Source organism: Cimex lectularius, unplaced genomic scaffold (genome assembly GCF_000648675.2).
Source record: "Cimex lectularius strain Harlan isolate CLEC.00 unplaced genomic scaffold, Clec_2.1 scaffold10, whole genome shotgun sequence".
NCBI classification, from domain to species: domain Eukaryota; kingdom Metazoa; phylum Arthropoda; class Insecta; order Hemiptera; family Cimicidae; genus Cimex; species Cimex lectularius.
In genome coordinates this window covers 2,132,514-2,267,582 of record NW_019392665.1, presented here as the reverse complement: position 1 = coordinate 2,267,582, position 135,069 = coordinate 2,132,514, and the positions used below count along the sequence as shown (strand labels likewise).

Here is a 135,069-nt window from a genome sequence, read left to right as displayed (position 1 = left end):
GTCATCATATGATAAAACATGTCTAAGAAACTGGTAATTTTTATGGCGTATCTAGTACACTAGCTCATAACTATAGTCCAAAACACATTTTGCGAAAATGGTTACGAATGTTTATCAGTTGCTAAAATCTACTAGTTTTCGATCGTTTAAAATGTTCCTTAATAGCAATTTCAACCGAACTGTTCACCTTGTGTCAATGAAAATTTGATTAAAGAGTTTTAAATATGCATTAAATTAAGTATATTGTAGATAAAAGGTTTTTATCTACACACATAAAAATTATAAAATAAAAATATCATAGATAAAACTAAAAGAAAAAATGCATTTATACTTTACCAGTTATATTACAAATAAATTTTTCCTTAAGCTGAGCGCCGCATGTCGAGTTGCCTGGGTGTGCCTGGAGGAAGCGTAATAAGCCCACTGTTGTTTCTGCTTTATGTTAACCGCCTTCCCGCCTACTCTGTGTACCCCTGATTGACCTGCTAATTACGCTTTCTCTCATCGACCTTCTCTCTATGCAGCTTTATAACTGCTAAAATATTTTTTTGTGGTTTGCTAATTCCAACAAGCTCGACTTGATTCATACCTAATCATCTTGTGTCTTCATCAGGACAAGAATAGCATGGAAATTCCCTCTTTCCTTTATGTTTCGGGTGGGCAATATGATTCTGAGAATAGCCCGAGGTTTTTCCGTGAACTACAGTGCGTAAACTGACTTCTGCGAGTTTTGGATTTAAGTGATAGTACACCAATCTGACCAGCTAGAGCCTATTATGCCTTTTTTTAAATGTAACATGTAAGATATGGTTTTGTATTCTTGGCCAGTGCTTCCTAGGGTATTACTACTTCAAAAGAGAGCTTTGAGAGTGATTCTTAGGCTGGGATATAAACACAATTGCTCCTCAATGTTTAAACTGCTCGATATAATTACAGATCCTCGATGTTACAGCCATGCCATGATTACATCACCAGACGCAAGGACAAATTCGCTCTCAGCACGATACTTTCTGAGCGTTCTAGTTTATACTAATGGCAAAAATTTACGACAAAATAAACTAATAATGGAAATTAAAAAGAGGGTTTAAAAGAACATGTCAAAACTTACTTCTTGAACTAGAGCTCTATGATCTGATATCATTTATGTATTAGGTAAATTAATACTTCATAATTTTTAATATAGATGTAATATGACTATCTCTAAGTTTAATTATTATTATCTGCTCCCAAGACACTTCCTGTATTTTGCAAAATTTTTTTCAGGTACCAAGCTGGTGCTAAGTTGTTCGCACTTGTGCTTCACTTCTACGTTCTGAAAGTTTACCGAGATACTCCATCACGTTGCTGTCTGTTATGTTTCCTTTGAACTTACTCCAAGTTGTGTTAAAAAATCAATCAAATTTTTTTAATGATTACGAATTTCATAATAGATTCGGCATGGATTTGTTTGAGAACAGTGATGATGATGTGATCAGTCGGATGGGGTAGAATTGACAATTGTCTGCCTGAAATAAATCAGCAATATTAGCAGTTCGTTTTGGACGGGGTTGAAGCCATATTTGTTGCGCAGTCCTCTTCTATGTAATTCGTGAGGATATAATAGTTGAAGTCCAGCACTTCTACAGGTACATCGGCCATGGCCATACCAGTGCAAACTGGTTTTCTTTTGGTTGTATGCTTTACAAGCTTTTATAAGGGCATTCACCATTTAGGCAGTAAATACAAAGGACAAACATGAAATCGACAGGTTGACATTCACAATGAATGTTGAGCTTCCTGATTCTTTCTCTTTGGAGTTAAAGGACCTCCTTGAACGGCTCCTTATAAGAGATATTGACAAAAGACTCGGTTGTAAAGGAAAAGGTGCTGATGAAGTAAAAGAGCATCCATTTTTTTAATGGCGTGGACTGCCAACAAGTCTACGTTCAGAAATACCAACCTCCTCGGGGAGAAGTCAAGCTGATGCTTTTGACATTGGTTCTGTTGATGAGGAGGACACGAAGGGGATCAAGTTGACAGAGGCAGATCAAGAATTGTATAAAACTTTCCCACTTGACATCTCCGAAAGATGGCAGAATGAAGTTTTTGAAACAACCAATCAAGACGCAGACCGTTTGGAACAGAAAAGGAAAGCCAAACAGAAACAGAGATTTGACACAGACGAAAAGGAATCTAATTGTTCATGGTTACATAAAGAAATTAGGAGGTCCTTTTGCGACTGCCTGGCAAACGCGTATATCAAACTTTATCGAAATAGGTTAGAGCTTCACCCTGAGTCGAGAAGCACAAAACCAGATTTGGTATTTATGGATCAGGTGCAAGGTCCATCGCAATGCATAGCACGTTGTTAGACTCGTCATCCTCAAGATTATGGAGGTTTCGTGTTTTAGTCCAATGGGGTCAAACGTCAAAGAGAAGTGTCCATTTCGACTCATCCAACTGGGAATGCCCCGTTCCAATGCAAATTTTGGAGTTTCTCTAGCTCTAAACATCCTCGTATATAGTGAGCTGTGTTTTCGGATTATCTGGTATTGCTGTAGAGCAGGAAGCCCGTATTATTATCTAACCTGCTTTAAAACGTGCACGGGCTAGGGTTTGCGTTCAAAATTTGCAAAATGAAAGAAGGTTTATAACTTTTTTACAGCGTGTGCCAAGGGATCGATTTTCTGCAGACCAGTGGGAAGGGGGTAGGACCTCGTCGAGGCATCGAATTCAGCAGCACGAGCAAGGTTTTAACCCGGGAGGCAGCCACGCCCTGCGATCGGCAGCCCCGTTCAAAGGGAACATGGGCCTGCGCCATGGTGCAGGTCGATACCGACAGCGCCAATGGGCTCAGGGCCCCTGCATTGCGTTAGCCGAGTGTCGAATGAGGAGCGAATCATCATCGGCCACAATTCGGCCGAATCGATACCCGAAACCACAATTCATGCGACGGGAGGTCATTGGAGAATCCGTGGTACTGCCTCCATTGATCCCTCGTTCAAAAGAGAGCTTTGCATAAGCATAACCGTTATGGGCATCGTTGCTATAAAGTCTGGCCTTTTCTTCTTTTCTTTCTTCCGTCTTTTCTTAGATTAATTCATTTTTGAAAAAGGGTTCGGAACAAGAGAGGTCATATCAACCCCCAGGCGTGTAAAAAGTATTCAGTTGTTAAACCTAGCGATTCTTCTGTGCTAATAATAATCCCACTTAAGGCAACACAGCATAACTAACGAATTCTAGTTTTTCAGTAAATTCGTACCTCCAGTACAAAAGAAATCCAGGGCCACCTGACAACAACCATCCCCACAAGTATAAAATGGGAATGAAAGGACAATTTATAATTATACCGTCATAATCATGATCAAGCCTTTACGAACTTATTAAGAAAATAATACGCGAAACATTTTAAATTATTCAAAATCTAAAATTGAATTTTAAGGTTTGTCAGGTCAAGGTAAAAAATGATGAATTTTTCCCTTCTACCAACACAACAACGTCAACTCCCCAATCGGCTAACCTTTTTTTTTTTTTTTTTTTTTTTTTTGGCTGTCTTAAGGAAGTCAGGTAGTGGTACATCCTTTTGTGGTCTGCTCCCCTCGACCATTTGGCTCCTCGGAAGAGCCGTTGAAAACCGCATGCCGTGCTCGATCCTCAAGTCACATTTTTCTCAATTTATCAAGTCCACGACTAGACTCGTTCGTTAATACAAAAATTTACATTTTAGTCTTTTTAAAAATGACGACTACTTATATAAAATGATTTTGTTTCTCATCCTTCCGTTTTCTCACAGTAATGGTCATATCAACCAAACCAGTCATATAAACCAAATGGAAATTGCAGTTCATACTATTTTTTCTTTGAAATAACTTATAAAAATAATTTCTAAATTCATATTATAAAGTAAGTCATTTGTAATTGAATATCAGACATAAGTTGTTTTTATGAGAAGGATTAAGGCTTATATAAGCAAACTGTGTTTATAAAACGAGACAGAGCGTAAATTTGTAAACAACTTAAAACATGGTTCATAACAAAACGTCAAAGAATGAATTCGTTGCTTATTTTAAAGTTAATAAATTCGTAATAAAAAAAAAAAAAAAAAAAAATGAGAAAATATCTAAAACCTGTTCAAATTTTATTGATCCCATACTTTTATTTCGGCTTGTTTAATTTGTTTCTCCGGTGTGATTTTTTTGCTAGAAATTTATATATTTGTACAGAAGAATTTGTAGGTTTTGTTGGACTTTGGTACGAAAAAATAACGGTGGTTCAGTTAAAACTTTCATGTTCCCCTCCCCGGAAACACACACGTTGGGCACATCTGTCGGCTTTATCTGAAAAATCAAATTGTTACAGAAAGAGAAAAAAATGGGTTTTGTCATAACATAAAGTTACACAAAAAGAAAAGAAAATCATGTTTAAAAAAAAAATCAAGATTGAAGATTCACAAAAAGAGAAAAAATCGTTGGTTTTGCCACAGCTGGGACGTTGCAGGGACAGAAATATTTGTGGGTGTCGTCAAATATTTATAATAAGCAATATAGTTCTGAAACGTTACAGAAACAAAAATAAACAGAAATATTTGTTGGCTTTATCAGATTTACAACGTTGCAGAATCAGACATTTTGTGGGTTTGTCAGAACTGGAACGATACAGGAACATAAATATTGTGGGTTTTGTCAGATTTGGAATGTTACAGAAACAGAAATACCCGCGGGTTTCGTCAAATATTTATAATAAATAATATAGCTCTGAACCGTTTCAGAAACAAAAATAAACAGAAATATTTGTGGGTTTTGACAGATTTGGAACGTTACAGACAGAAATATTTGTGGGTTTTGTCATATTTGGAATGTTACAGAAACAGAAATATTTGTGGGTTTCGTCAAATATTTATAATAAGCAATATAGTTCTGAAACGTTACAGAAACAAAAATACTCGCGGGTTTCGTCAAATCTGAAACGTTACAAAAACGAAAATAAACAGAAATATTTGTGGGTTTTATCAGATTTGCAAGTTGCAGAATTAGACATTTTGTAGGTTTGGTAGAACTGGAACGTTTGTTATTTGTAATAAATAATATAGTTCTGAAACGTTACACATACAAAAATAAACAGAAATATTCGCAGGTTTCGTCAAATATTTATAATAAATAATATAGTTCTGAGACGTTACAGAAACAAAAATGAACGGAAATATTCGTGGGTTTCGCCAAATATTTATAATAAATAATATAGTTCTGAGACATTACAGAAACAAAAATAAATAGAAATATTTTTGGGTTTCGTCAAATCTGACACGTTATAAAAACGAAAATAAACAGAAATATTTGTGGGTTTTATCAGATTTGGAACGTTGCAGAATCAGACATTTTGTGGTTTTGTCAGAACTGGAACCTTACAGGAACAGAAATATTTGTGGGTTTCGTCAAATCTGAAACGTCATAGAGACAGAAATGAGCATAAATATTTGTGGGTTTTGACAGATGTGGAACGGTACAGAAATAGAAATATTCGTGTGTTTTGTCAAATCTGAAACGTTCCAGGAACAGAAATATCCGCGGGATTCTTCAAATATTTATAATAAACAGTATAGTTCTGAAACGTTACAGAAAAAAAATAAACATAAATATTCGTCGGTTTTTCCAGATTTGGAACGTCACAGACAGAAATATTTGTGGGTTTTGTCAGATCTGGAATATTACAGAAACAGAAATATTTGTGGGTTTCGTCAAATATTTATAATAACCATTGTAGTTCTGAAACGTTACAGCAACAAAAATAAACATAAATATTCGTCAGTTTTTTCAGATTTGCAACGTCACAGTCAGAAATATTTGTGGGTTTTGTCAGATCTGGAATATTACAGAAACAGAAATATTTGTGGGTTTCGTCAAATATTTATAATAACCATTGTAGTTCTGAAACGCTACAGAAACGAAAATAAACATAAATATTCGTCGGTTTTTCTCAGATTCGGAACGTCACAGAGAGAAATATTTGTGGGTTTTGTTAGATTTGGAATGTTACAGAAACAGAAATATTTGTGAGTTTCGTCAAATATTTATAATAACCAATATAGTTCTGAAACGTTACAGAAACAAAAATAAACATAAATATTCGTCGGTTTTTTCAGATTTGGAACGTCACAGAAATAATAATATTCGTGGGTTTTGTCAGATCTGTAATATTACAGAAACAGAAATATTTGTGGGTTTCATCAAATATATCTAGTAAATGGTGTAGTTCTCATACGATACAGAAACAAAAATAAAACTAAATATTTGTGGGTTTCGTCAAATTAGAACGTTCCAGGAACAGAAATATTTTGGGTTTACTAAAGCTGGAATGTTCAGAAACAGAAATATTTGTGGTTTTGACACAGCTGAAACGTTACAGAAAGAAATATTTGTGGGTTTTTGTCAGATTTGGAACGTTACAAGAACAGAAATATTCGCGTGTTTTGTCAAATCTGAAACATTAGAGAACAGAAATATTTTGGGTTTGTCACAGCCGCTACGTTACCGACAGAAATATTTGTGGGTTTTGTTGGAGATTGATAAAAACATGGTTTAAGAATTACTCCATAGAACGATTGTTAAGATCACGAGAAAAATTTTTTTAAAAGACAAATTATATTATGATTTAATGAATATATATTTTGTAAATACTTCTCATTCCTCCATAAATAATTTAAACAAACAATACTAAGAGTATGTGACATGGTTTTCACCGTCTGCTCTTTTTTTTTTTTTTTTTAAAGCAAACTGTTTAGTCAGTTTAAAAAAGTGTTCATTGATACAATCGCTGATGCCAAAGATCCATAGAATAGTAAAAAGTTATAGTTAATAATTAAATTCATAGACTAAAAAACTGCTCATTTATAAATTTAAATAATCACTTAAAGTAGCGAAAAAACATATTAAACACAAAATAAACACAAATATATAATATATAAGCAAATGAATGAAAAAACATTGCTTAAATGAGCTCTGGTGCAATTTTCTTAATTTGCTAATTAAAACAAATTTCGAGGACAACACTGAAAAAATTTATGTTTACACAAATTTTTCCATTCCTTTTCATTGAAAAGCTGACATGAAAATCTGCGGAGCGTAATTTTACAAAAATATCGCATTATTTTCTTACGACTTTTTTTTTGAAAAATCTCTAAGGTATTTCTTAAATGCGAAACTTTATATCTTGTTGGATTGGTCTTGTTGCATTTTCTATTAAGACCTTTTAATTTATCCTGCGTTTTGTTTTAGCGTGTGGTGTTTAGCGTAAGAATATTTATAAATTCCAGGCGCTGAAGATGATCTCAATTAAGTTCGAAACATCCTTGATAAAAAAAACGTTTTTCTAAAAATTACGTCACACCAGACCGCACCTCACGATCTCCAAATAATTTTTGTTTTAGGTTTATTGACATATTACGTTAGTTTAGCTCCATGACGAGGGAAAGATGCCTAGATGATCATTACTAAATTTTTTTTTACATCAAGTCCTGGATGTATTCAGGACAGTAATAAAAAAAATACACAACAGTAAATCATTGGTTATCACAGTTTTTTGGATCGTATTCGAAACATTTTGGATTGAAAAATTCATATGAAAATGCAGTATAACTATATGCTATTTGGTTTTTTTGGGGGGGAGGAGGTTGGGTGAATAAGGCGTACTGAGTATTGTGGGTATGCTAAGAATATGCGCTGCTTGGCGATGTCCTTGCTTCGGTCTCTAGAGTTCTCTCTTAGTCACTCAATTTCCCTCTCTCTCACTTTGTCTATCTTTCTTTCTCTGTCTGCTGAATTGTTGGGTTTTGGTGCCGTCGACCGGTTGGTCGGTTGGAGGGGGGGGGCTTTACAGAGGCGAGTTCTCTGTTGTTTGTTGCCAGGCGGTTAGGCCAGGGGGCGTCGCCCTTTCAAGTTGCTGCGCATCTGCTTCGGCTCAAGGCCGGTTTACAGTCAACGTCAACGTCTACATCTACAAAACTCGGCTCGAACGAAACCCCCCCTCCCTTCGGCCCTCGTCGTACTTTCTACAATCCTGACCTCGCCCGTCTTTTCTATTACTGGCGTGTAAAACCCAAGTGAAAGGGTGGTTGTAAAATAAAGGCTTTATAAACGAGAAAAAAAAATTATTATATGAATAAACATTTAGAGAAATGCTAGAAAGTCAAAAGGAAACAAAGCCACCTCAGTAAAAATAAAAACAAGAAAATTTTATTTAACCATTTTACAATACTTTGAAAGGATGAACATCAACTTAGATAAAAAAATTCAGCAACTGATCAAAGCTGAAAAATTTTAATGCTACCATTTTAAGACAAAAAGGCTATGTAAAAAATTGTAAATATTAATCTTTAAACAGCAACAACTTTTATAATCATAATGTTTATGTTCGCGATTGCTTGCCTTACTTTTATACAGGGTGTTCGGCTATACGTGAAACTTTGCCAGTAGATTCTACCTTCAAAAAGGAGCCAAAAAGTCCTAATTAACTATGATCCGAATCTCAACAGTTTCGGAGTTATTTAAATTTTTTTGATTTTTTAAGATTTCACGACCTTCCTTGAAATAAACAATGATAACTCCAAATCTAAAAGGTTTTGGACAAATCCGTCGAGACCATTGAAAACTACGTTAAATTTCCAATAAGATGTGATCAATACGAAACTTGTAAAAGTTGGTGAAATAAGCGTTTTAGTAACGAGAACTTTGGAAAATATTTTTTTTTCAAAGTTGAAAAACATACATGATGTTAATCTACTATTTCCAATGCCTATAGACCATCAAATTTCAGAAAACATACTCCATTTAATATCCTTTTTAGTGGTGCAATTGCTTTTTTAAATTACTTTTTTTTTAAAGATGAAGAAATTGATGAAGTAAAAGAAAAAACCGTCGTTGAAGGATTGGCAAGGTGGAACGATTAATAAAACTTAAGAAATTTTTTTATTTTATTTTTTATTATTATGTATTAATCTTTCCACCTTACCAATCCGTCAGCCACGATTTTTTTGCTTTCCTCCGTCAATTTCTTCATCTTTGAAAAAAGTAATTAAAACAGCAATTACACCACTAAAAAGGGTATTAAATGGAGTACATTTTCTGAAATTTGCTGGTTTCTAGGTTTGAAAATAGTAGTTTAGAAACACCATGGTATGCTTTTTCAACTTTGAAAAAAAAATTTTTTGTTTTTCAAAGTTCTCTCTACTAAAACACTTATTTCACGAAGATTTACAAGTTTAGTATCGATCACATCTTATTGGAAATTTAACGTAGTTTTTCGTGTTATCAACGGATTTGTCCAAAACCTTTTAGTTTTGAAGTTATCATTTTTTATTTGAAGCAAGATCGTGAAATCTTAAAAAATCAGAAAAAGTGGAATAACTCCGAAACTGTTGAGATTCGGACCATAGTTAATTAATACTTTTTGGTACCATTTTGAATGTAGAATCTACAGGCAAAGTTTGTAACACGAGCACCGAATACCCTGTAGGCATCAGTAACTAGAATTAAATTTATTTCAAATTCGGTAAATTTACGAGAGATTATTATTTGTGTTAAATTGTAAGCAACCAACACGCTTTATTTTAAAAGTCAAATAATTTTGTTTATAATAAAATACATAATATTGAAGATGAACCTTTTGTTGAAAGAATAATTAGAGGAAAGAACATATAAATGTAATCAATAAATCGTTAAACTCAGCATAATAAGTTTTTTTTCTGGAAAAAAATCAATGAAACAATTTCATACGATTATCTTAATACATTCGACCATGATGTCGTTCAGTGTCGTAATTTGTATTTTTAAGACCGTACAAATGGCAGAAGACTTTAGGTCTGTTTTTTTTGCAATCATAGAACCTTAGAAAAACCCAAACAAAATCCTACAGCACTCGCTACCCACCATTTTGAACACCAACACAATTTCGACTTCAACAATCCAAAAATATTACACACAGGACAAAACAAACACAACGGTAACTTTTTAGAAATGGTTCACATCAACAGGGATAAACACGCATCAATTACAGAACAGACACATGTAAACTCAGTCGCAGCTACGCTATCATTAATCAAATTCAATGTCGATAACATAGATATATCATAATCACATCACACATCAAATATTTCTACATAGTCTAATTCTTCAACAATTTGGCTTTCCTTTTTCTAAATATCCCAGTCCATATAATCCTGAAAGGATAATCATGCCGAACCATTACCCATTTTTCCCATTGTTGGCTCTTTTCACTTCAAAGAAGCCGACTCCTCATAAAAAATATCTTTCTATCCCGACTTCCATCTTCAAAATCCAACATAAACATAAAACATCAATATCTCACTGGCACTCTCAACACGACGCACAAGAATGACACATCTACACAGAAAAAAAACCATTCGAGCCCTGAAGATGATCTGTATAAAGTTCGAAACGTGGCACGATAAAAAAAATGTTTTTCTAAAACCTACGTCACACCAGACCGCATCTCACAATCTCCATATAATCTAATAAATTTTATTGGCTCAAAAACTTCAATAAAATATCATCCCTACCAATAACATAAGGGACTCTTTAAATAACCATCATATAAATAATTTTTAAAAAAATCAAAAATACCTAGACCTAATATATATAAATTTATAATTGCTATACATAATTTTAAATTCATATTTTAATAATATTGAAATCTTCTTTTCTTAATTATTCTCAGAGAAATTCTTATCTTCACCTCGGAAATATACTTCATATATAGCGATTTGGAAGGCCCAATGATACTCAATTTCCTTTCCGTCAATCTGTTGTATAATTTTTTGTTTGTTTTTCTGTATGTCTGAGTGAAAGATTAAATGGTGTAGATCTTCATATGTCCATATATCAGAGTTGGGCAAAATCTAACTAATTCAATCATGATTAAGAATTTTGATTGAAGTTTAATCATGATTGAATTAGTCATGAGTAAATTAATCATTATGTGATTTAATCATAATTAATTCAATCATTAAGTATGACTAAATCATATAATGATTAATTTACTCATGACTAATTCAATCATGATTAAACTTCAATCAAAATTCTTAATCATGATTGAATTAGTTTGATTTTGCCCAACTCTGGCTACAATGACCAACTTACCAAAATCAAACCGACTCCGGATAAAATGGTTAATAAAAATTTTGAGATGAGAGTCGTGCTCAAGGCCAACCTTCAAAAATTGTTATCATAAACGAAAACCAAAGTTACATAATTATTCTACATGTCTATTTTATTACAATCAAGACCCCTAGGTGGTGTATTTTCCAAATAATATAGAAATCTCTCCTTTTAAGTGGAATAAATTTTAATTCAAAGAAATATTTTTTACATTGATCGGTTATGTAAACATATTTACTTTTCAAAGCGTAGCTTGTTATAGGATTTTTTTATTTTATTTTATTATTATTATTATCATTATCGTTGTTTTTGGCTTTTCATAATGATGGAGTTTTACTTATAATTGGAAGATTGATTTTTGTTAAATAAGGTGTTGAAGGATTTTCGTTTTGATGAAATAAATTTCTGTTAGAAAATTTTTTAAAAGTGATGAAGTGTATTTTTCATTTTTTGAGCACCCATTTGAACATGATTTATCGAAATTTAGTCATGACTAACTATATTGTGACTAAATTAGTCATGCCTCGTATTTAATTACTAGTCATGACTAATTTTGTCATCAATCACAAATGGCGACTAATGACTAAATTAGTCACTTACTACCAATCATGATTAACGGTATGAGTGATCAATCATTAATCATTAGACATGACTAATTTTTGCCCAACACTGCCATATATGTTACATTTAGGTGAAGTACCTCCCTCAATTTTATGTCATTGCATATGACTGGAGGGGAGCCGAGTGTTTTCGTTGTCATTTTGTTTTATTTTAAAAAATTGTGTTTATCTAAATTGTTTATAACCGCGTCGTTTATTTTCTTTGTAAAAGGATTGATTCGCATGTACATATGAATAAATAATTCATGTTTCGGCCTCAAGTCTGCAGCAGTTTCGGTCCTCCAATACTGATTCTGAGGGATTTTATGAAACCATTATTTATTGCGCATTATGTCACTGTACAATTTTTGGTTGCTATAATAAAATACGTTTCAAGGAAGGCAAATTATGCAATATGATTTGCTCTGTTACTTGTATCATAAGGTTTAATGTGAAACATTGTCAATTTTTTATTTTTATGTATCCATGTTCGCCATAAAGAGGCAGAACGACCTCCTCACTCTCCTGTAAATTTTTTAAATATTTTGAAGTGTATGGTCGGAATTTAAACAGGCCATTATGCCAAAATGCATATACTTTTATTGTTTGTCTCTTAGCTTTTTGGAACTTTTTTTTTATTTTTATCCTATATTTTTATTTGTTTCAAACGGCTGTTTAATAGTTGTAAATTGTAAATGTAGTCACCGGGGGATTTTCGAAAACAAACCTTTGTCCGAAAATAGTCCAAAATGTACTTCCGGTAGTCAAAATAGACCTTGGGTTGTAAAATTTTCGACGGGAAATCGCCCTTTTAATTTTTACCGGCTGATCGTCTTATATGATATGCTGATATATTTAGATTTGTTATTCTTTTTAGTCTCCCCCCTCTTATCAGCTTTGCTTTCTCTGCGAAGCAGTTTTATGACTGATACAAATCATCTTTTGAATAACTCAAAAAATTTTTGTTTGGTTTCACTCCTGAACGAAAATAGTCATGGATATGACTTAACGACAATACTAACCGTGCTGATAAAATGAACTGGATAATTGATTCAAAAGCCAATTAAATGAATAATATTTTAAATCAACTATCAAATAAATGACTGTTTAAAGCCTGGTATCTGATTAAATAAATCATTTTATGTGAATAACCGACTAAATGATTAAATGGTCTACATGCTGATTAAATTGATATCATCATTGGCAAAATAACCAACTGATAAATAAACAAAAGTTTCAAAAAACATAATACATTCATTGAACAAATTGGAAACTTCCAAATGACCAGCTGTCTAACGATTTTTTTAACGAATGTTCGCAACAGCAGAGGTCATATAAACCCATAAATCGGGGGCGTCGGTGGCCGCAAGGTTTAGTCTTTGACACGGCGCTCATCACTGTAAGTTAAAGGTCCCGGGTTCGAATCCAGCGGCCCTGCATTCGAATCCGACATACTTACAAATGGGCTTTTTTTTCAAAAACACCGGCACCCTGAGGGCTTATATGACCTCAGCTGTTGCGAACCCTCGGGAAAAAAAAAAAAAAAAAAAAAAAAAATCCTCAGGGTGATTCGAACCCGGGACCTTTACCTTACAGTGATGAGCGCCGTGTCAACGACTAATCACTTGAATAGAACATGTACTGCGAATTACATAATAATATAATTTTTTTTATTTTTAGGGGCATCTAAGACAGCTGGGTCATTTCAGTCCTGAGCGCAAGGGAAATATAAGAACACACATTCAATACGCATTCATACAAATAAATACATTCACATCTATATAAATTGCCTTCATTCTCTTTAGAATATGGAGTACTCAATATGCCTCCATCCCCCTGCATAGAAAAAAAAAAATTACAATAAAAATAATTACTTTCTATTATGAAAAATTAAGTTAGATGTACAAAACATCTATAATATAAAAATTTTTTTTTTTTTAATTTTTTTTTGAGCAACAGGTTGAAATCGTGAGGAGCGGTCAGGAATGAAGTATTTTAGAAAAAAAAACTTTTTCATGTTTTTTACCGTCGTTTCGACATTTATTCGGGTCATCTTCAGAGCATAAACTGTGGTGCTATTATTGTGCTGTCATATTGGTTTCGTGTGAAACTGTTGTGAAAAACCAATACGACACCACAAGAACAGCGCCACACTTTATACCCTGAAGATGACCCGAATAAAGGCCGAAACGACAGCAAAAAAAATGAAAAAGGTGTTTTTCTAAACTACCTCATTCTTGACCGCTCCTCACGGCTTCAACAAAAAATGAAACAACAGATCACTACGAAACATATTTTTGAATTTAAATTCACTAATTTCGTGGTCCGCTTGATCAATTAATATATTACAATTAATTAAGGTTTTTAGTTGAGATAAAAAAGTCAATGGCACGAGCGGGATTCGAACCCACGATGTTCGGTAGAGCAGCGGCGTATCTAGCCGAAGATCGTGGGTTCGAATCCCGCTCGTGCCATTGACTTTTTTTATCTCAACTAAAAACCTTAATTAATTGTAATATTTTTGAATATTTGATGAATATCGGATAAAATTGCATATTTGAAGGATTTTTAGGTAAAATCGCATTTATCGCGCAAATTAAAATATTATATTGGTTTTCGGGTCATCTTCAGGGCCTGGGTGAATTAGAAAACATATGTTGATTAGAAAAAATACAAAAACGGACGTAAATTTTATAAATTTTGAACCAAGTATTTCATGTACAATTTATATTTTATTTGATACTTTATTTATAAAAATACAAGAAATACGAGTTATTTCACAGACAAAATTTCTACAAACAATTATTCAGCATAACCACGGGCATTAATGTCATCCTAACAGCAGTACGCTCAGATCAAATACAAACAACATTAAATACATTTAACAAGTTTTATGTTAGCTTACAATTCACACATAAAGTCGGGAAAAAAACTACTAGATCGGTACCAAAAACCAATGAACACTCTACCTCAATTTACCCACCATCCCAGTTTTACATAGAATCATCTCCATAAATCAAGAATCTTTTCACCTCAAAAACAATCAAACCTACAAACAAATCTTACTTAACAACAACTACCCTAAAAACAGAATTAGCATAATGATAAACAATTATAACCTAACACTACACAAAACATCCTCCACAGTACACAACACATCATTAACCCAATCACAAAGACAAACCAATTTACATATCTATTCCATTCCTCAACCTCGTCACAAAAATGATGTACATTTCTCTTAAAATTAAAATATTAAATTAGCTCTCAAAAACAACAAAACAGAACATACATTTTTTCCAAAGTCACACACGAAACACTAATCTCACAGCATTGGCCACACACCATTTTGAAAAACACAACTTTGATTTCGACCAGTTACAAATACTAAATACTGAAAAAAAAAATACAAACGCAACTTTCTAGAAATGGTTTACGTGAACAGGGACAAACACAGCATTAATTACATAACAAATGCATGCAAATTCAGCAAACATCATAAAGCAAATAAACCATTAAACTTTAATTTTATATTTCCTTTTCCTTCGTCCATTCAATTCAAAAAATCTCCATTCCCGACTTCCTTTGAGTCAAATAAAACCGCCTATGATCAAAGAAAATTTTAAGTTTTACCGCGTTCCCCACCATGTCGCAATCATATAAAATCAGCAGAATACAAATTCACGTTTCACAATTTCACAAGAACCAAATCAAAATTTATATTTACATCTTAAATTGTATTTTTTTCCAATCAACATGTTTTGTAATTTACCCAGGCCCTGAAGATGACCTGAATAAAGGTCGAAACATCGGCAAAAAAATGAAAAGGTGTTTCTCCAAACTACCTCATTCTTGGCCTCTCCTCACGACTTCAAATTATGTAAAAATATTTTCATTTTATTTTACTATGTATTAGTATGTGTTAGTCATAATTTCTGTATGTAGTACGTTTTAGTATTAAACAAGCGATGCATATTGAAATCATGTACGTGCTGCTACCTTCTAACTCTCTCAACAACTTGTACGGGGAGAGATTAATAAGTTTTATTACATATTATATATGTGAGGAGTATACATTATATATTTTATTGCTTATTGAGTACATACATTTTTGACATTTGTAAATGTGTAAAATAGTAATTTCATTTGGTGATACACATTGCAACAAACTTTTTTTTTTAAAACTTTTCAAAATTAATTATACTTTTTAGGTAAGGCCTTGATTTAGATGAAAAAAACTACTGACACGAGCTGGATTCGAACCCAGCCAAAGGTCTTGGGTACTAGCTTTTTCTTCTCGACCAAGACTGTATAGTAAATTAAAATAATTTATACAGTCAATTATGACTATATGGAATGTTTTAAAAACATTTTGGTTTTTTGGAAATGAAAATAAATCTAATAAGCTTACAAAACGGATACTTTTTCTCCATACTGGATACTGTCCAGTCGACGTAAATGGAATTCCATTACCTCTGACCTTGTGCGTTATCTTGGGCTTTTTATGGACAAACACCTTGGAATGTACATGCAAGACTTAAAAGAAAAAACTGGCTTTATAAATTTCTTAAAAGATTAATTAATTCACAATCAAAACTAGACATTAAAAACAGTTTTAATTACAAGACAACGATAAAACCTCTTGTGTGGTTGTGAAATGTGGAGCTCAACCAAAAATTCCAATTTCCATCTGAGATCTATTCAGTCTTAAATTTTCTGTAAAATTTTATACGATCCTTTTTATGTTTTTTAATATTATAAATCACAAAAGCTTTCACAACACTTTAGTACAAGACCCTAATCAAATTCATTAGTTGGAAAGTACAGTTCTACTCACAAACTGACTTGAAACTATCCTTTCAAACAAGTGAATTGATATACTCAACCCACCTCAATTATTTCTTTCAAGACCTAATCAAAACTTGTTATATGTATTAAAAAAAAATCATCATTCACTTAGCATGCATAATAATTTCCTAGGGCAACAAATATAAATTCTAACTATCAGAAAATCATCCAAAGTTCAAGCAAAATTGTTCCAAAGACCTGAGACTTTCTCCGGAAAATTAATTTTTTAATATATATGTTTTTAAATTTATTTATTTTTTTATATTTTGCTTTACCCGTTGGCATTGGCTTGGGCTGGTTTTCACTTAACAACTTATACAAGTGATTAAAATACTTAATCAGCTTAAGGAAATATTTACTTAATTTAGTCTTTTTAGTTGTAATTAAAAACAAATAAAAGTAATAAAAAAAGTTGTTTTGAGTTTATTCAATATGGAAGTTACGTGATTTTGAGGTGACAAAATTAATTATTTAATAAAGTAAAGGTTTGAATTAATTTATTTAAAAAGGTACTACTCACTAAAAATATTAAAATAAGCAGGATGAATGTCAGACTTCACTCAACTAATGATTTAGCAATTTAAAAAAAATCTAGATCAGTTTTTCTGATCTAGTACATATTCATTTGGATAGGAAATAGAACAGAAAAATTTCAATCACACAAAAAATTATGTTATTTGAAATATCGTACAAAATAAATAATTAAGCTTAATTAAGTTCATATGATGAATTTAAATTGACGATGAGGTACATTTCAACGACAGTTTCTGTAAAACTACAGCGTTTATCACTCAATAAATATTTGCACGTACCTCAAAAAGACTAACTCATCAACAGAGTTTATGGGGGCATTTTAGGAACTTTTTATTATTATTTTTTTATATTTTATTTATTTATTTTTTTATCGGCAAACGTCATATAAACCCTCAGGGTGCTGGTGTTTTTTTTTTTTCAAAAACACCAGCACCCTGAGGGTTTATATGGGCCTTTACCTTACAGTGATGGACACCGTGTCAACGCCTAAACCGTAGCGGCCACTGATGCCCTTTTAGGAACTTGAAACAATGTAAATTTTCTGTATAACAGTTTTTTTCCATTTAAGATATAACTAATTTTCCCAACGGTCAGTTGTAATATAAATCCTGCATCACTGGGAAATTAACTAATTTCTGTTTTGAGTTAAAAGGAAAAATTTCAGCTCCATTTCATGTGAAGTTACTCCATTATTTAGCTGAGAAAATTTTCAAAATGGGCACTCACATAAATAATGATATTCTAATGAATGATAACAGAATTCAGAATTTTTTTCAAAAATATATATAAATTTATTATTTGTACAAATTTCATAATAATAATAATGGGAAATAAAATGGTGTGGTACTTAGTTGTTGAAATATGAAGTAGCGCAGCAAAAGACTGTAAAGAACTAAGTCTGAAAAAAAAAATGCACAGCCTTGGGGCATGTCAGCAGGCACAGATCGCCAATATCGCAGAGCCATAAATATTTTTAATTGTGTGAAGATCTTTATCCATTCATATATGATGTGTTATTTATTGAAAAGAATATATTTATTTGCGTGAATGGAAAGACTTGTCCCCAATTAGCCCGAGGAATATCGAGTATTCTGCGGTAGTGTGAATGAAGTGTGCTGTGTACATTTATTTATTAGCGTGAATGGCATGGCTTAACCCAATCATCCTGAAACATCAAGTAATCTGCGGTAGAACAAATGTAATTTATTAGCATAAATAGAAGAGCTTGTTTCTCAATTTCCTGAGGAATATCGAGGGGTAGTGTGAGCTAAGACTAAGTGAATGTAATTAATTAGGTTCTCCCAGCTTTCCGTTTTCCACACATGTACCTGCTTATAAAGTAAAATGGTTTTTTCGAAGTCCTGATGAAGGCGATACATTCTGCCAAAACCTCGACAAGAAAATAAATGTTTCTGTCTTCATCCCCAATCTACCTAATGAAAAGAAAAATATTTAAACTGAGAAGGCTGAATAATCACCAAAGTGAATATGTAATTAATTACCGCAAATTTGGCGCTTATCCCGAATCACCCCTGAGGGATACTAAAAACCCGGAGGTGGATTGAACGCTTATTATTATGTTTTCTGTATTGTTTGTTATTTGTGTCATTTTATTCACAACTGATGAAGACATGAAGTACAGTATGTATAACATTACAAACCAGCCAGAAAAACATTAAATAAATTAGAAGGATTGAAATGCAAAAAAGGAAATAAAAGAATTGGGGGCTACCAATGTATTTTGCCCGCCTAGTTAAAATTAAAAATAACAAACTAATAACTTTTTCTTTCTTATTATATTAATAAAAAAAATTATGCTATGATTTATGGTTTTCAATCAATCTTAAGTAAAATATTGATAAACCTATATTTTGTTGTAAAATAATACAGTTTTATTTTTTTAAATTTTAATAAGTCAAATAATAAAAATCAAATTTAGCATATAAATATAAAAGAAATTTGTTATGCTTCCATTATAATCTGTTTTCTTTAAACATAAATATAGGTATGAACTAAGGGATGTGGGTGGCCACGATATATTGATACGGCGCTCATCACTGTAAGGTAAAGGTACCAAGGTTTGAGTTCAGTGGCTCATCATTTGAACCCAACATACTTAGAAATGGGCTTTTTATCAGCCCCCATTCAACCTCATAAATGAAATAAAAAGAAACAACATATGAACTGTTTTGATGCAGTAGGAAATTTACAAAATACACTTGAGTAAGTGGAATTTATATTTTATCCACTTTAAATACAAAAATAAATAATCATTCTACAATTTATGTCAACTGAAAAAAGAAGAAAATTAGATATTCTTATGGAGGATAAACCGTATTCAAACTTAAATTCTTTGGTTTACTAATGATACCTTAGTTCATCCTTCAGCAAAGAGATAGCATTTCATGTATGAAAAAAGCAGCTGAGGTGTACAATCCAATTTAACATTTAACAAAACTTGAAAAATAAAAGGTATCAGAATAATAAAAATATTATTTTTATTTAAATAAAGAAATGTAAATTGTCATCTGTGTATAATTGTGGAATCACTAAAGATTGCATAATGCTAAAACATGTCTGTCAAACTAAATCGGATAGGATAGTAAGATCAGGCAAGTTATGAAAACAGAATGAAAAAATTTCTGGATTAAATTACAATAATAATTTACACCTTTGTCATACCAAATGACATGTTCGGCCATATTCAAGACGATTTCGTGTGATCATCTTTGTCGCAGAAATTGCACATTTTGGAATCCTTCTCTCTATCACCACAGATCCTGGATGTCAATTCGAGACCGAACTTTTCAAAAGTTTTAAAAAATTATTGGGATTTCTACAGAAAACACTACAGCCCTTGAGCTGAAGGCTCAAATGCTAAGCTTTTGGACATTTATGGGCTTTTTTTCTAGAGACAAATAAATTTTCATGGGATTTAAATCTTGCTGTTTATCCATTTTCTATTCAAAGCTTATTTCCCTTTCTAGGTTGATTGTTCCACATCAAATCTTTTTTTGCATTTTACTTATTATTATTATTATTAATTTTTATAAAACATTTATTACTATCCATAACAGAGGCAATGTAGAAAATTGTTTTAACGGATGAAATTGCAAGATATAGTTCCACCGGAAAATTGATTATGCGGATTTTACTCCAACATCCAGACAGCGTATTTCAGCACAGTAGAAAAATTGAAAGCACACATTTTTTTTGTGCAGGGATAAATGATTAGTTATGGAAGGGAGAAACAAATAAACAACATAAAATCATAAAATTTGTGATATCCGTCATCAATTGAGATTTTGTTTCATGACCCTTCTGCATACATTGATAGTAGAAATTGGAGAAAAAATGTTTTCATTCAATTTTCCAAAATTTTTTTTCGATATTTTTCACATCTTATCATATTATTAAGTCGTAAATGAGAAATGAAAAAATTATCATATCAAAAAAATATATTTCAGTTTATTTTTTTAAAATTATGGAACAAAAAATTAATTTAAGGCGACATATTTGGGACAAGGACGCGTGTGTATAGAAATTTAATTTTGAGAATTAATTAAATTCATTAATTCACGAGTGTTCTGTTTGTCGTTTGCATTCTCTCCCTCCTTGTCTTTTTTCGTACAACCAGATCTTTGTTGTGATGTAAATTTGACGTCAAGAATTTGCAAAAAAGCAGCTTGGATCGTCAATGATAGTCACGTTTGCTCCAAAAAGCCAAGAAAATTTGGAACAGTGAAAACATTTCAGGGCTATAAATTATGCCTCTCCGGCCTAAATTCTAACTTTAATTGCAATCAATTAAACAGCCTGAGGTCTGATTGTTAATCGTAACAAGGACAAGAGGGAGTGAACGATTGTTTTTTAAATGAGGAGAATTAAAGTTTTTAGCAGGGAGGAAAACAACAATTCGAGTGTTCACTGTCCAATTTAATGTTTATAATAAAAATAAGCAGTATTTTTCCTTTCGTCTTGCTGTCCTTCTGTATTCCATTATGGATTATTGCTTTTTTACTAAGCTAATTTTAGAAGGCAGGTGATAGATTAAAGATGAGAGTTAAGATAATTACAATTCACTATTTTTCGTGGTCCGCTCGACCGATTAGATAGATAGATAGATAGATGTAATAATTCAGGGTATGGTATACTGCGCCCTTTAAGAGCTATTGTATCCCCTGTGCTCTGCTTAAAGCACATCGGTGAGTCCTATTTCATCAAGAAACTTGATTAATAGGCCCGGTTTCAGTGGTTGTAGTTCTTTTATGGTCACATTGTACATCCCAAAACACTTCCTCCTGCGGGCTAGTGTAGCTCCGCAGTTTGTTAGTAAGTGTGTTGGTGTCTCTTCTGCTTCTTTGCAGAATCTACATGTGCCATCTTGGATTATTCCAATTTTCTTTAAATGTCCATTTAATCTACAGTGTCCTGTCAGGAATCCTGTTAGGATTCGCAGTCTGTTCCTGCTTCCTTTGACACATTCTGTGATTTCTTTCTTGCCAAAGTTGGTTAGAAAATTCTTGGATTGTCTGTGTCCAATAAGTGAGTTCCAAAGTTCGCTCATTCTCTTTTTATCCTTCTGTCTGAGGTATTCGTTGATAGTGTGTGTTCCTATTCCACAGAAGGGTTCAGGTCCTATTAGCGGTGTGGCAGCCCCTTTTCTTGCCAGGGTGTCCGCTTCCTCATTACCTTCTACTCCCATGGCTCGACCGATTAATATCATCCAATTAATTAAGGTTTTAAGTTGAGATAAAAAAGTCAGTGTCAAGAGCGGGATGATCTTCAGCTCTACCACTTCGATCCCCTCGGGCACTAACTTCCCACCTCAACCCCACCTTTTGAATTCCGCAGGTGGGTAAATATTATATCGCTATGATCCTTCAAAAAGTTGATGTCTCCCAGTTGTTTTCCTGCTCCGATGTAATTGCGACCACAATCTGAAAAGATCCTTTCGGGAAGTCCTCGACGTGAAACGAAGCGATCAAAAACAGATAAAAACCCTCTAGTACTGAGATTGGAAACTAGCCATTACGAATCTCTTATATATGTTGATCAAATTGGGGGTTATCGGGAAAAAAGGGCCAGAGGCGACGGTGGGAATCGAACCCACGACCGCGGCGTGAGAGTCTCTCATGCTAACCACTCGGCTACCGCGGTCCCCCTATCGTATAAATTTATAAATGTTTTAGAGAATCTGTACGAGGAAACTGAATCTGCTGTGTGGATGAAGGAGGGAATTTCAAATACCTTTAAGACAAACATAGGGCTAAAGCAAGGTTGTTTACTATCTCCACTTTTATTTTCGTTATATATCAATGATCTATGTGATTTTGTAGGCGGTGGATTGCTCGTTGTTTGCTCTATGCAGATGACATTGTATTATTAGCGACGGAGCCCAGTACACTACAGAAAATGATAAATAAGCTTTACGAGTATTGCCAGTTATGGAATTTGTTTGTTAACTTAAACAAGTCAAAAATAATGGTCTTCCGCAGAGGGGGTAGACTTGGGAGAAAAGAGGTTTGGAACTATGCTGGACAAAATATTGAGATTGTGAACTATTATAAATATCTGGGTATATATCTCACACCGCAGCTTGCTATGGAAAGACATCTTAAAGAAAAATTAAATGTAGCCAAATTTGGTATTGGAGCTCTAGATTATTTAAAATGTATTCTTTATAGAGAACAAGTTTCGTAATACAGGAGCGTTCATGAACCCAGCTGTTTCAGAATAACATGCTTAAACGAGGAGCACAAAGCATCAGCAATAATGGAATCCATGATTTTCGGAATAATCGAACATTGATAGGGCGATAATTTTCAATATTTTTACGATCTCCTTTTTTATAAACCGGGGTAACAAAATTAATTTTCCGTCTAGTCGGAAACGCGGATTCACTCAGACTTCTTCAAAATAATAGAGAGGGGTAGGGTTAGCGCATCACAACACTTCTTTAAAATAATTTTAGGAATGATGCATCCAAATCAAGAAGTTTTTTCTTATAATCTCCGGATTAAAATCGTTATCTAAAAATAACAGTGAAGCACATTTTCAATCGCAGAAGCCTTGACGCTTATAAGCACTATTTTGGCATATCATCGGACCAGTGAGCAATCTTGGGGCAGCAAGTTCCTGTACCTCAGTACTATAGGGCTTTCAAATGTATATATTGTTTATGTGTTTTGTTTATGTTAATTTACTGTAATGAATGTACATTAGTGACATGAAAGGAGGGTTTTTTACCCCCCCCCACATCGAGTACTCAGGGGGAAGTGAATGTGACCAGGCTTCTATGTTTTTAGTGACGTATATACATACAGTAAAAATCGTTTAAATGAACACCGGTTGTAAAAACATATCGATTATCGGAATTTCTAGTTCCCGGCCAGCTTTAATGCGACTTAATGTATAAAATATCTGGTTATAAGAACACCGTTAGTAAGAACATATCGCTTTTAGTGACCTAAAGTATTTTTTTGAGAAAACAAACCTTTTGTTAGAACTTCATGAGAAAATAACAGCACACAGCAGAAAATAAACACTTCAAAACTGGGCTCAAGATTTGCCCATTGAAAACACTTTGATTCAGGGGTATGAAGACGTAGATTTGAGTCTTACTACACATGGAATCATCACAAATGAAGAAATTCTTGCAGGGGTAAAAGCAGAAGAAAATGACAATGCCATAACAGATGATTCAAACGAATTTTCGTGCTCCACTTTCAAGGAAATGTTCTCAGCTATAAATGTGGTAAATAAATTTTTAACATGTAATGACAATTTTGCAGAGGAATCTATGAATCTATAAAAACGACAGTGAAAGAACTTGTCACCATTACAGGAAAAGCTTTTTACATTCATTAAAAAAAAAAAAAACAACAATATTACAGACTATTTTTCAGTTTTACAATAAATAAAATTTTTGTGATTAATCTTTGTTTTTTATCTTAAAACCTAAACAATGATAATTAAACAGGGCTTGAAATTCGCAAACGCTTAGTTCCAAACTTGTTACTAAACGGGATTGCTAATTTCAACCCTTAAAAGTAGTTCCAGAGGAATGGCTGAAAGAGCCCTCAACTTTCAAAAAATTGATCAGTAATTAAACATAAAAAAATTGATTACCGGATATAGCGACTATCGGGCTTAAGAACCAAGTTCAGACCCTTGGATGTTCTTGTAAACGATTTTTACTGTATATGTATTTTATGTTTTACATCTATTCTGTAGTTGACAACCTGAAGTACGAGTAAAAGCATTTTAGGATATCGAGTTAGTTTTCGTATATTTCATCGAGGCGCTCAAATAGAAGCAGGTAAAAAAAGAAAAAACCCTAGTGAAAAACAAGAAAAAGAATTACAAACAAGAAAGTAAAGGGCGGCTCATAAACGTCCCACATTATATATACATATAAATTATAACTTCTATGATTTATTGTTATTAATATTAGTTAAATTTTTTTGCCGTTTTTTCGTCAATATTAATTATTATTATGTGTATTCATCAAGTAACATTTTGTGTAATGCATAAAGACCGGATTTCCGTGCTATTGCATTTTTTAATTGCCCACTCCGATTACAATTATAAAATCAAGAGATAATTTCGAATCATTGAAAGGACATCCATTTGACATTATTGACTGAATTGACTTTGTTTGAATATAAAAAATATATTTTGCATTGTATAAATTAAATTTTTTCTACATCCTACATATATTTGTTAAATGTACACAATGTTTGTAAATCCCAGGCCCTGAAGATGATCTCAATAAAGATCGAAACGTTGGCACGTTAAAGAAAATGTTTTTCTGAAACCTACATCACACCAGACCGCATCGATTTCTGAATATTGACAAATTGCACGTTAACGGTTTTATGGTTTACTGCGGAAACTAGTTTTTTTCACTTTATTTTAAACAAAGTTTAATCGGGCTATCATTATATTTAAGATTAAAAAAAACGAATTTAAAAAAACTTAAACGTCACTGCGGGTTTATCTTTTTTGCTTCCCGCACGTCACACCTGTTTGGCGGAACTGTATAACCAAAGCGCCGTCATTTTTTCCATTTAGATTTTTATTTATTTATTCATGATTTAAATATAACTTATGATTTTTCCTTCTCGAATGTGGGATAATAGGTCATCTCAAAAAAAAACAACAACCAGTTTTTCTTTCAATTCACAACGTTTCGGATTTATTTTAATCCTTCCTCAGGTGAGTTAACGCAGTGGTTAAAACAGTGGTCGTCAGTCATTAATATTTTGTAACAGTTTATTTTAAAAAAGAGCCAGTGTGGTACATATTTAAGTCTTTCAGACTCCGAACAAACGTTTTAATATTTTGAACCTGACTTGACCTGAGTCACTCACCTGAGGAAGGATTAAAATAAATCCGAAACGTTGTGGATTGAAAGAAAAACTGGTTGTTGTTTTTTTGAGATGACCTATTATCTCACCTTCGAGAAGGAAAAATCATAAGTTAAACTGTTGAGGTGTAAATATAAAAAAACTTCGANGATATATTAATATACATATATATAAATTAATTCAGGCAAATCAACGTAAATGTTTTTAAAAAAGAACCTTTATAAACTTTTAATTTAATTCAATGAATTAATTATTCTTTCTAAGGTCTTGGTTGAGATAAAAAAAGTCAGTGTCATGAGCGGGATTCGAACCCACGACCTTCGGCTCAATACGCCGCTGCTCTACCACTTGAGCTATCGTGACCTCGATTCTCTCGGACAGCAACTCTCCATCTCAACCTACAACCGTTCGAATTTTCCCTCTTTTTGCCATTTTCAAATGTCGTGTAATCAGGAAGTAGCAATGGGGAGCTGTTTCGTGAAGTGATACTTCTTTTACTTTTTAAATATTAACCTATTTCCGTTTTCGTAGTCAATTGACCAAGTTACTTCTTTCGATCAATTAATTATTCTTTCTAAGGTCTTGGTTGATCCGAAAAAATGTCGGATTGGTAACTGTTAATAACCACAAACTCCTCGAACTTGGCAAATTCCCTCAAAAGTTCTCCATTCAATTAGCTTCCAGCTTTTTTGATTGCGCTTCTGGCAGGCCCGAAAATTTTGCATTTTGTTGAAAAAACTAGTGTCGATGAAGGGGGAGGTTCAATTTTTCCAGGACATCCGTCTGGCTCTTGAGTTTCGTGTCAGTTCTGTCCAATTCAGTCAGTTTGCTTTATGTCATCAGCTGACAACTTCCTCAGGTTGGTGATTTTTTTCCTAATGCACATCTGCATGTCACTGCAACGGTAATGCTACTGCTGCAAGGGGAGAATACCAAACTCGTTTTCCACATGAAGAGTTTCAGAGATTACACCTTCCAACGACATCATCATAGGCTGAGGAAAACTGGTTCTTTCACTCGAAGAAAGAGGGCAGACAAGTGAATTGATGTAGATGAGGAAATTTTGCATTCTGTTAATCGTGATCCCGAAACAAGTTTTTTTCAACAAAATGCAAAATTTTTGGGCCTTCCAGAAGAGCAATCCAAAAAGGTCGGTATGCCGATGGAAGCTAATTGAATGGAGAACTTTTGAGGGAATTTGCAAAGTTCCAGAAGTTTACAGTTAGTAACAGTTACCAATCCAATATTTTCAAAAAATTCCAAATTTCAACTTTTTTTCTGAATTTTTCGTGCAGAATTTTTTCATCAAATCTGCAATGTAAATAGGTTTCCTTAGAGCAAATTTAACGTTATTTCGGCGGGACAAACTAGATTTTTCTACCGCCAGTAATTCTGAAGGTTAAAGCAATTTAGAGGACCTAAGTTGAAAAATTAAAAAAAAAAACCCTGAAATTTCTTCTTTACCGTTGAGATTTGGACAGGGGTTTATAGGAAGTTTTTTGTTTCATATGGTGAATAGAACCACCTCCTAAAATTTTCGACACTTATCGACAGACATCCTGTATATAATCGTTAAATAAATATGGTCCCACAAGGGAGTATCCTTGGTCCTATCCTTTATACCATCTATACTGCTGACCTACCTACTCACCCCAATACCATCAATACCACCTACCGCAATTTTGTCCACTAACTTGAATCCTACCCAAGCTACCTCTAATATCCAAGAACACCTTGAGCTCATCGAAGGCTGGTGCAAAAAGTGGAAGACAAGATTAAACGGAGAAAAGTGTATCCAATGTACGTTCACTTTGAAAAAGCAGTCTTGCCCTCCACTATACATCAACAATGAAGAGATACCGACTTCCACTCAAGTCAAATACCTAGGACTTATACCTTGACAGCAGACTCACGTGGAATCCCCACATAAGACTTAAAAGACAACTCAATAGAAGACTTGGACAATTACACAGACTGCTTGGACCAAAATCCGGGTTGACCATCAGCTCTAAACTGACCTTATACAAGACTTTACTGCGACCACTTTGGACATAAGGTGTGGAACTGTGGGCCAAACCATCCAATATCCAGCGTATCCAGTCCTTCCAATCAAAAGTCCTCAGACAAATCGTCAAAGCTCCTTTTTACGTCTCTAACCTCACTATCCACAAAGACCTTAACGTTCCTTTTGTCCATGAAGTGATCCATTCACGATTCCAAAAATTTCATACCAACCTATCGATCCAACCTAACCCTACCGCTAGAGCCCTCTCTACGTATTCCCATTCCGAGAATCCACCACGTTCTAAAACGATGGCCCCGAGATCTCATTGCCCATTAATCCATTAAAATGAGTGCCAGCACTGGCTGGCTTCTCATGGCATGCGTCCTCCGGGTGCAGCGCTGGCATCAGTGTTAGTGCTGTGACCGAGCGGCGAACAATACAATTGTGATCACATTTGTACGTACAAGTATGTATAAGCTACAAATAAATAAATGAAAAAATATTATAAAATATAAATTGAAAAAATAACGGCGCTTTGGGTATACAGTTCCCCCAAACGGGAGTGACATGCGGAAAACAAAAAAAGCTAATTCAAATTCAGTTTATTTATCTTTAATGTAATAATAGCCCAATTATAAAAATGTTAACCGCAAGTATCTCGTGAAGATAATAATCCTCAAAGAAACCCGAAGGGGCTTCGTCAGTCCCCCAGAAATTACCGAAAATACAAAACCGTAAAAATCTTTTCGTTTTATTTGTTTACACGTGTTTTCCTGTTGAAATTTCAGTTCGACCCCGTCGCTCGGTGACAGATGGTCGGCCCATCGCCTGTCCGGAAGGAGGCAGATCTTCCTGTCACTCTTTCAATCTGATCACATTCACTCCCTCTGAGTAATCGACATTCTTCTTGACTGCAAAATGCCGCTGCTTTCAAGTTCAAGAGATAACTCATCAAGTTCTGTAGTTTCTAAACCCGAGTTGTGCTCTCGAACTGTGGTTGTTTGAATTGTATTGCAGTGACATTAAGTTGACACTAAATTCTGGTGGTGGGACTTTTTTCCTTGAAAGATTGACACAGTTTCGCTTTTGAAAATTTTAATCTAAACTTACCGCACTTTCAGACTGACGAAGCGCCATCCACATTCTAACCGTTAGAAGGGAACGGGTTGGTGCTATTGCCATCGGAGTTCCCTTCGAAATTCTGCAAGACGCTGTTAGACGAGAAACTGGGTCCTAAGATAGAAGGCCGGGTTCTGGACGCCCTAGGGTAACCACGTTTTTTGACTTTGAGAATCTTGCGAAACCTTACTGTTGTTCAAGCGAGTCATCAGCTCCAGGAAGTTCGACGTGCCAAAATTTCTGAAGGCACTGCTCGAAGAAGATTAAATCAGGACTGATGGATGTTAAAGGACCAGAATTGACCAGAACACATGGTTGCACGGCTCGCGTTTGCTCGAGAACACAGCCATTGGTCTTTGGACGTGAATCTGCTGTACTGAGTGCAGATTTGCCCTACAATATCAAGATGGGCGTGAAAGAGTGTGGAGAGGTGAAATGGCCATCTGTACCACGGGGTAACTAAACCTTCCAAATACAGCCCTAGTTACACTGGGAACGGATTCTTGGTGGTACGTGGTGACGCCCCTGGCGGGAACTTAGACAGAGGCTGTCTTCTATTTGTGACCTTCGTGAAGCTTGCGTATGGCCAGCGTTATTATCTCCAGCCTGCTGAATAGTCCCTCGAATGCGTGAGTAAGCGAACGGAAACGGGTAGTGAATCGGCTGCTCTGACTCGAGTACGCTTTGCATTGTTGTGCGTATGACCGGCGTGGTACCCTTGGGGAAGCGAAGGATCGGATCACCTAGGCTAAGCCTATGGCGTCCCTCGAATGCGCATAGCAGGTGTAGGCTGAGCTCGATAAGAGATTTTACCGTAGGCGGTGCTCATCTAGGGTGTGGTTAGCAATTCCACATTAAACAAAACCGCGGTCGGGGCGTTCCCGGAAGTTTCCACGCTGGGGAAGCCGAAATACTCTGGGAGATAGAGACGCCTTTTCTATCTAGGGAGTACGCGGGAGAACAGGTTGATGTATTTCGGCTTGTTAGCCCTTTGCGTGCGGCATACGATCCGATGCCCGACCATTCGGAGTGGACAAGCGGAGAGCGAGGTTGTCTTGGCCCTTAAGGACTGGGGCGCCTCTTCACCAATGCTGCGGCGGTAACACCATTCCGTCGTATGCGGAGGTGCATCAGCTCTCATCTTGAGAATCAAAACGTCCGATAAGGCCGAATAGGCCAGGTGCGGACGTTAAAGATCCTCTTGTCTTGTGACGAAGAGTTCTCGGGAACCTCATGTTCAAGCGGTTCATCAGCTCCAGGAAGTTCGAGGTGTCTACTTTTCTGAACGCACTGTTCGAAGAAGATTGATGGCTTTTCGCCCCGAAAAAGGACCAGAATTGACCAGAACATATGCTCGAGAACACAGCCATTGGTCTTTGGACGGTTGATCAGCTGTACTTTCTACAGATGAGTGTAGATTTCCTCTTGGATTGAATGGGCGTGAAATAGTGAGGAGAAGGCGAAATGAAAGGAACGAAGCCTGTAATATTTTCCAGAGCCAACCTTTCCAACGGAGCTCAGTGATGGTGTAGGCGGAAATTTCGATGGAGAGTCGTTAGTTGTTGTTCGTGAAGGGTCATTTACAACCAGTCGCTATGTGGATGAAATTTTGGAACATCATACTTATCTTTGATGAAATCAGCGACAATCCTATTCTAATGGGCGATAATGTCCGCCAACATATCGCTCGCATAGTACTTCAACAGAATAACATCAGGGTCTTAGCCTGGTCAGCTACTTGACCCCCATCGAACATTCATGGGGTATACATATTACGCAGGGCGGGCGATATAAATTTTATTTCCTTTTTATCGCTTACGCCCAGTAGTTGGTTGTTGACTTTACTCAATAAATGTAGAATTTTCGAGTGTCCTATATTATTTCCCTTATGGTTCCAGTTGCCTTCACTAAATAATCTATAGCAGCTGGTTAGTGCTTTAACCTTGACCTCAATGTGTAGAGGTGTAGTGTTAGTTATCACTTCCAAAGCTAGGGTTGGTGTAGTGGGAAATGCTCCCGTCATCATCATACAACCTAGTCTTTGGAATGACCTTAGCTTGTTAATAGCCCCTTTGTTTTCTAGCCCTTTCCACCATACTAGGGCTGCTAATAGAAATCTTGGTAGTATAATCGCGGTGTATATCCATTTGGCCACCCATAGTTTAATACCCCATGTTCTACCAACGATTCATGTTTTGGATTCATGGGGTAACCTCAAAATATGAATAAGAGCACGTCCATCCCCTCCATGACAATCCACGATCTTGAAAGCACTCTTCGTGAAGAATGGGCTAACCTCCAGGAAAAAGACCTTTCCAGACTGGTAGAAAATATGCCGAGGTGTCTTCGAGATGTAATTGAGGCAAGAGGGGTAATTACGCGATATTGAAATGTTAAATAAAAATCTAAAACTAATTTTATCCGTCCGCATTTTTATTTTCCTTAGCAATTTACAATTTCTGTATACTTTTTTAGACAAAGGCTCAATTATTAAACGTTAAAAACGTGAAACTTTGATCAATATATCAAAATCAAGTTATATTATGAGTGGGTGGAATTTTTTTGCCTGTTGGTGTATATTTCTGTTTAAAGTTATTATGACAGTAAAAAAACTGGTTTGTTTCAGGGCTTTCGGCTGCATATTTTATGCCATATTTTAGCAATTTTTATTGCATAAAAATCCGGTGTCTGATAATGAGTGTGATAAGCGTCGGTTGAGAAGATTTTGTCATTGACTATTTTAAATATGAGGTCGGTGAATAAGGGGCGATAGTAAGTTTTCTATCGTAGCGTAGATAAATAGATCGTTGGAGGCGGGTGGGAGTGAGAATATCAGGGCGCGCAAGAGCCGGACCTCCTGGTGGGGGACGAGACCGACCGCCTCCAGCAGTCGGAAACCGGGCATGGACAGGCGAGTATGACCTCCCGGCAGCTCGTCCTCGTTGCGCTTCTCCTAGCAGTCGCCGCCTCCCGGGGCCAATGGCTCCGGGGATCGGAGGTCTTCGTCAACCCCGGCCTCTCGGCGGTCGCCGGCAGGAGCCTCCTGGAGACGAAGACGCCCCCGGCCACCCTCCCGGAGCAGGACCCCACGCATACGACCGCCCACAAGGAAATCAAAAGATACGACGTCATGAAAGTCGAATTTCAAAGAGTGGAAACGCCTTTTATGATCGGCCTCTGGATTTTCTGTTCATCCCTAGCCAAAATCGGTATGTATCGATCATCCAAAATCAAAATAACAATTCTGCCAAAAAAGTTTATCTTGCACTTTAAATCAAAGCATATTTATGTTGGATAGCTGTGTTGATAGTATTAAAGTTTCTTCAGGATTCAAGCATTTTCATCGGCTTTCCGAATTCTTTCACCAGTATTCGCAAAGGGGTGCCTTTCTCTTCGCCTTACCCTTTACCGTTTTCCAATAGCCCATTCACCCCATGTTTCGAACCCTGAACATGCGTCTCTACCTTAGTCGACAGACTGACCTACACGAGGATCCAGCTTTCCCCTAATGTACAAAAACAAAAGAATTTGAAAACAAAATCACCGAGTCAGAGTCCGAGAAGTTCTTCACCTTTTCCAACTCCATCTCAAAAATATTACTAGTCTCGTACAGTGACAGTCTCGGTGTACAAATGTGACCCAGTTCATCCCCCAATGGAATAAAGGGGGGTGGAGAAGGGCTTTTTTTCCGAGGGAGGTTACGGAATCGACCACGCCGCCTCCTGCTTTTACAACCCAGTTTTGTTTGTATTGGTAATAGGGGCGGAATGAGGCTCCGGCTCTTTCTCGGATCGATTTTTCCCTTTATTCCATTATTTTCCGCTTATTCTAGCTGACCGGTGAGCCGCGGCTATTTGCCTAAGAGAGGGGACAAATTACAGCTCGGCCATACGAGCTGTAACGAGTTTTTAGATGTAATAAACCACTGACGAGGTCAGGCAAAATCACTCCGATAAACTTGAAAGGAAAATTAATAATCAATTCCATTGTCCTTATAATCAAGGCAAGCATTAAAGTGCGAAGAATAACTACATAAACAACCACATAAAGAAACTGCCAAAGCATAAGTACCAAAAAAGAAAAACACAGAAATCCAAAATTAATTTTAAATTAAACAGTTTGTTACTGTGGTTATTTATTATTATCAAACTTTAAAACTTAATAAAACTTACAATTTAACTTTAATTGTAACGTGAAGTACGTTTTTATTATGAGCATAACTACTGAGACAACGTGATTCGACGATCTAGCATAAAATCATGTTAAAATGCTGACTTAAGTTCTAATCGTTTAGTTTACAGATTCGAAACATTTCAAATTAACCTTATCGTGTTTAAATCCATTAGATTTCGTGGTCCGATTGACCAAATAACCTCTTTAATTATTCAAAAATCGTAAGATGCGGTCTGGTGTGATGTAGGTTTCATAAAAACATTTTCTTTATCGTGCCAACGTTTCGATCTTTATTGAGATCATCTTCAGGGCTCAAAGTGTTTGTCTTGTGTGTAATTGTGCCATTCTTGCGTGTCGTGTTGAGAATGCGCTGAAGATGATCTCAATAAAGGTCGAAACGTTGGCACGACAAAGAAAATGTTTTTCTGAAACCTACATCACACCAGACCGTATCTCACGATTCCTGAATAATTATCGATTCACGGTCACTAATCACACATAACCTTTTTAAATTAATTAATCTTTATGTAAGTTATTGGTTTAAAAAAATTCGGTGGTCACGAGCGGGATTTGAACCCGAAGGTCGTGGGTTCAAATCCCGACCGTGACGTTGAATTTTTTTTATCTTATCGTGTTTGTTCCTCCCTGTATTCGCTATTGTCGATGAGATGAGAAAAATCCGAACGGGTTTGTCAATAAAAATCGACAAATATGCGAAATCCTCCCGTGGCGATAATTTAAGTAAACGATAGTCTCGTCACGTTCAACCCAACCATAAAATTACTCATGGAAAATAACCAGATCTGACGAATTGACAGATAAAATTGTTGTTTTATAAGAACGAATAGCGAAGCTTTTGATCAATCTGGAAGACTTTGACCTTAAGTCCTTTTTTTTCTACTTCTCCTATCGTCAATATTTCTCGAGTAAAACGGCCGTTTTATGTCGTTAAAACAGCGTTAACGCATATTAAATCGAGCCGTTTACCCTCTGAACACGTGTATCGGAAACTAGACTTAAGTAGATTTTCCTAAAGTTTTATCCTGTGCAATCACGACCCTTTAAATTAGATTTTCACCCATCGATAATAGTAAATCGTTAAACTCGTGTCAAAACAGAAGATTCCCCTGTCTGTAGGTTCGTCTTCTTCAACGTTGCCGATACTCAACGGGTCGATTGGTTCGCAGTCTTCAGGATCGTATCAACAAACTTGACTCTTTCTTTGGCTCTTTTCCAACCTGTTGAAACTCATAGGACATTTTGCACTGCAGATCGAACAGTTAGCAGATCCATATTCCTCGATTAAAGTTGAAATATGTCCCTCAGCCAAAGCTCCTATCGAATCCAATCGTTTCAGTCCAAAACCTGTTGTGTCCAATCGTACCTTTCACCATGATCTTAACATCCTTTATGCTTTCCACGCCATCAAACCAATATACTACAAATTCCACTCCTAGTCCGAATCCATTAGTTACCCGACTTTCCTCAATCGCACAATAACAACGCTGACTGAAATGATGTCCTCGTGATCTCACCTCGAACGATAGCCAGGACAGCCTTAGGCTACGGTTCCTATGGATGCGAAGTCTGACGAAATTTTGTTCTGAGGAGTTCTGACGATTTCGTCCGTACAAAAAAATACTTGTTTTCCGATGAGAGTGTTTACTTTGGCAGCATGTCAGAACAGGCACGGTGTCGTCAGAACCATTCGAGCTTTCAAACCAGTTGGATTTTTTCCTGCGTTCTACGTTCAATTTAGACAGTTTTGGTATTTCACCATGGATATAGATAAAATGATTAGTCTTATTTTTGAGAAATGTTTGTCGGACGTGAACGACAAAAAAAATCACAACGGAGATATTTCTCGGCCAAAGTGGGAGAAAGTTGCCCAAGAAAAAACACTAGCAATAAACCATATTTGGTTAGTGGTCATAATTAACCATATTAATTATTCTAATGAATAATTCTTTTTATCTAAGGTTTTTGGTTGAGACGAAAAATTAGTGTCACGAGCGAGATTCGAACCCACGACCTTCGGCTCGATACGCCGTTGCTCTAACCACGTAGGGCTATTGTGATTTGTATCCCCTCAGACACCGACTCATCTCAACCTACAACTGTTCCAATTTTCCCTCTTTTTGCCAATTTTTCAAATTCCATTTTAATTAATATGTTAAATTATGACAGCTAAACATACACGGATTAATATGCATTTTTTTAAGGACTAGCAATAAGTTACATTTAATTAAGGTTTTTAGTTGAGATAAAAAAGTCAATGGCACGAGCGGGATTCGAACCCACGATCTTCGGCTTGATACGCGCTGCTCTACCACTTGAGCTATCGTGACCTCGATCCACTCGGACATCAAGTTCCCATCTCAACCGCACCTTTTGAATTTTCCCTCCTTTTTGGCATATTTCAAATGTCGTGTAATCGGGTTGGATTCTCGACAACAAATGAAATGGCCACGGAGAGCTTTAGTGAAGTATACTTCCTTTTAAATTATTAAATTCACTAATTTCGTGGTCCGCTTGACCAAGTAATATATTACAATTAATTAAGGTTTTTATTTGAGATAAAAAAGTCAATGGCACGAGCGGGATTCGAACTTTTTTATCTCAACTAAAAACCTTAATTAATTGTAATATATTAATTGGTCAAGCGGACCACGAAATTAGTGAATTTAATGACTAGCAATAAGTTTGAAACTGTACCTTCTCGTCTCTTGTGGAAAATAAGTGGTTAATATGCTGTTTTCCCACCACCTATGAACAATAGGTTAATCAAAGGACTTTCAAGGAAATAAAACTCATTAAGTTCGTCCATTTTGCTTGGATGCAGAAACGTACCGACTATCAGAAAACGAGCGCGATGTAACCGCCTTGTTCTGACGAGGATTTCGGACGTACTCGTTAGAACAAAATTCGCCAGAATTCGCATCCAAAGTCACCGAAGCCGAGTACTTGTATAAAATTTCCGCCTTCAACCCAAGTCATACACACAACCTGAGGAGCGGTGGACGGTTGAGAACCTACTTCACATCAGCCCCTCCCTATTCACTCTAATAAATACACTCACTCCTAAAAACGCATATTTTGAAGGCTATATACAATAAAAAAATTCCCAATTCCCCTAAAAAGCGGAAGAGGAGACCCTGAAACTCGCTTCTGTGCCCGAGAACCCATTTTAAATTTGGCGGTATGCCTACTCGCGCCCTGTAGGGAGCCAAGGCACGACACGCTTCGATTATGGAGGACACATACAGCAACCTTTGTCTTCATAAGGGACACCTGCGGGGGAATTGGCCCATTAGCAAGTTCCCATGCGAATTATTATCTATTAAGATGGAGATTGTAGATGGATTTCCTCCGTTATTGGGCAATGATCATTTATCAAGTCGTTCAATCAAATTCCTTTGATCAGTTATATACGTAAATGAGGTTATCGTGTTTGGGCTCAAGGCGAGATTGATAAGCAGAGACCGGATTTTATGCTGTAAAAATTGGCACATGCCATAAAATATACAGTTGAAAGCCCTACAATATGCAAAATTAGTTCGTTAAAATATGCTATGGCATGCAATAAATCATTTTTTTACTATCATAGTAACTTTAAACAGAAATGTAGATAATTAAACGAAATATATATTAAAACTCTTTAAAACTAAAAATAATAAAAATTCACAAGTTTTTCCCCCTGACTACAAGGTTATTTAAACCCTCGGGGTGCCGGTGTTTTTGAAAAAAAATTGTAAGTATGTCGGTTCGAATGCAGGGCCGCTGGTTTCGAACCCGGGACCTTCACCTTACAGTGATGAGCGCCGTGTCAACGACTAAACCGTTGCGGCCACTGACACCCCCTAGAGTTTATTTACTTTTAACAAAAATATTTTCTCATTTACATAATTATATATTTTATACCAATTGAGTACAATTAAAATCCTAACCTAGTTTAGAGGGTCGGTGGGGTACTAGATATTCCGCCACGACCCACCCACGCATACTCAACACTCGCGCTAATAAATATATTCATTCAAGACACCAAACCCATATAGAAAAATCCTAACCTAGTTTAGTGGGTCTGTGGGGTACTAGATATTCGCCATGACCCACCCACGCATAATCAACACTCGCGCTAATAAATACATTTATTCAAGACACCAAACACATATAGAAAAATCCTAACCTAGTTTAGTGGGTCTGTGGTGTACTAGATATTCCGCTACCACCTACCGACGCATACTCAACACTCGCGCTAATAAATATATTCACTTCAATTAATGTTAATAACCAAGTACTTCTCTAAACTGGGATTCGAACCCACGATCTTCGGCTCAGTACGACTTTGCTCTAACCACTTGAACTATCGTGACGTCGATCCACTCGGGCAGCAACTCCCCATCTCAACCTGCAACCTTTCGAATTTTCCCTCTTTTTTGCCATGTTTCAAATGTCGTGTAATCAGGATTCGATTCTCAGCGGCTTAAAAATTGTGAGAATAAAAACTTAAAATGTGTGAGAATATTGAATATTGAAGGGGTTTTATATTCCAAGAATCTTCTTTTCCCGTTGTTGTGGCCTGTTTCAGTTTTCTTCGAATTAAACCGACTTTTTGTCAACTTGTTAATTTTTTTACAGATTTTTTTTATGCTTCCTCCGAAAACCATATATAATTTTAATTTGTGCGAAAATGCGATTTTACATAAAAATCATTCAAATGTGCAATTTTATGCGATATTCATCAAATATGGGAAAATATGCTCTATAAAATTTAACCTATGGCTTCCTAGAACAATAAAAATCCCAACGTAGTTAAGTGGGTCGGTGGAGTAGTAGATATTCAACACTCGCGCTAATAAAGACAATCATTCAAGACACGAAACACTCATAGAAAAATCCTTACCTAGTTTAGTGGGTCTATGGTGTACTAGATATTCCGCCACAACCCACTCACGCATATTCAACACTCGCGCTAATAAATACATTCATTTCAATTAATGTTAATAAACAAGTACTTCTCTAAACTGTCTTCCGTGAAATTGTGCCTACGGTCACTTAAAATTTCTGAGAATATTTAATATTGAAATAAGACCTAAGAAGGGTTTTTATATTTTTTTATATTCCTAGAATCTTCTCTTCCCGTCGTTGCGGCCCGTTTCAGTTTTCTTCGAATTAAACCAACTTTTCGTCAACTTGTAATTTTTTTTACAATTTTTTTTTAATGCTTCCCTCAAAAACCAATATAATATATTAACTATTTTGCGTGATAAATGCGATTTTACGTAAAAATTCTTCAAATAGACAATTTTAAGCCATATTCATCAAAAATGCAAAAATATGCTCTATAAAAACCTACTGCTTCCTAGATACATGATTCGGATAGATAATTGATTTCCTTGGTCGTATGTGGTGGCAAACAACATATGCAACTGTATAGAAATCCAGTCTCTAAACTAATAAGTAATGTGTGTCTCTTAGTGACCTGTTGTTTCATAATTTGTTGAAGTCGTGAGGAGCGGTCAAGAAAGAAGTAATTTAGAAAAACACCTTTTTCATTTTTTTGCCGACGTTTCGGCCTTTATTCGGGTCATCTTCAAGGCATAAAGTGTGGTGCTATTCTTATGGTGTCGTATTGGTTTTTACAACAATTTCACACAAAACCAATATGACAGCACAAGAATAGCACCACAGTTTATGCCATGAAGATGACCCGAATAAAGGTCGAAACGTCAGCAAAAAATCCTACTTCATTCTTGACTGTTCCTAACGACTTCAGCAAATTATAATAAGTAATTTTTTAAATTAAGTTATTTATCCAAGTTCTTTTAAAAAAGAAAGTAATTTCTTTTTTCCCTTTTATATTTTCTTCTTCCGTTTTTGACTTTTTGTTTTGAAATAAAAGACTGCTTAAATTGTTTTCCTCTTAAACGTTCTCACGTTGTTGTGTTTGGATAGTTTTAAAAAGGACCCGAGATACGCAGAGAGAACGCAAGCATGAGGCAATGAACTGTCAAAAACAAATGGACAACTGAAATTGTGCCTATGGTCACTTAAAATTTCTGAGAATATTTAATATTGAAATAAGACCTAAGAAGGGGTTTTATATTTTTTTATATTACTAGAATCTTCACTGCCCGTCGTTGCGGCCCGTTTCAGTTTTCTTCGAATTAAACCAACTTTTCGTCAACTTGTAATTTTTTTTACAATTTTTTTTAATGCTTCCCCAGAAAAGCAATATAATATTTTAAAAATTTTGCGATATAAATGCGATTTTACGTAAAAATCCTTCAAATATGCAATTTTATGCGATATTCATCAAATATTCAAAAATATGCTCTATAAAATTTAACCTATAGCTTCCTAGATACATGATTCGGATAGATAATTGATTTCCTCGGTCGTATGTGTTGGCAAAAGTTTTAAAAAGGACCCGAGAGATGCACAGAGGAGTGCAAGTATGAGGTAATGAACTGTCAAAAACAAATGGACAACTGAAATTGTGCCTACGATCACTTAAAATTTGTGAGAATATTGAATATTGAAATAAGACTTAAGAAGGGGTTTTATATTTTTTTATATTCCTAGAATCTTCTCTTTCCGTCGTTGCGGCTGTTTTAGTTTTCTTCGAATTAAACTGACTTTTCGTCAACTTGTTAATTTTTTTTATAGATTTTTTATGCTTCCCCAGAAAAGCAATATAATATTTTAAATATTTTGCGAGATAAATGCGATTTTACCTAAACATTCTTCAAATATGCAATTTTATGCGATATTAATCAAATATTCAAAAATATGCTCTATAAAATTTAACCTATGGTTCCTAGATACATGATTCGGATAGATAATTGATTTCCTCGGTCGTATGTGGTGGCATACAACATATTCAACTGCATAGAAATCGTAAGACATTACATTTTCCATCAGAAAAGTTTCCAACGATCAGTTTTTCAAACAATTTTTAAAGGTAAATTTTTTACAACTTTATCATGAAATTGACATTACATTGGCTATAACATAATCACATTGCATTCCAATAAATTTTGTATTTGACTTGCATTTTATAGGGATAACAATTTGACAATTTTTCTCGGATTAACATTTCTATTATTATTTATAAAATTGGTCATTTTGTGTGTGAAATGTCACGTTGGATACGCAACTGAATAGAAATCCGGTCTCTAAATTAATGTGTGTTTCTTAGTGACTTGTTGTTTCATTTTTTGTTGAAGTGGTGAGGAGCGGTCAAGAATGAGGTAGTTTAGAAAACACCTTTTTCATTTTTTTGTCGTCGTTTCGACCTTTATTCGGGCCATCTTCAGGGCATAAAGTGTGGTGCTATTCTTGTCGTGTCGTATTGTCAATTGCCGCGATAACCGGTTAGAAAAAAGAAGCACCGATAACTTTATCTTGACTCAATTTCCGCCAAAAGGCGTTCGAACCCTGTAAAAAGGTGACGCGTGAAAAATAAACTGTTTCTATAACTCTCTGACCAAACTGGTGAATTATTATATTTTATTCTTTATAGGCAAGATGATCAAGAAAAATGTTTCATAACTTTAACCAACTACATAATTAACGTAAAATTGTCTTTCACGGGTACATAAAGTGCTCATTCCTTATAAAAATGTCCTCTATCACCTTTTTACAATTTTTGTCGTTTTACTTCTATCTGTTCATACATTCTACCAATTTTTTTTACTATTTCCTTTCTAGCATATCTATTCCTTTTCTATCCATTGCAGACTCCGCTGTCTAGGTTCTCTCTCTTCTCAAATTATCTTTTTTTTTCAACAAGTATTTTGGTTCTTCCTCACTCGTTCTCCCCTATTCTTCATCACAAGTGGCAAAGTAGGAAATTCCACTTTCACCCCAAGTACCTCGTTACCTTTGCTCTCAGTGTTCTTCGTTTTCAAAAACCTCGGTATATCTAATTAATATCCCTGTGATCTCTACTCTATTCATATTTCTTTAGTTTTCGTACACTTCATACATCATCATTATCCATCCTCTGATATTTTTTCATTTGGTCCTTTGTCGTATATTTTCTTAAAAGATTCAGAACAAAACTACTTGATGCTGGGTGCTGCGAATTACGTTTCGGGTTCGTCTTCAACTGCGGCTTCGTTGAACGAAAGCGTTTCGGCATTGCGCCATCTTCAGTGAGGAACCTTGCTCCTTCCGGCGCTGAAGAAGAAAATGATGACACGGACTTTCAAAACTTAATTATTTTCAAATATGGAATCTTCATAGTAACAAGAGCATGATATTACGTTCATAAAAACTAGAAAAAATCATAATCATCAAAACGATTTAATTAAATGGGTAGAGAAAAAGGCGAGTGAATACGGACCCAAATTAATGACCCGGTTCAGCATGAAAACTAGCTATGTTGTGTTTACGCTTTAATGGTCTATAAAATTTCTATTTTCCATTAGTGATTTTTTTTTTTTTTGATGGGATAAACATTTAAATTTAGTCCATTAGATTTCTGGTCCGATTGACCAAATAACCTCTTTCAATTAATTAATCTTTATGTGAGGTATTGGTTGAGATAAAAAAGCTAGTGTCATTAGCGGGATTCGAACCTACGGCCTTCGGCTCAATACGCCGCTGCTCTTACCACTTGACCTCGATCCACTCAGACACTAGATTGAAAAATGGCAAAAAGGAGGGAAAATTCAAAAGGTGGGGTTGAGATGGGAAGTTGGTGTCCGAGTGGTAGAGCAGCGGCGTATTGAGCCGAAGGTCGTGGGTTCGAATCCCGCTCATGACACTGGCTTTTTTATCTCAACCAATACCTTACATAAAGATTAATTAATTTAAATTTTGGATCGATTGCCAGTTGATATTTTGTTTAATTGTCTGTTTTAGCGTGGACATTTATCTATTTTGTTTTCCCGCTTTCTTACAACTTTCCCGGCAGAATAAGCGCATTTTTTTACATAAACCGAAATGGTACGTTTATTTTGAATAAAACCAACATGGGTGGGGCTGCTAAAAGGTTTAAAAACCGTGGAATTGGGTCTATAAAGACGGTTATTGTACGGCGTCCGTAATAAAAGTGAATCTTTTTATCTTTACGGGGCCCGATTAGATTATCCAATCCCACGAGCAGAGGACTCTGGCAAACAGCCGATGGATGGGACGTAACCATCGATCCCATTTGTTTTGAATAAACACGGATTCAATCCGGAAAATACGCATATTTGTAAAAGGAAGAGGGAAATTAAGTCGAGCAGTTGTGAGAAAATAATTGACATTTTCATTTGTCTTTTACCACGAAAGTTTCTCCATTTATAATAGATCGGATTTACGTTCATTTCCCAGCTATTGTTATAATTGAGCAATTGGCCAATTCAAACTTGAATCCAAATCAAAACCGAAAACGGAATATCTACTGATATCACTTTATCACAAGCATTAGAGTCCATGCAGGAAATCGGTGCAATGACGTTTGAGTAGTTCAATAAACCCTCGAGAGAAAACGGACCCAATGCCAGATAAACGTTTAATTTTCCTGGCCAAAAAAATGATCCTGAGATTTGATAAACCATAATAATCGTTTAAGAGTAACAATACAAAAAGTATTTTTCAATATAAAAATAATCCGATTATATTTAGTGGTCTGATTGACGAAACTACTTCTTTCAAGTAATTATTCTTTGTATTGGTCTTGGTTGAAATGAAAAAAGTTAGTGTCACGAGCGGGATTCGAACCCACGACCTTCGGCTCAATACGCCGCTGCTCTAACCACTCGAGCTATCGAGACTTCGATCCACTCGAACGCCAACTCCCATCTCAACCTACAACCTTTCGAATTTTCCCTCCTTTTTGCCATTTTTTGCCATCTAACCTATCAACCGTGGCTTCGCTCAAGTTAATTAATCTTTTTATGTAAGGTATTGGTTGAGGTCAAAAAAGTCAATGGCACGAGCGGGATTCGAACCCACGATCTTCGGCTCAATACGCCGCTGCTCTTACCACTTGAGCCATCGTGATTAAAAAAGTTAGTGTCACGAGCGAGATTCGACCCCACGACCTTAGGCTCAATACAACGCTGCTCTTGCCACTTGAACCATCGTGACTAAAACAGTTAGTGTCACGAGCGAGATTCGAACCCACGACCTTCGGCTCAATACGCCGCTGCTCTTGCCACTTGAACCATCGTGACTAAAACAGTTAGTGTCACGAGCGAGATTCGAACCCACGACCTTAGGCTCAATACAACGCTGCTCTTGCCACTTGAACCATCGTGACTAAAAAAGTTAGTGTCACGAGCGAGATTCGAACCCATGACCTTCGATTCAATACGCCGCTGCTCTAACCACTCGAGCTATCGAGACTTCCATCCCCTCGGATACCAACTCATCTCAACCTACAACCTTTTCGAATTTTCCCTCCTTTTTGCCATTTTTCAAATGTCGCTCTTCCCACTTGAGCTATCGTGACTAAAAAAGTTAGTGTCACGACCGGATTCGAACCCACGACCTTCGGCTCAATACGCTGCTGCTCTGACCACTTGACCTAATGACTTCGATCCACTCCCGCTCGTGGCACTAACTTTTTAATTTCCACCAAGACTTACCTACAAATAATAAAGAATTGGAATAAAAATAATGCATTTACATTGTGTCAGGTAAATATTAAGGAAAATAAATGAAAGTAAATTAACAAAAAATCGAATTAAGTAGACCTGAAGAATAAAAGTTTTTTCAAGATAAAAAAGTTAATTATTTATTTTGAAGGATTATTAATAAACAGCGTAATAAAGTGATCACCTTAAATCATTCTTTTGGCAATTGGACGAACAAACTCAGCCAAATCGCATAGTTTATTAACTGTCACAATATGTAATGATCTATGAAGAAATGTTAGACGTATTGTTAGAATGAAAAGCAAACCGATGTGAAAAACGTTTTCGACATTTTGGCTAGGTGAAAAAGAACCAGAAAAAGTCAAATAAAATCGTCTAGCTTTGGAAATAACATTGGCTGATTGATATTTTATTTTCTTTGAAAAATGCATATCTATATAGCTACGGGGTTGACTTTGATATATATTTGTAAACATGATGAAAATTGTACAAAGTGCCGAGGTAAGTCGAGGAACTTAGATCGAGGTACTCAGATTTTGGTCTTACAGGGACGACCAATTTGGTTCACACTCCAAAATATCGGACACGTATCCGTCACGTCTTGTGAATAGGCCCTGGTTTTGCAACCTACAACCTTTTCGAATTTTCCCTCCTTTTTGCCATTTTACAAATGTCGCTTTTACCACTTGAGCTATTGTGACTAAAAACGTTAGTGTCACGAGCGGGATTCGAACCCACGACCGTCGGCTCAATACGCTGCTGCTCTGACCATTTGAGCTAGTGACTTCGATCCACTCCCGCTCGTGGCAATAACTTTTTCATTTCAACCAAGACTTACATACAAATAATAAAGAATTGGAATAAAAATAATGCATTTACATTGTGTCAGGTAAATAAATAAAAAAAGTAGTAAAAGCTATCAATTAAATGTAATTTTTTGTTTGAATTTAAATTTATCAATTTTTCGACCCCTAAAAATTTTCCGATTTTTGAGAATTTGCTTTTGGAATATCTGATTGAAACGGCTATGATTCAAAAACGGCTGAAAGGATTTTTTCTTCAAAGGGACCGTTTGAAAGAAGAGAACGAAGTTTTTTCCTTTTTAGGACTTATGTGTTGACTCCCCGTCCATAAAAGTGGAAATTATAATTTCACCACTTTTTAACCAAAACCCGTATAGATAGATAGATAGATAGAGAGAGATAGATAAATATATAGATATAGAAAGAGAGAAAAAAGAGAGAGAGAGAAAGAGAAAGAGAGATAAAGAGATAGAGAAAGAGAGATAGATATATAAATAGCAGGGAAGAAAGAAAGAAAGAAAGAAAGAAAGAAAGAAAGAAAGAAAGAAAGAAAGAAAGAAAGAAAGAAAGAAAGAAAGAAAGAAAGAAAGAAAGAGAGAGAGAAAGAGAGAGAGAAGAGAAGGGAGAGAGAGAGAGAGAAAGAGAGATAGATATATAAATAGGAGGAAGAAAGAAAGAAAGAAAGAGAAAGTGAGAGAGAAAGAGAGTGGGACAGAGAGAGAGAAAGAGCGAGAGAGAGAGGGAGAGAGAGAGAGAGATAGATAGATAGATAGAGAGAGAGAGAGAGAGAAAGAAATACAGAAATAGATAGAAATAGATTGCAATAAAAATATAGTAAAAGCTATCAATTAAATGTAATTTTTTGTTTGAAGAGATTGATTGGCCCCTAAACTTTTGCCGATTTTTATTAAGAATTTCATATTGGAATATCTGATTGAAATTAGACATTAAAATTTCATCACTTTTCAAACAAAACCCGTCTTGCAAGAGTGTAAAATTTAAATTAAATTATTTAAATGTACTGCGTTAAATTGTGAGATTTCCTCAGGCCTGTCACTGCGGGGCGATGAACTTGCGGTTAGGTTTCCGATCATTTTTTGGTCATTTTGTACAGCCCGGCACTGAAGACGAAACCCGACTCACAGGCCAAAACAGCGATGATACGCCTCGACCAAACTACAAAAAATTAAGTACTGTTGGGTTTGTTTTTAATACGTTATGCCGCCACTCAAGAGATGATCGGAAATGAAAAGGGCCACTGTACATTTACAAATTGGATGCCCCTTTTTGGCAAAGAAAAGAGAAAATACTCCTAATCTCCAGTCGGGGTGGGCTTCTAAACGAATTAGGCAAAGCTAATCCGCAAGTCGACGATTGGATGAGCCAGGATAAAAGAGTGCCGAAACGATCCTGGGTAAAATATTTCAAAGAAGTCAATGCTCTTTTGGACAAAAGTACCTTTCGGAGTGCTTGAAATAATAGGATATTTTGTCTGATCGATTGTTGATGTTCAACAACTCGCAGGTCGACAAACAACAACAATCGATTAGCTTATCTTATAAACAGGCTCACTGGTAAACAACTGACATTAATGATGACTCCCCGTTCGATTTACCTACGTGCGGGTCGTATAACATATACTATGTCTATAACCGATAGAAAGTGTAAAAAATTGCCATCGTAGTAAATTTCGTCCTAATGGAAAAAATGAACAACACTAATTATAAATACCGCGACTAAAAAGATTAAAAATAGTTGGGATTCGTTGAGAGCCAAGGCCGAGGGTCATTGCATAACTGAGATCCCTTGCCAATCAGTGCGAACACTTTGACCAAACAAAGGAAATATCCGAATTTATGGACATTGTTTAAACTGCCGTTAACTCCAGGAGTCAACGTGCTAGTTTCGATTGAAAGTTGACAGAGAGAGGGACAGAGAGAGAGAGAGNAGAGAGAAAGTGAGAGAGAGAGGAAGAGAGAGGTAAATAGATTTAAAGATGAAGAGAGAAAGAGAGAGAGTGAGAGAAAAATAGAGAGATAAATAGATGGAAAGATGGAGATGGAGAGGGAGAGGGAGAGGGAGAGGGAGAGAGAGAGAGAGCGAGAGAGAGAGAGAGAGAGATAGAGAGAGAAATAGCAGGGAAGAAAGAAAGAAAGAAAGAGAGAGATAGAGAGAGAGAGTGAGAAAGAGAGAGAGAGAAAGAGAGAGAGAAATAGCAGGGAAGAAAGAAAGAAAGAGAGAGAGATAGAGATAGAGATAGAGAGAGTGAGAAAGAGAGAGAGAGCGAGAGAGAGAGTGAGAGGAAGAGAGAGGTAAATAGATTTAAAGATGGAGAGAGAAAGAGAGAGAGTGAGAGAGATAAATAGATGGAAAGATGGAGAGAGAGAGTAGGACTGCAAGATAAAGAAATAATGGCAAAACGATAACCGGACGTTTGTTTAAATAGCGAGAGAACCCAGATCAATTGACAGAAGTTTGTCCATTACCAAATTGATTAGCTCGAACCGTCGATAAGAACAGTTTTTAACTATTCACGATAAAAGGCGCTGAAAGTTTTTTTTCCTTTATAATATTCTACTAACACTCTTTTAGTTACCACCTGAGAAAACATTTAGTTTTTTCTTCTCAACTTGGCTACTAATGTTTAAGAAATTTTAAAAATAAAGTTCAGTAGAACTGGTTATGATGGAGTGAGTCAATTTTTCTAAATAAGGATAGTTTTGTTTATAAACTGACTGGGTTGTTATAAAACTTTATTGAAAAACACAACTGGTTTTTGAATAGAAATATCGTTTACTATTAAATTATAATTCATGATGACAAAATGATAAAACGTGAAATATTGGGACCATTGCGTTTGGAGAAATGAATAAGTGAGACTTGACCTCTGCTAGGATACAGGAATAATTTACGAATTATCGCATATTTTAACTTTTTTAAAATAATTGATAGGAAGAAAGTAGTCTTGGGCGATTTATTTTCTTTCTCCTTTTGGCCATTTTGTACTTGAGGGGCAATGCTTCCGTTAAAGACCCCTGGCAGAGCGGTTCCAACTTGCGTCAATTACCCTCGCAATTACATCAATTCTCTGTTAATCAGTGAGGCGGTAAACAAGAAATAAAAAGAGAAATCGACAGTCTGACAGCTTACAACGGACCGACACTAGTCCGGGATCCGTGTTTGCTAAACAATTCAAGAAAAAATAAACAGCTTGAAAAGGCGGACCAATGAAGTGATAAAGACAATAATTTCTGTTTTTAGAAAATGAAAATAACGGGCAGAATTCGATAACTATCGATATCTTGTTAATTAAACTCGTGAATCAATCGAGCTTCATTAATGGATTTAAAAACAACAACAAATGACATTGCACATATCCAACTTATCAGGTCGTAAAGTGTAATTGAATTGCTAAAAAGAGCCAGAAATTGTAGGACGACACGGCAAATTTCGTGACGAAATTTCATCGACTTTTACCAGTAAAGGATTAACAAAAAGAGGCCTAATGGCCGTCACACTAGATAAAAGACCAATATTTAAGGAACATATCGACTCGACCATCATGAAGGCGACACATTGATGGTGTGCGGGAAAAACTGGGATGCAGACCGGAAATACTGGTTTTTAGATGTGCACCATTATGGTAAGATCTATTCTTACACAAGGATCTATAAAGGAGAACAAATAACAAAACAAAACAAACACCCAAAAATACACACAAAATTGCATGCATCTGTATAACGAGAGTGATGGGAACACCTACCACAGTTGGTATGGAAAAGATATTGGGATTAATCCCCCTACCTTACATGATAAAAAGGACAGCACAGAACACTTTTATTACTATTGTTAAAGAGAAACCTCCAACAAGAATAAAACTAAAATGCATTGCAGCAGCGTAATGAATGTCCATCCAATGACTCCAAGAGCCTACATGAACAGGATGTTTGGATTTAATCAAAAATTCCAAATAAACTTAGGTACTAAAAAAGAACGGGAAAGAGAGAAAAACACCTCCTGGGAACACCGGTATCTTCCAAGCTGAGGTTTCCGCAATCGAGAGATGTACTCAATACACCTTGGATAAAAGGTACAAAAGTAAGAACGTAGACATTTCAGATAGCCAAGCAGCCATCAAAGCACTAAGCTCGAACATATTAGTTCAAAGGTTGTGTTAACTGTAAACTAAACATATAACTAAAAAAAACAGGCTCTGCTGGGTCCCAGGACATATGGGACTAGAAGATACGAGAAAGCGGACACCCTTGCGAGAAAAGGGGCTACTATACAGCTGATCGGACCCGAAACCTTATGTGGCATATGAACCCACACTGTCAATAATCATCGATCCTCCAAAAAGAAAATGAGAGATCAATGGAACTCACTCATTGGACATAAACGATCCAAGAACCTCCTAACAAACAGAATGTACCAAAGGAAGCAGGAAAAACTGCGACTCCTAACAGCAAACTAAATGGGCATTTAAAAAAGATTGGTATAACCCAACACAGCACGTACAGATTCTGCAAAGAAGCAGAAGAGACACCTATTTTACCAATCGTTGACGCTATAATTGCCCGCAGGAGGAAGTGCTTTGGGAAGTACAATGTTACCATAGAAAAAATTCAACCAATTAAACTGGACCTACTAATCAAATTCCTTGATGAATTAGTTCTCACCGGTGTGCTATAGACATAGAACGGGGAAATACAACAGCTCTTAAATCTCATGCATCATCTCTCATCTACATCTACCAGAAACGGATATGAAATCGCGGATCTGGCGTCTTTGGCGAAATCGGCCGTAATTTTCACGTGACCTAGCAGAATTTCTGATTATAAATGGGCTCACCAGCGACAGAAGATCGATCCATTCGGGGACCACAAATAAACTTTTGTCATCGTTTTGACAATGATGGATTTCCGCTTTCGCAAAATCCTTCCCGTCAAGAGAAGTGTGGAAAAAAAGGAGATTCGTTAATCACAGTAGCGTAACAGAAATTCACGATGAAATGGATTAGAAGCGTTTTATTATTATTTTTATTAACTAATTACATATACAGTAGAATATAACTTAAACAAATGTAATTTAAGACAGTATTTTTGGCTTTACAAACATTAATTACATCAATCAATTATTCTTTTTCAGTAAGGTCTTCGTTGAAATGAAAAGTTATTATCACGAGCGGGATTCGAACCCACGACATTCGGCTCAGTACGACTCTGCTCTAACCACTTGAGCTATTGTGACTTGGATCCACTCGGGTAACAACACCCCATCTCAACCTGCAACCTTTCGGATTTTCCCTCTTTTTTGCTATTTTTCAAATGTCGTTTAATCAGGTTAATTCTCAGAGGCTTAAAAATTGTGAAAATAAAAACTTAAAATTTGTGAGAATATTGAATATTGAAATAAGACCTAAGAAGGAGTTTTATATTCCCTGAATCTTCTCTTCACGTCGTTGTGGCCTGTTCCAGTTTTCTTCGAATAAAACCGACTTGTTAATTTTTTTACAGATTTTTTTATGCTTCCCCCGAAAATTAATATATAATTTTAATTTGTGCGAAAATGCGATTTTACCTAAAAATCCTTCAAATATGAAATTTTATGCGATATTCATCAAATATGCAAAAATATGCTCTATAAAATTTAACCTACGGCTTCCTAGAAAAATAAAAATCCTAAAGTAGTTTAGTGGGTCGGGGAGAAGTAGATGTTCAACACTCGCGCTAATAAATACATTCATTCAAGACACGAAACACTCATAGAAAAATCCTAACCTAGTTAAGTGGGTCTGTGGAGTACTCGATATTTCGCCAAGAAACATTCACGTATACTCAACATTCGCGCTAATAAATTCATTCATTTCAATTACCGTTAATAAACAAGTATTTCTCTAAATTGCCTTTAAAAAATTGTGCCTACGGTCACTTAAAATTTTATGAGAATATTGAATATGGAAATAAAACCTAAGAAGGTTTTTTTTTATTATTTTATATTCCTAGAATCTTCTCTTCCCGTCTTTCCGGCCCGTTTCAGTTTTCTTCTAATTAAACCGATTTTTCGTCAACTTCGTCAAATGCGATTTTACCTAAAAATCCTTCAGATATGCGATATTGTTCAAATATGCAGTTTTATGTGATATACATGAAATATTCAAAAATATGCCCTATAAAATTTAACCTACAGCTTCCTAAATACATGATTCGGATAGATAATTGGGAATCCAGTCTCTAAATTAATAAGTAATGTGTGTCTCTTAGTGACCTGTTGTTTCATAATTTGTTGAAGTCGTGAGGAGCGATCAAGAAAGAAGTAATTTAGAAAAACACCTTTTTCATTTTTTGCCGACGTTTCGGCCTTCATTCGGGTCATCTTCAAGACATAAATTGTGGTGCTATTCTTATGGTGTCGTATTGGTTTTCACAACAATTTCACACAAAACCAATATGACAGCACAAGAATAGCACCACAGTTTATGCCCTGAAGATGACCCGAATAAAGGTCGAAACGTCGGCAAAAAATCCTACCTCATTATTGACTGTTCCTAACGACTTCAGCAAATTATAATAAGTAATTTTTTAAATTTATTCATTTATCCAAGTGCTTTTAAAAAAGGAAGTAATTTCTTTTTTCCCTTTAATATTTTCTTCTTCCGTTTTTGACTTTTTTTTTTTTAAATAAAAGACTGCTTAAATTGTTTTCTTCTTAAACGTTCTCACGTTGTTGTGTTTGGATAGTTTTAAAGAGGACCCAAGAGATGCACAGAGGAGTGAAAGTATGAGGTAATGAACTGTCAAAAACAAATGGACAACTGAAATTGTGCCTACGATCACTTAAAATTTGTGAGAATATTGAATATTGAAATAAGACTTAAGAAGGGGTTTTATATTTTTTTATATTCCTAGGATCTTCTCTTTCCGTCGTTGCGGCTGTTTTAGCTTTCTTCGAAACTGACTTTTCGTCAACTTGTTAATTTTTTTTTCAGATTTTTTATGCTTCCCCAGAAAAGCAATATAATATTTTAAAAATTTTGCGATATAAATGCAATTTTATGCGATATTCATCAAATATTCAAAAATATGCTCTATAAAATTTAACCTATAGCTTCCTAGATACATGATTCGGATAGATAATTGATTTCCTCGGTCGTATGTGGTGGCAAACAACATATTCAACTGCATAGAAATCATAAGACATTACATTTTCCATCAGAAAAGTTTCCAACGATCAGTTTTTCAAACAATTTTTAATGGTAAATTTTTCACAACTTTATCATCAAATTGATATTACATTGGCTATAACATAATCACACTGCATTCCAATAAATTTTGTATTTGACTTGCATTTTATAGGGATAACAATTTGACAATTTTTCTCGGATTAACATTTCTATTATTATTTATAAAATTGGTCATTTTGTGTTTGAAATGTCACGTTGGAAACGTCAAGTTCATGCTTTGGAGTTGAAGCTTTCCGGCGGCCCTTTGACGCGCTATCGAACGGAAGCTTTCTGAGGAAGAGAAGATAGGCGGAACAAGGTGCGACTGCTTTGTCCTGAGACAATATCTCGCCATTTCGCCCCGGCCGGTTTTAGCTTAAAGCTCCGGCGGGACCAGTGTGAAAATCGGCACGAAGACCACCTCGCCGGGAAACTCGTGAACGTAAAAACTGGAAAATGGAGATAAACGTCCCAATGGGGCCGGGATAGGATACCCCGGTTTTATTTTCTACGTCGGAAAACTGGGCGAGGTGTGTCTGGACAGCTTCCAAAGACCATTCTGAAGCGTGTCGTTCAACCGGAGTAAAACCGGCTAAAATAGTGCTCGACCATTATTCAGATTTAAACCGAACGATATTTTTTGTTATTCTGTACAGTTTGCGAGCATTTCAAAGGGAAAAAAACTCAAAAGGCGCAAAACAATCAACGATATTTTTGATTATATCATTAACATAAACCTTGCCTATTCTCTTTTCATGCCCTTGATCAGACGTGTGTCCACATCCGAATATTACAATTCGCAAAATTACATACAATTATCGGCACACGTTGTATTGCATTAATGATCTGTTGACAATGTCGTTTTCTGCGTCGCTTTTTGTAATGTCACGTATGGCATAATTACGATGAAGATGTAAAATAAAAGAAACAAGGCTAACCGGCAAAAGAATGAGTTATGAGAGCCTACATTTTTTATTTTAGATTTGCGGTCCGCTGGTAAGGGTAGGTTGAGATGGGGAGTTGGTGTCCGAGTGGATCGAAGTCACGATAGCTCATGTGGTAACAGTGGCGTCGTATTGAGCCTAAGGTCGTAGGTTCGAATCTCGCCCGTGACACTAACTTTTTTAGTCACGATGGTTCAAGTGGCAAGAGCAGCGTTGTATTGAGCCGAAGGTCGTAGGTACGAATCTCGCCCGTGACACTAACGTTTTTAGTCACGATGGTTCAAATGGCAATAGCAGCGTTGTATTGAGCCGAAGGTCGTAGGTTCGAATCCCGCTCGTGACACTAACAATTTTAGTCACGATGGTTCAAGTGGCAAGAGCAGCGTTGTATTGAGCCGAAGGTCCTAGGTACGAATCTCGCCCGTGACACTAACGTTTTTAGTCACGATGGTTCAAATGGCAATAGCAGCGTTGTATTGAGCCGAAGGTCGTAGGTTCGAATCCCGCTCGTGACACTAACAATTTTAGTCACGATAGCTCAACTGGTTAGAGCGGCGTACCGAGCCCAAGGTCGTAGGTTCGAATCCCGCTCGTGACACTAACTTTTTTAGTCACGATGGTTCAAATGGCAATAGCAGCGTTGTATTGAGCCGAAGGTCGTAGGTTCGAATCCCGCTCGTGACACTAACAATTTTAGTCACGACAGCTCAACTGGTTAGAGCGGCGTACCGAGCCCAAGGTCGTAGGTTCGAATCTCGCTCGTGACACTAACTTTTTTAGTCACGATGGTTCAAGTGGCAAGAGCAGCGTTGTATTGAGCCGAAGGTCGTAGGTTCGAATCCCGCTCGTGACACTAACTTTTTTACTGACGATAGCTCAAGTGGTACAGCAGCGGCGTTATTAAGCCGAAGGTTGTGGGTTCGAATCCCGCTCGTGACACTAACTTTTTTAGTCACGATGGTTCAAGTGGCAAGAGCAGCGTTGTATTGAGCCGAAGGTCGTAGGTTCGAATCTCGCTTGTGACACTAACTTTTTGAAGTTGCGATAGCCCAAGTGGTTAGAACAGCGGCGTATTGAGCCGAAGGTCGTGGGTTCGAATCCCGCTCGTGACAGTGACTTTGTCATTTCAACCAAGACCTTACATAAAAAGATTAATTAATTGAAAGAAGTTATTTGGCCAATCGGACCCAAATATAATGGGCAAATACAACATTTTCAAATAATCCAGGGAGACGTTGAAATCCTCTCTAACAATTTCATTGGTTATATATATGTTAATATGAAAAATCGAAAAGCGTTTACGTTCTTGCATGAATCCTTGCGTGACTCGGAAGAACCCGTATCAATTTCTGAGTGGGAACCTTGACATTTATACGATGGCGAGAAGCCGGTGAAAACGTCGGAATAATTACATCCCCGTCTCTCCCTCGGCAGAAACCGGCCGGGAAATTAAACTGAAAGAATTACAAACAATGGATCCTAGTCAGGACATCAAAGCCGAGGGGGGTTGTTATACCGGCGTGGGGAGGACGAGTAGATTTTCCTCCGTAAAAGCCGGACGTCGGGGCGCCTCCGGTCCACCCTCTACCCTTTACATTTATTCATGTTGTGTCCGGACCTGTTTCCACTCGAGGAAAAGCACTTCTGACCGTTCGGAGTAAGTCGTTCAAACAGGACGACTTTATACTCCAACCGATTTATACAGAAAATCAACGAATAACGACCGAATCTGACAAATTGTTTCAACAGATGAAAAGTTGATCGGTGTGTTATAGACTATTAAAGGCGCAAACACAACAGATAGTTGTCATGATGAACGGGCATTATTGGGTCCGTCTTCACCCGCGGTTTTGTTGAACTATGCCGGTTCAGCATGGATAAAGTAACTAAATTCTTCTAACCCTTGCTGGTCAAAATATGTACTGATCATTAAACGAAACACACGAAACACTTCTATTCTTGAAAATATATTTTCTACAACTGGAATTAGTCTTTTCACCAGGCCCTCATTTTTGCCAGGATTCCAAGAGCAACAGTCAAGGGACCATCGATGGTCACATCAGACCACCTTAATTGCCAAGCTAGCGGTCCTACATTCGAATCCCGTCATTTCATAGAAATTTCATACATGTACAATAGACCCTTCCTAAAAAGCCGCTGGTCTGCTTTTTCCAAGAAAAGTTTATCAGAGCTCAGACACAATAGACGAATGTAGGATGGTCAAAAGTCGACCCACGACATAATAATCAGTGAAAGATGAATAAAGCATACGTTTCAGAAAGTACATCAACCATTTTTTTTACCTGCTTTTCACCGAGGACCTCATATTCCCAAAATATACCTAATAAGATCAATTGAATCTCCAATGCAAATTATCACTAGTAAGTTCGAGATCAGGGATGCGGTCGTCAAAAACAAGTCAGTTTTGACACTTATGCCAACTTTCAACCTTTATTGAGGTCTTCATCAGGGCTCTACAAATACTTACAACGCTTGTAATTAATAAATAATAAGTAACGCAATAATTATCAGATAACAATGAATGACCCAAGTCACGTACACAGTTCGAGAAGCGATGTGTAGTTCACCATCAGCCCCTCCCCGTTCACACTAATAAATACACTCACTTACACAAAACCAAGTTGTTTTATTGTATATAGTAATGACAGTTTTGAATCCCTAGTTTGGGTTGCGAATGAATGTATTTTTTAGCGTGAATGTGTGATCTGAGAGGGTATGGCGGAATATCGAGTCCCCCCATCGACCCTCAGATATGTTACTTATAGATAGATAATGATGTTTATTTACAATAAAAATTATTTTACAGAAAATATTCAGTACATAAAACATCCTAGACAATAGCCCACAGGCTGTCTGTCGAGTTGCCAAAAGAAAAAACATAGAATAACATTAATAATGTTAATAATTCGAATACTAATACTAACAATACTAATACAAATAGTTATAATTTGCACAATACTTTATTAATAATTGAAATTATCGACTAGGAACGCTCTGTATTTTAGGGAGTACAAAACATAATTGTAGAGACTGTGCCAGTTCTGCCCATTCAAAAATGAAATTACTTCATTTTTTTTCTAAAAACAATTTGCCAAACCACCTAAGTCTGAATTCCTTCAATGGACCGAGTAATTAAGAGGCAGCAACTGACCTCTTGCTTTCATTATCACACTTATCATTTTCAAGTTATAATTTTTATTTAAATAATGGTGATTTTCTCCTAATTCCAGATTCAGTTCTTTGTATAAGACATGGAAGACAGACCGTTGTGCTCTTAATTTTAATTTATTTTTAAAATCAGTTCTCAAAACATCTACCAAGCTTTCCACATTATTTTTATTTAAGTCGGAGTAACACAAGGGGGTTAAACCGTGTCGTATACACAAATTGTCAAATTCTTTTGCCCAAAATATTTTCTTGTCTAGTATTTTCGAGGCCAAAATTCGAGGAAGTCTAGTAGAAGACAATGATAAAACTTTTTGGATGTCAGATGCAGGCTTAATGTGTTGAAAAACAATGGGTCAAACCCAATTATCTCCAAATATAAGGCATAAGGTTAGAGGTTAGAGACGTAAAAAGGAGCTTTGACGATTTGTCTGAGGACTTTTGATTGGAAGGACTGGATACGCTGGATATTGGATGGTTTGGCGGAACCCCCCACAGTTCCACACCGTATGTCCAAAGTGGTCGCAGTAAAGTCTTGTATAAGGTCAGTTTAGAGCTGATGGTCAACCCGGATTTTGGTCCAAGCAGTCTGTGTAATTGTCCAAGTCTTCTATTGAGTTGTCTTTTAAGTCTTGTGTGGGGATTCCACGTGAGTCTGCTGTCAAGGTATAAGTCCTAGGTATTTGACTTGAGTGGAAGTCGGTATCTCTTCATTGTTGATGTATAGTGGAGGGCAAGACTGCTTTTTCAAAGTGAACGTACATTGGATACACTTTTCTCCGTTTAATCTTGTCTTCCACTTTTTGCACCAGCCTTCGATGAGCTCAAGGTGTTCTTGGATATTAGAGGTAGCTTGGGTAGGATTCAAGTTAGTGGACAAAATTGCGGTAGGTGGTAATGATGGTATTGGGGTGAGTAGGTAGGTCAGCAATATAGATGGTATAAAGGATAGGACCAAGGATACTCCCTTGTGGGACCATATTTATTTAACGATTATATACAGGGTGTCTGTGTTTGGGGACCGCGGTAGCCGAGTGGTTATCATGGGTTCGATTCCCACCGTCGCCTCTGACCCTTTTTTCCCGATAACCCCCAATTTGAACAACATCTATAAGAATTCGTCATGGCTAATATGCAAAGATCATAAGGCCAAAAAAAAAATTTATTCGATAACCCTATCAAGTGCAGTTTATAAAATAAAAGATTTCTGTCTGGCGAATGAAATGCAGCTCGAAAATCTACAAAAAACAGTACACTTTTTTCCGTTTTTCGCACAGTTTTAATTTCACAATATTAAACAGACAGAATAGATTATCTACCATTGAGTAACCCTGCCGGAACCCAGCCTGAAACTCATTCAAAGCATTATTCTCGATTACCCACGGTTGTAAACGTTTCAAAAGTAGCCCAACAAACAATTTCGATATAGTATCATCTACCCTCTATAATTGCTGACAACACTCCTATCACCCCCTTTAAATAAAGAGAATATTATTGCCTTACTAAAACTACTGGGTACCACACTTGTATCATATAGTTAAAAACTCTTAGTACTTGGGTCAAAAAAGTTAGTTGAACTGATCTTATAAAATTCGTATGGAATACGATCAAACCCTGGTGCTTTCCCAATATGTTAGTTATATAATATGTATAAAGAATGATGGAGGGATATCGAGTACTGCACCACCCTAATTGAGTGATTGGGTATGTAAATAGGAAATAATGAATGTACGAATGAGTTAGAGTGTTGGGATGGGTTTGGATTTAGGAACTGATTGCGTTGGGTGATCCATTGACCTAGTTTTTGATAGCTCCTGGAGCCCAACCTCGGTGACTGGACGGTTAAGACTAAGGCCTGACTCCTGACTACCAAAATCAAAGATGGTTATTCTCGAGGCCTGCTGGCAATTTATTGTATATTACAAAAGCTGGAATAGACTTTGAGGACTGTGAGCAGAGGTAGGCTCTGTACATACACGCGCAGATTTGAGCTTATACATCTCAACAGTTTCGGAGTTATTTCAAATTTTCTGATTTTTGAAGATTTCTCGACCTTGCTTCAAATAAACAGTGATAACTCCGAAATAAAAGGTTTTGGGCAAATCCGTTGAGACCATGGAAAAGTACGTTTAATTTCCAATAAAATGTGACCAATACTAAACTTGTAAACTTTCGTGAAATTAGCGTTTTAGTAGCGAGAACTTTGAAAAATATTACAATTAATTAAGGATTTTAGTTGAGATAAAAAAGTCAATGGCACGGTCGGGATTCGAACCCACGATCTTCGGCTTGATACGCCGCTGCTCTACCACTTGAGCTATCGTGACCTCGATCCACTCGGACACCAACTTCCCATCTCNGCGTATCAAGCCGAAGATCGTGGGTTCGAATCCCGACCGTGCCATTGACTTTTTTATCTCAACTAAAATCCTTAATTAATTGTAATACGTTAATTGGTCAAGCGGACCACGAAATTAGTGAATTTGAAAAATATTTTTTTTCAAAGTTAAAAAGCGTATTGTACTGATTCTAAACTACTATTTTCAAACCTAGTAACCAGCAAATTTCAAAAAACGTGCTCCATTTAATATCCTTTTTACTGGTGTAATTTCTTTTTTAATTACTTTTTTCAAAGATGAAGAAATTGTTGAAGGAAAAGAAAAAACCGTAATTGAAGGATTGGTAAGGTGGAAAATTAAAAAAAAAATACTTAGGAAAATATCGTATGAATCTATTAAACTTTTTTTAATAGAGGCTACTTTTTTTCCGTTCGACCACGGTTTTTTCTTTTCCTTCATAAATTTCTTCATCTTTGAAAAAAGTAATTAAAAAATAAATTACACCACTGAAAAGGATATTAAATGGAGTACGTTTTCTGAAATTTGCTGGTCTCTAGGTATGAAAATCGGAATTTAGAATCACCAGCGTTTTTCAACTTGGAATTTTTTTTTTCGAAGTTCTCGCTATTAAAACGCTTATTTTACGAAGGTTTACAAGTTTAGTATTGATCACATCTTATTGAAAATTTAACGTAGTTTTTAATGGTCTCAACGGATTTGTCCAAAACATTTTAGTTTTGGAGTTATCATTGTTTTTTTGAAGCAAGGTCGTGAAATCTTACAAAATCAGAAAAAGTGAAATAACTCCGAAGCTTTCGAGATTCGGACCATAGTTTATAAGGACTTTTTGGTTCCTTTTTGAATGTAGAATCTACTTGCAAAGATTGTACCACGAGTAGCCGAACACCCTGTATAAATCCACATACAAAATGTAGATAACTATTTCTAATTTTAAGAACAATATTGAATAATTATTCAAGATTTAACTTAAACAAAGTTTTATGTAATTCTGCTAGTAAGTGAAAAAAAATCTCGGAGTCGAGGAAAAGGCTGAAAGTTTCAACAGTTCGGTTGATCGCGTAGGAAAATATTAAAGGAAATATAATACACTGTTAATGTTGCATATTAGTGGAAACATTAGGGAAATAAATTTATTGATTGATTCCTGATTTGACCGAAATTCGGTGAATCGATTAACCAGATGGGCAGTGTTTCATAAGTACGCAATCAGAAAGAGTGGAAATTTCACGCTCCTCGTGGCGTTACGAAACAATTTGCGAAATTATTCCTTTTTCTGCTTTATCCCCTGTATATAAACCTCCCGTGTTCATTTCGTAATTAAAAACTTTACCCGAGATCGGCGATTAATTCGTTGCCAGGCGACGGGAAAAGTCGTTAACGGAAATCCTTATCCGGCACGAAGCGTTTTTCTTCTATTTTCAGCTATGAGTGTTCTATAGATAGTGGCACAAACAGAGCGGAATTCGCGTGTCGGATCATACGCGAGGAGAAACCGAGAGAATAGAATGGAACAAAGATCACTGATGATGTAACGTGGTCTTGGCCTCTTGGCAAAATGACATACACTACACAAATGTCCAGGTGTAATTTTTAAACCGACCGGTTTTTTTAAACTACACCCTCGGAGAAATGAACCCTAGCAAATAATAGGGTTTGAAATTTTTTTTCTCATTAGCGCTAATTGCTCAACGGGAAGTAAAAAAAAAAGACGGTTTAGTTGTTTACCATTTCTCTGTGTTAAAACTCGGACGTTGCTTTCCTTGGAAGCAGACCAATTTTCATTATTAATCATTTTAGAGTGGAAGCTGTTGGGGACTTTAATACAACTGAAAATTTATTAACTCCTTAAACAATTGTTATAAATCTTCTTCTTTGAAGTAAAAAAAAAAAAAAAATGTTATAAACCACGTATATTAAGCGTTAATAATGACGTCAAAAACATTGAGAACTCCGCTAGTACAAAAGTAAAACTGAAACCTTCGGCCCTCCATTTTAATTTCTGTTTTAAAGTGGTAAGCCCTCAGCATGTTTTAAAAGATTGAAAATACCCCCTCTGGATGAAAATATAACGAAAATACACAGTGTTCAAAAACTATAATTAAATTCATTAGATATCGTGGTCCGATTGACCAAATAACATCTTTCAATTAATTAATCCTTTGTAATGTTTTGGTTGAGATGAAAAAGTCAGTGTCACGAACGGGATTCGAACCCACGACCTTCGGCTCAATACGCCGCTGCGCTAACCACTTGTACTATCGTGACGTCGATTCACTCGGACACCAAGTCCACATCTCAACCTACAACCTTTCGAATTTTCCCTCCTTTTTGACATTTTTCAAATGTCGCTCTTACCACTTGAGCTGTCGTGACTAAAAAGGTTAGTGTCACGAACGGGATTCGAACCCACGACCTTCGGCTCAATACGCCGCTGCTCTAACCACTTGTACTATCGTGACGTCGATTCACGACACTAACTCCACATCTCAACCTACAACCTTTCGAATTTACCCTCCTTTTTGCCATTTTTTCCCATCTAACCACTTGATCTATCGTGGGTTCGCTCAAGTGAATTAATTAATCGTTTTCTGTGAGGTATTGGTTGAAATGAAAAAGCAAGTGTCACGAACGGGATTCGAACCCACGACCTTCGGCTCAATACGCCGCTGCTCTAACCACTTGTACTATCATGACGTCGATTCACTCGGACACCAAGTCCACATCTCAACCTACAACCTTTCGAATTTTCCCTCCTTTTTGCCATTTTTTCCCATCTAACCACTTGATCTATCGTGGGTTCGCTCGAGTGAATTAATTAATCGTTTTCTGTGAGGTATTGGTTGAAATGAAAAACCAAGTGTCACGAACGGGATTCGAACCCACGACCTTCGGCTCAATACGCCGCTCTATCCACTTGAGCTATCGTGACTTCGATCCACGATTACAATAAACAGTCATGGAATTAAATCTCCTTTTTTAAATAATTTAAACGAGTCGTAACATAAACAGTTGGATACGTAAAAGTGGGTTGAAAATCAACACAAAAAAATGTTTGCAAGAACTTCAACAGTGATAAATTCGACCCAGCCTATCATCAAGTATTGAAAGTACGGAATAGTCTTGGGCAGGCTCAGTAACAATTTTGGGATTGAATATTGATTCTTGGTTGACATGGGAACTCAAAATTCAATTGGCTGTTTTTTGGGGTCATAAGTACTGTCAATATTGAGATTTTTAAAGTTCAGAAAAAATGGTTCACAGGCACTTTTACAATAGTAGATGGTGTAATAAATATGCTTCTCACGAAGGAACTTAAATTTTCATTATTCTGCCTGCTAGTAATGAAGCGATTGTCATTTACAATGAAAATTATATTAAGGCCGCGACACCTTATTGTCATAATTATGTAATTTTTAAGCCTAATTTTATTAATTTATTTGTATTTTGACGTGTCTACATACAATAAATTATTCTGTTCTATTCCATTCTGTCAGACAATAAAAGTTATCTATATGTAAATACTCCAAGGACATCTTAGACAGTGAGAATTACAATGATAGCCCAATAACAATTTGAAATCGAGTACAAATCCAGTTTATGTGTAGAACCGTCCTTTGATGAACAATTGCAATACTCAATCTATCAATTTTTTTATTTTTAGTAACATATGTATATTTGGATTATTTGGTTTCAGTAATCCATCCCTAACCATTACATTCACTATATTCAAAATAACATTTCATAATAAGATAACTGGAGCTGCTCAAAGAACATGTCGATAGGTGTCCCTCGGAGGACCTGATACATCACCCGATTAAGGATAGGCCATGCGAGATAGACACATGGAATAGTGCTTTTGGGCCAAATCCCGCGTTTGTGTCCGGCTTGCAGAGAAAGATTGCTAGATGTGTCCACAGTTGGTGTAATTCCTTGACTCTATATAGGGATCGTGTAGGTATGAGAATCGTGCTTGGCTCGAGCCCGTCAGCGAGTATCTGTGTTTCCTGTTTCGATTCTTGAGGAAACAGAGTTGTTTTATTTTAATTTTATTTTAATTACATGGGCATCCGACAGCTAGGACATTTCAGCCCGGAGCGCATGCGAAATATCGAAATATCATAAAACTTATCATGCCATTATGGACGCTCTCGATATTTATAACTGGGCATTCCTCACAATTCCGGTTAGTACGGGAGTCCCACAAGGCTCAATTCTGGGACCAATTTTGTTTAACGTTTTCATCAGTGATCTAATAGGGTTAAGGTCGGATCTTCGTGTATTCACAGTTCAATTACTTTTACAACTGCATACAAAATGCAACAGGCAAAAATTATGTTATTTACAAGGATACGCAAACACACATGCATATAAACATTTACATGTGTGCGAGGTTATTGTGAACAACCATCACCCAGTGAAAGGGCATTAATGAATCAACAGCAGATCCTAGAGTTGCAGAAGCTGCTACTGACTACCCTTTTCATAGCACCAATCTTTTGGAAACCTCCCCAAAGTGCTCTACGCGGAGCTTTCTTCCCCTTGACAGCCATTACCCTCTCACATTTCCTGAGCTTTCCTTTAGAGGTGATTCTGGACATGGTCTCGAAACGTGTTGCTTCAACTTTTACATATCTTCATTCTAATCGTACAACTCAGTTTATGCAATAATCTTTAATTAATTCGTTATACAACTAATTAGCTATACAAAACATATTCTGTTCAAATAACTAAACAATTACCGAACTCTTTGTGAATTACAGAAAGTTTGAATATGGAACAAAGATTAAAATAAACTCAATATATTTAGTGGTCTGATTGACCAAATTACTTCTTTCAATTAATTATTCTTTTTATGTAAGATCTTAGTTGAAAGAAAAAGTTGTGTCACAGGCGGGATTCGAACCCACGACCTTCGGCTCAATACGGCGCTGCTCTTACCACTTGAACCATCGTGCCTAAAAATGTTAGTGTCACGAGCGAGATTCGAACCTACGACCTTCGGCTCAATACAACGCTGCTCTTGCCACTTGAACCATCGTGACTAAAAAAGTTAGTGTCACGAGGGGGATTCGAACCCACGACTTTTGGCTCAATACGCCGCTGCTCTTGTCACTTGAACCACCGTGACTAAAAAAGTTAGTGTCACGAGCGGGATTCGAACCTACGACCTTCGGCTCAATACGCCTCTGCTCTTGTCACTTGAACTATCGTGACTAAAAAAGTTAGTGTCACGAGCGGGATTCGAACCCACGACCCTCGGCTCAATACGCCGCTGCTCTTACCACTTGAACTATCGTGACTAAAAAAGTTAGTGTCACGAACGGGATTCGAACCCACGACCTTCGGCTCAATACGCCTCTGCTCTACAACTTGAGCTATCGTGACTTCAAGCCACTCCGACACTAACTTTTCATCTCAACCCAACCTTTCGAATTTTACCTCCTTTTTGCCATTTTTCACTTTTTTATCTCTACCAATACCTCACATAAACATTAATTAATTGGAAGATGTTATTTGGTCAATCGGACCATGAAATCTATTGGAAGTAAATAAAAATGAAGAAAGATCATATCTTAAAAGATTAGATGCTGAGCAAACTGTTTCGGTTCAAAATTTATGTTTACAGGCTGTCAGCCTTTCCAGCAAATACTACTTTTCGGTATGTTTTGAAAAAATGTAGTGTTGCAGATGTTCTTCGTCTCGTCTAAAGTTTTTTCTGCAGCTTGCAGTACAACTGGCCGGGAAGGAGGGCGAAACTTCCGAAAAGTAATCAGTGTCGCGTTAATAGCTGCAATACGGCCTAGAAACCGAAGTGACTTACGAAAAAGATCCATTGGAAAGCTGCCCGGGGCATTTTTCGACTGCGTGACTTCTCCAGTACAGCTGAGCGTTGTAAACAAATGTACCATCGCCGTAAGGACCTCGGGAAGCTGGGACGAGGGGGCGGCGGGATGCGGATCGATGGGCTCTTTTCTTAGGTCAAGGTTGTAATGGGCGGGGCGGAATGAAAACCGGGAGTCGAAAAAAAGTCAAAATTGGAAATTCGCAAATGCACAAACGGCTTTTTGTACAATAGCCCATCACGGGTTTGCATCGCCCTCGGAACATTTGGACCGAATGCACCGCTGAATACCAACAGGATTTTATCCTGGGATAACGTTGAATAAATGATTCTTATTACGTTTCACGCCTCCTAATCGCAAGTGCTCGCCAGGGGCAATCTGGCCAAGTCTTTGGTCAAATTGCCTCCCTATTGAGCTATTATTTATTTTTAAATGTCTCAAGGGAATTCAAATGTTTATGTTCACGGCACTCCCGGACCGAAGCAATAAAGTTTAAAATCCATTGAAGTTCGTGGTCGGATTGACCAAACAACTTCTTTCAATTAATTAATATTTATGTAAGGTATTGGTTGAGATAAAAAAGTCAGTGTCACGAACGGGATTCGAACCCACGACCTTCGGCTTAATACCGCCGCTGCTCTAACCACTCGATCTATCGTGACTTCAGAGAATTATAAGAAAATAAACCTTTTTAAAACTGCCGCTAGCGGCCTTAAAAAACTACATCCGGTCTTCTAAAACTGCATTAGATTTTTCTTTTTATATTCCCGACCAACATAAAATGTGTAAAACATCAGAAAGACGAAAACCTATTTGCTCAGGATGCTTAATTAAAACAGCATTAATGATAAATTGGTTTCTTGTTAAAAGTGTATTATTCAGGCTGTCTAGTTTTCTGTAATGCTTATAAAACCTGTAACACGTCTTTAAAATCGATAAAGTTGATGAATTTAAATCAGGCAATCACGACTTTTTTCGATTTTATGTCGTTCATGAAAGCACCGTCCATTGAAAATTTGCTGAGAAAGCAAGTTAAATCGTCTCGTTTACGTCAATCTGTGTACCTGGAATGATTTTGTCCTTTATAAAGCTAGTTTTAACGCTTGAAAAAAAAAATATCGAGAAGAAATGAACCCTGGAGGAAATCGTAAAAAAATCACATAGATTTTCTTGCGTTTAGGCCACACCAGGCTGACACAGGGCATCTTCTCGGTACGCACAAAGCATATATTAATAGAAAGCGATTATTTGGAGGCGTTGATACGGCACTCATCACAGTAAGGTAAAGGTCCGGGGTTCGAATCCAGCGGCCCCGAAAACACCGGCATCCCGAGGGTTGACATAACCTCTGCTGTTGCGAATCCTCGTACAAAAAAAAAATTGTTTCGATACCCAAAAACAGCTCAAAGTACATGCTCGCATATAGAGAGCCGTTTTGTACGTAGATTAAAATAATATTCCTAATTTGAGTGAATGTATTTATTAGCGTGAACGTTACAGTATGTTTGGGTGTGTTTATGATGAAATATAGAGTACCCATAAATATACCAAAGCAGAGGTTACTTATTTTTAGTGCGAATGTATTTATTTGCGTGAGAGGTTAAGTGCGCATGGACCCGGTCTGTGTGACAACGAGTACCCACTGGTTTGTTGAACCAATAAGATTAATTTGATTTTTATCGATTTGTGCATGTATTTATCAGCGTGAATGAATAGAGGGCATCAAAGTGAAAATAACCTTGCCGCTCTCTAATTTACAATAAAATAAAACAAATGCGAGATGGACAAAACACGAGGAGCTGGAAAAAAATGTTCCACAAAAATGTTGGTGGTCTTGCTCAAAATATTTAAATCTATTTAGATCTTTAGATTCCAACTGACTTTATTTTCATACCTATTATGTTTATTGGTCCATGACCAAATTGTTAACCAAACCACCAAAATTGTTATTCTTTCAATTAATCATTCTTTTTTAAGTAAGGTCTTGGTTGAAATGAAAAAGCAAGTGTCACGAACGGGATTCGAACCCACGACCTTCGGCTCAATACGCCGCTGCTCTTACTACTAGAGCATTTGAGCTATCGTGACTTCGATCCACTCGGACACCAACTCGTCATCTGAACCTGCAACCTTTCGCATTCTCCCTCCTTTTTGCCATTTATTGCCATCTAACATATCTATCGTGGCTTCCCTCAAGTGAATTAATTGTTTTCTGTAAGGTATTGGTTGAATTGAAAAAGCTAGTGTCAGGAGCGGGATTCGAACCCACGACCTTCGGCTCAATACGCCGCTGCTCCAACAACTCGATCCACTCGGACGCTAACTTCCCATCTCAACCCCACCTTTTGAATTTTCCCTCCTTTTCTAAAACCTACGTCTACCAGACTTCGATCCACTCGGATACCAACTCGTCATCTGAACCTGCAATCTTTTGAATTTTCCCCCTTTTTGCCATTTTTCAAATGTTGTGTAATCAGTTCGATTCTCAGCGACTTGTGAAGTGGACATGGAGAGCTGTTAGTGAAGTGATACTTCTTTCAATTAATTAATCTTTTTACGTAAGGTCTTGGTTGAAATGAAAAAAATAGTGTCACGAGCGGGATTCGAACCCACGATCTTCGGCTCAACACGCCTCCGCTCTTACCACTTCACCTATCGTGACACCAACTCCCCATCTCAGTTTATTTTATTTTTAACTTTATTTTCATAGTTTTTGTACAAACTAAAAACAATCCCTCGTTAATTTTCCATGGTTTAACATATTCAATTATGCGTACACTGTTCATCTACATTAATTTAACCTTTTCAAACAGGATCTCGGGGTTTTGTTAAGACAAAATATGTTTGTGGGAGAGTTGGCGGGTTTCGTGTGGGTGTGCACGGCTAATTAGTTTGTTACATGGCCCATGATATACGAGGTACAACGTCATACCATTGACAAAAGCATACCTCATTTGGTCGAAATTAGCTTTTCACATTTTCGACTCGAAGAAGAAAACAGAGGAAGATTATGGAATATTTTCTTTCATTTGCCAAGTTTAGATGATTTGATTTTTTTTTAAATCCTGAAAAAGCGTTTTATTCGTGCTTGGAATTATTATGTTACCTTGAATTTTAAAATTTCAAAAAAAAAAAAATCCTGAATTTTTTTGTAATTTGAAAATCTTGGTAGCAAAGTGATACCGAGTACGAATAAATCGCTTTTTGTGAATTTACTTATACCACTGATTATGATCGAATTTAGGAACTTTCATAAGGATCTGTTAAGCCTGTTACGAAGTCCAGGACGAATATGGATAAACCAAGTCGATTGCGGCCTTTGACCTTTCAGTCGAAAACTCGACCCCCTGGGCATAAATTAATTTTTTCCTTTAATTTATGGACGTTACGCTTGAGGGCAGAGGACGGCCGAGCATCTGAAAACTGGCTTTCAAGCCACGGACTTGACGCCTCACACCGGAAGCCACGTGACTTTCATCGATCTTCCCAAACTCATTCCCAGGCTAGATTTTCCCCACAAATTTGCCCCAGAACGGAAGGGAGAAAAATTTACGATAAAAGGGCCGTCGAGTAGGGACGAAATTCGTATTCAAGCCACCGCCTGTTTAAGAAGCCAACAAAGCATTTTACAATCCCGTTGTGATGATAAATCTGGATTTATTCTCGTATCTACAAATACGATTTGGCTAAAAAAACAATCTTAAGTATAGCTCGTTCAAAAATGGATAGCACAATTGTGTTCTCTAGTTCATTTTCTTGATACGACGAACTCATTTTGAATGTAGAGCAGATGAAAATAGAGAAGAAAAAAAAAATCTTTTGGCTGGACTCCCCGTCAAAGTGACACCGTCATATCGTGGTTATAAATTCACGTTTATTTTCCCCTGGTTCGGCTCTTTTAAAGCAAATTTTCGCGAATTTATCATCATAATCAATGTTGATAATCGCGGCGCACCTAAGATTTGTAATATTTAACGCATCTTTGGAGAAAGCATTTGCCCTGGTGAGATCTTCTCGAAGCCATGCTTTTAAGAAAAACAAATTTTTTCCTTCAAATTGTCACATAAAAGAAAAAAATTTAAAAACAAGTTAACCGGCTCGACAGGTTGACTCTGGAAAGGATGAAACAGAACTGATTTTCTTTATTTTTAATCTGAAGAGGATTAGGATCACTATAAATTTAAACTACAAGTTGGGTTTACTAATTATGTCAATAATTGATATTTATACCTGTTGTTATGGAAAATAAATAAAAAGTATCCGGTTTTTTCTTTGGGAGTATAAAATTGATGTCATGAATCGTGATGGTGCAATCGTTAATTGAATTAAAATTTCTTTCAATTAATTATTATTTTTATGTAAGATCTTGATTGAAATGAAAAAGCCAGCGTCACGAACGGGATTCGAACCCACGACCTTCGGCTCAATACGCCGCTCCTCTAACCATATGAGCTATCGTGACTTCGACTAAATACGCCTTTGTCCCTTTATGTATGCGTGTTATTTATCGAAACGAATGTATTTATTTGCATGAATGGAAACACTTACCCCCAATTACACCGTGGGATATCGGATATTGTGGACTAGTGTGAATGTAATTTATTAGCGCGAATGGAAGGGATTATCCCCAATTTCTCCGAGTGTAGTGTGAATGTAATTTATTAGCGTGAATGGAAGTGCTTATCCCCAATTCCTCCGAGTGTAGTGTGAACGAAGTCTGATATGTGAATGTAATTTATTAGCGTGAATGGAAGTGCTTATCCCCAATTCCTCCGAGTGTAGTGTGAACGAAGTCTGATATGTGAATGTAATTTATTAGCGTGAATGGAAGTGCTTATCCCCAATTCCTCCGAGTGCAGTGTGAACGAAGTCTGATATGTGAATGTAATTTATTAGCGTGAATGGAAATGTCTATCCTCAACTTGAGGAATATCGAGTACTCTGGGATAGTGTGAATACTACTACTTTTCTGTGTATATTTTACTTGTTATTTTATCAGCAATTGTCGAGGACTGGTACTGCAGAGAGCCTAAAAATAGTAAAATAAAATAAAGATGGCTCGTTATATCATAAAACATAAGTTGGCTGGGGCCTTAGAAGTAAAATAGATCATAAATCAGATAGGTCAACCTAACAAAATTGTCAGCCTAACTTCACACAGCCTAAAAAAAAAAAAAAAAAATCATCAACAGCGTTGTAATGAAAGGGTTCATAATAGTTTCTTGGATAGGTAGTCATTTAAACAAATTATCTAATTCTTTTCAGTTCAGAAAAATTCTAATAAATAAAGCGGCCAGGAGCTCAGTTTTTTTAAATATTGTTATTTGTTAAATCCATTAGGATTAAGTGGTCTTCTTGACCGAAGTACTTCTTTCAATTAATTCTTTTTGTGTAAGGTGTCGGTTGAGATGAAAAAGTTAGTGTCACGAACGGGATTCGAACCCACGACCTTCGGCTCAATACGCCGCTGCTCTACCACTCGAGCTATCGTGACTTCGATCCTCACGGACACCAACTTCACATCTCAACCCCACTTCTTCGAATTTTCCCTCCTTTTTGCCATTTTTCAAGGTTGGGTGCCGCTGCTCTAACCACTTGATCTATCGTGACTTCACAGAATTATAAGAAAATAAACCCTTTTTAAAACTGCCGCTAGAGGCGTATTTAGCCAAAGTAGTGGGTTCGAATCCTCGTGACACTGACTTTTTTATCTCAACCAACACCTTTCATAAAGATTAATTAATTGAAAGATTTGGTCAATCCGCTGCTCTAACCACTAGCTGCCCTGACTTCTTTTGATCTTGGGAAACCAGTGACAAATGTACTTTCAATGGGATTTACGACTAAAAAACAATCCTAATCCCAATCGGAAAAGTGGCAGTTTTAAAAAGTTTTATTTTCTTATAATTCTCTGAAGTCAAGATAGATCAAGTGGGTAGAGCAGGGGCGTATTGAACCGAAGGTCGTGGGTTCGAATCCCGTTCGTGACACTAACTTATCTCAACCGACACTTTACATAAAAATAATTAATTGAAAGAAGTAGTTCGGTCAATTACACCAGTAAAATCTAATGGATTTAACAAATATCAATATTAAAAAAACAGCCCCTGGCCGCCTTATTGATTAGAATTTTTCTGAAACGAAAATAATTAGATAATCTGATTAAATGACTACCTATCCAAGAAACTATTTATGAACCCTTTTCATTACAACGCTTTTTTTTTTTTTTTTTAGGCTGTGTGAAGTTAGGTTGACAATTTTGTTAGGTTGATCTTCTATCTGATTTATGATCTATTTTACTTCCAAGGCCCCAGCCAAGTTATGTTTTATGTTATAACGAACCATCTTTATTTTATTTTCCTATTGCTAGGCTCTCTGCAGTACCAGGCTTCGACAATTGCTGATAAAATAACAAGTAAAATATACACAGAAAAGTAGTAGTATTCACACTATACCAGAGCACTCGATATTCCTCGAGTTGAGGATACACATTTCCATTCTCGCTAATAAATTACATTCACATATCAGACTTCGTTCACACTACACTCGGAGGAATTGGGGATAAGCCCTTCCATTCACGCTAATAAATTATATTTACACTACTCCAGAATATCCGATATCCCACGGTGTTATTGAGGATGTCTTTCCATTCATGCAAATAAATACATTCGTTTCAATAAATAACACGCATACATAAACAGACAAAGATTTATATACAATTAAAAAATCTATGGGCCCGAGATATTGCTTTTATGTCTGATGCCGAGCCTTTAGGCTTTCTAAGAATGTAATTTATTAGCGTGAATGGACGGGTTTATCCTCAATTAACTCGAGGAATATCGAGTACTCTGGGGCAGTGTGAATTCTTTCTTTGCAGACTATTCGATATTCCACTGGGTAATTGGGGTTAAACCTTTCATTCACGCTAATAAATTACATATTCACACCATAAATCATCCACACTACCTCAGCATAACAATGAACATATATAACATATAACCATAGTATAACATGTTTTTGATAGAAATAGAAGAAATAGATCAATTGTGTTTTACGTTTTAAACAACAAGTGACGTCGCACGAGGCACGATCCTTGGTCCTACACTTTTCTATTGTTTATTGAACTTTCTTAACATGGAGCATTTATTTTATTTCCATTCTACATATTTTACAGGTTTGTACGATATAAAATAATATTTCTGAAGAATAAGACCGAGTTGGTATAGAATAAGGAATGCCGAAGGCTCCAGGATCTTTCAGGATCTCTCGAAAGATGAAAGCCTCTCGCGAAATATGATTGCAAAGGATTTTGTTTGTTTGATTCGATTCTTTTGGGGATTTGGTAGTAAAATTCAAATCCGCACTCAACTAAAAGCATACAGCATTACGAGTTCCTTTCTCCGACAGCGAACGGAAATATTGCGTTATAATCAGCGATACGAGGCGGACCCGAAAAAGTTTTTTTTCTTTAGTTTACAAGGGGAAATCTGATGACAAACATAGATCGTAGAAAACATCCATTTGTGATTCTTCCGACCGTGTGGGTATATCGAAGGGCCGCCCTATCGATTTACGACGTCTGACCTTTGGGCCTCGCCGAGCCGTTTCCCGTAATCATCAACGAGGAAATTCAAATCCCCTCTGACGCAAAACTAACTCGAGGAAAATATATTTTTAAAAATTCGTATCGTTACCTTTTTATACGTATTTTTTAGGAGAGTTTCCTTATAAGATTGGTAGTTTGGCCATTTCTGATCATTATCTGCCTACCCTCGCTGGTTTGGTCTGTCAGCCACGTTTCGGCTTTTCTCCAAACATGTTTTTCCATTGGATTTTAACTTAGTGATTTTCTATTTGGAAATAGAATGGAAAGAGACGGTTTCTATTTGGATAACAAACAAAATACACTGTAGGTGCAAATAATCTCTAAGGAGCATACATGTAGCTATACGTTTCAACCGGATATATTCGATGCCTTTCAAAATAAAAACCAGGTAGATGCAACCCATCTGCACTGATTCGCGAAGGCCTTTGATAAGGTAGACCATGGTCTACTTTTTCATAAACTAGAAAGGCTGGGTATAGCTGGCAATTTCTTACATTGGTTGATCTAGTCAAGAGCTATAAGTGTAACCTCCGGGGTACCTCAGGGTGGCCATCTTTCACCTCTTCTCTTTAACATTTTCATCAACGACATTTTCAAGTGTTTTTCAATGTGTAAATTTAAGTTGTTCGCAGATGATTTAAAGATCTATAGAGTAATTAAGTCATTAGAAGACTGTGATCTGTTCAATTTGAACTGAACAACCTAATTAATTGGTGTGATAAAAATAAGTTGTACCTGAACATAAACAAATGCCAAATTATACGCTTTTGTAGAAATTCAATTATATTTAGTTATAATATTTTTAATATAAATTTAAATGTGCAAAAATCAATAAAATATTTAGGAGTCATCTTTGACACAACTCTTTCTTTTACTGATCATATAGATGCAATTGTAATTAAAGCTGTAAAACTGCTAGGATTCTTAAAATGAAACTCCAAGGATTCCAGCAATATAAATTATTTAAAAACTCTATATTTTTCAATTATTGGCTCTATTCTTGAGTTCAACTCTCCAGTTTGATCTCAAAATTTTCCCAAATACATCAAAAAACTTGAAAAAGTTCAAAATAGGTTTTTAAGATTCTTAGACTTCTATTATTCTTCTATAAATTACACTTAAGGTAACTGAATCTCTGATTTGTCTATCCTGTCGGCAACCTTTAGAGGCTTATTATACAATATACAAATAGCTGAGGTCACTTCTTTTCCTGGTCTTTCACATTTTTTTTTTTTTTTTTAACTTGCAGCCATTTGAGCAACTTGATCTGTTCCTGACTCTCTGTTTTTATATGAAAACTAAGACGATATGCTAAAAAGCTAGCTCTTATTTGTTCTTCAGGTTGTCAATCATATTATAGATGTAAAACTTGATATATCGCCACAAACATAAAAGTCTGGTCGCATTCACGGTTCCAGAGTACTCGATATTCCTCGGGGTGGGGTCGGACCGACTACATTCACGCTAATAAATTCCTTTTAGTCCCCAGACATCACACACTCAGCCCAGAGTTCTCGATATNCAGCGGCGTATCTAGCCGAAGGTCGTGGGTTCGAATCCCTCTCGTGCCATTAACTTTTTTTCATCTCAACTAAAAACCTTAATTAATTGTAAAATAATACAGGAAATTGTAATGAACAACCCAAGCAGTACACCATCAGACAGTCACCATAGCCGATTTGGTTCTGGGCAGTGTTGGCGCCTCATCCTTGTCCAACCACTGACACGGTATCGTACAGAATCAGTTTTTTATCGCACGTGATGATTCGATCAAGAAATGGACCATTTGATGGTGCAACAGAAGAGACGTGCAAATTTCAAGGCGTCAATTTCTTTGAGATTCGTGTGGTACCTACTTGTCGAACTTTTCAACCAACCTGCCCCAGATGACGAACTGAGTAGTCAACACTAAGCTCTTCCGCAATTTCTCATGTTCTTTCATGAGAATTTTCTTCAATTTACGTTTTGAGTTGGTCGTCAACAAAGCTTATGTGTTTTTTTATTTTTATACATGGTGTATGTATCAAATCTTGTAGCAGTAGTTATACATTATAACCGATAATTAATATCAGCCTTCGATATTATAATTTTATGTGATATTTTAGTGATCGGTTGTTTAATAATTTGTTCAAGTCGTAAGTCAAGAATGAGGTAGTTTAGAAAAAGATCTTTTTCATTTTTTGCCGACGTTTCGACCTTTATTCGCATCATCTTCAGGACGTAAAGCGTGCTAGTCTTGCGTTGTCGTATTGGTTTTTCACAAGACTTTCACTCAAAATCAATATGACACCACAAGAATAGCACCGCAGTTTATGCACTGAAGATGACGCTAATAAAAGTCGAAACGTCGGGGAAAAAAATGAAAAAGGTGTTTTTCTAAACTACCTCATTCTTGATCGCTCCTCACTACTACAACAACAAATTATAGTAAGTAATATTTTAAATTTATATATCCGAGTTCTTTTAAAAAAAAGAAAATAATTTCTTTTTCCCTTTAATATTATTCTTCCGTTTTTGACTTTTTGACCTTCAGGGCATAGAGTGGGGTGTCACATCGGTTTTGTGTGAAATTTTTGTGGAACTCAAGACTGCAACAAAGAATTGTAATTTTATATAAAACAATGCCATGGAAAAGGCCAATTTGAAAAAAACCTTTCGTCTTTTCTTAGAAAAATTAGAATTTTTTGGAAGAAAGTGAAGGGGAAAATTTTTTTTTAAACAAAAAAAGGTGTATGCATTTTTTAATTCAATATTCAAGTTCAATATTATTTATTTGAATCCCTGAAAAAAATGAAAATCATAATAATGATGCTTTCGTTAAATTTTGAAAAATAAGAGATTTTTAATTTTGATCAACCTGGCTCTCTAGGTTTTTTGATCAAACTCAATTTGACCAATTGAACCGCGTTGTGATTTCAACTAGAAATTGCAAAGTTTTTGATATTTTTAGTCTATTGGCAAGTTTTAAATGAACCATTTAAACCGGTCTTTCTCCGTTTCACTTTATTTTGTCAGGCGTCAGACAAATTTAACAGACTGTTTTTCAACACGGTCGTTCATAAAATTTCCGAGAATAGGACAAGAAAAGCTATCCTTTTTCCCCAGCGGCCGAGCTTAATGAAAAAACGAACGGGGGCCGAAATGAGCCAGGGGCTTTCTCATTAAAAGCCTCCCTCTGGCCACCAATCGATTAAAATTAAGTCCTGGCCGAAAGCTGTTTTTCAACCTTTCCAATCAACAGCCGGACGTGAAAAGCGGCCAACTCACGGCTGTCGAAAAACAAAAATTTAAACAACAATTTTAGATTTTTTCGCTAATTGCGCAAATTTTTTTTTAAACAACAAGGGTTTGATAAATAGTGAAGAACAGAAACAAAATATATTTATAAAAATAATTATGAATCTAGTATTTACAAACAAATAAAGCTAATTATTATCGGGGGAATGACAAAGTTTATTATTAATTAATCTATTAAAAAATGTCCGCAATCAAAGAGAATTTTCATTCCTTGAATAAACAGGATTCATAAAGGAACGCAGGATATGTAATTATCCTTACAATTTGTCTCCTCCGTTTATATCTTGCTAAACACGCATTCCTCAATTGTGCGCATTAATTTCGAAGAGGACCGAGACGCTTTTTAATTGATGACGGCTGATGATATGGCCTCATGAATTTCGGTTCGAGCCGGTTACAAATCTGGATATTTACGGATTTCAGCCGTGTAATTAATGTATGTCAATTAATCGAATTCAGCGATTTTCCGGCAATTTTCAATCCTAGATCAGATTTAAAGTGAAATTTTTTAATCAAAAAATGATTTGTATATAAAAAGGGAGGTTTATGAGGTCATCGCCCTCTGCGTGTTTTCCTTCTTTTTCTGGTCTTTCACACGTATTTTGTTTTAAAATGCATCTAATTTTATATGCATACGACGTCAATAACCTAAAATGTGTTGTTTGTACCTTAGGTTGTCAACAACAGACTACATGTAAAACATTTTGTATGGTCACTCCACCAGAGAACTCGATATTCCTCGGGGCCGGGTGGAAACCACTCCATTCTCGCTAATAAGTTCTTTCTATTCTCCAAACGTCACCCACTCACTCAGAAGTATTCCATATATCATATTGTTTCCTGTTTCTAGGAAAATCTTTATAAATTCCAATAGTATTTATGCAAAATGAGGTTGAGATAAAAAAACCTCTTTTTTTTGCTCATAAGTGACCTTCATTCCGGTAAATTAACATAAACACAACACATAAACTACACAGACACTATATACATTTAAAAATCCTTTTAGCCCTGAGGTGGCGGGTTCTGCCTCAACCCTACACACAAGTACGATGAAATATCAAAATATGCTTATAAACTTCAACTTCCTCGGGGCCGGATCGAAACCACTCCATTCTCGCTAATAAGTTACTTCTCCAAACGTCACCACTCACTCAGGACCATTCCATATATCATATTGTTTCCTGTTTCTAGGAAAATATTTATAATTTCCAATAGTATTTATGCAAAATGAGGTTGAGATGAAAAAACTTCATTTTTTTGCTAATAAGTGATCTTCATTCCGGTAAATTAACATAAACACAACACAGACACTATATACATTTAAAAATCCTTTTAGCCCTGAAGTGCACGCTGTTCTACCTCAAGACTATACACAAGTACGATGAAATATCAAAATATGCTTATAAACTTCAACTTCCTCGGGAACGGGTCGAAACCACTCCATTCTCGCTAATAAGTTACTTCTCCAAACGTCACCACTCACTCAGGAGCATTCCATATATCATATTGCTTCATGTTTCTAGGAAAATCTTTATAAATTCCAATAGTATTTATGGAAAATGAGGTTGAGATGAAAAAACCTCATTTTTTGCTAATAAGTGACCTTCATTCCGGTAAATTAACATAAACACAACACATAAACTACACAGACACTATATACATTTAAAAATCCTTTTAGCCCTGTGGTGGCGGGTTCTGCCTCAAGTCTGCACACAGGTACGATGAAATATCAAAATATTGCTTATAAACTTCGACTTCCTCGAGACCGAGTCGAAACTACTCCATTCTCGCTAATAAGTTACTTCTCCAAACGTCACCACTCACTCAGGAGCATTCCATATATCATATTGTTTCCTGTTTCTAGGAAAATATTTATAATTTCCAATAGTATTTATGCAAAATGAGGTTGTGATGAAAAAACTTCATTTTTTGCTAATAAGTGACCTTCATTCCGGTAACTACACAGACATTATATACATTTAAAAATCTTTTTAGCCCTGAGGTGGCGGGTTCTGCCTCAAGCCTACACACAAGTACGATGAAATATCAAAATATGCTTATAAACTTCAACTTCCTCGGGGCCGGATCGAAACCGCTCCATTCTCGCTAATAAGTTACTTCTATTCTCCAAACGTCACACACTCAGGAGTATTCCATAGGTCATATTGTTTCCTGTTTCGAGGAGAAGCTTTATAAATTCCAATAGTATTTATGTAAAATGAGTTTGAGATGAAAAATTAGTGTAACGCGGGACTCGAACCCATGACCTCCGGATATTCACATGTCATGTAATCAAGATTCGATTCTCGGAGACTTATGAATTATCCGCGGGGAGCTGTTAGCGATGTAACTTCAATAATTATTATATTAATCCATATGTATTTTAGTTGGCTCTGTTTAAACAAAGTAATGATTTAAATTAATTACCAGTTACCTCACTGACCGATTCTTCCAAGTCATCGAAGGCCATTCCCTCTTCATATTTCCCTATGCATGCTGGAGTTTCTCAGGGTTGCGTTCTGGCACCCACACTAAACCAGGTGTTCACAGGTGACATGCTATCTCATCCCAAAACCAGCACATTTATAGACGATACAGCAACTCCGACCTTGCCATTTCCACTCGAAACTTCCTACATCTCATACTACTAGTGTCTTGGTGTAAAATTTAACAAAAATAAATCCACGCACATTACCTTCCCTCTTCGTAAAAAGATCCCCCCATGTTTTCTTAAATAATATTCCCCTTCCAAATGAGGACAAGGTGCGGTACCTCGGACAATCGACAAACGCCTGACGTGCAATCCTCACACACGACTGAAACAGCAGGAGGTTATGACACGATAAAGAGCTCTTGCCCGACTTCTTGACAAACGTGCTAATTTACCTCTCAAAAATAAAAGGCTGCTTTACAACACCATAGTTAAGCCGGGATGGACTTACGGACTGGAAGTGTGGGGTTCAGCCAAATATTCCAACATCCACCGTAATCAAACTGCCCAGTCCTTGATACTACGAAAAATACTAGATGCTCCATTTTATGTATCGAACCTAACTACACATAAAGACTTTCGTTCAAGCTGAAATCCGTTCCCATTACCGCACATTTCATACAAAACCTCCCAACTTCCGTAAATCAGCACATCAGAAACCTCGCATTCCGATGATGGAACGATTGTGGGCCGTCAAAAAGATGAGGTCATCGCCAGCTCTCTGCCTGCTTTTGTTCTTTATCTAGTCTTTCCATACGTACCCCAGAGTACTTGATATTCTTCAGGGCGGGGTTAAACGCCCTTCCTTTCTTGTATGAAGGCTTTCCGGCCAGAGTTCTCGATATTCCTCGGAGCGGGGTCGAACCCACTACATTCACGCTAATAAATTCCTTTTACTCTCAAGAAATCACACACTCAGCTCAGAGTTCTCGATATTCCTCGGGGCGGCGGGGTTGAACCCACTACATTCACGCTAATAAATTCTTTTACTCTCCAGAAATCACACACTCAGCTCAGAGTTCTCGATATTCCTCGGGGCGGCGGGGTCGAACCCACTACATTCACGCTAATAAATTCCTTTTACTCCCCAGACATCACACACTCAGCCCAGTGTTCTCTATTCCTCGGGGCGGGGTCGAACCCACTACATTCACGCTAATAAATGACCTTCATTCCAGTAAATTAACATATACACAAAACATAAACTACAGAAAAACATTTAACATTCCTTTTAGTCCTGAGGTACCGGAACAGCGATCTGTGCCTGCTGCCGTACCCCAAGACCACGCACAGGTCCGATGATATGCCAAAATATTTCCCATAAACTTCAAACCTTCCATAATTGAAAATGTGCTCGAGTTTATTTTATTCTTGTACAAACCCTTTCCTGCCAGAAGATGCCCGTTATTCTTGTATGACCTACGCGTAGACGTGTCAGTACGGTCTTTTCCCTTTGTGACCCGTTCTCTGTGGACCGACGTCTTTCTTAACCTGCTAAGTTTAAACAGTTAGCACGACCGTTGTTACTTCTACATAAACGTGCACGTAAGCGTTATTCTCGTATGACCAATGTGTAGTCTTGTCAGTATGGACTTTTCCCTTTTCGACCCGTTCTCCGAGGACCAGGGACAGTCTTTAGTGTTTTATACATATCAAAAGATAGCATGGCCACAATGGTTCAGCGATTTGTGGATTGATCTTTTTTTTAACTCGATTTATAAATGATTTACTGAGAAGGATAATTTAAAAAATACAACCCATTGTTCTTGCCAAAAATCCTATAAATTCCAATCGTTAACCGTCCAAGCGTTTTTGGAGATGTCGTGGACCCTTCGAGAATTCCAGGGGCGACGCAATTCCAAATTATTTGGGATTCCGTTCAGTCCCAGCCGATATATTCGGCCAACGTCTAACAGTGCAATTACGAAATATCATTGGCAAAATTTTCACGTTGATACAGAAAATGCGATGGATTTTTGACTTTTTTGCCAAAACTTTTTGCCATTTTTCAGCCGAAGGTCGTGGGTTCGAATCCCGCTCGTGACACTAACTTTTTAACCTTACACCTTACACTAACCTTACATAAAAAGATTAATTAATTGAAAGAGGTTATTTGGTCAATCGGACCTCGAAATATAATGGACTAAACAGTTTATTGCTTCAGAATTCAAATGAGACTGAATAAAAATTTTAAATTCCTTAAATGCACTAATTTCGTGGTCCGCTTGACCAATTAATATATAACAATTAATTAAGGTTTTTAGTTGAGATAAAAAAAGTTAACAATACGCCGCCGCTCTACCACTTGAACTATCGTGACCTCGATCCACTCAGACACCAACTTCCCAATGGTAGACCAGCGGCGTATCTAGCTGATGGTCGTGGGTTCGAATCCCGCTCGTGCCATTGAATTTTTTATCTCAACTAAAAACCTTAATTAATTGTAATATTTTAAATTCTGTAAAAAAATCCTTTTTCCTTGTTTTGGATTAAGGATTACGTGTGTTTACGTCTAATTGATATTCCCAATTTAAAACATAGCATAAACAAATATTAATTGATAGAAAAAAATGAGACAAATTAAGGGCAGAATTTTCTTTTATGGAGAAAATGAAAAACAAAAATCAGTTTTGTGGTATTTTTTGCCTGTCATTATATATAATTCAATACTGATACTTTTAGATATTCTTGCATATTCTATTTGAATAAATAAAAATGTTTATCTATTTTTGTTTTCTTAAATTAAATTTGAAAATAGAAACTATCTCAGAACCAACCATCTTGGCAGTTTTGATTTTGAACAGCTGCTATTAAGAATATGAGACCAGCCAGAATCTGTCAGAAAAGTGGACAAACGAGGCATCTCTTTCGTTAAATAATTAACTTCCTGTCATTTTTACTCAAAAACGTGTCAATCAGAATCGTATCAAATCGTAATAAACTTAAATATCAGTTATTAGTTTTGAATGGAAATTTAAGTCAGTTCCCACCGCCTGGGCCTTTTCGTCTCCTGGCAGAGTTACGCAACGGAACGAGACAATCCAATTTGGACATTCGCATTGAGAAGAGCTAGAAAGGGCATTAGCAGAATTAAACAGGGGGTTTTTATATAAGCGATTATGCAACGGTTCGGTTTTGTCATTTCTGCCCATCCTTGAAAGAAAAACGATCTTCTGACGAAAATATGAGACATTACTTGAGAATTCTTCCCTAACATTGTTAAATTCCCAGAGCAAGAGGGCAATACCGAAAAAACCAGTACTAAGACGATCCGATTCAAATGTTTTTAAAATACAATTGTTATATAGATTTAGGTTTTTGAGGACAATGTAAGGACAGTGATAAATGAGGCGGCCATGGCCTTTCGCAACTCGACCTGAGATCTATTGTACTCCTATTGGCAACACTGCGCAGCTTCGGGTTGTCAATCAACCTCCATAGCGTTGCCAGGTTCTCCTTATTGCAGGACTTTTCCTATCCTAGTTGCAAAACTCTACACCTACACCCTCACGAAAAACATAAAAGTTATGCGGTTTCCTCTTCTTCCTAGCAGTAGTAACATAGATAACGTATTTTATTTATAATAGTAGTGGGCTATGAATATAACACTTTAACTGTCAGACGTGCAAAATTGTGCACTAAATTGTAAAAACACTGAATACGAATAAAGCAATTAACTAAACATTACTGATCTCATACCTTGTCAGGCATGAGGTGCATAGTGTGCAAGGCCTTGAGATTTTTCAACACCTGTGATGTTTAGGAGATCAAGCAGTTGGAACTTAGAAAGCGCTCTATGTCCTTGTTCAGGACAACAAAATGAAATATCTTCCTTTCCTCTTAGGTTACAGAGCGTACACGTGCAATTTCAGTCCACTTCCTTCCATGACACACTTCTTCGCACCTAAGTTTAAGTAGCCTTAGATCAGGGAGTTTCAGAGAACTAGCTTCTTGAACATTTAAGTTAAACGCTTATTACAGTCTAAGTCGTTAAAAAGTAGGGGCCCCGAGGGGGCGAAACGGACCTAACTCTCCGCTTGTCCATTCCGAGTGGACGGGCCTGCATTAAGCACCAGACCGTTTGCCGCCCGAAAAGGGTTACCCAAAGTTGCTGAAATGCATCAGCCTGGGTCCTCCCGCCGAGCTCCCTAGATAGAGAAGGCGACTCTATCACCCAGAGTCCTGCGGCTCCTCCAGCGTAAGAACTTCCGGATCTGCTCCGGCCGCGGTTTTGTTTAAAGTGAAATGTCTAACCACCGCTTAAAGGAACACCGCCTCGGAAGGAAACCCCTAACGGTACCTCTGAACAACAGGATAAAACTAAGATCTCGCCAGGAGCCTCGCGACTAAGCCACTACGAGTCCATTTTCATGTAGCAGAGTTAGGACTTGGAACATTTTCTACCACCCCGTAGTTCAGATGGTTATGCACCCTCCACCGTCTATGCAGACATGATCTGGTATCTAACCCTCGTGTGCTGATGCAGCACCCGCCTTCCTCTGCCTACCCGGAGGCCGACACGAATTCTGCTTGTGCTTTAGAGAGGGTGCCACGGTCCCAAGGCTACACCATTATGTTGTGCCTGGATATTCCCTTTACATTCAAGCGTCGGGAGAGGTCTCAAGGAAATATGCCGTAGGACTTGGATCGAGAAAAGGAAGTGACCGAGTCCATCCAAGGCTCACCTTTTCAGGTTGCACCCCCGCCTTGGCCACCCTGTACCACCCATTGTCACTGTAGTCCCACATTTAATGGGGTATGGCTCCTCTGGGCAGATAAAAGAGATGGGATGGCCGTTCAGGCGTTGAACCAATCGACCGCCAATCCCGACCAGTTATCCAGTTATCTAGAGGGACGAATCCGAGGTTGTGTGACCTTCATTGAACTACCAGTGTGCACCTTGAAGAAAAAACAGTTTTGATTTTTTCGGGTTAAGGTTCTCTCTCCAATTTTCACATCAATCACTTATTTGCTAAGCGAAGGACTGTAGTCTCTGCAAGGCTCTGAGTCAACAACCGCCAAAGCCGCAACATCATCAGCAAATTGTGCCAAATTTAACACAGAAGAGTGGGGGTAATATGCAGTATACAGAATGTTGAGTTATGAACCCTATCCGCTTCCTTGTGGAACTCCAACGTAAATGGCTTTTTTTTGAGAGATCGAGTCTTTGTATTTTACAGAAAATCAACGATTGGCAAGGTGGGAGAGAATCAGTCGATAGTACGTATCCGGGATATAGCGTTTTTTTGTCTTTGATAGCAAGCCATTATGCCAAACTCTGTCGAAAGCATGAAAACTTTTTACGCCGAGCAAGAGACATATCGTTTCGATCGGCAGTAATATTTAGCCAACTCTTGGACCTGACAGGTTTACAGCCCGTAAACTGCCCTCGCCCTACTTTGCACTACGGCCGTATTTCTCCTTTTAAATCGTTTTTCAATTTTGCCTTTTTCCAGGTTTCCATATGACGCCGAGGCTCCACCACATATTTCCGGAGTCCTGCCTCCTCATCGTCGTCGGCGTCCTTATCGGCTTTTTCCTCTTCTTCACATCGTCCGTCCACGTCTCGCCCCTCACGCCGGACACGTTCTTCCTCTACATGCTGCCTCCGATCATCCTTGACGCCGGCTATTTCATGCCCAACAGGCTTTTCTTCGACCATCTAGGCACCATACTCATGTTCGCCGTCATCGGCACCATCTTCAACACACTGACCATCGGTGAGCTTCAAAACAATATTTTAAACTAATAAACTACTACTCGTTTAGCAAAAACTACATTTATACTTTGCACTCGCTCACTTACATATTCACAATTTCATTTACCGTACACATCAATTCCATTAATAATAATCCATGTATGTATTTAGAAGTCATAATAGAACTTATTAATTATTTTAATTAATTATACTTTTAATCTAAGGTATTGGTTGAGATAAAAGAACTAGTGGATGGAAGTCGCGCTAGCTGAAGTTGTTAGAGCAGCAGAAGGTCGTGGGTTCGCATCCCGCTCGAGGCACTAGCTTTTTCATCTCAACCATAGATTAATAGTATAACCGCATTACTTATATTCACAATTGTTGTAATGAGACTGTTTGATACGACAGGTGTCTGCCTGTGGGGTGTTGGGCAAACGGGCCTGTTCGGCTTCGAGACTCCCCTGCTCGACATGTTGCTATTCTCCGCGCTCATCTCTGCCGTCGACCCGGTCGCTGTGCTGGCTGTCTTCGAGGAGATACACGTCAACGAGATACTTTACATCGTCGTCTTCGGTGAATCACTGCTCAACGACGCCGTCACAGTGGTAAGAACTGAGAGAGTGAAGAGAGGAGAGAGCAAGAACGAAAGAGAGAAAGAGGGAGTTAGAAAAATAGATAGCGAGAGTAAGAGAGAGGTGGATGGATAGATAGATAGGGAGGGAGAGAGAGGTAGATAGCGAGAGGAGAGGGGGAGGGAGGGAGGGAGAGAGAGAGAGAGAAAGAGGGAGGTAGAAAAATAGATAGCGAGAGAAAGAGAGAGGTGGATGGATAGACAGATAGATAGGGGGGAGAGAGGTAGATAGCAAGAGGGAGAGGGAGTGGGAGAGGGAGAGGGAGGGAGGGAGGGAGGGAGGGAGGGAGAGAGAAAGAGAGAGGGAGAGAGAGAGAGGTGGATGGATAGACAGATAGGTAGGGAGGGAGAGAGACGTAGATAGCAAGAGGGAGAGGGAGAGGGACTGGGAGGTAGAGGGAGAGGGAGGGAGAGAGGTAGATAGCAAGAGGGAGAGGGAGGGAGAGAGGTAGATAGCAAGAGGGAGAGGGAGAGTGACTGGGAGGGAGTGGAAGAGGGAGGGAGGGAGAGAGAGAGAGAGAGAATGAGANAGAGAGAAAGAGGGAGGTAGAAAAATAGATAGCGAGAGAAAGAGAGAGGTGGATGGAAAGACAGATAGATAGGGGGGAGAGAGGTAGATAGCAAGAGGGAGAGGGAGTGGGAGAGGGAGAGGGAGGGAGGGAGGGAGGGAGGGAGGGAAAGAGAAAGAGAGAGGGAGAGAGAGAGAGGTGGGTGGATAGACAGATAGGTAGGGAGGGAGAGAGACGTAGATAGCAAGAGGGAGAGGGAGAGGGACTGGGAGGTAGAGGGAGAGGGAGGGAGAGAGGGAGAGAGAGTGGTGGATGGATAGACAGATAGGTAGGGAGGGAGAGAGACGTAGATAGCAAGAGGGAGAGGGAGAGGGACTGGGAGGTAGAGGGAGAGGGAGGGAGAGAGGTAGATAGCAAGAGGGAGAGGGAGGGAGAGAGGTAGATAGCAAGAGGGAGAGGGAGAGTGACTGGGAGGGAGTGGAAGAGGGAGGGAGGGAGAGAGAGAGAGAGAGAATGAGAAAGAAAGAAAGAGAGAGAGAGAGAGAGAGGTAGATAGCAAGAGGGAGAGGGACTGGGAGGGAGGGGGAGAGAGAGAGAGGTGGATGGATAGACAGATAGATAGGGCGGGAGAAAGAATTAGATAGCGAGAGGCGCGAGGGAGAAGGGGAGAGAGAGAGCCAATTAATATTGGGTTGTCTCACATGATTTTATATTTCAGATATTCAGAGAGAATATAGCGGTTTTCTGTTGTTTACTTCCAATTATTTACATATTTAATTAAGCAATTCCTCCACTTTTATTCATCGTGATGTGCTTCCCAATCCATTACAGACCTTTTAGTATACCTCCAAATATGAACATGGAAACACGCGATTTTCGTGTAATATTCCTTTACGAGTTTAAACTCGGTCATTCGGCAGCTGAAACTGCAAGAAACATCAGTAATGCGTTTGTGGAAGGGAATGTACATGAACGGATTTGCTAAATTTTTCGGAAGGTATACCGCATTGGAATACGAGCCCCGAGAAAACCTCCAAATTTAGCGGAAGAAAACCACAATCAAACAGAGGACTCGCACCAGGACTAAATGCATGTGCAGCTACCGTGTCAAGACAATTCAGGAACATAGGGAAATTCAAAAAGATTGATCTATGGGTCCCTCATGAGCTCACTGAGTGACAGCAGTTAAAGCGCCTTGAGACATGCGTTTCGTCCCCCCCCCCAGATTATGTAGTGAGGAGGGACAAACAGCCACCCATGTCATCTTCAAATAGCAACAGTTCAATAGAGACATAACCTAGCGTGCATAAAAAATCTAGGGAATGAAATTGTAAAAGTGACAATCAATGGTGTAATACTTCTGAGAAGAAGGATTGAGTCCATTGCACTGAACTAGGGAACTAGGAAGGCACAATAAGCCAGAGAGAGAGAGAGAGAGAGAGAGAGAGAGAGAGAGAGAGATAGGACAGAGGAGAATCTGTAAGACCATATATGTTCTATGGGTCTTGGTTCTATTCTTCGGATAACAAAACAAACAGAATCCTCCATCACAGAATGGTTCCAAATAAGGAAAAAAGAGAAATTGAAAAGCTCTAGGGACCCTAGACAGTAAAATTTTTCTAAAACAACCCTCATTAAGATCGCCAAATTCACTGGTGCCGTTAGATTCGGAGGAGTGATATGACCGGTCACTGGTTTGACATCATGTAAAACAGCTAAATAAACAGGAAAGTCAATAAGCCAGAAGGCTGCGTTGCCTTGGGAGAACAAACCCCGCTTTGTAGTATACATCATCATTATCATCAACAAACCAGGGAGAGTAGGCAGAACGAAATGATCGGAAATGTCCAAGTTATGAAGTTATGAAGTTCATCGCCCCAGACACGACGAAGAAATTTCAAAGAAAATTTAAACGTAAATCGATTTCACTAATTTGTTGTTTGTAACTAGGTGCTGTATCATATGTTTGAGGCGTATTCGGAAATGGGGCCTTCCAACATCATCTACTCCGACCTCCTCGCGGGTCTGATGTCGTTCGTCGTCGTCGCTATAGGCGGGACGTTGATCGGCGTCATCTGGGGGTTCCTGACCGGCATGGTGACGAAATACACCGACCAGGTCAGGGTCATCGAGCCCATTTTCATCTTCATAATGGCCTATCTAGCATATCTTAACGCTGAGATCTTTCACATGTCGGGGATACTCGCGTGAGTAAAACGCTTTATATAATAGCCCGACTTTCCATAACCAACTGGGAAATCAACAGGATCACGTTTTGCGGGATCACGATGAAAAACTACGTGGAAGCCAACATATCGCACAAATCGCATACGACTGTCAAATACGCGATGAAAATGCTTTCCAGCTCTTCGGAGACGATCATATTCATGTTCCTCGGCGTCGCTACTGTCAGTGACAGGCATATCTGGAACACCTGGTTCGTCCTCCTCACCATTCTCTTCTGTTCCGTCTTCCGAGCAATAGGTTTGTCATAAATTAACTAATAAATTTAAAAAAACAAACAAAAACCACTCACATCTACGTTATCGACAGGTGTGATCATCCTGACGGCGGTAGTCAACAAATTCAGGCTTTACAAGCTCAACAAAGTGGACAAGTTCGTCATGTCGTACGGAGGCTTGCGGGGAGCTGTCGCATTCGCTCTCGTCCTCCTCATTGACCCGAAACACGTCAAGCTCCAGCCCATGTTCGTTACAACGACAATAGCTGTCATTTATTTTACAGTCTTTATACAGGTAATTATCACAATTATATTTTATAAATTAAAAATAAAACCAATTTTTTTCTAAAGGATGCTGACGAATATGTAGTTTTGACAAAAACGATATGCTTCAAATTTATTATGTATTATGTTATTAATGTTTTAGGGTTTATTTTGACTCTCTCACCTATTTAAGACTACCTTTACTGCACATTCTCATTTAAAACAAAACTTACATTTAATTAAAATAACAATGGTTTAATAAGGCAAAAATAGTCTTAAAAAGAAGAGACCTAACATAAAAAGGTAAAAATATTGGTATTTTCAAACTATCCAAACATGAAAATAAAATTAATATTTGAAAAAGTAAGGTGTTGTATTTATAAAAGTTTTTAAAAAATAATTCTTACTCAACTTTTCTCATCAGTTCTTTTAACTATTAATTCAAAGTATAAAAAGCGGGCTCATAATTTAAAAAAAATTTTTTTCAAGAAATTCTCAACATAATGTCCGGAGATAATTAAAAAAATAACCTAATAATATATTTGGATGCTAGAAAAATCTTACTCCTACTAATAGTCGTACTATACATAGCTTTAGAAAACTAAACATTTTTGTCATTTTTAAATAGTACTTATATTAATATACCTGATCCTAAAATCGTACTTATCCAAAAGACGCTTCCAAGTCATCAGTGGAGGGGTACCACAAGGGAGAATCTTAGGACCCATACTCTACTCACTATACACCGCAGATATTCCTACTTTTAGATAGTCCTACTTTCCTACCGCAGATATCCTGTAAACCCATGTCACATCACTCAGGCATTGGTTGGTGAAAGACGACAGCTAACATAAAAAAATGTGAACATGTCACAAAAGACAAGAACTAAGCAGATGCTTCGACTTCTTAAACGATTGCTGGACAAACAATCCCAACTGACATTCGAACACTTTGGACTATCAAAGATGAGTTGATGGATCGAACGTGCTGTTGAACTACTTGAAAAAAAGGATCTTCGGTGAGCTCACAACAAAAGCTTTCTGTTGAGACCTCAACGAAGTTTCTTTTTTCCAAACTCTGGACTATTTTAAGATCATGATCAGGGCAAAACAAACTTAAATATGTTTACAGATTGACATATTTACGGTTTTACAGGCGATCTCAAATTTCCTTGAAGACCGACTGACGCAGGTCATTATCAGGAGGAAATAAACTTAAAATAGGTCGAAAGCTAGGCAGTATTTTTGCTTTATTCTTCCAGAGTGTCAAAAAACAAGAACGAAGCAGACGCTCCATTATTCTTAAACGATTGCTGGACAAACGATCCAAACTTCGAACATTCTGAACCTATTTTAAGGTCATGATCAGGGAAAAATAAACATAAATATGTTTACAGATTGACATTTTTAAGTTTTCACAGGCGATCTCAAATTTCCTTGAAGACCGACACACGCAGGTCATTATCAGGAGAAATTAACCTTAAAATAGGTCGAAAGCTAGGCAGCAGAAACTATATTTGCATTATTCTTCCAGAGTGTCAAAAAACAAGAATTAAGCACACGCTCTGTTATTTTTAAACGATTGCCGGACAATCGATCCAATCTTCGAGCATTCTGAACTTATTTTAAGGTCATTATCAGGGCAAAACAACGTTAAGTAGGTCGAAAGCTAGGCAGTATTTTTGCTTTATTCTTCCAGAGTGTCAAAAAACAAGAATTAAGCAGACGCTCCGTTATTCTTAAACGATTGCTGGACAAACGATCCAAACTTCGGACATTCTGAACCTATTTTAAGGTCATGATTAGGGAAAAACAAACTTAAATATGTTTACAGATTGGCATATTTAAGGTTTCACAGGCGATCTCAAATTTCCTTGAAGACCGACTCACGCAGGTCATTATCAGGAGAGAATAACCTTAAAATAGGTCGAACGCTAGGCAGTAGAAACTATATTTGCTTTATTCTTCCAGAGTGTGGAAGTGGTCGACATTTCGAATACTGAAAACAAAAACTGACTTTACATAACGATTAATTTATTTTACTATTTTGAGACCCATATGACATACGGTATCGAACTTCGAGGCTCCAACCTCCAACGCATTCAATATCCAAAAACAAAAATCCTCCAAACCATCGTCAATGCTCCTTTCTGTGTATCTAATCTTACCATTCAGATGATCTTAATATCCAAAATGTACTTGAATTAGAAAGGTTTTTCTTGTTCGTTTTGTTTTGTAGTGTTAAAATGTCATCAAATTTACTTGAGCAGCAATTGGCCCAGGAGTAATTAAATTTAAAAAAAAATATACGAATGTAACTGGCAAACGTAGGTGAAATATTTTATCATGGTTGTGATAATCACAAAAAAGAACTTTTTTAAATAGTATTCTGATTGTAAAAATTATACTACTACTACTACTTATCATTTACTATTCTTGCACTTTTTTTTTCTCTTAGTTTCTTCTGTAAGACTTGAAAATTCTCATTTGAAATTATTATTTTTTTAGGGAATTACCATAAAGCCTCTAGTCAAAATCTTAAACGTAAAACGAGGAGAAAAGCGAAAACCTACAATGAACGAACGCATCCACGAGAAGGTGAGTCGAATTCGTCTTTTTTTCTGGTACATTAATAAACTTTTGGATATACACTAAAAGACAAAAACCCGGACACTTGTATTTATTTGTTTATATTCTATAATAACTAGATATAAAGATTAATAGTTGACCCATTAGAGTTCGTGGTCCGATAGACCAATTAACTTTTCCAATTAATTAATTTTTATGGAAGGTATTTGTTGAGATAAAAAAGTCAGTGTCATGAGCGGGATTCGAACCCACGATCTTTCGCTAGATACGCCGCTGCTCTACCACTTGAGCTTTCGTGTCCGAGTGGATCGAAGTGACGATAGCTCAAGTGGTAGAGCAGCGGCGTATTGAGCCGAAGGTCGTGGGTTCGAATCCCGTTCGTGACACTAGTAATTTCAACCAAAACATTACATAAAAGGATAAATTAATTGAAAGAAATAATTATAATGGTTTAAATATATTTTTGTTTGTTTAAAAGATAATGGATCATACTATGACTGGGATCGAAGATATTCTCGGGCACCACGGCAACCACCATCTACGAGACAAGTAAGTAATTAGTAAAGAATAGTACCGCTTCACCTAAAAACAGCTCCGTTATCAAAATCCGAGCGAAAAATCGAAAAACAGGAGGGTCCTGATTTTTCCTTCTTCCTTTTGGCCATTTTTTTTTATTTAAAAACAAGTTTTCAAAGATTCACAGTAAGTACAGAGTGAAAATAAAAAAAAATATTAACTTTCCCTTATTAGTTGCATGATCGGATCGCTTTGACACACTGCACAAACTTTTCGATTCGGCACAATTTTTAAGAGTAGAACGGCCTCCGGCCGGATGGAAGAAAACCTGTACAAGTGTTTGTTTTCGTGTAGGTTCAAACGGTTCGACAACAAGTTCATCAGGCCTCTGATCGTCCGCAACCACCAAGGCGCAGAGCCGAAGATACTCGAGACCTACTCAAAATTGGCCATGAGGGACGCGATCGATTACATGAGGAGGAACGCGTCCACAATTGGTAATATTTCCGGGACAGAGTCGATGTCGGCCATTTTCAGGAACTACACAGCCGGCAATCTGAACGGAAGGTATTCTATTAAAAGATCTATGTCTAGTTTAACTAGCTAGATTTTTTTTTACATCAGTTTTATATTAAAAACCTAAAGACTTTTCGTTCAATTGAAATAGATATTATTGCAGCGGAAAACTGACCCGTTTAAAATCTAATTGCACCGCTATACGGCATAGATTTCCTAGATCAGCAGCGATAACAAACGGACCCAAAATGAACGAACAGGAATATAGCCACAATAAAAGAAGTTCGCTCTTTAAAAATTTCGAAAAGTCTTTATGTTTTGGCTTTTTATAATGCACGATAATAATAAGCAGAGACCGGATTTTTAGGCAGTAAAAATTGCCAAAATATGCCATAAAATATACAGTTGAAAGCTCTGCAATATGCAATATTAATACGTTAAAATATGCAATGGTATGCAGAAAAACAGTTTTTTTACTATCACAGTAACTTTAAACAGAAATATAGATAAATAAACGAAATAGATATTAAAACTCTTTAAAACTAAAAATAATAAAAATTCACAAATTTTTTCCACCCTGACAACGAGGTTATTTGAACACTCGGGGTGCCAGTGTTTTTAAAAAAAATTTTTTGTAAGTATGTCGGGTTTGAATGCAGGGCCGCTGGATTCGAACCCGGGATCTTTACGTTACAATGATGGCGACTAAACCGTTGCGGCCACCGACGCCCTCTAGAGTTTATTTACAATTAACACAAATATTTTCTCATTAACATAATTAAATTATATATTTTATACCACATGAGTAGAATAAAAATCCTAACCTAGTTTAGTGGGTCGGTGGAGTAGTAGATACTCAACACTCGCGCTAATAAATACATTCATTGCAGACACGAAAAACTCATAGAAAAATCCTAACCTAGTTTAGTTGGGTCTGTGGGTGACTCGATATTCCGCCAAGAGCCATTCACATATACTCAACACTCGCGCTAATAAATACATTCATTTCAATTAATGTTAATAAACAAGTACTTCTCTAAACTGTCTTCCGTGAAATTGTGCCTACGGTCACTTAAAATTTTGTGAGAATATTGAATATGGAAATGAGTCCTAAGAAGGGTTTTTTTAAAAATTATTTTATATTCCTAGAATCTTCTCTTCTCGTCTTTGCGGCCCGTTTCAGTTTTCTTCGATTTAAACCGACTTTTCGTCAACATGTTAATTTTTTAACAGATTTTTTTAACGCTTCCCCAGAAAACCAATATAATATTTTAATTATTTTGCGAGATAAATGCGATTTTACCTAAACATTCTTCAAATATGCAATTTTATGCGATATTCATTAACTATTCAAAAATATGCGCTATAAAATTTAAGCTATAGGTTCCTAGATACATGATTCGGATAGATAATTGATTTCCTCGGTCGTATGTGGTGGCAAACAACATATTCAACTGCATAGAAATCCGGTCTCTAAATTAATGTGTGTTTCGTAGTGACCTGTTGTTTAATTTTTTGTTGAAGCCATGAGGAGTGGTCAAGAATGAGGTAGTTTAGAAAAATACCTTTTTCATTTTTTTTGCCGACGTTTCGGCCTTTATTCGGGTCATCTTCAGGGCATAAAGTGTGGTGCTATTCTTGCGGTGTTGTATTGGTTTTCACATTTTCACACAACACCAATATGATAGCACAAGAATAGCACCACACTTTATGCCCTGAAGATGACCCCAGTAAAGGTCGAAACGTCGGCAAAAAATGAAAATGGTGTTTTTCTAAACTACCTCATTCTTGATCGCTCCTCACTACTTCAACAAATCATTAGTAATATTTTAAATTTATTTATCCAAGTTCTTTTAAAAAAAGGAAATAATTTCTTTTTTCCCTTTAATATTTTCTTCTTCCGTTTTTGACTTTTTTTTTTAAATAAAAGACTGCTTAAATTGTTTTCTTCTTAAACGTTCTCACGTTGTTGTGTTTGGATAGTTTTAAAGAGGACCCGAGAGATGCACAGAGGAGTGCAAGTATGAGGTAATGAACTGTCAAAAACAAATGGACAATACTCAGCAAATAATTTTGTGACAAATGGAAAAACGAAAGGTCGGCACGGGTGAGCAGACGTCGTCTAAAGTCTCCGTTTATTTTTTCAGTTATTCCCACCTGGACTCCAGCACGTGGAACATAGATCTGCAAGAGCTTGAGTACAATCCGTCAAAGAAGGACCTCACGGACGCTAAAATCCACCATTTGCTCGCCGAGGAGCTCGTGCAGCCGTACAGAAGGGTAATTTTTGCCAAAAGTGATTTCTAGAGTTTTTGTGTACAATTATTTTTTTTAGCATCGGAGGCTGAGCTACTCGAGACATGCGGTCGACGACCGTGATCTGTCAACGCAAGTCAATTACAGAATGCATATGAATATACGCAGGCTCGTCGGTGAAAGAAGGCATCACCATAAAAGGAGTAAAAGGCTCAAGGTAAATATTATACAAATAACCCCGGTGAAGCCGTTATAAAATCCTTTTCGTTTGTTTTAAGGACGGAAAAAATCACGTCAGCTTTCCAGGCATACAGAACGGGTCGGCGAAACAGTTCACTCACGGTAAAACGACATCGCTCTCCGTCTTGTAACAAAGTGCTTTAATACTTGATTTTGTTCAAGATTATCTCGACGAGGTTCTCCAGGAATCGGAAAACGAGCCCGGCGAGGGGAAACGGAACAAAGACGACTGGGAGAGCGGCATCACGTTCACAGCCCATCCTTCACGTAAGTCCGACACATACGTGCTTACACTGGTATAAAACCGAGTGTTTGTTACACTTTTGAGCGTTAAAAGGACTAAGGAGGCCAATGAATAGCCAAGGAGAATTTACTTTATGCGGTTCAGCTAGATGTTCGATTCTAACGATTATTTTACCATGCATTTCTAAATGACATGGAAACATGAAATGGAAATGCCACTCTGAAATTAGTACTTCTTCTATAGACCCCTTAAAGTAATGTATACAGTTTAACAGTCCACTTCTTATACTTAATATGTACTTAAAATTTGTAATCGTAAATCACACGTTTTCCCGTGACCTCATCTCGCTTTATGTACAATGTTGATCAACATGCATGTTTAATTTTTACACGTCAGTCGATCTTATTTTCAACCTTAAGAAGAAATGCAAAATCATGTTTTTCGACATAAAAGACGGTTATTTTATGAATCGTTCCTCTACTCATTAAGACACAGATTCCCACTGGGTATGCAGCATATCATAACATAATCATAGCAGTCGGCTAGAACGGAATAAAATAGTTAGATTAAACAATCTCCCCCCTTATAAAACAAACTGCTTAAAATACTATGCTCAATATAAGGAGAGAAAAATATGACATTTTAAAAGAAAAGGAGAGATCCAAATCAAATAAAGGCAAAATCGGCTTCTTCTTGCCAAGCTTTCGGAATATATCATTATATCAGAGTAATTTATTAAAAACTTTTATAATATTTATAATGTATTACGCATACAAAACACTCGTAGAAAAATCCTAGCCTAGTTAAGTGGGTCTATAAGGTCTCGTTATTCCGCCAAGAGAAACCAATGCACACCAAACATTCGCGCTAATAAATGCATTCATTCAAGATACAAAACACTCATAGAAAAACCCTAACCTAGTTTAGTGGGTCTGTGGAGTACTTGATACTCCGCCAAGGGCCATCCACGCATACTCAACATTCGCGCTAATAAATACATTCATTCAAAACACTCATAGAAAAACCCCAAGCTAGTTTCGTGCGTCTATGGGATACTCGATATTCCGCCACGTCCCACCCAAGCATAATCACCACTCGCGCTAATAAATGCATTTGTTCAAGACATAAAACACTCGTAGAAAAATCCTAACCTAGTTTTGTGGGTCTGTAAAGTTCTTGATATTCCGCCATGACCCACTTACGCGTACTCAACACTCGCGCTAATAAATACATTCATTCAGACAGAAAACACTCGTAGAAAAATCCTAACCTAGTTTAGTAGGTCTGTGGGGTGCTCGATATTCCGCCACGTCCCACCCAAGCATACTCACCACTCGCGCTAATAAATGCATTTGTTCAAGACATAAAACACTCGTAGAAAAATCCTAACCTAGTTTAGTGGGTCTGTAAAGTACTTTATATTCCGCGATGACCCACTTACGCGTACTCACCACTCGCGCTAATAAATACATTCATTCAAGACACAAAACACTCGTAGAAAAATCCTAACCTAGTTTAGTGGGTCTGTGGGGTACTCGATATTCCGCCACGTCCCACCCAAGCATACTCACTACTCGCGCTAATAAATACATTCATTCAAGACACAAAACACTCGTAGAAAAATCCTAACCTAGTTTAGTGGGTCTGTGGGGTACTCGATATTCCGCCACGTCCCACCCAAGCATACTCACTACTCGCGCTAATAAATACATTCATTCAAGACACAAAACACTCGTAGAAAAATCCTAACCTAGTTTAGTGGGTCTGTGGGGTACTCGATATTCCGCCACAACCCACCCACGTATACTCAACACTCGCGCTAATAAATACATTCATTCAAGAAACAAAATACACATAGAAAAATCCTAACCTAGTTTAGTAGGTCTGTAAAGTACTTGATATTCCACCATGATCCACTTACGCGTACTCAACATTCGCGCTAATAAATACATTCATCCAAAACACAAAACGCTCATAGAAAAATCCTAACCTGGTTTTGTCGGTCAGTGGGGTACTCGATATCCCGCCAAGAGCCACCACGCATACTCAACGCTAGCGCTAATAAATACATTCTTTCTCTCATTCATCCTCTCCACGGCTTACGGTTCTTATACCATTAATCATGATTACTTCTGCGAAAATAATGAGTAATGATTTATCATGATTACGAGGACAGCCTTGATGCCGATTTGTTTATTTTTTAACAAACGGAAGAAATTCCATTAAATGGGTTTTATTTATATATTTCGTTTATCGTGTTTTTTATTATATCCGTTTATATTTAGTGATTCGTGTATTATTACAATTGAAAGAAGTCTAGCTGAACCCGAAGTTTTTTCATTTCCTCTGCATGTTTTCATTGTGTGTACACTATCAAAAGCTCACTTTTCCCGAGTGAAGGTCCTTGTGGCCAGTCGCATAACCCTTTCTTTTATACTATGTTTTTTTTTAAGGTGAATGCTTTTTAACCTAATGTGATAACACAAAAATGCCTTTTTTGTTTATAAACGTAACTAAATGAAATAAATAGTAACAGTTTTAAGATAGAAAAAAAAGAAAACCAGTCGTGGCAGTAATCCATTAGTAGGGTGTGATAGCCCAAAGTATAAGTGCGGCAGTGTGGTTGTAGTGTTCCGGTTGTGTCTGTTGTTTGTAGCCGAGGACGGTGACAGCTGTGCGGGGAGTAACAACAGCCTTCTCGCTACTCTCGTCGCACTACCCGCCAGTCTAAACCCGAGGAGGGCGAGACTTGTCAAAGTGTCCAAGGGCAGTCGGCCATCCAGCACTGAGTATGTCGACGTGCCGACTGTTGCTGAGACGTCCCTTCCTTGGCGACGTCGCGACGGTAATCCTCATCCAAGAGACGACCATAAACAAAAACTCATCCCATCCTCACTTAGTCTAACCATCACAACCCGTAAAAATCCTTCTCACACGAACACCGTTTTTCTTTATAGGGGGGGGGGGACAAAAGACCTGTCAGCGGTCATCAAGGTTAAATTACAGTCAATTTATCGCGTCAAAAAAAGTATATTTTCCAGTTTGAAAATCATTACGATCTCCTTGGTAAATTTTTTATGTACTTAGCTCAATCACGACACTACCTGAAAACCACCACTTCACAAGCACGAAATGATTTATTTTGCACTCATTTTTAGGCAGGGCTGAAGAAAAACCTGTGGGAAGACAACAATAAAAAGATTAAATCCAACATTGTAATTTTCTTCGAATTAATTATTCTTTTTATGAGGTCTTGGTTGAGATAAAAAAGTCGGTGTCACGAGTGGATTCCAAGGGCTGGTCTAGATTGGTCATCAGGGGGTAAAAAATTTCGTTTTTTTTTGCGCAGGGGACTTAAAAACGTGCAAATTGTGAGAAAACTCTACACACCCATTTACGTTTTTGTGGTCAATTGACCAACTTACTTCTTTTAATTAATTATTCTTTTTATATAAGGTATTGGTTGAGATAAAAAAGTCAGTGTCACGAGCGGGATTCGAACCCACGACCTTCGGCTTAATACGGCTCTGCTCTACAACTACTTTTTAAAAATGGCAAAAAGGAGGGAAAATTCGAAAGGTTGCAGGTTGAGATGGAGAGTTGGTGTCCGAGAAGATCGAAGTCAAGATAGCTCAAGTAGAGCAGCGGCGTATTAAGCCGAAGGTCGAGGGTTCGAATCCCGCTCGTGACACTACCTTTTTCATTTCAACCAAAACCTTACAGAAAAGATTAATTAATTAACTTGAGCGAAGCCACGATAGATCAAGCGGTCAGATGACAAAAAGTGGCAAAAAAGAGGGAAAATTCGAAAGGTTGCAGGTTGAGATGGAGAGTTGGTGTCCGAGAAGATCGAAGTCAAGATAGCTCAAGTGGTTAGAGCAGCGGCGTATTGAGCCGAAGGTCGAGGGTTCGAATCCCACTCGTGACACTACCTTTTTCATTTCATCCAAAACCTTAAAGAAAACGATTAATTAACTTGAGCGAAGCCACGATAGATCAAGCGGTCAGATGACAAAAAGTGGCAAAAAGGAGGGAAAATTCGAAAGGTTGTAGGTTGAGATAGGGAGTTGGTGTCCGAGATCGAAGTCACGACAGCTCAAATGGTAGAGCAACAGGATATCAAATCGAATGATCGATGTATCGAACCGGGAAACAAAAAAGCCAAAGCGTGACAAGTTTAGAGGAAAATTTTGGGAGGTAACAGATCAAGATTTGGGGATCAGAGGTAACAGATCAAGGTTTATATAATCCTGAAATATCTTCCTATTAATTAAGGCCAAACTAAGACATATTCACCTGGTTCCAGGCGGGGGGGAGAATTCCCCTTTTAAACCCCCTCATTGGATCCGACAATGCGGGATTCGAACCCACGACCTTCAGCTCAATACGCCGCTGCTCTAACCATATGAGCTATCGTGACTTCGATCCGCTCGGACACCATTCATTTCAAGACCTTACATATAAAGAATAATTAATTGAAAGAAATAATTCGGTCAATAAGACCACTAAAAATAATGGATTGTTATTTGCGTTAACTTGGGTTAAAACATTACACGTTATTTTTTATCCAGCGAAATTGAAATTTCCATCCTTACTCGGATAAAATTCCTCGGAAAAAACCAAGATGACTAATTTGTTTTTAAGGGGATATCAAATAGAATAGAAAATATACGAATCTGGTTCCATACGTAAAATCCTTAACTACCACTGCAGAAACGTTTTTATGTTCTAAATAATGAATATTTAAAATGGAAAGACCACATTATCAACAATCTATGATCTTTTTAACAAATTAACAGCGATACAATTCTCCTGAAGCAGTAATACTAGGTTGTGTCTTTTAAATAAAACAATAAAAGCAATCTGGGAAGTAGCAGGCAAAAATGTTTTGAGCCAAACCAAGAAAATTAACAGTTAAAAAGTTTTGACCGGACTTTGAAATATAAAAGAACCAAAGATCTTAAGGAAAATATATCGAATGCTTAAAATCACGATTATTCTAAAATGCAATACTTGTTGTCGCTTTTAGATGGTCCGGCTGAATTTCTGTTGATAACGTTATAAAAAAGAAAATTAAAAAAAATTACCAACTGTTTTAAAACATTTTTTACACTGAAGAAAAAAAAATGGCGCAATCAGATTTTAAATTGGTCCTAGAATAACAGTTACAGCACATGTGAAAAGAAATATGTTAAAATCGTTTATGTTATTGAGTATTTTTATTTTCTATTCCAGTCCGTTTTATGAATTTCTTGGAAAGAACACGTTTTTAGTTAATTAAAAAGTACTCTACATGTTTCGAACTTATAGAAATACGACAGATTTTCGAAACATGTAGATTAACGTTTTTTTAATGTAACAGTTTATTAACTAAAAAAGGGGTGCTAGCAGACCCATTGACCCATCCTAAGAATTTCCTAAGTAATTTCCGTAATTTGGTCCTTAATTTTATTCTCAGGATTGTCAATTATTGTTTTGATATTGTTTACGGGATTTAGACAACATGAAAAAACATGTTCTTCAAAATCCACACTTCTCCCTTTGAATTTTTTTTTTATGTAACAGTTTATTAACTAAAAAGTGGGTGCTAGCAGACCCATCAACCATCCTAAGAACTTCATAATTATTTTCCGTAATTTGGTTCTTAATTTGTTTCTCAGCATTGTCAATTATTGTTTCGATATGTTTTACTGGATTTAGACAACATAAAAAAGCATGTTCTCGAAAGTCCACTCTTCTCCCTTTGAATTTTTTTTAAATGAAACAATTTATTAACTAAAAAAGTGGGTGCTAGCAGACCCATCAACCATCCTAAGAACTCCATAATTATTTTCCTTAATTTGGTTCTTAATTTTATTCTCAGCATTGTCAATTATTGTTTCGATATTTTTTACTGGATTTAGACAACATGAAAAAGCATTTTCTTGAAAATCCACACTTCTCCCTTTGAACGTACGGGTTTTAGGTTTTTCAAAGAACAAGATTAGAGATGTCCTCGGAACATAATTTTAAACCTTTTTTTAAATATAGCTCTCATCTTGTCCTGGAACACTGATTTTGATAATTAATCTTATTTTCAGAGATTTGGGACGCAGAAGAAAATTTTCTCCCATATTATTAAACTGCTTCAAAATTCTTGGAATTCAAATATTGTTCTTTAAGAAAATTAATTATCTTTTAAATGTTTCGCAATTACTGGTAATTTTACAAATAAAATACGGTTTATTTTCTCAAATAGATGAGAATTCGTAAGGATGGAAACGCTCTCGATGGAAATTTCACACAAAATAAAATTTTATGATTACCACACCAAGGGCGTCATTCAGATTGAGCTAATTTAATTTTACCGTCAATTTCTTTAGAAATCATACAAAGCGTCCATTCTGCAGTAAATTTGTCACTGGATACTTTCACGTTTAATAAAAAAAAAAAAAAAAAAAAAAAAAAAAAAAAAAAAAAAAAAAAAAAAAAAAAAAAAAAAAAAAAAAAAAAAAAAAAAAAACCACAATTTACATTTCATAGCCGTGGATAATAATAATCCACGAGTATTTTTCTTTTAATTCAAATAAATTTGGTTTTAAAAGAAAAACACCGTTTATTCCTGCTACGGGCCGTTTCGGATCTCGAGCAGAATTGAAATTGGCCATGAATACGTAAGAAGTTAAAAAATGAAAAATTCATAGCGTACCTTCGATCTTACCTGACGTGTATCCCTGTGGAAAATAATTATCGACACGAGGTGCACCACATTCGATTTCACGGCGGTCTATTTCGCCTCCTATTCCTCTTCTCTTCTCCTTCAAAAGTCATTTTTTTTAATTAAAAAAAAAAGGAAACTTTTGGCTTCACTGCATGGGCTTTGCGTAATTTGCTAGTTGTTTGAAGAAGGAATAAAAAAAAACAGACAACCCAGAGACGATATCACCGACGGCACACGGTTTTTCAAATAAATTAATCGACACTTTTCTTGTAAAAAAATTCTCAGAGGTTTTTCACTGATTGCTCGCTCGACCCTAAAAATATATACAAGATTTTTTTATTAGTGAATGTACCATAGCTTCTAAACTGACTTGAGGAATGTGATTTGTTTGAAAAAAACCCTCATTTAGCATTTTCTTTATTTTTAACTCTTAGATTATTTCGAATTTAACTAACCTAAGCCACAATATTCACCGCTAGATTTTTTCTTAAAATTAAAATAGCTTTATAAAAAAAACATGTATATAATATAGACGCAAGAATATTAATTAATAATATAGTAGTTTATAGCTTTTTATCACCCTTGTAGAATTTTTTTTATTAATTAACAAAATTGATTTTTTTAAGACATCCCAGAGACACAATTTTCACCCAAAAACGTGCTTAAAAATCAACATTTCAAAACTTTAAACAAACCTCTGATTAAGCATAAAGTTTTCAGGACGAGAAAACGTGACAACTGGTGGACAGGCATGAGGTTGCTTATTTGAAGGAATGTCCTTTGCGATTTTTTAAATATTTCTATAATTATTAGTTTAAAATTTGCTTATGTTTTGTTTAAACAAAATCACGGAAATAATAACGCTTTTAATGTTTCGATTTTGTGCTATTTTAACATTTCTCTTCATAGCGTTGCATGCAAAAATGAAAAGGCAGTCGTCTCGGCCAACGGTGGCATGGTGGTGTTGGAAAACAAGTAAGTGAATTGAAAAACACAACACAAAAACTACCTATTCAAAACCTATAGAATCAAATTTTGTTAAAAAATTTTATGCGTTGAAAAAGGTAAGGCGCACATTTTTTTTTTTTCGCCTATTCCCTTCTGACACTTTTTTTCTTACACCTCCAGATTTTTGTTTTCTTTCTCTTTCTCTCACTTTTTTCGTTTGTAACAACCCTTTTAAATGGACCGTATTTTTGTAGATGAATATGGACCCGGAAGTAGCCCCGTGAAGAAAATGTCACGTGACTCGAACGGTAAGCGTCAGTAGAATGCATCTATTTTTGTAGAGAGCGATCGATTTTTTGTTTTTGTTATTTTGCTGTCACTTTTTAAAATAAACAGCGAATAAAAAACTTTAAAACTATTTCCAGCATTTTTAAATAATCCAAGTGAGCATCAATATCTTCCAGGTTATTTCAACATAATTTGTGATGATTATTTGGGTATCGTCAGATGCTGTCTGGTGTGACGTTGGTTGTAGAAAAACGTTTTATCGTGCCAACGTTTCGATCTTTATTGAGATCATCATCAGGGCCTGGGATTTATAAACATTGTTTAAATTTTACAATACATGTAGGATGTCACAAAAAATGTATACAATGCTAGAAAATTTTAGATTAAAAAAAATGAATTTATACAATGCTAGAAAATTTTAGATAAAAAAATGAATTTATACAATGCTAGAAAATTTTAGATAAAAAAATGAATTTATACAATGCTAGAAAATTTTAGATTAAAAAAAATGAATTTATACAATGCTAGAAAATGTTAGATAAAAAAATGAATGTATACAATGCTAGAAAATTTTAGGTTTAAAAAATGAATTTATACAATGCTCGAAAATGTTAGATAAAAAAATGGATTTATACAATGCTAAAAAAGATTTCACATCCTACATGTATTTGAAAAATTTAAACAATGTTTATAAATCCCAGGCCCCAGATGATGATCTCAGTAAAGATCGAAACGTCGGTACGATAAAGAAAATGTTTTTCTAAAACCTACGTCACACCAGACCGCATCTCACGATCTCCGAATAATCATTAACTAAGGGTCAAAAAACACCACACATAATTTGTGATATTAATAATTCATTACTGTAGACTTAGCTGGATATGATTTTAAGGTTTTTGACTGCACGTTAAATGGAGGTAAGTGGAAAAGTGACAGCAATGTTTTGTTTGACCAGTAACTGCTGCAAATAGTCGAAAGAGACAAGACTTGTCTATAATTTTAAGTAAAAGCATTGTTTATGCATGGTTGTTACTGAATGGACATGATAATAATATACAAGAAAGCAGCATTTTTTAAAAACTCTGAGAATTTTGTAGGCAGTACGCTTTTGTACGTTCTGTCTCGCATCGCGGCCTACGCAGATTTAAAAAAAAAATGTAATTTGTCTTTTTTCCCCCTTTCCGATTCTCTAGCAAGCGACGATACGAGAGTGACGACCCCGACTGCCCTGGAGACGATGCTCCCGTGGAAACGCGATGACGACGTCGAGACGAACGGAGGACCGTTGAAACAGAGCGAGTTTCCGGCGTGGTGTTCCAACAAAGAATATCTGGCCTACAACTCCCCATCCGCTACGTTTTTAGGTACTGTACATTTATTTTTCCGCTTGAAAATCACTTTAGAAGAATACAGTAAAAGATGGAATAAAACAAACCAAGCTCTCTCTCGACAATTCTGATCGCACAGTCACATTTGTAAGACCGGGAAAAAAGTAATAAAATATTATAAAAATCGAATCCTGATTACACATTTGAAAATGGCCAAAAGAGGGAAAATTTCGAAATTGTAGGCTGAGATGAGAAGTTGGTGTCCGTGGGGTGAAAGTCACGATATCTCAAGTGGTTAAAGCAGCTGCGTATTGAACCGAAGGTCGTGGGTTCGAATCCCGCTCGTGACACTGACTTTTTTATCTCAACCAAAACCTTACATAAACAGATTATGAAAAATTAATTTAAAAAAATAAATATAATATATTACATAATAATAGTAAACAATTTAGGTAATAATTAGGTTTGTGTTTGTATTTATCACGATCAATTAACTCAGTCTGTAGTTTAATTTTTTATAACGGAGTAGGCATTTGACATTAATACGTTGATCACAGTTGGCTGTTTTGTATTTTATTAAGAGTTAATATTTTGCGTTTTGTAGTAAGTTGGTAAAATATTCTCCAACATTACTACAAAATGGATTTGACTTGTTGGATACTCACTTAAAATATTATTCTAGTAGTGTTTTTGTCATTTCTTCCGTTAAATAATGTTTACCTGTGGTATGTTCAAGGTCACTAATTTTCATGTTAGGTGCAGCGGATGAAGCCAATCTTAAAAATTTGTTATGAATTATTTGTAATTGATTTACGTTACTACAGGGAATAATTCCGGATAGGACGGTATAATAAGCAAAAGATTAACCGCTGTTCAGTAAATGAAGATNAAAAAATTAATTAAATTAAATATTAATTGAAAGAAGTAACTTGGTCAATTAGACCTCTAAAAACATAAATGGATTAATAATTAAAAAAACGCTTCATTTATTCTTCTTGGAGACCACAATAATAACTTTTCCCTATATTAATCGAAATAAAGTTGGATCGAACATCCTAGATTCTAGACAAGATTGCTTTATCTATTGAATTGTTTTTATTTATTGAATATCGGAATTAAGAGACGAGCTTTGGTAGATTTTATTTTGGATTTTAATTAATAACATATATAATTTCTAATGAAAAAGATCTCATCATAAATATCCATTTATATGTATATACGAACGATCAACATCATTTCTGTTTATTTGATTTATTAAAAATTAGTTCTTTTCTTTTTGTTTATTTGCACTGAGATTTTGATTTAAGGCTTTTTATTTTTTTATATATTGTATATATTTTTTTAAATTTTTCGTTTCGTTAGATTCATTTTGTTTCATTAGATTTATTATCGATTTTATACTGGCTTTTTTTTTTAATTGACATTTTGTTTAATAAGCTTGAATTAACTAACCAGACGTTTATCTTAAGCTTTGACTGGAAAATGCCGCTGCTTTCAACGATAACCGGTAAAGTTTCGTATTAACAATGGCGGAGTTTCCAAACCCGAGTTGTGCTCTCGAACTGTGGTTGTTTGAATTGTACTGCAGTGGCATTAAATTGAGACTAAATCCCTGGTGGCGGGACTTTTTTCCCTTGTAAGACATTGACACGGTTTCGCTTTCGACAATTTAAATCTAAACTCACTGACGAAGCCCCTTCGAGTTTCTTCCAGGGTTGCCATCTTCACGGGAAACTTACAAATGATATTTTTGCAATGGGGCTATCGTTAAGTTAAAGATTAAAAAACTGAATTTGAACAAACTTTCACGGCGCGCTGGGTTTATTTTTTTCCTTCTCGCATGCCACTCCTGTTTGGCTGAACTGTATAACCAAAGCGCCGTAATTTTTCCGATTTATATATACTCGACTACTCGAGTTACAAACTTTACCAGTAGATTCTACACCCAAAATGGAACCGAAAATTCCTAATTAACTATGATCCGAATCTCAACTGTTTCGTTGTTATTTTACTTTATCTGATTTTTTAAGATTTCACGACCTTGCTTCAAATAAACAATGATAACTCCAATACTAAAAGGTTTTGGTCAAATCCGTTGATACCATTGAAAACTACGTTAAATTTTCAATAAGATGTGATCAATACTAAACTCGTAAACGTTGGTAAAATAAGCGTTTTAGAAGCCAGAAGTTCGAAAAATAATTTTTTTTAAAGTTGGAGAACTTACCATGGTGATTCTAAACTACTATTTCCAAACATAGAGACCAGCAAATTTCAGAAAACGTACTGCATTTACTATCCTTTTTAGTGGTGCAATTAATTTTTTAATTAACTTTTTTCAAAGATGAAGAAAGTGATGAAGGAAAAGAAAAAACCGTGGTCGAAGGATTGATAAGGTGGAAAGATTAACAGCTGGACGATCACCTTTACATCATTGATCACAGGGATTTTCGGCTCTTTATCCGTGGAAAGACATCATCTTGCACCAGAAGTCTTCAATATTATTGTGAGAAGTTGTCATCGATATCACCGACAAGTGGATATCGCAGAGGCAGTTGGCGTTTCTCAGAGTGGTCTACCAGGGTTTAGCCCGATTCCGAAACCAAAAAGTCCTAATTAACTGTGGTCCGAATCTCAGCAATTTCGGAGTTATTCAACTTTTTCTGATTTTTTAAGATTTCACGACCTTATTTAAAAAAAAAATTATAACTCCAAAACTAAAAGTTTTTGGACAAATCCGTTGAGACCATTGAAAACCACGTTAAATTTCTAATAAGATGTCGATTCTAAACTACTATTTTCAAACCTAGAGACCAGCAAATTTCAGAAAACGTACTAAATTTCCTTTTTAGTGGTGCAATTGCTTTTTTAATTACTTTTTTCAAAGATAAAGAAATTGATGGTGGAAAGGAAAAACCGTGGCTGACGGATTGGTAAGGTGGAAAATTAAAAAAAAAAAAAAGAATGAATTTATTAAATTTTTTTTTAAATTGGTTTTTACATATTTACCAACACGACTGCAACTTTGATGAAAGGATTATTGTGTTATTATTCTCCGGAATAAAAGAGTTTTAAGATTCCAAACTTTAATAAATTCATTCAAAATTTCCTTGTTCCATCCAAAATTGTTTATTTTTTAATCTTTCCACCTTGCCAATCCTTCCATCAGGTTTTTCATTTCCTTCATCTTTAGAAAAAGTATTAAAAAAAAAAAAAAAAAAAAAAACAATTGCACCACTAAAAAGTATACAGATGGAGAACATTTTCTGAAATTTGCTGGTCTCTAGGTTTGAAAATAGGAATTTAGAATCACCATGTTAAGTTCTCCAACTTTCAAAAAAAAGTGTGTGTGGTGATTAGTGACCGTTAATCGATATTTATTTAGAAATCGTCAGATGCGGTCTGGTGTGATGTAGGTTTCAGAAAAACATTTTCTTTATCGTGCCAACGTTTCGATCTTTATTGAGATCATCTTCAGAGAGAGATCATCATCATCTTCAAGAGATCATCTTCTACTCATCATGAGTGAGTAGAAATACTTTGATTGAATATATAAAAATATATATATATTTTGCATTGTATAAATTCACTTTTCCACATCCAAAATGTAATTGTTATATGTAAACAATGTTTGTAAATCCCAGGCTCTGAAGATGATCTCAATAAAGATCGAAACGTTGGCACAATAAAGGAAAAATTTTTCTGAAACCTACATCACACCAGACCGCATCTCACGATTTCTAAATAAATAAAAAAAAAATATTTTTCGAACTTCTGGCTTCTAAAACGCTTATTTTACCAACGTTTACAAGTTTAGTATTGATCACATCTTATTGAAAATTTAACGTAGTTTTCAATGGTATCGACGGATTTGACCAAAACCTTTTAGTTTTGGAATTATCATGGTTTATTTGAAGCAGGGTCGTGAAATCTTAAAAAATCAGAAAAAGTGAAATAACTCCGAAACTATTGAGATTCCGACCATAGCTAATTAGGACTTTTTGGTTCGTCTTTGAAAGTACAATGTGCTGGCAAAGTTTGTAACACAAGTAGCCGGACATCCTGTATGTAATAATATATATAATATACATTATATTTGTTTTTCTGATGCGTATTATTTAAATTTTCATTACTTACACATTACATAGTATAATTCCTTTGGCTTTTGCACAAAATTATCATTTTATATGTAATATACCGCAAGTCGTGATGTTTGATTTGTGGGGGGCCTTAACATGGATCCCGATTACATAAATATGGTTCGCTTTTGAAATGAAGGCTTCATGCGCTTAACTAGTTTTTTATGTTTTTTTCTTTATTTTTTAATTTTTTTTTTAAGTTTCATTTTGTTGGTCGCTCGTTTTTAAGGCGGGGTTGAGCCATCAAGGCGGTCTGTGATAGGTTTGTTCAGGCGAGAAAGCGATGCGATGCAGGCCGAATCGCCTTCGCCGCAGGACGAAAGCACCTCAGTCCTTCTGGTCGAAGAAGGGACTTCGCTACTACACAGACACGACCCGAGAAGAGGCTCGGTCCCAACTCCAAGTCATCACAAGGACGAATACATCGTCGGTAAGCGACTGACAATACAAAATTGTAAAAAAGTTTTTATTCGTTTACGCATTTAAATTTCAGTCGGAGCATCAGGTTCGACCCCGTCGCTCGGTGATAGATGGTCGCCCCATTGCCTGTCCGGAAGGAGGCAGAGTTCTCTTCCTGTCAACAGCTCGCAGGAATCTTTCACAAGCTCAATATCAGAAGGAAGCCCAGCCCACAGGCCATAGCATAAAGAGCCTCGGTGCACAGTCACCAACCTTTAACATTCCATTAGAGCTGTAAGTTTTCAAATTTTTATTCTCTTTTAAATAAATTATATCAAACTTTTTAAAAAGATTGAATAACACACTCACTCCACTATTTATCATTTCTATAAATTATATCAGTTTGGTTTTAAAAAACTGTGCATGTCCCTGGGCCCGAGAGGGCAGACCTGTCTTAACTTGTCAAGTCCGACTTTTATTTCCATTGATCATTTAATATTAAGCCAGGACACAAAAAACCATTCGTTTGAGTCAAACAAGTCTGGCAGGGTCATTTTCATTTTGTCACACTTACCATTTCATTCTAATGAAATTAATGAAAATTTCTTCTCTTCATTTCAGGCAAGGAGAATTAGCGATGGCACTGTGTGTTTATTATGATAAAATTAACGCTTTACAATTTTTTTTTCCATTGGCCCTCCCATTTTTTAACAATTGATATCTATATATAACAGTAGACAATAAAAAACAATAGTTTTTTTTTAATAGAACAATAATTGAAGAAGAGGGAGTTAATTTTTTATTTACCGAACTGACTAGCACGACAACAAAGTTTTTTGGCAATAAATAAAATGAGAAAAAAAATATTAAAAAATTTCCTTCCTTTAAGGCCTTATTAAAGAGAAATATGTACATATTGTTGTATATAAAGTTATCATGAATACAATAGTGTACACACACACAAAAAAAATAATAAGAAAACAGTGATCTGGATTTTTGTCAATTTAGTGTATTAGGGTTTTTTTTTAGACTTGATAGAATTTCAATGTATTGAAGGGGGAGATTGCGCAGATTAGGCATGTCAGAAAATGGGAGAAATACAAATTTATAACTTTTAACTTGTAACTTTTTGAAATTTCGTTGCCAACATTTCTGACCGAAACGATAAGAAGTGTAGTTTTCTCCTTGAAAGTCTCAACTTTCTCTTTCTTGTTTCATTTCTTTTCTAAATATTCATATGGTCTTATCATTAGTCTTCTTTACTATTAACCTTGGTGCACCATTTAGTTTTTTTATTTATTATCTTGACTGATATAATCCTTAATATTCTTATTGTATATAAAAGATCAGGATTAATGCAAATTAAAAAAAAAAGGCGCTAGTCAACATTTTATGGAATATATCCGCTTTCTCAGGATTTGAAACTATTTCTACTGATTTACAGGTTAAAAAATATATAAAACTATTTACAAAAAATTCAACCATAATAAATTTATGAGTTTAGTTTAGGAGAGTGCGAGATCTGCCACATGTCCATTGTACATTACAAGTTGCTAGCTATCAGCTTTATTTATTATTTAAATATTTGTTTCTTTGCATGATTATTTTTCTCTATATAACTTACCTCAGTTACTGCTAAAAAAATATCAATTCTTAAAGTGTATTAGTTTTTAACATTTCATTTTCATGCTTTCAAATAAGCTTGTTTCTTCCCCACTCGATTCCTATTGGTCCATCTGATGGACTTCTGAGATTTGAATTTTACTCGTAATGAAAGGATCTACAACTGATCCATACCCAAGCATTCAAACCCTAACTTTAGTTTGGTGGGTTTCAGGATACTCGATATTCCACTGAAGGCCTACCCTCATTCCCGCTAATAAATACAGTCGCACTAATCACCATGCAAAAAGTACACATAAAATTTGGGGAGCCACTTGGGTATTGATTTTACACCATTTTCCCTCTAAAACGCCCTAAAGCTAACCTAGATTAGTGGGTCTGTGGGGCACCCATGACCCACCCACACATATTCAACATTCACGCTAATAAATACATTATTTATATTTTTTTTATTCTTGCACATTTAAAATATATCAATGCATCTGATAATACAGACTGGCCATGTTAAAAATTAAATAATTATTGCTTATTTCAACTTTATACATTTCTTCATTAAATATAATATTGTGACACTTTCTAAATATGATATGCTAAATATAGCATATACATATTAGCAAAAGGCATTCAGCTTCTTTTTTCCATTATTCTTAACCATTCAGTTTTTGACCGTTCCTGTTTAAATACTCATAGAACTTCATTCTTTTTTTAATCTAAACTATTTCACTCAAAAATTTTCTTAATATTAAAATATATTTCTTATTTTGTCTTTTGATTATTCCTGTTGATGGAATTAGAGTATTTTTTATATAATTTATTTTGTTTTTGTGTTTTTCAGCCTGCCCATCTTCCATTTTTATGATAATCTATGTAATTTGATTACGGTTTTTCAGTATTTTCATCATGTTGTTTTGTTCCCTCGAGTTTTTTCCTTTTCAGTTGTGTACTGTTTAGGATATTTATTTATTTTTTTAGTTAAAAATTGTTCCTAATAATACAAAATTTAATTAAGATTCACATTTAAACATAAACAGAACACAATAATTATAAAAAATGATTTTTTTTCTCTTCAGCTTTAAAAATAATTGCAAATGAACTCTTTTGTTCTTGAATTAGATTGTTTTTTATTTTGGTAAAACGGTTTAGAAACGAGAAAACGGACAAAACAACTCGTGAGAAAATGTTGGCGCAAAATTTCAATATTTCGTTCGTCCACCCCTTCCACTTTTTTTCTTTCGATAATAAACTTTTCAAATGCGCGGAACTGAAGGCTGTGAATTTATTCGCAAGACGCAGTAAGATCGGCCGGTCCTGCACGATTTCCCTCGGACTTGTACGCACTAAGGGGCGGTCAGTCGTCGGCGAAAAGGGACAAAAATCTCTGAGAGGCCTATTGTAAAATTTAAATGTAAACAAAATATCCTACGGATACATTTAGAATGGAACTTGATAAGACTGCTGTTAAATGATGTCATTTGCTTTCTTTATTAAATCTATCATAGTAAATCGCTGGGGGTAGGGGGTGTAAACTGTACAAATATAATAGCGAAAGACAACCACAGACATTCTAATCACTCCATTGGCCGTATTTATAAAAATAAATTTTAAAAATCTAGTTGCAAATAGACTGTCTAGTTTAGTAAAATTCACAGCTTTAATAATAATAAAGAATAAAAACACAAATTTAAATAAATGGTGTATATTTACACAAGGAGAAATAGAAATTAATATATAAATTCATAGGTATTAGACTTAAGTGCTTTTAATCCTTGTTGAATAAAAACGATTTAAAAAAATTAAAGTTTGAAGGATTCATCTGTTATATTTTTGAATAAATGTTAAAGTTAATAACACATCTGAAGTTAAAAAAAGTTTACTTTTATGGTTAAGGCCTTATCTAGAAAAGTCTAATGTCACAGGTTGGAATCTTTTCGGGGGGTGGAATGCAAGCTACTGTTTTCCCAGTTGAACACGGTGCTGTTTTGTAAATTCTACGGTGGCGAATGTGCAGGGTGCAAGGTTCAATAAGAGTATTTTTGTAAAATTATTCTGTAGTTCAGTTGAAACGCTTTGTTTCGACTTCCTTCAAATTTGCCTAAAAAAAATTGTTGTTGGTAAATAAATTAGAATTCTAAAAAATGTTTTAAAAAAAACCCAAAAAAAGTAAGGGAAAGGAGTAGTTAATAATAAATGAATGAAAAATGTACAAAAAAGTTCAATAATCAGATATATTTGCAATGTTGATTCATATTATAATGTTATAATAGGGATTTTTTCTATAAATTGATTTTTTTAAATAAATTAACTTATTATTGAGAATAATATAATTTTGAACCTTGTTGTGATAGATAAATATTTTTGTATTATGGTTCTGTACTTAACGATGTAAAGTGAGATGATGTTTGTTATAAGCCCAATAATTTTACTAGTGTATGTAAAAAAAAAATGCTATAGGCATTTAATTGCCAATAAGTAATTGAAGTGTCTTATTTCTGATGATTAAACTTGAAACGTCGCACTTTTTGCCTGTAACGCTTGTTAAAAAAAGAAAAAAAGCAGATGCACTAAGAAAAATCACTGTATCATTTGTAATGTAATGATTATGAACAAAAAATATACTGTTATTGGGCGTTTATCATTTCAGATTGTTTTATTTTTCCCCTAACCTCACTGAATATGAATAAACATGAATGACTAACCATCACTTCCTGAAAAAAAACAAAAAAAAACAGGTAAGTATATGTGTATTTATGGATCGACAACTGGCCATGCGGATTTTTTTTCCAAATCTTTATACAACTATTTTTCCATCCAGTATCATGGTACTGGATATTATGACGACCTACTTTCACTTCCCATAACAAGACAGTCTGATCATGTTCTCTCCTCCGAGTACTTGACGTTCGTATTGACTGGAAAATGCCGCTGCTTTCAATGATATCGTGTAAAGTTCTGTATTAACCATGGTGGCGTTTCCAAACCCGAGTTGTGCTCTCGAACTGTGGTCGTTTGAATTGTACCGCAGTGGCATTAAATTGAAACAAATTCCTGGTGGTGGGACTTTTTTCCTTGTAAGATTGACACAGTTTCCCTTTTGAAAATTTAAATCTAAACTCACTGCACTTTAAGACTGATGAAGCGCCTTCGAGTTTCTTCCAGGGTTGTTATCTTCACGGGAAACTTACACAATCTGGTTATCATTACATTAAATATTAAAAAACTGATTTTGAAGAAACTTTCATGGCACAGCAGGTTTATTTTTTTTCTTCCCGCATGTCACTCCTGTTTGGCTGAACTGTATAACCAAAGCGCCGTTATTTCTTTCACTAATATTTTTTAAACTTACATTTCTTATACAGTCAGCCCTCCTATAACATAGTGAGTGCGTACCGCGTTATATGGAAACCGCGCTATAAGAAACTCGATTTTAATCGTACAAACCAGGCTAATTCGTAGCGTGTTCTATGGAAACCGTCTACCGCGTTGTATGGAAACTGCGCTTTAAGAAACTCGGAATTAGTACAAATCACATCATTCGTACCGCGTTATATGGAGACCAATAAATACAAAAGACAAGATAAATTATGAATTATTTTTATTGAATTGAAGAGTTCATATAAGGATTGATAAAAAAAAAAAAAAAAANTTTCCAACAAAAACAAGAAAGACTTTTGTAAAATTATTTATTTTTCAACACTCATCCTCGCTGTCAGATATGAGTCACCTAACTCGTCTTCTTTTAATGGGCAAAATGTCTTCCTCACTTGGTTCTTCTTCACATTGGTTTTTGATCGTAGCTTTTTTTTCTAACTCCACTAAAACCTCTCTATAGGGAGCTAAGCAATTTCTTAACTCTCTTTTAAACTTTGCGCTGCGCATAGTTGAACGATCAGTTTGAATGAAATGAAGTTCTAATTCTTTAGCCAAATCTAGGGTAATTAATTATTTTAATAAATTACTTTATTATTATTATATTAGTACAACTTAAGAATATTACTTATCGTATTGTGTAATGTTGTCCAATTATAAATCACAAATTAAGCAGCTAAAAGCTGAACGAACGGAGGGTGTAGAAAATTTTTTATAAAGAATTGGTCACCAACAAAACGTATGTACTGTGAAAGATCTCTGAGATGATTGAAACCGATGTCGTAAACGGCTATGAGATAAGCTGGCATGTTTATATAAACATATTGTTTATGTATCTCGGCTGTGCTTTTGCGTGGAAAATAAAACTTACATTAAAACCTCTTACAATATCTAGTTACTAGAGTCATTCATAGGCTGTGTGGAAGGGACTTATGGGATTCTGTTAAACGGAAACCGCGCTGTAAGAGTACTGTGTTATGGGAGGGCTGTCGCAATTTCAGCTCCGCGTTATATAGAAACCGCGTTCTGAGAGTACCGCGTTATAGGAGAGTTGGCTGTATATTACATAGTATAATTCATTCGGAATTTATACAAATTTATCGTTTTACATGAAATATACTGTCAGAACATTTGATATGTGCACTAAAAAAATCACTGTATCATTTGTAATGTAATGACTATTAACAAAAAATATACTGTTATTCGACATTGTTCATTTTTTCCCCTAGACCACTATTTATGACTAAATATGAACAACTAACCATCACTTACTGAAAAAAAAGTATAATAATAATAATAATAGTTTATTAAAGGAGATCACCTTACTATAAAACGTGTAACAAACAAGAATTTCCGCTCCGGGAAAAAACCGAAGTTTTGAGATATATTGGCTTAATAAGTGTATGACAGTGGTGTGTTGTGGAAGCTAGGACGTCCCTTTGTCAGCCCAGTGTTTTTTGGTGAGTTGAGTTCAATTGGATAAGTTTTTTGACGATTAGACAAGTCTGCTGGGTGCTAGTTTGTAGCTCGGAAGTGTTGGGAAGTGTGGGGCCTGAATCTCTCTAAAAACCTGGTTTCAGGGTTGGGCAAGATTTATTTAGTTTTTCTCTTTTTATTTAAACGCCATATATTTTTCTATTTTTCAAAATTTCCCAAAATCATTTCAAAGGCCCTTTCGAGTGGGCCGAGAAGGTTTTCGAAATCGATTACCTCCTCTAAATAGGACTCCCTCTCCTGTTGTTTGTACGTCTGGGGCAAGACATTTTATCATTTGTCGATTGGATAGGAAAGATAATGGCGGCCTTCACTCACTATCGCCAATTAAGATATGTAGAGTAATAAATAGAGAAGTAGGGAAAGTAGTAAACGTCAAAAAAGGCCGTGACGGTTTAATTTATATTGAAGCGTTCAATGAGGAACAAGGGGATAAAATATTGAAAATTAAAAGTATAGAAAATATACCGGTAAAGGTCGAAAGAAATGTTAAATTGAACACCTCAAAAGGTGTAATTTCTTGCTGGGACTTGAAAGAGTGTCCCGATGAAGAACTTCTTGAAGAATTAAAAGGTTCTAATGTTACAAACCTTCATCGATTAAAAAGAAAAGATGGTAGGATATCTTTTTCATGGGTTGTAACTTTCAATACCCCGTGTCCTCCAAAAGAATTGCATGTTGCCTATAAGAAGATAGCCCCTAAGGCCATTTATTCCTGCTCCCCTTTGATGCTTTAAATGTCTAAATTTCGGACATACAATTTCTTCGTGTACGAAGAAGGTCTTTATGTGTGGATGTGGGCTGGAAAGGTATGAAAAGGCTGTTCCTTGTCAGTCTCCAGTGTGCATGAATTGTCAAGGCCCACATAACACTTTGGCGCGTCATTGCCCAAAATATAAACACGAAACTGAAATTTTGGAGCTGAAAGTGAAAAATAAAATAACGTTCAATCAAGCAAAGTCCCTAATAGGCTCTGGCCTTATTAAAAAAGGGATTACCTTTGCCGAAAAAGTAAAAATGGGCACGAAAGAAATAGGTTGTCAGATGGAGTCAGGGAACAACTCACTGAACGTAATCAAAAATATGTCATCTTGTTGTAAGCAATATTATATTAAAGTGAACATAAATGTACCCAATAAAAAATAAACAATACGGCATGGATTCTCCGTCTGCCGGTAGGTGGTGAGAACATAATAATAATAGTAATAATGATAATCACAATCATGTCGGTATTTCTGGAAATGAAAAAGCTGATCAACAGGCAAGGAACGCTGCAAACCATCCACAAAGAACAGATCAATTTTCTCTCCGTCCAGATGATAGTCGTTTATGCTAAAAACATTATCAAACGAAAGTGGGCGGCAAGATGGAATGTCTGTAGAGATAGTATGAAAGAAATTAAGTCAGTTGTACATAAATGGCCAACTGAGGAAGTTGAGAGAAAAGAACTTGTGATTCTCTCTAGATTGCGAATAGGTCACATCAGGCTAATCCATAATAGGCTTTTAATAGGCAACAACCTTCCAACTTGTCCTCGATGTATACGAAGAGGAGTACGTATCATTCTGACAGTAAAACATATTTTGATCGACTGTCCCATTTTACAACCCTTTAGGCAAAGGCTCAACCTTTCGAGTGATTTACAGGAGTTACTGGGTCCCCAGTGTTTCTTTCAAAGAGCACTTTTCAGCTTTCTCAAACTTATTGGAATTTATAATGAGATAAGGCCTTTTCCCAAATTGTTATACCATTGAATGTTTGCCTGCTGATGTCTGAATGGGAGTTGAGCGTGCAAGATTTTTTTTCCAGAAGTTTTTGAGGCTGCTGGAGCGGAAAAATGAAATGGAAGAAAATACAAATTGTGGGGTAATAAATGCCCAAAAAAAAAAAAAAAAAGTTTCCGGCATGGTGTTCCAATACCCTTTCACCTCCTACAAGACAAGTCTGGTCACATTCACTCCACTGAGTACTCAATATTCTTCAAGGCGAGCAATAATCCCAGCATTCACGCTAATAATTTACATTCACACCAACTCATAAACACGTACTACTTTTAAAAATTCTTATAGCCCTGAGGTATTGCGATTTGCGCCCGCTACCATGCTGCAAGGCCACATAAAGGTCAGCAGGGAGTCTAGAGGCTTTTGTGAAATATGCTTAATGCTTAATCTTACAATAATAGGCACCAGTCTCTCAACTGCCAGCAAGTGCCCATTATGACCTATGCGTAACCTGGTAAGTATTTCTCATCCTCCGTAGACCAATGAGTAATCTAATTAAAATGTATAAACTTGAGTTTTTATCATTTTGTTTATGGTAAATTTAATAAGTGTGAAGATCCCAAATCTTAAACAGGGTTTTGTAGAAATTAAGTGTATTGTAAATGTTATGATTAGACGTAAGAATATTTTGGCTAATTGCTGGGAAAGCATATTGTACAAGATTGGGAAATCGGACATGGCCTGGAATCTTGGGAGCCGACCCCGTCTTTCTCGAAAACTCCAAATGCAGCTAAACAAAACTAGCAAAATGGTAACAACTGGATGTTTTCGATTAAGAAATGTGTGTCGGTCCTGTGCAATCGCCCTAGAAAAATTAACCGTTGTGCTGACAGGTGGCCTTATTGCTCAACCCCCAGGATTAGCTAATGCCCGGACTCATCTAGAATAGCTCGATGACCTGGGGAGGACAAGGGTAGTCGGGTCACCAGGAAGCATAACAGTATTTCCTAAGCTTGACAGGGGACCTCCTCCCTGACTAATTGAAAAAAAGGACGATTCCAAAAAGAACAGGCAGTCTAGAGGGCAGGCACAAGGAAAACTGAGTCAGGGTCTGAGAAGATTGGTGTGGCCGTGTCAGCCGGCGTAGAATAATCAGTGAGAAGTCAGTAGGAGTCGACCAGGAGCCAGCCAGTAGTTGGCCAGGAGTTAGCAGGACCAATGCCAACACCTTAATTCTGTTAGTACAATATTTGTCAATCAGTTGGCGGGAGATTTGGAGTAAAGTTCGGGTGATTTTGGGCTGCGGCCTAATCTTAAGTGATACGACCCCCTACAATTAAGCCTCCAGTAATAAGGATTTGCTGGGAATAAGAGCGTTGTTTTGTATATAGAAATATTTATTCATTAATTCACTATTTCCCATGGTCTGCTTGACCAATTAATATCATCCAATTAATTAAGGTTTTAAGTTGAGATAAAAAAGTCAGTGTCACGAGTGGGATTCGAACCCACGATCTTCGTCTTGATACGCCACTACTCTACCACTTGAGCGAGTGTGGTTGAGATGGGAAGTTCATGTCCGAGTGGATTGAAGACGCGATAGCTCAAGTGGTAGAGTAGCGGCGTATCAAGCCGAAGGTCGTGGGTTCGAATCCCGATCGTGACACTTACTTTTTTATTTCAAGTTAAAACCTTAATTAATTGGTCAAGTGGACCACAAAACTAGTGAATTGAATAAGTTTAAAATGAAGTATCACTTCACTAAAGCTCTCCGTGGCCATTTCATTTGTCGCCGAGAATCAAAATGATTACACGACATTTGAAAAATGGCAAAAAGGAGGGAAAATTCGAAAGGTAGGTTGAGATGGGTAGTTAGTGTCCGAGTGAAGTCACGATAGTGGTAGAGTGGCGGCATATCAAGCTAAAGGTCGTGGGTTCGAATCCCGCTCGTGACACTGACTTTTTTATCTCGACTTAAAACCTTAATTAATATTTATTCAGTTTATAAATTTTTTTTTTTAAATTGTATACTAGTGTAGTAAGAAAATCGTCGTTAATTTATACTTGTCGGAAAATTGAGCACCCTAGCGAGCGACAGCGTTTGCTCTCGTTCATTCGATCGAGCCGCAAGCCGCAAACTGCTCACCACAATAAGTAATTTAAAAAAAGTTTTATTGGCTCAACACATTTTACATGTATATAGTAACCTAATTAAAATTTATAAACCTGACTTTTTATCATTTTGTTTATGGTAAAGAATAATTTAAAAAAAAAAAATATATATATATATAATATATACATATATGTATTTATAAATGAAATATAATAAAAGTTCGTATTTTATTGGCTCAACCAATTTTACATATTAAAACATTTACATTTAAACTAATTTGCTAGTCATGATGATAACAAGATGTCTCATCTACAAAACTGCCAAATTAATCCCGCTTTTTTTTCTGCCTTTTTTACTTCTTTTACTCCCGGGGTGAGTGCGAAAATGGTCAACTCATAAAAACCAATAAATCACCAAGATCAGCCTTGAATTTTTTACACCAATGTGTATGCCCAATTCATACTCACATCAAATAAATGTTTATTTAATTATCTTGTTTCATTCCCTTGAATTTCATTATGTAATCATCCAGTCTTCATTCTTCAGAAGCTTAAATAAATTTTCATCAAGTGAATAGTTTTATAAATGAACATATTGAAAAATCAACGTTGTGACTAATTATAGTTTATTTATAAAACAATAAAATAATAACTTAAATTATTAATACTAACACAGCCCTGTTAACATTGAGAAAAGTATCACAGAAACAAAACATAATTGACTAGCATAATAGGATTTCAAACACTAGAATAAAGTCAGCAACTGAAACAATGAACGGACTTGAGATGGCGGTTTAAGCTCGACTTCTGGTGGAATTTCCTGTGACAAATGAAACATTCCTGCAGCGGCTCCTTTCCGCACTCATACCTCATATGGCAGCCAAGAGAAGACTTTGAAGAATAACAGCGACCGCATTTGCGGCAGGTGAACTTCTTGGCCATGAACGCTGGAAAACAAAATTGCAAAAGTCAACCAAGCCATACGTACAAGTTTTTTATTACTGCTATTATTCATTTCAAACTTTTTTTTTAAATTTATGACTAATTGAATGGAAAAAAAAGACAATTTGGTGATAATAACTTAGCTTAAACAATCAAAAGAGATTAACTTAATATTACATATAAGGTTTTCAGTTGAGATAAAAAAGTCAATGGTACGAGCGGGATTCGAACCCACGATCTTCGGCTTGATACGCCGCTGCTCTACCACCTGAGCTATCGTGACCTCGAACCACTCGGACACCAACCTCCCATCTCAACCACACCTTTTGAATTTCCCCTCCTTTTGGTCAAGCGGACCACGAAACTAGTGAATTACATATAAGATTAAGCATTACTTATGGCTCATAGATCATAACAGGATCCATTGTATAAAGCAAAAATTAATATAATAAATATCCATTGTTAATACAGAAAACAAAATTCTGCTTTGATCAATGGATGTTGAAGTGATAAATCACTGTCATTTTTTGACAAATTAAATTAGTTAAAATATGAAGAGCGCTATAGAATTATGGAAGTCTTAAGTATCTGTCACACTGTTTAATAAACAAAAAGGATATACAGTAGAAATCCATTCCTCTGGGACTTGTCCGGATGATCGAAAGTTCAGATAATCCAAAAATTTGTGATTTTATTAGTATTGTGTCATAAAAACAGAAGAAAAAAAACATACGAAAGTGAACACTTTTATTCATATATCAAGTAATATTTAAAGTAATTGATAGTTTTTATTAGTTTTATTTTTATTTAAGTTCAGACACGTGTTTCTCGGAAAATTTATACGTAAAAAATACCGAAGAAAAATATACGTAACAAAAACATAACTTTTTCAATGGAAGCCAACATAGTAACAACATGAGACAACAATTTATAATCTTTAAAATAGTATACACTTTTTTTATTTATTTTTTATTTTATTAATTTATATATTTTTTAACAACAATGTGCCTATTCGATCGTGTGACTAGTGGAAGGGCGATTTGGTCGCTTTTACAAATTTCGAACGATGAATTAAAAGTCCCATAGTTGAATTATGAATTTTAAAAAATTAATATACATACATTGAGAATTATGAAAAAATTATAAAAAATGTGTGGTGTTTAGTGACCGTTAATTAATGATTATTTGGAGATCATGGGACTATACCACTGTACAATACTATACCAGACCACATCTCACAATCTACAAATAATTTATAAAAAATATTTTAACAAACGGGTCCGGATAATCCCGAAGTCCAGATAAACGGGTTTCCATTGCAATTTACAATTTTTTTTTTTTTTTTTAAGTAAAAGTTAAGCATAACTTCACTAGTTTCGTGGTCTGCTTGACCTAGTTAATATCTTACAGTTAATTAAGGTTTTCAGTTGAGATAAAAAAGTCAATGGCACGCAGGATTCGAACCCACGATCTTCGGCTTGGTATGCCGCGGCTCTACCACTTGAGCTATCGTGACCTTGATCCACTCAGACACTAACTCCCCATCTCAATTCGAAAGGTGTGGTTGCGATAGCTCAAGTGGTAAAGCCGCGGCGTATCAAGCCAAAGATCGTGGGTTTGAATCCCGCGTGCCATTGACTTTTTTATCGCAACTGAAAACCTTAATTAACTGTAAGATGTTAAGTATAACTATTGAGGTGGGTGAGTATGTTATGTATCAAGTATAAGTTGTTATTAATGAAAAGTTCACAAAAACTTAAGTAACAAAAATGTTGAGGACTTTTTTTACCGAGGGAATTTCAACTGTGATGTTACATGAGCAAAAGGCTGCTGGATTCGAACCTGGGACCTTTACCTTACACTGATGGCTGCCGTGTCAACACCTAAACTGTTGTGGCCACAAATCATAACAATTGCTTGATCCATTTATTTAATTTTGAATTTTGAAATGTGTTATTCTTTCCAATCAATTTTTTTTTTTTTTAAGATTTTAAATATCAGTTATCTTCCATAGAAACAATTGTCGTAGAAGTTTTAATTTGTTTTGGCCAGAAATGTTCAGGGATTCAAAGGAAAATCAATTTGAAAAGATTACAGATTTACAAGGTTTATTCGTATTATTTAAAAGAACATGACATTTTGCATTATGTGAATGTATTTGAGGTGGCGGTCCAAACTGGACTTTTGATGAAACTTCCTGTTGCAGATGGTGCAGACATGCATCGGCTCCTTACCGCACTCATAGCGCACGTGCCGCCTAAGAGAGTACTTAGAATTGTACGTCCGCTTGCAAGTCTCGCACATGATTTTCAACTTGTTCTTGGCCTGGCGCAAACGCATCACCCCTGAAATATTAAACATTATGAGCAATTCGAATTTGTTAGAACATAAACATGTTTTTAATTAATTATTATTCACAATTTGATATTTTCGTTTATCAATACTGTTAATTACCACTCACTTCTTTTCCTTCTGACTTGAAGCATTTTTAAGATTTGCCCCGATTATAATTTTTATCTTTCCACTGTTCTGTTTTAAAGATGTATAATAAATTGTTTAACATGAAAAATGAAAGTATATATAAATATTTAAGAAAAGAGTACTTGTCTACAGTTCACCATTTCTCAGATCTTTAATTCACTATTTTCATGGTCCGCTTTACCAATTAATACAAGACAATTAATTGGTCAAGCGGACCACAAAAATAGTGAATTAATGATTTAAAAATGAAGTACACTTCACTAAAACTCTCCGTCGCCATTTCAATTGTCATCGAGAATCCAAACCGATTACATGACATTTGAAAAATGGCAAAAGGAGGGAAAACTCATAAGGTGGGGTTGAGATGGGGAGTTGATGTCCGAGTGGATCAAGGTCACGATAGCTCAGGTGGTAGAGCAGCGGCGTATCTAGCCGAAGGTCGTGGGTTCGAATCTCGTGCCATTAACTTTTTTTCGTATCAACTAAAAACCTTAATTAATTGATTTCTCAGATCATTAATAATTAATAATGAATATTTCATTATTTTGTGTAATGATCTAGTCTGTAAGTTTAATGCAGGTCTGACATCCTTATAAATAAATCTGACAACACGAGAAGCTAAATACTATGCTAAGAACACAAAATAATAATAGAAGTAATAAATCCCAAGCCTGTAAATGGAGGTTTCTTATTCAAATTTGATTTTTTTTTTTTTTAATTGAAAAATTGACCTAATACTTTTACAAGGATCGAATGATTTTACTGAACTATCATCGGAGTAGAAAGGTACAATCAGCCAGAAGGCTGTAGCGCCTGATGAACAAAAAACCCACTTCCTCGTCTCCTTTCATCACTATCACAAGTAAATCAGACCCATGAAAAAAAAAATTTTGTTGACTTTTCTGAATAAACGAGAAGTATGAAAAAGATGTCATGTACTTAAAATTTGTACATTTGCTGTTCTCTTTCTTTCCCTTAGAGCAGTTTGCTTAAAGTCATAAAAAAAATAAAAAAAAACAATAAAACAAACTGAGGCACGCTATTAACCTACATTTTTTTTATTCTATATCAAGGGAACAAATAATAATAAATACTTTTATTATTATATATTAACAAACAAAAAAACAAAAACAAAAAAAAATCTTTATTCCATTCCAGTAATTTAGACAGAATATGTTAAAATTTAAAAAATTTATTCATAATCTTCTACAAAGTTGTGTTTCTTCTTTTGAAAAGAAAAAAACGGGTAGGAAAAACGTTTATAATAATAAATAATCAACATTAAATATTCCCATTGTAAAGATTTATATCATTAATACTGTACACTAGACCTTACAAAATAATAATAATATAAATCAATAAATTACTTATTTGATAGTTACTTATCAACCTGGTCTGCCTATCGTCGTAGATTTCTGTCAGTTCAGACGCATTTCGGCATTTTGACATCATGCCCTGAAAATGGCGAGACGCTTTTGTAACAGAAATCAATCAGCGAGGATAGACGGACCAGGATAATAGGCGACTATCAAACAATAGGTTTATCTCCCAGCAAAAAAGAAATCTCACAAAATAAATTAATTATAAGATAATAGGAAGAACAAAAAAAGGAAACTTATTGAACTATGTAACAAGTAGTACATGCTATCTGCAGTCAGCCAATTTTTATTTAGAAAAACAAATAACAGTGCATAACTATGTACTGTTTAAAATAAAATCTGATAGAAGCACATCTGGAGGCAGAAGTAAAACAAATCAGTCATAAATTCTGTAAGTCTTCAGCATGACTAAGGCTACAACTTTCATTATTAACAGCAATTTTTCTTCCAAAAATTGTTAGAATATTTTATAAGTTTTATCAAGAAAAATATTTAAGACTAAGCATACCTTGAGATTTTAATCATAAATAATGCAATAACTCAAAGTTAAATGTCATTATCCGTTCTTAATTGTTTTATTTTTTATTTATTTTTTTTAAGTGTTAAATTTTGATCATACAAAAATATAAAATTCATTATTTAACTGTAAATTTTCACAATTTGAATTCACAATCCGTAGGCATCGCCAGATATTCAGCTTTGGGTTGAGTCTTGTTTGTAATCAGGTACTTTGGATCTGTGACGCCCATTGCCAACTGGCATTCCGCGGAGCCGTGCACGTGGGAAAAGAAGACGGCACGGGACTTGTACTCCTTTTTGCAATGGCTGCACTGAAACAATTGGCCGCACTCGATTCGCTCGTGGTAACGGAGGATGCTCATGTTTTTAAACTTGCGGCCGCATTTGCAGAAGTAGCGCACTGTCGAGCCGCACTCGCTTTTCTGGTGATAATTGAGGAGACCTTTGGTCTTAAATTTTCGCCCGCAACAACAGAAATAACGGTTCTCGACGCTGATGAATTTTTCTGGTACGACACCTGAAAAACAAAACAAAAACAATTCATTTTAAGACAGCACCTCTTGTAAATTGAGTTGTAGAATTTATAAAATTAATAATATTATGGCACTTAATATCTACTAGATTAAACATTATACTTATTAATTTTTTGTTTGGATTTAATTTTTCTTTTAACCAACATATAATCATAATGAAGAATTTGTTCCCACCTTCCCTAATAATTGGTCCGAGAAACCTGTCTTTGAATGAAAACTTGTGAAAACAAAATAATAGAATAATCTCTGATCTGATTATAATAATAATCATCAATTTATTATAAACTGAAAATAGTCGGCTACAAATTGTTAAGGTTTGTCCTGGGAATTTTCAAAATCGGGCCAGTTATGAATCATGTGCATATGAATTTTCAGTGAGTCGATTCTTGTCAACTTTTTCTGACAGACGGAACATTCGTACTGGTGCCCGCATTCCCATTTTTGATGGTATTTGAGCCGTCCTCTGGTCTTGTATGACTTTCTGCACTCTCTGCAGGTAAATTTTTTCTCTGAAACCATTAAAATCCGTTAGTGCTCAAAAGTTCCAGAAAGACTCTCAGACGGGAAAAGCCATTTTGAAAAATAATATAAAAACAAAAACTTTTGTCTGAATTGAGCTTTATTTTAAAACAAAACGTTATAAAAAATATTTTGATTATAAATTAGTCAGTGGGTGCTTCTCACATGGAACGTCAGACTGGCTTTGCTCTTGTAACTTTTCATACAAACGAGACAAACAAACGTTTTCCCGCAGTCGGTTCTTTTATGGTACTGGAAGTGCTTGTTGTAGTTGAAATTGCGCCCGCAGTCACATTTTAACTTGAACTCTGCTGAAATAAAACCAAAAACAAATTCGATCAGAGAAGACATGAAAAAAGGAAGAAAAACAAACAAAATGGCGTGAATGTACTGTCGATCCGCTACTGTGATATATCGTTTAACTATTGTGAAAAAATGCTGTTGATGTCGACAAATTATCCTTCATTTCTCTAAAAATATGTTCAATATATGAGTAATGACAATCCACAGCATTTCAACACAGGATGTACAAAAAAGTATTCCAAGCAGGTTCAGCCAAAAATATACAATTTTTCAAAGTAAATAAATAATATGCGATTCTTAAGAAAATTCGGCATTCTAAATTTTAAATTTGATATTACATTTTGCAATGGGACGAAACTGAAAAGTGAAGTATTAATATAATATCACATCGCACCTGAGGCCTAACCAGCTAGACCTGAGATCTACGCCCTTGTCCACAGCTTCATATCCATCCAAGGCTCACAAGGCGAGGTCTTAAGACACATCCGTGTCAGCAAGGAACAAGGATCCATCAATGCCTTGTCAAAAAGAACTCGGGGTCCTCCAAAGTCTCGCCATTCAACCGATGCCACTCCTGGCCGAGTGAGATGAGTTTCAGAGCCAGAATCATAATCTGGGTTAGAGCCATACATTGTGACACCCGTCACTAAGTCCTGAGTATGGAGGTTAAACTTCTCGAGGAGGGCCTCCAGCATCCCCTTGAAGACCCCATATTTGTATTTCAGTTCAATAAATGAAAATGATGGTTCAACTCTGATGAAGAGCAATTACAGTTAGAAATCTGGATCACTGCAAAACCAGTTTGTGATTAGAACCATCCTTTTCATTTACTGCTACTGAAAAATGAAAAGAAACTGAAGACTGCAGATTTTTTTTTTTTTTCAAGTTATTCAAACATGTTTTGACATTACATCATCTTCGGTGAAGAACTGTGTTTATGTGTGAGTTACAACAAACCCACGAGTGAAGATGGCACAACACCAAAACGCATTTCAATAACTTAAAAATAAATAAACATGGGTGCAAGTGACCTAGTACTCAGATCAAAATCCATCAACAATTTTTTAAAATAGTAAACTTAGAAGTCTATTGATCTTAGGCCAATTAAAGTCTTTTATCAGGAATATTTAGCATTTTTAACTGAATTAGAAGGGACAGAGTAGTTTTGGATAATATAATTTTTCAGATAATCCATTTCCAATTAAAACCTATAATGCCAGAGCTTCAACAATGACCATATTTTGCTGATCCGTTGAAACGCTGAACACGTTGGGAATTGAGAGTCAAGGCAGACTCTTAGATGTTTCCTGAGGTCGGAAGTTCTTGATTGGAAGAAATTTGCGGACTTGAGCCATTGACTTCGATTCATTGCTTTCTCAACCTACAGTTTTTGCCGACTTCGCATCATACTTTTTTTTTCAACGCCAGTGGTTCTTTTTGTTGTATATACAATTGTAATCAAATCTTTTTAATTTTAATTCCTTTGCCACTATTCTTCGGACAGGGAAAGATCCACAAGAATTAGGCCTTAATTTTGTTTGGTTTGTCAGTAACTCGACATAGTCCGTCATAAATATGGTAGCAGAGCGTGGCTGTGGACCGGATCTAAATCAGAGTTGGGCAAAATCTAAGAATTTTAATTGAAGTTTAATCATGATTGAATTAGTCATGAGTAAACTTCAATAAAAATTCTTAATCATGATTGAATTAGTTAGATTTTGCCCAACTCTGGCTACAACGACCAACTTACCAAAATCCAACAGACTTCAGATAAAAATTTTGAGATGAGAGCCGTTCTCAAGGCCAACCTTCAAAAAGTGTTATCATAAACGAAAACCAAATTTACATAAATATTCTACATGTCTATTTTATTACAATCAAGACCCCTAGATAATGTATTTTCCAAATAATGTAAAAATCTCTCCTTTCAAGTGGAATAAATTTTAATTCAAAGAAATATTTTTTTACGTTGATCGGTTATTTAAACATATTTACTTTTCAAAGCATAGCTTGTTTTAGGATTTTTTTTATTTTATTTTATTATTATTATCATTATTTTTTGGCTTTTCATTGCGACATTACTTATAATTGGATGATTGATTTTTGTTAAATAAGGTGTTGAAGGGTTTTGATGAAATAAATTTCTGTTAGAAATTTTTTTAAAAGCGATGAAGTGTATTTTTCATTTTTTGACATGATTTATCGAAATTTAGTCATGACTAACTATATTGTGACTAATGACTAAATTAGTCACTTACTACCAATCATGACTAACGGTCTGAGTGATCAATCGTTAATCATTAGACATGACTAATTTTTTCCCAACACTGAGCAAAATCTAGGCTCCGCTTCAATGTTGTGCATGCCATTTTACACTGGCCAACACAACAAAAAAAAGCACTATTAAAAAAAAAAATTAAGCTCAATCCGAAACTGGGCGAGCACTCATTCCAAAATGCGGCTCCTGGCCTGGTTTTCCCCGATGGAAAATACTTTTCCGGTTTTTTCTTGTTTTGGCCTCGCACCTCATATCTTCTTCTTACTCACTCTTTTGTTTTTTTCCCTTCTGTTTTTATTTTACTTTTTTTTTACAAAACTCAAGCTTTCAAAATATTAATTATTCAAAAAACAATCATTTAAACAAATAAATATTTAAAAAATCTAATAAGGAAAAGTTTGTAAAATAACAAAAAAGAAATAAGGCGAGCTCTATTATTTAAAATTCACATTCAAGAACCAAGCTATATTGATTAATAAATTACAGAAATGTACTTACTCGTTCAACTCCATGAACTCGCCGAGTCTTCACCTTCTCCACAATTGAGCCATTGACTTCGATTCATCGCTTTCCCAACCTCCAGGTTTTGTCATCTTCGCATCATACTTTTTTTTCAATGCCATTGGGTCTTTTTTTTTAAATTAATGAATGTGTTTGGCTATTTCTTTCTTATTTAAAAATAATGTTCTGAAGCACAGAAGAGCTGCTATTCTTTTGTTGTTGTTCTTTTTTATATTTTAATTAAAGTCCTTTTTTTATATATAATTGTAATCAAATCTTTTTATTTTTAATTTATTTGCCACTATTCTTCGGACGGGGAAAGATCCACAAGAATTAGGTCTTAATTTTGTTCGGTTTGTAAGTAACACGACATAGTCCGTCATAAACCAAACAATCTATGTATTTTACATACAAATATGCATACTACACCACTGAAACGTAAAACAGAGAAAAGGTGCTTCATTAATTTTTTTCATGATTAGCTAGCTTCATCATTTCGCGATTCAGACTTTACAACTGTATTCATTAAGTTTAGATTTAGGTTTTACCACATTGTTGATCTCTCAACACCATAATTAGCGGCTATATTTGGCAATAACACACAATTCTCACACACCATTTTTTTTTACCAAAATCGTTTTGGTTCGGGTTTTGGTTAAGCTGAGTTCATTTATGGTATAATCGTACATTTTTCACATGAATTCCTTTTTAAAAAGAATTTCGTTTTTATAAGCTCTCTCATAAAAACCGATTTCTGGGTGATTGTGGTCAAGCCTCGCTTTTACCACTTGTAGATTATCGGTGGCAAATATTGCTGCTTTGCATCGTGAAGCGCGACCGTGACACCTAGGAAGAGAAATATGTATTAGAAAGATTTTTTTTCCCCTATTTATTTTTAACTTGCACAATGCTGTCTCACCTCCAATGGTTTGTCCCATTGGATAATTTGTGTGACAATGAGAACCTGTAGTTGTTCACGATTAATATCTGCCTTCCCCGAGACCCAAGGACACATCGCATATAAATATCTGTAAAAAATACTTCATTCAATTAAACACACAATTAATCAATTATTCAAATCGAGAGAACGTATATTTTAAAAGTTTTGTACACACTTTAAAAAAAAAATCAAATGAAGGCATTGAAACCTTACAGGCTTTATATTTTTTTGATTCAAAAACAACCATGTGTTTAATTGGAGAGTTGAAAATATAGAACAATAATTATTCTACTCCATAAGATGTCTTTAAACCATAAAATAAAAGGATAAATTGTTAAAATGGGAATTTTTATTAGCCTAGAGAACAAATTTTACAACATTTGCAACAAAAAATATTAGAGTTTGTTGTGTCTGAAGCTAATTTCTTGCTATCTTTCACCAGAAGGTCTTTGTAGCATACGTCACACATTTCTTAGATTTGTACTGTCAGCGTTTCCTTGGCGAAATTTGCACTTAAAAAAAAAGTTTATTGGTCTTTTCCCAATTTGTGCACGGAGCTCTGGTGGACACGGAGAGACTGTTTTGAGCAGTAGTCCTTGTTGCAAATCTTGCAATGGAACTTGATGCCACACTCGTACTTCTTGTGATGGTTCAGTGAGTGAATGTAACCATACTTCCGTCCGCAAGTGCACCAGTAGAACGATTTCTCACCTAAACAGAAAATTATTAAATGGAGAATGGTAAAAGAAAAATTGCCAGTCGGACATTTTCAATGTGAAATGTAAACAGCAGAGATCATCTTAAAAAAAAAAACAAGAAACATAGGCTACAAAAATTAATGGGATAATGATTCAACTACTAATTTTATTTTCAAAATCCTTCCTTTTTTTCCAATTAGACCTTGTGTGTAAAATACAAGTGTAGATTATAATTTCTTTTTGATTTGTACTGTTTGCCGCATAGCTCGCAGAAGTAAGACTTGCCGCACTCGTGATTCTGATGATACGTGAGATTTTTCTTGTGCGAAAAGCATCGACCACAGCTGCATTTATATTTCAAGGCACCTGAAAACATTTGAATATTTAAGTGCATATTTTAATTACGAATCGTTTTCTTTTGTTCTCGTTCTCGCTGCGTAACTGAAAAATCATAATGTACAATCGAATTAACTATTTCCAAGTTTATAAATTGTAAACAATCAGATCCTTCCATTACAATCAGATCAAATTACTTCATATTTAATAGTAAATACTATTGGAACAATTTATTTCTTGCTAAGTACCATTATTATGAATTATTCTACAAGAATTTGCCGATGAACTTTTCATAATTCAGCAATATTTATAATCCATATTTGTAAGTAGTCATAATTGGCTGTATTAATTATTTTAATTAATTATACTTTTTTATCTAAGGTCTTGGTTGAGATTAAAAAAAACCCAGTGTCATAAGCAGGAGCTGAACCCACAACCGTTCATCCCACTTGTGACACTGGTTTTTTTTCCATCTCAACCAAGACCTTAGATTAAAAAAAAGTATAATTAATTAAAATATTCATAATGTTAATACATTTTATGTATACATACATAAATTCAGCATAATTCACCATGTTCTTAATGACAGGAACTTTTTCATATTCATTTCAGACCGATGTACAATTAGAACGTATAGGACAGAATAGAACAACGTCAGTGAAGATCATCACTGACCATCCAATCAATGTAATATTTATTATTCAAATCGTGTCGTACAGTGGGAATTCGATTCAGGGTAACAAAACTGATTCAGATGTAAAATAAAACAGATTTACTGAACAAAAAAGTTCATTTAAGACAACAAAAATTTCATAATTTCATTTGTAATTCACAACAAATCCTAAACTGTCAAACAATCTGGTTAACACGTGTTTTGTTTACAGTACCAGAAGGTATATTTTGAGAACAGAGAATACCTAAGCGCATTTTTAATTTGTTTGATTTATTGATATAGCTGGTTTTTTTTTTTTAAATTAAATAAATAAACATGAAAACATTTCCAACAAATTGATAACAATTTAAAATATATACATTTTTTTAGGGGGTGGGGAATATTATATATTCTTACAATTGAAACGAAAATATTAGTCATGATCAAAATTGTTATTTCTAGAATCATTTTGTCAATAAATAATCCAATTAAAGTTATAAACAGCATTGAGAGCACTGCCAGATTACTCTCTCAACTTTTAACTTTGTAGAAAAAAAAATATAGATACACATTTGTATCTGTGTTTTACTATCTATAACTATTTAAAAAAAAAAATTGTTACAAATGTATTACTTACAAAGATTTCCTTAAATTACTATAAGTGTATTTTCTAAATGAAGCGATTAGAAATATGTATATTTTTGTGAATTTTCAAGCTCAGTTTTGTCTTGTAGACACGACCGCAGAATTCACAGGTGAAGACTATGCCGCATTCTTTTTTCTTGTGATGCTGATAGTGCCGCCGGTGGGAGTAGTTCCTCCCGCAGACGCACTGGAATCTGTACTTTCGCCCTTCAAAAATAAAAAAAGATTAGATATTGCCGCTGGCGGGAGGAATTCGCGGGGGCTTTGTAAAGGTCTCAGGCATAAAGTCCCTTGAAGGTAAAGTATATTTATTGACTAGGTATTGACACTATGGTGGACGGTGGCTAGGTGGGCGATGAGGGTCTGCTTCGCTTTGTATTTCTTGGTACAAATGTGGCATTTGAAATCTACCCCGCATTCCGACTTGCGGTGATAGCGGAAGTGGTTCTTGTGTGAGAAGTTCCTCCCGCATTCGCACTTGTATTTATACTGCTGTCGCCAACCTGAAACAAAAGTTGCTTTACTTATCTGGCCACAACTTGCGATCGTGTTTCAGGGAGGTGGAATAAAAGCAATGGTCGGTATCAAACAATTTATTCCAATCAGAAAACATTTAATAAAAATCAGTATAAAACTTTCTGGTGCACTGTGAAGCAGTGCGTCTTCAGGGCCGTTTTCGATTTGTAGCTCTTTCCGCAAACCTCACACTTAAATTCTACGCCACATTCTATTTTCTGATGCGATTTAAGATTGTGCAAGTAGCTGAATTTTCTCCCACACGAACATATGTGCCACGTTTTCTCCCCTGAAAGTAAAACAGTGTTAGAAACAGATTTTGACGGTATACACAGAAACATCTTACCGATTAAAAGGTGAAAGTAAGTAAAAAAATCTCAACTTTCACAGAAAACCACGTTTTAAGCATACACAAATCATTTATAACTTGGGATTTATTTATTTAAATGACATCAACTTTAATGTATTGATCACTTTAGATGATCATTACTTTTCACAGTTGGTTAAAAACTTGCTAAAGATTGAGGATAATGTTACGAAGAAGTATTACTTCCTTAAGACTTACAATATGAACAATGGAAGCAGCTGTGATGAAAATTTGAGGAAAGTTTTATGATTAATATTTCTTTTTTTATTATATAGTAAATGTTTTAAACAAGGCTATAGTAAAAGATTTTTATCTTTTTATTAATTTATGATTTTTATAAGAAAAACTTTTTAAAAGTTGTTTAAAAGAAAAACCATGTGGTTTTGTATATCTTTTTTTTTTTTTTAAATTGGAAATTTTAGGATTTATACCCATCTTCAGCAACTTATTCCTTTTTGGTAATTTTACATTATTTTGAGTATAATGATTTAAAACAATTTTGCATATACCAGAGGCCGCATGGTCAAAACCTGTCGGTCAAACTGTCCACTGTCAACAGTTAAAAACTATTTCTTTTTGTGTTGTAACAACCATTTTCTTAACTATCATTAATCTATATCAAAACATATTTTTACCAGGAAAAAAGGACAGGTTTCCTCGATAAAGATTTTGAATTAAACAAAATTTAAAAAAAAGAAAATTTTTCTTTAATTTCAATAAACTCACAGTCATTCTTTACAACATAATTCTTCCACCAGCGTTTATTATTAACAAAAATGGTTAACATTTCAAGAGAAATTTTTATTTTGCAGACAGTGTAAGAACGAGTGTTTTCTAAAACCGTATTTCGTCTTTACAACTTTTCCGCACTGTTCACACTTGAAGATCCTGCCGCATTCAGTCTTCTTGTGGTGGTTCAGGTTAGCGATATAGCTGAATTTTCTTCCACACTGGCAATTATAGGGTTTCTCTGTTGAAATGCAAACAAACCGTCAGTAATTAAGCATAACTAAACAGAAAGAAAAAAAATATTTACAAAAAGATCATTTATACGTCCTTTCATTTCGGGTGTCATACTGTGCGTTACCTTGTGCCGCCTGTAGCCAGATTTGGAAAACATTATCTTTCTGCAAATCCCACAGGCGAATCTTTTTCCACATTCTGACCTTTGATGGTACCTCAGGTCTTTTAAATAGCTGAACTTACGACCACAGTTGCACCCGTGTGCAAAATCTGTAAATCAAAATAACCATTTTATATATACAAAAAATAAATAATCAAAATACCAATACAGAGAAGAAATAGTGGATTAGAATCAACAGTTGAAAAATCTTAATAGAACCTGAATTTTTTTTTTGGAGAAACTGATACATACCATGAACAGTAGTATATTAATTTATCTTTCTTACTCTCTACAGGGTTTAATTTGAAATGTTTTGAAAAACAATTAATTAAGGTTTTTAGTTGAGATGAAAAAAAGTTAATGGCACGAGAGGGATTCGAACCCACGACTTTCGGCTTGATACGCCGCTGCTCTACCACCTGAGCTATCGTGACCTCGATCCACTCGGACATCAACCCCACATTATGAGTTTTCCCTCCTTTCGCCATTTTCCAAGTTTTGAAAAACGTTCGCGAAAATGAATATAGAAGCTGGAAGACAAACGTATGCGTGTCATCAATGATTTTCTCAACCCAAACTTGTACGACACCGATCATGCACACGTGAACTCCAGTCAGTTTTTATTTATACCTCTGTAAAAAGTGAGATCATGCCAGGGAAGAATAAAAACGATTTTTTTAAACCAAAATTTCTTTAATTTTATATCTATTTTTTACAAGAAATATTTCTAGTTCTAGGGAAAACGTAGCTATGCGCGATGGTCATGTGCTTCCGGTATCCGTCCCTGGATGAGAACTCCTTTTCACAGAAGTTGCACTTGAACTTAAGACCGCATTCCTCTCTCACGTGGAATGAAAGGTGGTACGAGTGAGAGAACTTTCTTCCACACAAGCATCTCAACCATTTCTTTATTTCTAAAAGCAATACGGTATAAATATTTGTTTAAAAAAAACAGCGATGTTGGTTTTCATAAGAACATTGTTTACAGCTAAAAAAATTTTAATATGAAATTTTTTTATTATACATCAGTCTAACATCAAACATAATTTTACATACCTACTAATAATCTCAAATTATAAAAAATAATAAAAAGTATACAAAAACTGCGAGTTCAGGTATCCATCAATTATTTTATGTATAATATAGATGGGGAAAAATACAATTCATAAAATCTTTATAAATATTTTAATTAAATCATGATATAACATTACATATATTACTGTATTAGAATAGGATACATTACTGAGATTTTCTTTCTTGCAAGGTGAGGTACCTGTAATATGATCGTTACTGACGATTTCATTCTATCTCGGCTGGATTGGCCTGAAGACTTGATTTAACAAAAACCACTAAGACCAAACATCGATAATGATAAAATGATAAAACACGTCTTACAGACAGACCCAGCGAGGAAAGTCCGACCAAAATGGTCAATAAAGGCTAAATCACATGAAGTTTTATGTTTAAAGTTAGGTAATCGTTTTAAAATTTTCTTTCTTTGAAAAAAAAATGTTCAATTGCACTTCGAATTTTCTTAAAACTGGGTTGACCGGTTGGACAGATAAAGTAAGAAACAGCTTCTTTGAATAAATATAAATTTAAGTGTGATTCCTCACATCCAACATGAAAAAATATTTTGAAAAATATAATTTTTATGTATATGCGGACTGCCAGATCTCAGTCAAATAAATTATTCATTATTAATCAACTGAGCAAAAGACAAAGTTCATAGGAGTGACCATCTTACAATAATTCACAAGATATAATATCAAGTTAAACAACAATAAACAATAGTTTTAGTTGGATATTAAATGAAGAAGTGATACAGACATCAGGTGCATCAGTGCAAAATAAGATTTCAAGGGCTGGGCTGCGTAAAAAAGAATATTTCAGACAAAATCCAAAAATTTATTAGTCATTAAAAAAAAACAACAGAAATATAAGAACGAGATGGTTTAAAAAGTAAGCGTTAAGAAAAAGGAAACCATAACATACATAAACAGCTAATGTCAAAATTTGTGCTGCTTACGCGCGTGGAACTTGAGGCTGCTCTTTGTCGTGTACACCCTCAGGCACATTTTGCACATGTACTCCCTTCCGCACTCTTTCCTGTGGTAGCGGAGGTGCTTCTCTTGTGAAAACCTTCGGCCACAGTCGCAGGGATGGCGCAGCTGTCCCCTCGACTCGCACTCCACCTTCTTGTGATATCTGAGGTGTTTCAGCTGGTAGAATCTGAGACCGCAGTTAGGACAGAGAACGTATTCTTTATTGCCATCTGTTAGAAGAAAAAAAACAGAAGGGCGATTAAAGTTTAAAAAATTCTGAAATTAATCAGTTCCAAATCAATTAGAAAGGATTCTCCTTCCTCACGACCGAATTAAATCAAAATACTATATTTTTCATAATTGATTTTATTTTAAATACATTTATCCATCAATAACAGCTAAAAATATATATGTGTACATTTCTACAGATACAAGCTGATCTTGGCATAGTGACTTTTGAAGCTTGATATCAGCTAAAAATGAAAAATAACATTGAACTCCTCAAAACGTTTGTGTGTACAGGTGTGCAAGTGTTTAATATTGAATAAATCATCTTTGTTTAAAAATTACCCAAAACTCTTTTCCTTTCCCATTGTTTTCCGCTAGTACAGAGAAATTAAATTATCAATTTGCAAGTTACGCCTATCCCAATCATGGTAATAATAGAAAATGTTTCCAAATTATTAATTAAAGAGGATATTCTGCCGATTAAGAATTGAGATAGTTTACAATTTATAAAATGGGATCGAATTTATTTCAAATATTGTATAGGGTTGTAGTTGTGAAGGTTTTTAAAGTGCAATTTGAAACCCTTCATCGTCTTGAAGTTCTTCTGGCACTCTTCGCAACGAAGGTTTCTCCCGCATTCGATTTTTCGGTGGTACTTGAGCTCGGCCATAAGAGAGAAGCTTCTACCACACTGGCATTTGAGTTTCTTCCTAGCCGGCTTATCTAGAAAAAAAAAAGTTGCACTTAATTAACACATTTTCTCCCTCTTTTAGAAATACTTTTACAAATAACTTAATAAAATTAAAATAAATAAATAAACGTTGCCTGTTAAAGAGGAAACTTCTTATTGTTGGTCGATGTTCACGATTCTGGAAATAT

The 135,069-nt window shown here is 35.9% G+C and overlaps 2 protein-coding genes and 2 long non-coding RNA genes across 17 annotated transcripts in view; 1 reads left to right on the top strand and 3 right to left on the bottom strand.

The window, feature by feature from the left end:
- Positions 1 to 31,480: 31,480 nt before the first annotated feature.
- Positions 31,481 to 111,129, top strand: LOC106667259 (Na(+)/H(+) exchanger protein 2). Of its 7 annotated transcripts, none has more exons than XM_024225017.1 (19): positions 31,493 to 31,833; positions 82,601 to 82,864; positions 83,251 to 83,447; positions 85,933 to 86,189; positions 86,249 to 86,466; positions 86,536 to 86,738; positions 89,215 to 89,304; positions 89,774 to 89,844; positions 90,166 to 90,378; positions 92,311 to 92,355; positions 92,475 to 92,607; positions 92,663 to 92,800; positions 92,862 to 92,925; positions 92,986 to 93,090; positions 100,970 to 101,023; positions 102,197 to 102,367; positions 106,700 to 106,900; positions 106,964 to 107,163; positions 110,409 to 111,129. In XM_024225017.1, the coding sequence occupies exons 1-18, from the start codon at positions 31,542 to 31,544 to the stop codon at positions 107,110 to 107,112; spliced, it is 2,865 nt and encodes a 954-aa protein (XP_024080785.1). In that variant the 5' UTR covers positions 31,493 to 31,541; the 3' UTR covers positions 107,113 to 107,163; positions 110,409 to 111,129. The 7 variants fall into 7 exon arrangements, with proteins under 7 accessions (XP_024080790.1, XP_024080785.1, XP_024080786.1 ...); XM_024225018.1 differs by lacking the exon at positions 110,409 to 111,129 and adding an exon at positions 109,328 to 109,465; XM_024225019.1 differs by lacking the exon at positions 110,409 to 111,129 and adding an exon at positions 107,491 to 107,598 and having other exon boundaries at positions 106,733 to 106,900.
- An 11,901-nt stretch (positions 111,130 to 123,030) lies between these two features.
- Positions 123,031 to 129,065, bottom strand: LOC106667426. Of its 5 annotated transcripts, none has more exons than XR_002909853.1 (5): positions 127,756 to 129,065; positions 127,560 to 127,668; positions 126,638 to 127,486; positions 123,724 to 124,697; positions 123,031 to 123,548 (listed from the first exon to the last, which is right to left on the bottom strand). It is a non-coding gene; the product is annotated as an uncharacterized LOC106667426 (long non-coding RNA). The 5 variants fall into 5 exon arrangements; XR_001340573.2 differs by lacking the exon at positions 123,031 to 123,548 and having other exon boundaries at positions 123,724 to 123,866; positions 124,256 to 124,697; positions 127,756 to 129,060; XR_002909854.1 differs by lacking the exon at positions 123,031 to 123,548 and having other exon boundaries at positions 123,724 to 124,559; positions 124,633 to 124,697; positions 127,756 to 129,059.
- Positions 129,066 to 129,893: 828 nt separating this feature from the next.
- On the bottom strand, positions 129,894 to 131,097 carry LOC112126268. The gene is made up of 2 exons (XR_002909857.1): positions 130,774 to 131,097; positions 129,894 to 130,716 (listed from the first exon to the last, which is right to left on the bottom strand). It is a non-coding gene; the product is annotated as an uncharacterized LOC112126268 (long non-coding RNA).
- Positions 131,098 to 131,478: 381 nt separating this feature from the next.
- Positions 131,479 to 135,069, bottom strand: part of LOC106667278 (zinc finger protein 700-like) — a 6,215-nt gene continuing 2,624 nt past the window's right edge. The window contains exons 2-4 of one of the 4 annotated variants that reach the window (XM_014395134.2): positions 133,947 to 134,192; positions 131,831 to 132,027; positions 131,479 to 131,764 (exon numbers count right to left, since the gene is read on the bottom strand). In XM_014395134.2, coding sequence (XP_014250620.2) covers positions 131,711 to 131,764; positions 131,831 to 132,027; positions 133,947 to 134,192 — 497 coding nt within the window. In that variant the 3' untranslated portion in view covers positions 131,479 to 131,710. Of the gene's footprint in view, positions 131,804 to 131,830; positions 132,028 to 132,359; positions 132,832 to 133,946; positions 134,193 to 135,069 lie in introns of those variants that run through there. The other 3 variants (XM_014395135.2, XM_014395136.2, XM_024225014.1) reach the window with 3 other exon arrangements.

Coding starts and splice junctions, on each gene's coding strand:
- LOC106667259 (XM_024225017.1), top strand. CDS start 31,542: ATGACCTCCCGGCAGCTCGTCCTCGTTGCGCTTCTCCTAGCAGTCGCC. Junction 31,834..82,600: donor TTCATCCCTAGCCAAAATCG/GTATGTATCGAT, acceptor GCCTTTTTCCAG/GTTTCCATATGACGCCGAGG. Junction 89,845..90,165: donor AACCACCATCTACGAGACAA/GTAAGTAATTAG, acceptor GTTTTCGTGTAG/GTTCAAACGGTTCGACAACA.